General features: G+C 38.7%; 5 protein-coding genes across 8 annotated transcripts in view; 2 read left to right on the top strand and 3 right to left on the bottom strand.

Moving 5' to 3' along the window:
- Window positions 1-18,717: 18,717 nt before the first annotated feature.
- LOC129361440 (anosmin-1) lies at window positions 18,718-76,076 on the bottom strand. The gene is made up of 14 exons (XM_055032285.1): window positions 75,813-76,076; window positions 66,086-66,133; window positions 43,852-43,914; window positions 43,312-43,534; window positions 34,825-35,009; window positions 34,355-34,484; window positions 30,679-30,884; window positions 28,443-28,587; window positions 26,833-26,979; window positions 23,702-23,790; window positions 21,574-21,745; window positions 21,101-21,321; window positions 20,368-20,509; window positions 18,718-19,971 (listed from the first exon to the last, which is right to left on the bottom strand). The coding sequence occupies exons 1-14, from the start codon at window positions 75,993-75,995 to the stop codon at window positions 19,913-19,915; spliced, it is 2,013 nt and encodes a 670-aa protein (XP_054888260.1). The 5' UTR covers window positions 75,996-76,076; the 3' UTR covers window positions 18,718-19,912.
- Window positions 76,077-90,982: 14,906 nt separating this feature from the next.
- tbl1x (transducin beta like 1 X-linked) lies at window positions 90,983-115,893 on the top strand. The gene is made up of 15 exons (XM_055031370.1): window positions 90,983-91,198; window positions 107,180-107,285; window positions 107,717-107,862; window positions 108,322-108,541; window positions 110,301-110,433; window positions 110,588-110,729; window positions 110,821-110,884; window positions 110,997-111,094; window positions 111,412-111,472; window positions 112,152-112,273; window positions 112,346-112,420; window positions 112,505-112,632; window positions 112,830-112,995; window positions 113,080-113,181; window positions 113,960-115,893. The coding sequence occupies exons 2-15, from the start codon at window positions 107,228-107,230 to the stop codon at window positions 113,984-113,986; spliced, it is 1,542 nt and encodes a 513-aa protein (XP_054887345.1). The 5' UTR covers window positions 90,983-91,198; window positions 107,180-107,227; the 3' UTR covers window positions 113,987-115,893.
- Window positions 115,894-116,238: 345 nt separating this feature from the next.
- On the bottom strand, window positions 116,239-129,694 carry gpr143 (G protein-coupled receptor 143). Of its 4 annotated transcripts, none has more exons than XM_055031372.1 (11): window positions 129,608-129,694; window positions 128,569-128,653; window positions 125,645-125,906; window positions 122,253-122,362; window positions 121,071-121,165; window positions 120,601-120,693; window positions 119,173-119,282; window positions 118,959-119,067; window positions 118,239-118,356; window positions 117,891-118,146; window positions 116,239-116,836 (listed from the first exon to the last, which is right to left on the bottom strand). In XM_055031372.1, the coding sequence occupies exons 3-11, from the start codon at window positions 125,898-125,900 to the stop codon at window positions 116,739-116,741; spliced, it is 1,245 nt and encodes a 414-aa protein (XP_054887347.1). In that variant the 5' UTR covers window positions 125,901-125,906; window positions 128,569-128,653; window positions 129,608-129,694; the 3' UTR covers window positions 116,239-116,738. The 4 variants fall into 4 exon arrangements, with proteins under 4 accessions (XP_054887347.1, XP_054887348.1, XP_054887349.1 ...); XM_055031373.1 differs by lacking the exon at window positions 129,608-129,694 and adding an exon at window positions 128,741-128,823; XM_055031374.1 differs by lacking the exon at window positions 129,608-129,694 and having other exon boundaries at window positions 128,569-128,795.
- A 91-nt stretch (window positions 129,695-129,785) lies between these two features.
- Window positions 129,786-133,248, top strand: LOC129360888 (ankyrin repeat and SOCS box protein 9-like). Its single transcript, XM_055031375.1, has 7 exons — window positions 129,786-129,987; window positions 130,075-130,154; window positions 130,856-130,963; window positions 131,264-131,414; window positions 131,592-131,726; window positions 132,148-132,339; window positions 132,452-133,248. Exons 1-7 carry the CDS (start codon window positions 129,915-129,917, stop codon window positions 132,601-132,603), a joined length of 891 nt encoding a protein of 296 aa, XP_054887350.1. The 5' UTR covers window positions 129,786-129,914; the 3' UTR covers window positions 132,604-133,248.
- Window positions 133,249-135,548: 2,300 nt separating this feature from the next.
- Window positions 135,549-144,179, bottom strand: part of mospd2 (motile sperm domain containing 2) — a 19,425-nt gene continuing 10,794 nt past the window's right edge. The window contains exons 10-15 of the mRNA XM_055031369.1: window positions 143,924-144,039; window positions 138,851-138,944; window positions 138,660-138,756; window positions 137,992-138,112; window positions 137,464-137,566; window positions 135,549-136,669 (exon numbers count right to left, since the gene is read on the bottom strand). Coding sequence (XP_054887344.1) covers window positions 136,517-136,669; window positions 137,464-137,566; window positions 137,992-138,112; window positions 138,660-138,756; window positions 138,851-138,944; window positions 143,924-144,039 — 684 coding nt within the window. The 3' untranslated portion in view covers window positions 135,549-136,516. The remainder of the gene's footprint in view (window positions 136,670-137,463; window positions 137,567-137,991; window positions 138,113-138,659; window positions 138,757-138,850; window positions 138,945-143,923; window positions 144,040-144,179) is intronic.

Below are 144,179 nucleotides of genomic sequence, written 5' to 3' on the forward strand. Positions count from 1 at the left end.
CCTGGCCAAACGTTAGCTCCATCTTCACAAGCCTTATTGATACAAAGACAAACTGTGCATAATTGAATTACATTCGCTGACAGATATATGAGATGTTTATTTAACAGACTTCAATTTGACTCTCTGCTGTTTAGAACCAAGTTTTTTACCATTCTCTTGCTTTCCTACTTTTGTGCAAACAAACTCTCACATTCACTTAATTAAAACCTCCATCAAAAATGTGCTTGTGGAAAACTAAGGTGATATTCACAAAATACTTCTGCAGGCAAACCAACCCCATTTGTTGTCCCAGAGATGAGTCACTTTGGTCACCCTAAACCAAGATTGTGTTCGCAGGCTCAAAAGAAACACAGATTTTTCTTCCAAGAGCCTTTCAACTCTTGTTTCTGTGTTTTCTAAGGATGCCTCTGGAGTTTTACACAGCAGTAAGCTGACAATCAAACAAGACCTGGGGTCAAATGAGCAATTAAAATTGCTCATGGCAGCCAGAATTTTCACACCTGACAATGTGCAGGGATTTTTACAACGCTAATGAGGCATCCTTCGTACCCTGGTCAGGAGGTGTTTGCCTGGAACTGCTTTCATGGTTTATTGGCAGCTTTCACCACCTCTAATGGCTCACATCTTCAGGATGGTTGTTTTTAAGTCCAAGGATGAAGTCTGGAATTTTAACACTTTTTTTTTGTCAACTTCAATACCTCTGGAATGAAAAGACATCTGCTGATGATTCACTTGTGACTTGATGTACAATACTGCTGAATATTATTATTATTATTATTATTATTATTATTATTACTATTATTATTATTATTATTATTATTATTATTATTATTATTATTTTATTATTTTGTATTCACTTTCCTTTTGCATATTTTTTGATCTGCCGTAGTTAAAATGTGGTGATCAGTGTTTTTTAAAAATGTTCCTTGTAATAGGGATGTTATGATAGATTTGGCCAATGAGCCAGTACTTGACATTGGTTTCACAACAAAAAACAAGATGAGATTTTCACAGTTTTTTCATAAAAGTGAAAAATCCCCCTTTCCACAAATAAGAGTAAATATTTCGTAAATCACAAAATGTGTTAAAGATGATCTCAACAGGACTGAATGTTTTCTAGTCAAGATTGACCTAAAATATCGTTTTTTTTTTCTGTCTAAATTTGAGGTTTCTGATTGAGAGCAAAAGAATTGAAACTCACCTATTTTATGTTTCCATAAACAGCATCAATGTTTTACAGACCTTATAAACAACTATTGTTCAGTATCATCTGTTTATATTTGACCAGTTTAAGACTCTTTCACACATTTGAAAAAACAGAAAACTGCTAGCTGGCTATGGATTTCCCGGTTCTTTAAAATGTGTTTGCATCTTGCCAAGCATTTTAATTCAGCTTCAGTAGTATGAGCCAGGCACTCAATGTAAAACACTCTAAAAGTTATTGTAGCAGACAATTTATCCTCAATGTCAATTTTCACTCATCTGTCGTGGACGAAATGTATATCTGGAGACATGTTTTATTTTACTTTGAGGAACAAATTAAAACAACCAGGCACCTTCTGGATTACTGACAGGTTTCAAGGAGACATAGTCACCCTTTATGTTTATGATTGCTCAGGCACATCTTTCAGACTTTGTTATATATGTAGGAATATATCAAACTCCTGGGAAAGGATTGTGATATAGTTTCACAGCGTAATTGCTGGGAAATAACAAGATGTATATGGCCAGAACTTTGGGCTTTAATTCTGACAAAAAACCTCTCGTTTTCCACCGACTCAAAAGCGACCGAAATCATGACAATGCCAAAGTACCTTCACAATTTGTTCCATGTATACCTCTCCATTAAGTTTGTAGTTAATCTGTGTTGATTGGAAATTATAATTGGTGTAACACAATCACCATGTATGGTTTTATGGCTTTTAATTCCACAACTGTAGCCTTGTTTTCACACTCAGTCACTGACTGAGCAGGGCTTTAGTCAGCGCTGCTGGAGTGGAAAGACTTTGCACTTAATGTCTGCTGACGTTATATCCCTTCTTTAGACTACAGTGGAAAAGCTCATAAAAAGAAAAAAAAATAAACAAGAGTAAATGACGGCTGTAGAAAAAATGTCTTAGGTCATTTTTCTGCCAAATGCCCAAAAATGCTTCCACACGAACAATTTAAGTGTGAGGCTTCTTCAGCGCTAGCATGGCGAATAGGTGTTGTGTTAGCCATAACTCAACAAGCCAACAGAGTCAATAGTGACTATTGTACGCCATGAAACTTTCATTCTTTTTGTGTTATAAAGCGTACCAGTCATTTCACCCCTTCAACAATTTGTACTTCCGAAGTCCTAATTTTAAGTATTTTTATGCTATACAGTCATGATTCACTGTAGGGAACTATAATTATGTGACTTCAACAATATCCATCAGTGGTAATTGAGACTCTAGTTCATATTTTCCGAGAGTCAATTGGCAAAAGAGGGAAACAGAAAAGCAATTAATGGAAAAATATGGAATATATCCAGCCGCTTTGCCCAGCTCCTCTGGGGAATCCAAAGGCGTTCCCCGATCAGCAGAGAAACATTGGTCCTCCAGCAAACCCTGGGTCGTCCTCTGGTCTCCTCCCAGATGTAATGTGCAATATTTTAAACTAATGCACATTGTTTACGTGAGATTTTAAGCATTTCTCTTTTTCTTTTCTGAGAAATTCTGCAAAAATTGTTTTCTACATAAAGAGATAAACAGATCATGTGATAAAGTACATGCAATTAAAAACTATTTGATTACGTGTGTGTTTGAATTCCCAAAGGATTGAACTGGAGGCACCATAAAATGCTGATTCAGGATGAAACTGGTTAAACATAATTGACATTTCTCTTGTGCTTTATCTGTTGGGGAATTGTTTGGAGCCAGATACTAAATCATGCATATTGTTGCTTTCTTGCATCTGCTTTTGGAATATTTTTGGCACAAAACAAACAGAATCCATGGCAACATTTCATGGGGGACATGCATGCATCCTTGAAGTAACACTTGTGTGGCAAACAACATTTTGGCACGTTCCGTCTGTGCAGGAAAAAGAAACGTGAAACTCAGTAAGATACGATGTCAGGCCATTGGCAACTTTCATACATTGTTTATTACATATTTTGAGGCTTGTTGCAGCAGATCAAATCGTCTGAAGCAAAGTGCAGGAATGCAGACAGGGATGGTAGCTCTGAAGGCGTACTTACTGTAATGAGAAGCAGACAGGCGAAACTCTGAGGCACATTGTTGTGCGCAGGTTGGCTCTGGATTCCCGTCTCATCCCTGCAGGCTACAGACCCATGAATATTTAAATGGTAACGGGACTTCCTCTAAACATCAATCAAAAGGCCATTTATTCAATTACTGGCCTTTAGATCTGAGATGTTCAACCAACAGCAGCTTCTGATGAGATGGGGCTGCCCGTGGCACTGCCTGGGAAGAATATTCTAACCATGTGGACAGTCGGTCAATTAAATCCAGCTCCTCCATGGGCTGGCAAAGCTTCAAGAGAGGAAAGTCACTGGATATTTATCCGGTGATGTTACACTTGGATGAAACTTTAAGCTTATTGAAATGGGATCGGGATGCAGCAAAGTAATCTTACTAAAAAAATATTACCCCTCCCCTCTTGTGAAACAGTTGCACTCAGTGTGAAAATGTTTCTCGCAAAGGCTCATATTTAAAGCACTTTTCTCTTCCTCAAGCATTTTTGTCCATGATCAACTCCAGAGGGTGGCAAAATGCCCTTTTTATTTGAAAATTGCTTCGTACGAATTGGAGAGGTAGACTTTTGTTTGCATTGATTCTATTTTCTTTTTCGTGTTTTGAAAAAGAGAGAGAAATAAATGAGAAGAAAAAACAAGCGTGTGGGACACCTGTTCAAAGGAGTTCTGTCAGGATTCTGCCACAACAAGACAAATGACTCAGCCTGGCAGAGGATCAGTTGATTGAAGGCGTGTCATTTGTAGTCGTCCTGATGTCTGTGCCGGTGAGCAATTGCACAATATTCGTGCAATCTTCTTCTAACTGCAGCGAGGAGCGGTTGAGCTCGCAGAGCGGCTGCGCTTGACACAAATCTATCTCGTGTTAATAAGAGCCAGACGCATCAGCCAGAGTGCTATTGTTGGCAGACAGCATCGGCCTGCACATCACACGGAGAGGCCGAGGGACTGCCGGGGCGTTTGAAAGAACACAACGAATTGTTCCTCAATAAGAGCTGTTTGCTTTTGTATCATCTTAATTCATTTTCACTTCCTGCTCTTGGTTTGGTTATACTAATGGGGTTAATGAAGGATCAGAGGGTTGTGTCCTGCAGCGAATGTTGATTTAGTTATGCGAACATGAAAGCCTGTGAAAAGGGTTAAGCCAGGACAAATGGAACGGCCGAGCAGAGAAATATTGCATTAAATATAGTGTGCTGATTAAAGGAATAGCTGATGTTTTGGAAAGTATGTTCTTTTAGAGAGGAACCCACTGTAGACAAAACATCTGATATTATCAACACGTCTGCGCTGACTGATCATTGAGATTATGAACACAGACACAATTAGATAATGCCAATCAAAAGCAAACAGGTGCGATTTTAACATCCTATTTCAAAACTTTGATGATGCATGCTGCAGATGTTCTCCCAAGCTTCTCTAATGCTCCACTTGCAGAGTTATTATGTAAAGTCTGAGGTCTCATCAACTTTAATAAAGCTACATAAAGGCCTCACTGAGGCCTTCTTTTGCAGAAACGTAAAAAAATCTTTATAAAACATTAAATTGTGCTTTGTGTACATCTATGACATGAAAGGTTTGATGTGCGAAGATCTGTAAGTAAAGAATGAAGCCTCGGGAGTCATCTTGATTTGCTAATAAGTGAAATAAACAAAGTAGAAAGAAAATACAAGCTTTGGGACATTTATGAGGAGCAGCAGAGAGCCAAGCCTTAAGTGGGACAATCTGTTCAAAAGTCTGATGGCAAGATCGAGAAAAAATCAAGGGGCATTCACTGTTTTTTAAGATCTTGTGATAAACCTTAGGGTAAAGTGGCGATATTGGACTCAGGGGAAACTATGCAACCTTTATACAAAACAGCAACCACTGTGTGATGGAATGAGTCACAAAGCTGAAGCTTTACTGCAGAAGATCAATGGGAAGAGCATAAGCTAAATGAAAACAAACGAAAAGCTGAACAGAAAGTGGAATTTCCAGAAATGGGCTTTGAGTTAAGACCATCGATTCCTTAACATTTCTGATGTTTGGTGGGAATGTCTGTGCTCTTTGTCATTTTAACTGTTCTAGATTAATTGTTTTCCCAACCAGAGACTAAGACTTCAGGGGGGAAATGGCAGCTTGGTTTGTACGATTAAAACAGAGAGGTTCTCTCCTGAGATTACGTCCATGTTTGAGAATAACATGGATATGCAGGACAATGCAGGGAAGCCATGTGGATTACATGCACCAGTTCAAACAACAAGTAAATTATATCCTTTTCATTTTAAAAAAAAATCTTAAAGCACAAGATAAACCCAGGCATTGGCAAATATCCTGTTTGGAAAATGTAAAAATGTCAAGTAAAGGTGGAATATTTGCAAAGGATGCAAATGTTCAGATTAATATTTTCACTTACGTCATAACAGCCATAATTTAATTAATGTAGTTGTTAATAGAATTTTTCTTCACATTCAGGAATGTATTTTTTGCAACCAGGAGTTGATGTAGCATGATGACCTTTAATAAAATAATTACCACCGTTTTACTGTATCATGGTATCAACACTTAAAAGCAACATTTCCAGTTACAGTAATGACATCAGTAACGTTTATTGATGTTAATTATCAAACATATATTAATTTATTAGTTTTCAAGTGTTTATTGCCCACAGTGTTAGCGGGGTTTGGGGGCAATGCTGCTTTGGTCTGTGCTGCATAAAGCTGGGAGAAAGCTCTGGTCCTTGAAAGAACTCTGCACTGTAGGAGAGTGTGATGGAATTTTTTGTGCTTTTGGAACATTTTACAACCTTTACCGAGAACTGACCTGGAGGGAAAATGTGTTTGGTCAGACTGTTTGTAACATAGTTGGAGGGTACAACACATTGGACAGTTTCCATCATCTCTTCTTCATATGCTGGGAGTATAACAAAATCCCTTACTCAATCAGCTAAGAAATGTAGATAATTAAAGCCAAAGTGATGTATAACTCAAGTATCTCTGTTATTTAGAAATAGAGGTAAAGAGGGTTCGTGTCCAAGTCCTGTTCTTGGCCAGGCACCCAAATTTGTCAGAGTGATTCCTATCCTCATATCTTTGTAGATTAAACACAAAGCGACAGTGGTATTAATCTTCCTATCTGATTGTCAGCAAGAAAATGAACATAAAAGTGCTAACAAAAAAAAAACTGTCATAGCTAATGTTTTGTTTTTCCTTTGCACTTCTTTGTAACAGCTGTGCAAAACAAACATGGCTCACACGTTTCTTTTTTTTTTTAAGTGTTTCACCAATCTGAGTAGCAGACATTTTCTCATAAAGTTAATCATATAAAATCTATGCTCTGGTATTCAACTTGTGTGACATAACAGCTCCACAGCATGATCACGGAGTGTAAATGGTGTATTAAATTGTTTGACCAAAAAGGGAGAAAGATGAGTTCATTCCACATAAGATTAATTGATATCCAATGCAGATATCCTTTAAGAAGATGATGGTAAAACACTGTCAGAGCCCGAGGAATCTGCAACGCATTAAGAGCCTCGCTCAGAGGAGCGGATGAAAGGCGCTGCCCTCATATTAAAAGGAACTGCTGGGGAGGTGAAGGATTCTCCTCGAGAGAAATCAGAAACACTCTTTTTCCCACTGGCGCACTGACAGTAACTCACAAGGCTGTCAATCCATTTTAATCAAATTACCGTGAAGTTTCAAACGGTCTATTTTAAAGTCAGAATGACATAAGTCTGAGAGATTGCAAGGCTCACATGATGGGGGTCTGTTTTCAATCAGATCTGCACGATATTTCATTGTCTTTGGAGTTTTGCTTGAAAGGATTGCGAACATGCGGACGGACGGTGCCAGAAACGAAGTGAGTTCAGCGAGATCGTTGGCATGTTGTATAATGGAGCGGTGTGTGTGAGGGGAGATGAAAAGTAAACAGGGCACAAATCAGATGAAGCGGTAAATTTTTAAAATTTGAAAGGATCTTTAGTTCGCATGACTGTTGGAGGACCTTTCAGGACAAGAACTCAATGTTCATATGTCAACTGCGGGTCAGACATCAACGCTGTTTCCATGGTGTGTTTTCTTTTTTTGTTTGTTTGTTTCTTTTTTTCTCACAGGTTTTCAGGCAAAAAATAAAAATAAAAAAACATTTGCTTTTGTGACTCTAATGATAAGGCATAAAGCAATTAGAAACCACAAAGTGTGTTGCTTATTTTAGCATCAGATTTATTATAAGAAGGAGTTCCATTTTTTTTTTCACACTCAGGTTCCCAGTAAATAAAGCTCACTTTGAATTAAAGTCAGACCTTTCATTGGATGTCAAGCTTTAGGTTCAGAATTTGGAAAATCCGGAGACGAGAAGGAAGGATGGGTGGATTGATGGGTGGGTAGACGACAGAGTGCAGTGACGGCAATGAATATGGAACAAACAGGAAAGACGGGATCACAGTGTTGAAATGCGGGTATTTTAAGGGTGTTTGGATTGAATTGAAGATGGAAAGTAGTGAATGTCCCACAGTTCTGCCACATAAAAAATCTAAATTGTCCAGAAAAGCATCAGATAGATGATGATCTCTCACAACCATCCACCTGTCCCAAAGGTGGATGTAGTAACAACCACTTACCATCAAAGCGTGGAAAAAGGATGATTGTTCCTTGTTAAGCTGTGCTGTAAGAGCCTTTTTAACATGTATACCATATGTTTTTCTGCCTCTCGCGAGTGTCGTAAACATGTTACAGGCTTGCACGGGCACAGCGCAGCCTGTCTTGACACTGAATCACAGGATTCCCTCGACTCACCTAAATCTTTGCTCCACTCAACACCTCAACGCGAGCGGAAGTGTTTATGTTGCAAACAGGGTTGGAAAAGCGCCGCCGCAACGGTACGTTTAGACGAGGGATTTATGGTCAGGATGTCGCAGCTCTTCTTTGTTTTCCTAAGTCACTTGGTGCAGGTTTGGACACGGATCCTCCCAGAATCTCTGTTTCTTGCACATTTCAGTCTGGTAATTATTTAGTAAATTGGCCACTTCAAAAGGCTCCAGCTGTAGATTCATCATGTTGCTCTGTTCATTGTGTTCTTCCAAGAATGCTGAGCAACCAGAAAGCCAGCAATACCATCATAAATCCAAACAGTGGAAGTATTGAATGTTGTTCACACCGATCATGTTTAATTAATAAGACAGAGTTTGTAAAGGTCTCATAAGTTACATCTAACATCCTTGTGTGCATAGAATGATCCTTCCCATCTGTGCAGACTGACGTTTGAGGTCATTCATAAGACTGTTTATGTCTAGACATTTAGCAACCGAAATAGCATGGATTAAGGTCATTCAGACTTCACAATAAAATAATACTGCATGTTTATTGTTACTCTAGATTCATCCTCATTGCATTTTAAAGTGCTTTCAGCCGTCCCAAAAATGTGTCCTGAAAATATACTTAAATCCATAGTTTAAAAGGAAAGCATGTAGAAACATAAAAAAAATAAAATAAAATGAAATTTCAATAGTGAACATAGTTTAGCATTGTAAAAATATATTAAATATGCATGTTTCATGTATAAAATTAATAATTAGGAGGCAGAAAAAAATCTTAAGGTGTATCTTTTGGGTTTGTGATTGGGCCAGTTTTGTTTTCTTTAGCAACTTTCTTGACTTTTATCAGAATGTGGGCTTTTAGAAATATGCAGACGATGCCATAATTTTTGTATCGGCTAAATCATGGCTGATGGAAAACTCACCATTGGTGTAATTATTTATACCCCCCTAAATCAAATCTGCAAAGTTTTACGGCACATTAGAGAGTGACAGAGAATGCCGCAAGGCCATTCTAGTATTCGTTGAAATATTCCACATTGTATCAAGTCCCTGATCTGCCTGCTCACAACCTTATTGCCCTCAAAAGAATCCTTACAGTTTAAAATGTTCCGACTTTAGGTAGCTATATCAAACAAATTACTGGTTGCAGTTTCCTACAAAGGCAACTGCAGTTTCCTTTACAGACAGGCCTTTATGAAGGATCCAAGCAGAGACATTTTCTTGTAGGTAATAGAGTTTTAAAAAGAATGAAAAAAAAAGAATGACTAGGAGAAAGCAAAATAAAAAAAGAATGTAAGGAAAATATGACGATGGGTAATAATTGGATATTAAAACTGAATGTCAATCTTATAAACACAGATGATGCCAATAGCATGACCTTTTCAGACAAAAACATCTTTGATAAAGACATTTTCCAATGTATCCCACTGGTGTGTATTTTTGCAAAGCATAATTGGAAATACTCATTGTTATGTGCATTTTTTATGAAGCACTGTAGTAGTTAGAAATGGGAAAAAAAAACAGCTGTCTACTCCAAGGCATTGCATATTTCAGTGCACAGTGAACATATGTTTTTTGTTTTTTTATGTTTCCTCTTTTTTCACCGTTGCACATAAACTAAGAGCCAAACCTAAAAATTCATCACAACATTGCTGTTGCTACTGGCATAGAGACGCTCATAAATTAAGGCTAAAATTGCATCAGATAAGAAGTTTATATTACATTAATCACAACAAGCATTTCCACTAAGATATCTCAAGTAACATCTATTTAAATTGCTCACTGTAGATAAAATGCTAGATTTTGCCCAGGAAATTATACTTAAACTTTGAATCACAGCAGAAACAAAGCAGAGACATTTTCCAGATATAGATTTTCGAAACAGCACATTTTGTATGTTGTTATTGTCGCATAAATCTCTAAAATTGTTTACATATAGATAGTATGGTGCAATGAGTTTTTGTAATGTGTCTTGTGCAACATAACATTTTAACATCGGGGCAGAATGAAGATGACTTATATTTTAGTGCGCAATAATGACTTTGTGCATTTTGAAACTAATCTGATATTCGCAGCAGGAGTCATTCCCAGTGCATCTGTCAAAAGATGCAATGACCAGATCAGGAGCAAGAGCAGTTGACTTTCATCAGGCAGGTACTCGATTTGACATTATGTTTTCTTAATGAGAGCCAGCTGCCCGCAGCATCAATGTTCAGCTTCATACCAGCGTGAAAAAACATGAAAGTTCGAGCCCTAAATAAGTCCAGATTCACCATACAACACGGGCTGAACCAACATTCCCCTCAGTGTTACAATCAATGGTGCCTGTGATCATCGGGAGTGGAAATGAGCTCTTAGCCTTTGAGCACACACTCGCGCACGTGCACACGTATGCACATACAGGATGAAATTCTGCAGATTCATTATATAAACATTGCGGTTTTTGAGCCATGTGCTAGCTTTTCTTTTCTTTTTTTTCCCTAGAGCTACATTTCTACACAAAATGAAATAAGAATGTGTTTCTCCTGGTGTTAATTTACTTTGGGAGAAGCATTTGCCTTTGTGGCCACTGATTGCTGAAATAAGCTGTTCTTTTACAGCCTAATCAATTTCATGCTCCCTCCACAGCACATTTCTAATTTATGATTTATATGAGAGTTTGAAACAGTTCCCGGTGCTTTTATGCGGAGCGATAATAAACTTTGATGCCATCCTACCATGAAGCACACAAACGTTTATCATTTGAGGTATCAAGCATATTTGGATTCTCAAGAGGGCTTTTTTCCATGTAAAGTTAAAACACGGAAGACAGATGGTTGTTGTTTTTCAAAAGAGAGCTTTTATATCTCGACCAATCAAGAAGGAGACAGAGCATGGTGCTTTGATATGAAGAACCAGGTGTTTGTTTAATGGAAAATGCGTGGAAGCGAAGTCTATGGATTAGCAGTCTTTCAGAGATCTTTCCACTTCTTACTCTTTTCTGTCATTTAGTCATTTTAAGAGAAAGAAGAGGCGTTGAAGCATAAAATTACACCTGCCATAATATCCTCTTATTGAAATAAACACTTCAGGTTGCATATTATTTACACGTTATGGGAAAAGCAAAGACTCAGGGATGTGTCTGACAGTGTGTGACTGCATGGCTGCCTGAAGGAAACTCTGTTCCCCCCCATGATGATCCCTTTTTTCAACTGCCTCTGTGTGGATCCAGGCTGAACTCGACCCCCTGACCCCTTCCTTGTCCCCGTGCCCGGGTCTTGCACTCATGCTGCTGTCCATCCTCCTGGGTACAGCTGACCTGTGAACTCTGCCTTCCCTCTGAGAAACGGCTACCGACCCCTGGAACAAAGACTTCACAGGAAATAAAAGGAACACAAGACGGAAAGTTTCCCTTCGCTTCTGGTCGGGCCTGGGGGGTTGTTAGTGGAGTTCATTGTGAAAAGATGACAGCAGACTATGATGCCAATTTAAGTGTCAGTTGTTGCAGTTTGACTTCTTATCATGAAACATATAATTAAGAGTTAAGCTTTTCTTAGAGTGGCCAGGCCATGCTGAAAGGATTCTTGCACCAAACTTCCTTACCTCATTAATTAGGAGGAGGGTCACTCAGGTCAGTGTGTGTTTATTCCCAGGAAGGAGCATAAAGGGGATTAGCAGTAATCAGAGGGGATTAAAAACAGCTATTACCCAGATGGATGGTACATTCCTGCCTGATCTTTTCACTTTTGCTGAGAGGGATGTTTGGTTTAAAAAGAGGTGCAGAGATAAGGATTCCTCTGGCGACAGTTTCTTTGTAAACACAAACACGCTGGGTTTGTTCCCTGCCTCTGGTGCAGTCCGTACATTCATTTCTAAATCTAGAAGTGCCGTACAAAAGAGAATCTCGAGCCCCAAGGTGTCATAAATTGGTCAGGAGGAGTGGTGCCCGAGTGTAAAGATGACGGCGGATGTGTCGTGATGCAGGCAGAAGAATCTGGTGAGGAGGGATAGAAAGGGGCTGACTTTGAACTACTGGGAAAGGTGGATGAGCGGCACAGAAATCAGGTGTGATTAATAAGATGACTTCAAGTGAGGCGATAAAAGAACAAGATGGAAGACGAGTAATAAGCACATAAACGGACACAAACAACAAATATGAAGCTGATGACCTAAAGCGACGAATCAACACAATGTAGAACCTAAAGTAGTATTAAAATCAGAACAGAGTAAAGAACTGAGAAACTCAAAAAATGAAATATGCATTTTGGTTAGTCTTAACAAGGCTATTTTATCAGCATAAAGGTGGAATTTAAAGTTGTATAATGAAGGTTTTATTGTTGATATAAATTGGAAACTGAATTGATCTCAGAACACAACTCTGGGTAACACACAGTGACTTAATATTTTCTATGTTAATACACACATATACTAAACAGACTACGGTTTTCATGACGTTTCAGCCATTTCTATCCAAACCCAAATCAGCTGGTTTTCTAAAGCAGAAGTCAAATCATATAAACCAGGATGGCAACATCATTGTTGCAGGTTTTCACATGCTGTCTGGAAACTGAGGTTTTACAAAGTTAAGATTTTGTTTTCAAATCCAAACCGAAATAATAAATGGATTTCATCATATTGTTTTATTTGTTCCTGTGTTTTGTTTTGGTCCTACTGGGATTTTTATTTTGATATACTGATCTGATTTGTCAAATATTGCTTGGTTCTTCACTTTTTGTTTTTACATGTCTCTGTACAATAGTCAAATATATCTCCAGTAGAACAAAATTGCTACAGATTCTTAGTGGAGAGTTATTGGACGGAGCTCCATTTAATTGCACATCGGTGCTTCATAAACTGGGAGGTTTGTTTATTTGTAAAACAGTGTAGCTGCTCAGCACTAGTCACTGTGTACACCAACTCACAAAAATCACATTCCCTGTGGAGAGAAATGAACTTGCTTGCTACGATAAAAGGCAGAAAAAAAAACAAAAAAAAACAAGTGCATTATTTTTTTTTTGGGTTGTTTTTTGCATCTTTGGAGGCGACAGGAGTTTTATGGCGCCATCTTGGTAATGATGCTTGTTTTAATCACACTGCTGACACAGTCGTCGAGCTTTTACACTTTGTCGGCCTTTTAAAGAGCAGGAAAAGAATGCTGCGCTTGTCAACAGCATTGTAGCTCTTGTGCTTGTATAATGTGGGGTATGCATGTTCTTGGGTCTGTCTGCGTGCTCTGGTCTTTATTAGACTTCCACTGAACATCTCTGAGGACTGACACAGAGATCCTTTCATGTGTCCTCGGCCTGGTCCCGCACACCAGAGCCTAACCAAAAACATGCCACTGCCCGGGGCAAGGTCAGATTTCTCACCATACCACAGCATTAAAGCAGCGGTGCTCCTCCTAATAGAGGGGTGGTGGTGGGGGGAGACACTCTGGTTATTTTTCATCAATCTCGCAAACGATATATTTCATCTCATCATACTGAAGGAGCAGCACCGAAGGAGGCCATGTGGTAATGATTTTTGGAGAGAATGCCCTCTGCTGCTCAATGATCTCACTGACCTGCAGCGAGCACGAGGGCGAAATTTGGACTTTTCAAATCATCCAGGTTACGACTGGTGTCATGTCGAAAGAGGAGAGTAAAGCACATCTTTTTTTCTCGTTGTTTCAAATTCAGTTCATTATCAGAAACAGAATTCCAGCCATGTCTTTAGAAGTAAAGTTTCGGTCGCTGTGTTTGATATGAAGAACCAAGAAGTCTCGGTTAATAAATATTAAAGAAGAAATTCCTTCATTAAGTTTCGTTGGAAAATATTATGGTTTTATATATATATATATATATATATATATATTATATAATATATATATATATATATATATATATATATATATATATATATATATATATATATATAAATCTGACCTCATGAGCATGAGATTTAAACATATTTAAACATATATATATATGTCTTTGTTTTCTGTGAGTTTGCTGATGTTTCGGTTGTTGAGCTCTGATATGGCGATTCAAATTTTCTTTTGCACAGACTTATAGCAGATAAAGGACATGCTGCAGCTTCTATGACAGATGTAGATGTGCTGATGTACGATTAAAGGCCCCTTTATTTATCAAAGCTTTTATCAGACATTTTGTTATTTAACAGATAAAAGTGCATTATTAACACTGAGTGTTGATTGATGCATTTATGTGCTGCAAAGGCAGTCTTTTGTTTGAATGCATTGAATGAAAAGAAGTTAAAAAAGAATATTAAATTAAATCTTTGATTTCTTGCTGCAGAATATAATCCTCTATTGATGTTTTGTGGGTTCTACTTGGTGACTGGCTGGCTTTGTTTCAAAATGTGGCTCACTGAGTCACAAAGTAACTGGTTGGAGGTAGCCTGCAAAAACAACACTTGCTCTCTGCACTGCAGAGAAACTTTCCGTACAAATGACCTGCGATTTGTTAGTTTCGTTCTTGAAGGAACTTAAAGAGGGGTTCATTGTTTAAATCTCATGTTCTGCTATGCAGAGACTCTGTCTGCTCTGATGAAGACCCCACTTGCTGAATTGAGGAACTAAATACGAAGAACTAATAATTATTTGACTAAGTAGCAGTATTTGCAGGTTGATAACCTAGAAACCAGTTGAACGTAAAAGTGAAAGAACAAAATAATTTCAGATTGTGTCATCAAGGCAAAACCAACAGACAATGACACTAAACGTTATGCCGTCAATCCCAATGCACAGAGTAGGCAATAAAGGGGTGCATCAAAAACAGCAACGATACTTCAAAGATGTGACAGGTGTTGAGTTGACCCACGATGCTCCTTTAAAATAGTAAAATGTCAGTGAGAGATTGAATGTGACAGCAGCTTTAGCAGGTCAGAAATGTTGGAATGTTTGAATCTGCGCCTCTTCCTCATAGAATAATGTCTGTTTCCATTTTTGTTTCCATCCATTTTCATTTGTCTTGTTTTTCAAAAAAAAAAATCTTGATATGAGCTTTTATAGGTCAGAGGAAATGTTGAGCACTCAAATGATTTTCTGTGACAATTAACCAAACATAAAGTCGTGTAAATATATACTGACTCAGATAATACAAGTGGCTAAGTGGACAGTGTTTTCTGGAATATGTATTTGAATTTGAAAGCAATATCCCCTCTCTGACTTGGACAATAGGGATGTGATGTCATGCAAAACATATAAGCCCTAACAGGCCTTGTATCATCAGAGACAAAGCTTTTGTACTGACAACAGGCCCCATTATTTAGTTGTTGCATTTTCTTTGCCATTCTTTTATGCCCACTGGGACTTGGACGTCTTGCAACATGCCTCAAAAAGCTGGAGGTCCTCTTTGTTTTGAGGTTTTCACACTTGAGGGCCATGGTATTCTCTGTGTGTACAGAGAAAGAGACTGGGACAGGCTGCAAAAGGAAAAGGGCTGGGCTGGCTGACACAAATAGAAAGGAGTCTTTGCTAAACATTTGCCCGGCTTCATGAAAAGGGAGAGGGATTAGCGTGCACAGACCAGGCAACTAATCTCTTCCAACATAATGGGACTGTACACAAACAACATCCGTGAGAATTGAGCGACTGAAGCGCAGGCTGACTGAAGAGGCTGAATGTGTGAACATGAGGGCTCAGAGCAATTTGTCAGCATTGGTGAGATGGGAAAGCTGAACATCTGGGTGGTGTCATCCTTTTGAAACCATGCACCTAAAAAAGAAAGCACATGTCCACACGGTTTGCCAGCACCGCAGTCGATTTGTAAAGAGGCATGTGACGAGGAGCCGAGTGTTGACGTTCTTGGTGTTAATGTCCTTCGCACATGCAGATTTGTCGAGTTTAAGGAATATAGTTTCACTCTGTCCTGCAAGCAGTCGATTTTAGACTATTCTGTCTTGACCGAAAAATCTCACATTTTTATATAAATGGTTTTGATTCCTTTAAAGCACTTCAGGTGGTATGTTTAACAACTGAAGACAAATAAGCCGCTGTCATAAATAAGAGTGGAGAAACGTCAACAGTGGAGAACTCATTCTCCTCACTCTAGCTTCTGGAAGCAAAATTATTGTAATGAAGGCATCATTTACAGTAAAAATCAGAAATATTCATACCCACGCCCAAGCTTTGATTACAAGTGAATTGTCATGTGATTAATGTTTCCACTGAAATCATGTTTTTATTTGCAATCACAGCAATCAAGTGGTTCGTATAATTGCAAACAGTCATAACATGTATTAATAACTAATTATCTGTGAAGTAAGATTTGGCATCCTTACTGTTACTCTTATCTTGAGTTCTCTCCACAGGATTCAGGTCTGGACTCACTGTCTCCAAAATGTTGATATCACTCTCTATTAATCATTCTTTAGCTGCTTTGGCTGTATGTTTTAGATCATTGTCTTGTTTTTTTTCTGGAAACTGCCTGATGTGTTTCTCCAGAATCCAGGGCCCAGCTCCAGTTTCCCCCCTCGGCCCCTTGAATTGGCCCTTCTGCTTTGCATTGCGTTCTGCCAAGAAGGGTATGGTGCCTTTGTTGGGTATCAAGGACTAGTCATTGTTTATCTCTTCAGCTGTTTCTTAATCCCCAGAAGAACGCAGGATCACCACATTTTCTTTTTTGGATTAAAGCAGAAAGGCTTGACCTTTCAAAATGATGGTTTAAACTTTTTAATAACTGGAAATCTGACAGTGATCTAACAATGTCGACGGATTTTCTTGGGATTTGATGCAATAAGCCGACAAAAGCTTTCAGATAATTGTGAAGTGGAAGGAAAAATTTACTAAGATGTTACACGCAGTGCTTTAAGTGGGCTGCTAAGCACCAGACAATACACAGTACCAGCACTTTAAATTTTACTCGTAGACTTAACAAAACATTTTCAGGTGTTTAATTGAGACTCCCACTGATATATGTTCCTCTACATCTCTGCACCACCCAGGCAGCTAAAAATGCGTGAACTCACCCTGAAACTAACAAGAAATATATTCAACAGAAGGAAACTATGACAGTAGCAAGCGTATTGAAACTTGAAGTCTAAGTTTCATGTTTTGCTCATGTTTTTATTTCATTACCTTGCTTCATCACTAAGATGGTGTCTATGGAAGGTTGTTTCTGCCACTTTGTTAAAAAAAAAATCATCTCATTATAATGAGATGGAAACAGGCTTCCATTGGTGTATTCAGAATGATATGCAGGGTAAATCAAATTTGCTATTGCTGTCTTTCACCAATGACAACGTTAAGGGCCAGATTTGTTATTTTTCATGTGCACAATTAACACTTGTCCTCTCCACACATTCATCCACCTGAGCTGTGGATGTTGATAATGAGCCGGATTTAGAGACGCATGTCCTGGTGGTTTTACAGTTCATTTTCAGATGATGGATGAAAAAGCATAGCGATATTTTCTAAGCCTGAGAATTGGCTTTATAACCTAACTCGGGTTTAAACCTTTGAAGAGCTTTCTGCCTGACCTGTCTGCTGAGTTCCTTAGTCTTTGTGATGCTGTTTGTTCTTTGTTGAGTGCTTTCTAACTTCAGAGGCCTTCACAGTAAAGCTGGATTTACGAGACTGAGCTGCACACAACAAAACTCTGTTATTAACTTTGGAAGGTAATTGGGTAAACTTGGCTTTGTGTGAAAGTATCACAGTAAGGTAAAGGTCAGTAAAAATGCATGAAGCATTTTCTTTTTGTCCTCCTTTTTGGAATTATGCTCTACTATGTGTTACTCTATTAAATATTTCCAATAAAACACAAAGACTTTGAAGCTGTAATGTGAAAAAAAAAGGGGGAGGGGAGGTTCAGTGAGTGAAATATTTTTTGCTTGCTGTAATTTAGCCTAATTATCACCAATAGGTCTCAGCCAGCTGGTCTGTTGCAATGGTGGAAAAACAATAACAAAATGAGAAAAGCTGCAAGGAAAGTAGGGATCATATATGTACAACCCAAACGAGGTAGGACAATATCAAGAAAACAAAAACAGCATATACAAGTATGTTATAAATAAAATCTTCCACTCAAAGAATAGTTCTATCTGAAAGCATCAAGATTTTTTTTCCCCAAAGATCGCCAAAATAAATGTCTACACATTTAAAAAGTAAATTTTTACATAGGTTGAGTCAAAGACTCTATGTGTCTTTGACTCAATTACTGGGACACATATTTCCTCTCCTGCCAGAGAAATCCTTTTAACAAATCCTTGTCTCTACAGTAACATGCCAATACTGTCTTCAAAGTATTTGACATGGACTGCATTTAGATCCCAAATTGATACATCGTTACCACATTAAAACCTTTGCAGAAATTCACTTACACTTGGCCCTCACTCTCCTATTGACACTCCTGGATGTAGCATTGTGGGAGCATTTTCACATCTCATTTTATGATAGAGAAAAGCTTCAAAGTGGAGGCGGTATTTATCAGTTTTCAAACACACAGTTGCTCGTACAGGCTGAGCATTATGTTGACAAACGACTGGCCTCAGTGGCGGTAAATCCATGAGATGACCTGTTTATTTGGACGTGTAGAGCGTCTGTCTGTCTTGGGCTCCTGGACCGATCTGTGAATATGCTACAGAGCCTGAACACGATGGACGTCACAGCCAAAATAAGCAACTGCAGCTTCCAAACAGCCGAGGGTTTTAGCAAAAGTGAGAGTGCGCAACTCTTGAAACGGATCAAACAAGCAGTGGCTGGGAACAGGTTAGGAGTTATTTTATTTCTTAGCAGTTTGTACAGGTTCTAGCATGGAAAAATAACATGTAACATAAGACTGTATTTACAATTCCTTTTTTACAAAATGTCTTTACAAGATGTTTTTTTTTGGGGGGGGCGATGTTTTTTTTATTTTTTATCAATTTTAAAATCTGAGACTACAACACAAAATCCAAACACATTCACACATATCAAAAAAGCAAACATTGTAATACACACATAAATAAATATAAACATTCACTGACTGCTCCAAGACAAATATTTCTACAGCCAAGAACATGTACAATTCATCTCCACACGTTATAATTTCATTAATAAACGTGACATATTACTTCCAATATAATTATTTGTTAATCTGTTAATGAAATATTGCTAACATACTGAAAAGAGGTAACACAGAGACGTTATTTCATGCCAACAGGATGCTTACAGTTGTCATGCAAAAAAACATTACGAGCTTTCAATTTGAAGCAAGTAATTCATTTACAGCTCAAAAATCAAATGGATTACATGCAACATTCTACATGAAATATTCTGGGTTAGACAATAAGGACTTTAGTTACATTATCCATCAGTACAGACTGCATGTCTAAGCGCCTCTTTATTGGGTAAGCACAAAATAAATAGATTAAGTTCGACTTTTTTCTTTCTTCAAGAATAAGCAAATGCTCTGGCGTCGCCCTACCATCCAGTAGGTTGCTTTCAACCACATGTTTAACAAATCCAATCAAAAGTCTTTTTAGTTGTGCAGAACGACAGTGGGATCAAGAACTAATTTCTGAGTTATTGGATCTTTTTTGGCCAGAAATTTCATCACTTGCTTTTAAATCTGGGATGAGCTGGGATAGAGGGCTGGGGGAGGAGGACTGTGCTCTAAGCAGCACAGAATATGAAACCTTGAAGTTTAACTTTCACTGTACACACACAAACCCAGACGAGAGGTGACATCTAAGTGAAAAGAAAGAGATTGTGTCGGGGTAAAAAGGAGCTGCTGCATTGTGGAGTCTGAAGAAGATAGACCAATTTTTCATGAGCTGAGAGAGTGCGGAGGTGGGGCGGTCCACTTCATGGTCCGGCGAACTGAGTTTCTGTGAGGTTCCGCGCATTCCTTCCCTGGCTGACAGGAACAGAGTCACAGGCGATTCGCTCAGTTGGGTTGGGTTTGCCTTGGTGTGCAAACTCAGTGTTTCTCCAATGACGGCTTCTGGTGATGAGAATGGTGCTGCCGGAGTCTGGGTCCTTAGAAAGCACAAATATTCAGATATACATCAGCTATTATTTGAAAATGGGAATTATTTTTGGTATACGGTGTTAATACAATGGTGTTGCTATTAGGTGTAGATTAGAACCTGCTTTTTTTAACACTGCAAACATTAAATGTTTACATCCATTACACTATTAATTTAAAAAATGGTATAAAGCAATACAGTACGCAAATGTAAAGAGGAGTCTGTTTTTCTCTATAACTTTACTGCAAAGTAATCAAAAACAAAATAAACATATTATCAATTAACCATCAAAAGAAACTAAAAGTAAAAAACACAATGATAGACAGAAAGGTAGTGTCAAATTAAACAGGACATTAATTTTTTGAACTAATTTTTATATATGATATCGTGGCGAACAGTAACTTACGGTGTTGTGCCAGTGGTTGTATATTTGGCGTCTGGAAGGTCTTGACAGTGGCGGGTCCCTCGCCTCCAGTTGTTATGACCTGCACCTCCAGTCTGTAGTATGTAGACGGCCGCAAATTGGATACGACAAGCAGATTGTGATCCTACAAAGCCAAGGAGAGACTATCAGCTGAGATAAAACAACCATTCCCTATGAATTTGACAGTACTTTAAGTCAAGCTGTAAAACAGAGATTTATTAGTCGTCTTTGCAGAAGCCAGACACAAAAAACAAAGCCTTTGTTTTCATAAGGCTGCTGCCAGTGTGACAAAGTGTTTAGTAGGTGGTTTTATTTATAGCCATGCTCAGGAGGCAGAGTGCAGATAGGCAGAATGTGTTGTTGATGAAGTAGATTATGTCAAAGAGTGGTTGTTTAAGAACCCCACAGAGGATAAAAGAGGATGACTTGAAGGCAGATGAAGAGTTTTGAGAGGAAAACCAACAGCAATGCTACCTCTGATCTATGTGCCTCACTGCTCGGCGGCAACGCCTTATCACAGGATTCACTCAAAGACTCTGACAGATGCTCTAGACTAAAAATCAGAGGACAGGACGTCTTTTCTAAACAGAGCAAAATTTTTGGGACGTGTACGGCAATGCTAGTACACATTCTAGCGACATGTGAGAAGCAACAAAAATAAGCTGATGCTGTGAAGAGAAAACAGTCAGTCTGGTTCCACTGGGATTAAACATACTGGAGGCAGGATCTGGGACTGGGATATGATGCTGTTGGGCAGACTGTTTTGCCGGCTCTCGGTGTTGATCTCCGCCCAGGTGACCTGGAAGCCTGTGATCCGTTGGTGAGGAGCCACCCTGGACACGCGCCACAGGAAGCTGCCCGTTATGTTTCCGTCATTCATGGAGAAGGAGGCCGTCAGATTTTCTGGTTTAGCCAGAACCTTTGGAAGGACTGAAGCTGGGAAGAGAAAAGTGACAGCAATAAATGGAAATGTAAAAGCTTGCGTTTATTCCAGACTTTTTTTCCCCCCTTTAAATCCACATTTGCCAAGAAAATGCTTGACATGTTGACTTGTTCTTTCAACCCTGTATAGATTTTCTCCACTATCCTGCTGATACCACAAGACACAAAGGTATCTAATTTCTGTGTCTCTGCTAAAGCGGATTGATTTTAAAATGCCCTTCATGCGTCAGGCAGATGAATCCTCACCTCCCTCCCCCGGGCAGGGGATGTGTTTGTGGGTCTTGCTCCGGATGGTAGCACAGGATGGGGTGAAGAAGGTGGTGCTCTCGTCCTTGGAGCGTCTTTTGGACTTTAGCAAATGAACGGTGACTTTGTACTTGCAGGAGAACAGCAGACCTGGAAGGTTGATGTAGTTCTCCTGAGTAAAGAAGCAGATTTTTCAGCCCTGATGATTCCGACTTGTCATCTGGGTCAGTCCCTGTGTGGAGCTTCAGAGATGATTTAATACACAGCACTAGAGGAGATCAAGTTCCTGCTTAGGTCTCTGAAACGCATCCCAGATTCCGATCGTACCTCGAACTCATACATAGAAGAGGTTAAGCCTAACATTTCACAACGTAAAATGCAAAATCATAGCTTCTGCACCTGAAATGACTTCACTATCATCAAACATTCTATTTATTTACGTAATTACATACAAAAAGTGGAACTCAAATATCATGTATTATGCATTCAGTTACACACAAACAGATTTCAGATGTACTGTACAGCATTTGCAGTGATGAGTCAGATGATTTTCTAAGACTAGGAAGCCCAGAGTGCTTAAGGGGGACACTTTTTTTTTCCAAAACTTTATTTATGCTTTAACGTGAGGTACAATGTGAAGGCAGTACAATAGTTACACAGTTAACAATGTACCTTTAACCTACAAACCTAAGAGGGCTAGAACAAACCCAAACATACCCACATATATACAGACATGAAATACGCTTAAGGGGGACATATGATGCAAAATCCAAAACATATTTTTAGTGTCGAGGCGTGCCTTTTAAAAAAATATTTATTCCATCCTGATATCTTTAAATTATTTCTGGGTTATATTTTTCAGTCTGTTTATTTTTCTCTCTTCCCTATGATGTTTTCTTGTCTCTTACATCACTGGATTTGCAGTGGAACAGCTAAACAAGATCATGACTTTCAGCTAATCAGTTTTGTGAATACGGCATTTTTTTTCCCTTTCAGCAATTTTGTAATCAAGGTTCTTTCAGTTATGCCAAAGTTGCAAGAAATCAAGTCAAAATGTCCAGTTCTAGTGTATTAGTGTATAATATTCTTTACATTGACCCTCAACATCACAGCGTCTTCAAAGTGGCTGGTTAAATTTTATTTTTCTCGGGAACGCACCCACATCGGTGGGGAAAGTCCAGCGACGCAGTGTAACATTTCTGTATTGAAAATTCTATAATTTCATTCTGTTTTTGTGACATTCACATTTCCTGAGAAACTAATTTCTGCGTTATTAGCCATAAGCCATAATCAAAGTACCGATCAATGTATTGAGGTAAATAAGAACATGAGGACTAAAATAAGATGCAGAAACCAGAGTATGCTCACGGCCCATAAATGTGGGTTAATGAATTCAGAGCAACAACTTTTCACTGTAAACCTATTTCAAGATTTAATCATCTATTGATCTTGACAAAAAAAAGACAAGCTAACACTTTTTCAATTTCTCTAAGGGAACAAAGAAATCTTGCTGACTTGTGGATTCAGGCCTCGCAGTAATAAAGTCTGCCTACATTAATAGACGGTCCCTTAGGAGAGGGTGTATATTCTCTCTGATATGAAACAGCCTTGATTAAAAGTGAATGAGGCGCTGCGCTCACATAAAAGCCCAAGTCTGGACTCCTCCTCTGTGATATATGGAAAATACATATTCCCAAGCAACCAGAGCGCTGCTTCCCAAAGAATGTGTTGATTGAAAGGCTCTGACACCCTCGATTAGGTTGAGAGACACCCATTGCCGAGTTCCCACCTTTTCTCCGCGTACACAACTCAGACAGAGACCCATGCAGTAGCCCGGCCGAGGCCTTTGGAGGAGAATAACCCCATTATTCCTGGAAACAATGCTTAAGCTTAAGTGTTTTATTGGCTAACAAATCACATGCCTGACCGTAATTACTGACTCATAGGACTGAAAACAACAGGCAGTGCAAACCCAACATAACAGGTCTTGCGGTTCACTCGGTGGGTCTCTCTTGCCTGATGGAGCGGTCCTTTCTCAGCGTCGGACAAAATGTCAGGCACGTGCTCTGCATCGGCTTTAGCTGCTGTTCGGGTCACAGCTTTGTGAGGCGACTTCAGTGGGACTGACCTGTGTGACGGATTTCTCTGGGCCTCGGGTCTCATTGTGGCTGCAGTACTCAGGCATCCACTGGATGTGGTAGCGGCTCACCGTGGGGTCTGCAACAAATGAAGAATGAGGGGCGAAGAGTGGGATGTTAAAAACCACCTCAGTATGGAGAACGTTGAGCCTTCGTAATGAAACGGGGCTCCATCACCATGCTGGGTCTGGCATTTAACAAGCTGCAAAGCAATCACATGCTGCTATTAAACAAACAAAAACAAATACTTCAGAAGTAAACAATGATTACTGGTGTCAACCTAATAAGCCATAAAACTGAATAATGAATCAACTTTTTAACCACTGAAATGCTGTTAGCTTTTTTCTTTTGTGTCTCTTGACAATTAAAAGGTTTAAAGGACTCTTGTCAGGACTACACATCGAAATGAAAGAATGACAGTTTAACCAAAATACAAACTAAAATCTCAGTTTTAAATGAATAAAAAAATGTATGATCATTTTTGTCCTAGATCTATATAGCTTTTTTTAAATTGCACAGTATAACAATTTCATGACCTATAGTAAAATTAACCAGCTAACATAACTGTTTTTCTCATTTTGCTTTTTAACAAACATATCTGCAGTAATATCACTTTTTCCCCAGATAGTTGTGGATAGTTGTAATATCATTACAACTATTTTTTCTCTCCTTATTTTCCCTAACAAAACATGAACATGTTACACGAACATGTTAGTAAACATTAAAAACACCAAGTTTTGCACATACATATCAGATTTTAAAAGTTCATAGATTCCATACTTTAGTTACTTTCTCCAGGCAAACTGAAATGTAAGTTAATAATAGCATTAGTGTACATACCCAGGCCAGTTTAATATTGTCATGGACTGAGAGACATATAGTTTAGTTTTGGAAGACTGCTACATCCTGGAGAAATATTTTATGGTCAGATAAACCAAAAAAATGCGCTTCCCGGGTGAAGTGACCACCCACAAATATGACTCACGATTAGTTCTTTCAACCCTAAGGAAATGGTCTAAACTCTTGTTTATGCAGTGGCGTCAATCTGTGGACTGTTTCACTTGAGGTAAAACTAGTGCATTTCACAAAGTGAAGGGAATGATGAAGAAGGAGCTGTACTTCAACATTACTTCAAATCTCTAAAGTCAAATCATGTGCATGCATAAAAAAAAATACTCTGTGTAGAAAAGTAAATATGACAACAATGACTATCAATCAATTAAGGGAACTACAGAGAAAACAACAAACAGGTGTCCTTCTGTTGTGAAATAAATCTGGACATATTTACTAGTGCAGTTCCACAACAAAGCATCACTGTGATGCTACTCTGACATATCTAAATGATTCACAGATGGGTATCTTATAGGATATAATACACTTTATGGAAAAATCTTATATCTCCTGTTCTCATTTTTGGGTCCATACTAATAAATGGCTTTGGGGGGGAAAGCCCTCCTCAGTTCATATCTGTGTTATATCATCAAGATAAACTTCCTGCTTTGGTGAACCTTTTTCTCCCTGGCCAACAAAACTCAGACTGAACATTCTTGCATCTTCAGAGAATGAAGTCAAGTTGATCATGTTGACACTTTACATGAAAATACAAGAACCTCCACATAAACGTCGCAGCAGCGTTTATTTCACCATCAGCCTCATCTTGGTTTACACGGGTTATAATATCTTCAACTGTGCTGCTTGGGTTCTTCTTTCAATATACTTCCACGATTAATAATTGAGTTGTGCTTCGTTCACCCCTCAGCAGGGGCCTGGGTTGCAGTGGGGGAGATAAAAAGGGGTTCTTTGAAGGCTTAGACACGGGTCTGGCACTTGGGAGCCCCTGAGCTCTTTGGAAGCAGAAGAGAGGAATTACAACCAACCGGGCAAATTGGGGAAAAATAAACAAGATAGGCTTAGCCGGGGCAGACGGAGAGGGGACGAGCCATGTAAAACAAGAAATAGGACGTGGAAATCAGGTAGTGAACAGAAACTCAGCGGTGTTTGATAAATCACGACAAGGAGCGATCTTTAGAAGTACCGCTGTGCAGAACCGCTGTGTATTGTCTGCGCGCTGAGAAGACTGCAGATACTTTATCAAAGCTGGAGTACAATATCGTTCCCCTTAGTCCGCTGGAAACAATCCAGAGGCCAGGCTGCTTTGGATCACAAACACAATGAGTGAGAGTTTAATCATGGTTCAGTTAACCTGTCCCCTCTGTCCGTCACACAAACCAGATGTCCAGAGACTCTCCGGCTCTCTAGGCCATCTCTGTGTTTACATTAGCTGAGAGCAAGGCCATCCTTCAGACTGATGAGCGGCAGCGGCGGACACTCACCGCAATCCGGGACCACAATACAAGAAACAGGTCCTGGATTAACTCTGCTCTGCAACGCAATGATTCCCCAGCCACGCTTGATCCTTGTCAGCATCACTCAGCTCAGTGAGTCCAGGCCAACCTCGCTAACAGCTCTGCGCCAGCCCTGCTCCCCTGCTCTCCTCGCTCTGATTCAGCAGTTGGTGTCTCACCAGGCCTCTCCTACAGCCAGGGCTCGCATTCTTGACTCAAGGATGTGGAGTTTGGCCCGGGCGATGACATATATTTGCAATATGACATAGAGCAGTGAATGGGACTTGACAGGTTACCCTTAGACCATGGCTTTCAGGGTTTCCATACTTTCACTCCGGTATTAGCTGAAGACTTTTAAGAGAATGGATTCCCCTGGGAGAGGCATGCTTTAACCCCTCGTGGTGCTGGAACCCGCCATCGCGTCTACTCCCTATGACATCAGCTTTTTGTAAAATGAAACGAGTCTAATGTGAGAATCTATTGAACACAGCTGAGCTCGGGTTCTGTGTTTATTGTTCTTTGCTAAACGGTGGCTCCTTCCTAACTGTCCGTGTGAAGATTTGAACTATTCTACCGAGCACTCGAATTACAAAGGCCCCCACAAAGACACGTTGCTTTACTTACATCACTGACACCACATTTATAAGTGCAATCCGCCATTGTTTAAGCGAGGATCAGTCATAACATCTTAATGCGGTGCACATGAGTCATAGTGATTGATGGGCATGACGGGGTGCTAATTTTGTGGGAGTAAAGCTGAAAAACAGAGCGCTTACCTCCCCGTTTCTTCCAATAGACTCGGACCTGGAGCTGACCATCCTGGTAGAAGGGTGTGCCCACTTCCAGAGGCCCAGAGGGGCGTTTGGCCAACGTCGAACCCAGAGGGGATATTTCCTCCTTCTTGGACTTGTGGGTCGATTTTGCTGGGAACAGAAAAGAGAAGTGTTTGCTCTGGTAGCTAAGATACAACAGTGACTATGTCATGGCACTCTCTTCAGCATGGTAACAGACTTGATTATGACTTTGGATGATCACAGCAGTGAGCAATATAAGAAAAGAAAAACATCTCTTTATACATGGGCGCTCTGTAACTGCAGGGGTTGGAAGTTCACACATGCAAAAGAAGGAGCTTATTCTCACTTATGCTTGATGCCTGCATGTACACCAGCTACAGATGAATGTGAACTTGATGACGGTATACCTGTCTTATCTATGTTTGTTTGCCCTACTGGTAATTTTAGAAATATTCAATTCTAATCAGAAGTAAAACAAATCAAGACAGAAGCAAAAGGAGGATTTTGCCAGGTGTGTTTTAGCATATCTACTGCCACTATATCCAGGCTCAGTTTGTCGTCATTGTATGAAGCTAAAATTTACCTAGCATGCGATTTGTGTTCCACCAGCACATTTCAGTCAATGATCTAAAATAGGTTTCTCATCCCCAACCTGTACATAATCACAGAATTATAAATGATGTACCGAGAAAATAACTGGTTGGAAGTCAAACATCCGATACAAATCACTACAAAGTCGCATTGATAATTCGGCTGCACAACATCTGGAAAACATATAATGCATCATTACATCACTGCTCAAGATTTTTATGACAGTGTCGATTGATATTAACCCCCATATTTTGCTGTCTGTTGCAATAAGGATATTGCACTCAAAGATGTTGAGATTGCGATAGAAAATATTGTGCAGATCTAATTGACAACAACATTCTTAATTTTGGAAGCTGCTGGTGTATAACAAACTGTCAAAGACAACAATGTTTATTATCGGTGTGATATTTAAAGATGTCTGTGGAGGAAAAGCAGTGTTGAAGTTATGTAAAAGGGAACTATATTTTCTATGACATTTCAAGCATATCTGCACATGGTACAGGCTGCAAGCCTTTATTCAATCTAGGTCAGGACACTGCATTTCATGAATATGCAGAAGAAGACTTCTCTTTTTGTGATCCTAGCCACACCAGCAGATGACTAAAATGGGTATCAGTTTCTTTAAACATTACTCTAAAACTCTACCATAAATCTTTTACAGATACTTATTCCCAAATTTGCAACATCGTTACAAAACCAATCCACAGCACCGCTGCAATATCTTCTTGTTTGAACTGGACTTAGTTTGTACAGACTTCATTTAAATTCTATGTGTAACATGCTTAACACCTGCTGATATTCTGCACTGAAAGCTGAGTTTTTGCCGACATGCATAACAAAACAAGCACAGATAAAGATGTGGGGATTTGGTAACCTGTATTATGCGAGCCTCAGGCAGCACAAAATGCAAACCAAAAGGATTTGAAGAATAAGAAAGCTACATCTAAATTCCTTCATATAACTGTGCAAATGAAGAATAGTATAGCAGCTTGAGTGTTTACCTGATTCATTATTCTGAGAGGTGCTGAAGTGGAGTGAGACCTTGGAGCTCTTCAGGCGCACCTGTCCCCAGTATGTGACAGCCTGCAGCTCCACAGTGTAACTGCTGTTTTGTTGCAGTCCCTCCAGATCCACCCAGCTCTGAGCCTGCAACAAGGGAAAAAACAAACAAACAAACACTTTTAGATTTATTCATTGTTATTATGTGTCAGTTTGAGAGGCCTTTTCAAAGTCCTGTGACTGAATCAGCTCTGATTCAGCCTGGCCAGACCCAGTGTCTGCGTGTGGGAAAGTCCTGCGTATCATGAACACATCTGGAGCTGAGGAAGGTACCGTGACCAGGGAGATAGCCTCCAGGGGGCCGTGTGAGAGAGCAGTGTTATCAGAGCCTCCCAAGGCTTCTTCACTGTGCTGGACTTCTAGCATTCCACCGTCAGCGTGAACCTGATGGGTTCCTCTTATTGACTATGTGTGTTTTGACATTCTTCAAGCAGCAAGCTGCTTTCAAAGCCCCCGAGGTGCCAAAGTGGAAACCAGTAGTACATGTGTCAACAGTGTCTGGTGTCTCCCACCTCTATCTCCTCTGTGCCACATCTGCTATGTGTTTTAAAAACTAATTCAGGGAAGAAAAAAAAACTAAAGGTGTGTGTGTGTGTGTGGACTGTCTAGACAATCCATCTTCCTGCTTGGGTCTGTCATCAAATACTCTTCAGTGATAGTGAGACACGTGCCATTTGATTATGTGTTGCTGATTATGAGTTTCATGAAACTCATAATTTTAACACAATCGCTAAGAAAAAAAAACAGAATGTAGTTTTGCAAATGAATATATTTTTATTGCACAATACATTTTTTTTTTCTTTTTTGTACCAATTTTTTTCAAAAAATCATTACATTTTTGTGTGAACAGTTTACAAAAGTGCTCATATATGTATATATATATATATATATATATATATATATATATATATATATATATATATATATATATATATATATATATATATATATTTATATATATATATATATTTATATATATATATATATATATATATATATATATATATATATATATATATATATATATATATATATATTTATATAGATTTCTAGATATCTTTTGGAGTCTTTGTTTTTTTCACCCTGCACAGTAAAATGCACAGTGCTTGAAGACTGTTTTGGCTTCTACAGCTATAGCTTAATTGTGTGTGATGGGACACACAATCAAAGCAAAGTTCTAAGATTTTGAAGCAGTAGAAAAACCTTTTCTGAAAGTTTTGTCCAAATACACTTACCTGGCACAGCACTAACGAATTTAAGAGCTGAATTAGGAAACATGTTAGTTAACATTAGTACATAAGCAAACTGCTGCACATAAAAAAAGGAGCAAACGTAATAGTTTTTTCAACCCATGTAATTTTTCATGTGTGTTTAGTCTTCCTCAAACATACAAGAAAAAAAATATATAAATATATTTTTTTCTTTTCGTGCCAACTTTTTGATTGTAAAAAAAACTTGACCAGGCATGTCAAAGAAATAAAACAAGAATTTGTTCTTTCTGGGATAATAAAAAATAGTTGGTAGAATTCAAGCATGCAAAATAGAAAATAAAATTATTAGAAGTACAAGAGCATTAATGATAGAAATCATGAGACTCTGTTTTAAACACCATATTTATGCAACAATTACAGTTTGTTTCTGGAATGGTTTTTGGCTCTCAGCTTAAATACGCTGATTTCATCTATTAAATTATAATAAAGATTAGGAAGTGGGAGTACAGCTATGAAAGTGTAGCTGTTAAGCTGCTCAGATTTGTTAGTAGTACAGAAAGATTATCTAATAAATCACGTAAAATAAAGCACAGCACATTTTAGAAAAAGTGAATTACTCAATCAGTTTGACTAATGACTTCAGAATGCCAACATAACAAATCAGAATGAGATATTTAGGAAACCTAGACATGTTAATCATGATTTATCACTTTGAACAGGGCTATTCATCAAACTTAATGTGTTACAATTCACATTTTAACATCATTTAAGGGTTCTTTCATCAGAATAAGGAATTAAAACAACGTAACACATTGTTTCATTAAGTGTGACTGAAAAATACAAAGCTTATTCCCTGTTTGTCTTTTTGTTCCACTGCATGCCAGAATAGATGCTCAAAGAAGTGAAGACAGAGAGGGTAATGATACCAACTGTGACAACACTGAGAAACGAAGAGAGAGGGAATTACCCCATTTGTGGTCTTTCTCCTCTTCTTCTTGGATGGAACCATCGACTTTGAGGGCACAGTCCAGCTCCAGAACACTTTGTAGTGATGAATGGGAATATCAGGCTCCTCTGGCAAGCTCCAGTTGAGACGGACCATCACCGTGCCTTCATCGCCCACAGTCAGGTTGGTGACACGCAGATTGGTTGGGCTTGGAGGCGCCGAAGGGTCTACGGAACAAAGCAACAATAAAAAACAGCTTCTGTGTTATATATGAAAATGTATTTAGAGTGAAGTTTGACTTGTGAAGCACTCTAGCTTCTGTTTCAGTTGTAGTCTGACCCAGTCTTTTTGATTTTCACCATTCTTTTCTCTTCTTTCCACTTTAGCGAGCCAGCCGGGCTTTATGGTTCCACCAAAGAAATCATCTTTGTCAAAATTATGACAATAATGTTTCTCTGCCCTTCCATGTCATTATACCATATTGCTTACAAAAAATGACTGTTTTTCAGATGCCATAATGGCAAACTAAATTTTAAAATGCTTTATTTCATCTCTTGTCAACATGTTGCTGCAGTTACACCAAAATCTACTTCTGGCTGATCAACCCCAGAATCCCCAGAGAAAAGGTTGTTTTTCAACACAACACAGGAATCTGTGTTGTGTTGAAAGACAACACAGCTTGTCTTTGAATACAATATTGAATATTGTACATTCAATATTTAGGGGCAGCAGTTGTGTAGATATTTGTCTTCACTGTACACGATGATACTATGATCATTGTCTGATTTTGAGTGAGACTCTGACAAGAATCAGTGTGTAGCAATGTTTTTTTTAAGTCAGACCTTTGAAAGATTGTAAAGTTTTAAAATCTAATACTTCCAATATTTTCTAGTTTAAATGAAAATGCAAAGAGCTAAATAAGGTGGTAATAACTTGTAGTGAAGAAAATGGAATATATACAATGACCACTTTAAGATAAAGGTTTTTATTGCTTTTTTTTTTGCATAAGCTACACCATTAATTTGAGACGAGCATGAAAACTGCAAAATATGGGCAAGACAAATCCAGGATGAATAACTTCATGCCTATTTCTTAAGGACAGATTTTTAAAATCTCAAATATTTATAATAAAAAAATAAATGAATAGATAAATAAATAAATAAAAATCATGTTTTTTTTTTTTTTTCTCGTCACATTCAGAAAAGTCCACACACTTATGAAAAGGACATTTGTGACAAATTCTGTACCAGACCAGTGATCTTGACTTCAGGTAGGAATTACAACAGACCATGAAGAGCTTCACAACTAAATCCTGGACTGTGGCCGATAGAGGAGGGCAACAAGCTCCACCGACAATCTGCCCTGTGATGTTATGACAGGTGTCATGTCACGTTCAAGACAGCATTCAGCCCCACTGAGAGCACAGGTCGAGGGTTAACAAACACATGCTGCTCACTTTGGCTCCATGTCCAGCATTAATGTACTTCAGTGCATGAATGATGCCCGGAGTATGGCTGGCCCCAAACTGATCCATATGTGCGCCGGATGTTAGCTCGGCGAAGGAGCACCACCGGAGCCGCACGCCAGATGAGGGGAGCGATACTTTGAATGAGAAAATGATTCATGCCACAACCTACTTGGCTCCCATTGCCAGGGACCTCTCCCACCTGAAACACATTTAATCAGGTCCACCAACTGGACACATCGAGTGTTTAAAACTGTTTCATGTCAGCTTTGCAAGATAAATAAGCAGTCAGTTCTTACAAATTGCCCTAACAAAGCACGGTCGTGCAAAATTGCATTCAGATGATATGGTCATATTACACAAACAACGGTTGCATGACAGAATGCCCGGCACTTCATCAAATCCCTGACAAGTCTCATCAATCTATCAGCGTTCTGGCACTGATTGGCCTGATTGGAGATCGGTTTCCATCCCTGCAGCACAGTCCTGCCCCCACCTGGTGTCTGTCTCCCTGTCTGACAGCCATCCATAATGCTCAGAGGAGCAAAAGGATGATGAAGGACTTACAGCACAGGTCAACACACAGCCAAATATACTAATACTTTTTATATGTGGTATCTGATCTAGTATTTGGAAGAACATGGCAAGTCATAGCAATCCCATTTTGGTATGCATGTTATTGGTATGATATATATGAGTGACCTCATTGGTGCTACAGGCATTACTGTAGGCATATTGGTTTGCTTCTACATGGAAAATAAAACTATTAATCATATGAAATGGTATGTCCACAAAACTGGAATGTGATATCAAAATGGTCCAACAGTAACTTTAACGAATGCCATCTGCAAGGCTATTTATGAAGTTGAATAAAAATGTGTCAGACAGTGAAATGAGATGGAATCAGGATTTATTCAGTAAAGATTGCACCTACAACCACACTCTTTTGTGCTGAAGTTGTTACCAAGGGAGTAAAATCTAAAGCTGCATCTAAGTGTTTGCAATTAAATTAAGATGTGGGAAGAAAGATGTACTAAACTATATTAAAAGGAAACTATTTTCTACTGAGGCATATTGGGAGCTTATTCAGGCTGCTGTGACAGCTATAATACAGATCTTGTCATTCTGCTACTTCCCATTACTTCCTATAAATAAAAATGAACCATCAGTCTGAGGTTGTCAGCTGTTGTGCCTCAGACGAGTATCCATACCCCTATAACTTTTCAACTTGTTATAACCACCGATTGTTTTCTATTTTGAACATATTTTTAGCAAACATAAAAATATAGAAACAAATCTGAAAAGTTTGATGTGGATTTCTCTATAGTGTGATGGTACTTCTCAATAAAATTCAATGTAAACATTACTCTTTGAACCAGTTACTACAGAATGATAACTGGAGGAGCTACAGACATCCAAAGCTCATGTGTTGGAATGGTTGAATGACAATGAATTTGAAGTAGTGTGTGTAGCAACTTCTACACACGTTTCCAATGCTAAAACACAGTGGTGGTAGCATCATGTTGCAGGGATGATTTTCTCCAATACTGACAGGAAAGCTGGTCAGAGTTGATGCCGAGATAAAAGGAAGTAAATCGAGGGAAATTCATCCATAAAAGCGTATTAACAACTCTAAGCATTCACCAAGAGCTCAGATAGTAACTGATGGTCACAGATGTTTTTGTGCAGAGTCCAATTAAGTTTTAGCTATTTGTAAACAATGGGAAAACATTTAATTTACATTTTGTGTAAAGCTGTTAAAAACATTCCTCGACATGTAATGTGGTTCTGCAAAGTATTGCTTGCCACACTTTTCAGATTATTAGTAAAAATTTTGAATACCCTGAATCAATTTTCCTTCCACCTCATGACTATGTGAAAATTTGTGTTGATCCAATAAGATGCGCTTAAATCTGAAGCTGAGATGTGACAAAATGTGAAAGGTTTCAAGATTCGTAAGGCACTTTAAATGAGCTATTAGTCCAAATGGGCTTATAAAACCACACAACCTACTTTGTCATTTTAATCCCATGAAGACAGAATTTAAGCAGCCTTTTAGAAAGAAAAAGAAAAGTCATTTTCTTTAGGTTGGGTCAATGTTTGCCTCAGATTTTTTAAACTCCTTCCAAAAGCTTCCACCTGTTCCAAACTCCTAAACATAACAAACGAAGGCCAATCGGTGTCAAATGTAATTTGGCCTTCATGTAAATATGCATACATAGACAGACATACCTCTGGAAGATCGGAAGTGCTTGCTTGGTGCAGTGAAGCCACGGGTCCCATGGACATTGACTGCTGCAACTCTGAACTGGTACCATCTGCTGGCTCTGATGTCAGCCAGTTGGATGCGCTCCTCTGCGGTCTGAGGGACAGATGGGGGAGGAGAAGGGGGGGAGCAAACCACAGGGGTCAGGGTTTACCTAGGGTCACAGCCCCAATGTGAGCCTCCTGCCACATCAGTCATCTATGTGTTTCTCCCTGCCAAACTTTCAAAGACCCTGTGGCTGTGTGGAATGTGCATCAGTGTGCAACAGTCTGTTGGCACTCTGCAGCTTCACAGCTGTAGCATGACGCATGCAGGGATAAGGGAAGCTGTAACTTCAGTGTGAGGCATATCTGATTACAAGAATCAATGACCGAAGAGAGTCTACAGGATCCACTAACAGAGACCTTCCTGGTGTACTCCGTTTGTTGGTTCTTACCTGGGCCACTGTTTGCCATTCTGTGGCATCATCCTCACTGGGATGGATGCCGTAGTTCCAGCGGCGCTGAACCACGTAGAGGACCGGCTCAACTGAGATATTAAACTTGGACGACCAGCGGATCTCCAGCTGACCCGAAGGCTGCTCCAAGAACACCAGATCCTTCCTCGGTTTCAGAGGGACTCCTAAAAGTACAGAATGAGTTAAAATCCCCTCTGTGTGAAACACTATAGCTCAAATTCAACAAGATTTCTTTTTCTTCTCTTTTTCTCTCCTGGGTGAACAGAGGCTGGAAAAGAAAACAACAACATCTGAGCTGGGAAAGATACAGATCTGAAAATGAGACATGACCTCAGTGCAATAGATTTAATACATGCTGAGGGTTAACAGCATCATCTCTCTCTGTTGTGACAGGTTGTGATATTTCCTGGCCGGCGCTTTAATGTTTTAGTAGCTGCGCTTCTCAGTGATGATACACATAGTTTGCATTTAGGTATGCAAGATGGAGTGCAGAACACTTTTCTCTCTCTCTCTCTCTTACAGGTGCAACACACAGCAGTGCAAACAGGCGCACATGCACAGGATGTTAATTTGCATCTGTGAACTTCACTTTCAGCTTTTCAGACGAAGCTGACGTGGCCATGTGCAATAAATATAAAGATAAGAGATTTATAAAGCCCAGTGCTGAGGCAGACGCTCAGCCAAGTCCAGCAGAGGCTTTCTAGCTGATTTATTGCGGTGGAGATATAGTGAGTTGTTGACTGAGCGTTGGGCACAGTGATAATGAGATGGAGATTGGAAAAACAAGGCTGAAAGTACAGCAGAGGGCTGCACACACGACACTGTTCCTAATAAATCACCTGTTCTCCTCCGGCTGTTATGCTGGACCTCTGTCGCTGTTCATTGGCTCAATGCTGCTTCACATTTATGAACGGCGTCAATGCTTGCTCAAGGCCACCGTGCTGCGCGCCGGTAAACAACATTATCAAGGCTGTTTCCATCCACAGCGTTTGGTCTGCTAATATTGCTGTTGAGTCATTACACAGAGATTGGAAACGTGCCTCGCCAGAGAACAAAATATCTGAAGATAGTGTTTGCGTTTCAAACTGATATATCTGGTTCTTTAACATGGGAATCTGTGGAGTTGTACCAAGAGTCACTGTCCAACCTGAACGATCTCATTTTGGAGTTCAACTCTTACCGGGGAGATAAGCACAGGCTTGTAGAGAATTTCATTCTTGGTTTAGAGCCTGATATAAATTAGTTTCACCTGGTAAGTATTTAGAGCAAAAAGGGATGGGCTGTAAAAACAAAAAGTTTTATGATTGAGATTAACTATGGTTTACTAATCTTTCAAACAAATTCAGGAATGGGTGTGACCTACATTTTTTGCTTCAAAAAACAAAAAGAAAACAAGAAAAAAAACTTTTTTTCTGAAGCAGTGATTTTGCTTCAGAAGCTACAATACAGTTGACTTTCAAACGGAAAATTTGACGGAGATTAGGATGACCTTTGGTGATTTCTGGAAGAACACAAGATGATTTGCTATTGAGGAGAAGCTGCATAACAAGCGGCTGATGAGGCAAGCAGAACAGTATGGAGGAGACAAACAGCAGGGTGCTGTGTTTTTAATTTTGAATTGTTTCCTTAGCAAATATTCTGAGTACAACCGGATGTGCAGTTAAGCCCCAAATTATTCAGAACTCAGAGAAATTTTGATTTTAAATTATTTTTTGTTGAACCAAAACAAATGGTTTCTGTATAATGACTCAATGATAGGAAATGAGACTCTTAAAAATTTGCTCTCAACAACTACATGCATCTTTCTTATATATTTTTACCACTTTTGGTAGTTGTTAAAAAAATAGTAACCAAATTAAAATCAGTTCACTTGTACAACATCCCTTCAATTTTGATGTAAATAACCTTTTAATGCAAAAGTGATAAAGTGCCATTTCCATTGATCTCCAAGAAATGTTTTAACATGGCATGAATTCACTTTAGCTCAAGTTTGACAACCAGTTAGCTGGACTTTCCAATGAAAAAAAAAAATGGCCACAACATTTCCAAAGAGCCTCATGTCAAAAGACCTTAATTACCCCTTTGGGTTGTACGGTTTGAGAGTATGAACTTTGTTTTGTTCCACTGATAGCAAATCTCTGCAAACTAACAGCTGGGGGTCATTGAGCTGCGGTTTCACAGCTCTGCGGCGTTTTCTGAGTCTGCGTGTGTTTCTGTACGCGCGAACAAACGTGTCACATTTCCTGCACAATAACCAACACCGAGCTAACCACAGCATTCTTCTTCCCCTCCCACTGCCTTTGCTCATCCTCCCAACAAAGGCACACAAGCCTAAACACACGTGTGCAAAATGAAAAGTGAAAAATAAAAAAAATATGATACACACACACCAACGGACAAATGATACAATTTCGCTGAAGTTACTCTCTCCAAAAACTTTTGTCAAGTTTGTTCCAAACATCATGCAGTGTTCATCTGTCGGGGGCCACACGCGTACTTCAAACCATGATGTAACTTCTGCCGTTCATTTGCGTCCATGTCATGCCAAACATTACACTTCGGGAATATAATTCTCAATCCTCACGCACATACTGTCATGAGGACTGCTCTAATTATGGAAGTGCAGGACAATATTCCAAAGACTGCTCATTTCACAATGTTTCCTAATGAAGTCAGATATGGCTGGGACTGATTGATGGAGCTGTAGTGACAGTGTCAACGTGACTCCACAACAAACGCACTGGGTGTATTTGTTGTGGAGCTATTTTTGATCAGAAATCATCCGAAACAAGCTAGATTTCATCACAAGTAGTGCCACGTCTTCAAACGAGAGGAGAAAGTGCAAAACTATAGAGATTCTTAAGAAGTTCATAAAATTGCTCCTTTTATTCTTGAAAAGCATATTTTATCAAAGCCCTGTTTCCTCAAATAAAACTTTAAGTGGTGAAAGAAGATGATGCTTTATTACAGATCAAAAGCTCAGCGGGGGCCCAGTGTTTCTGGGAGCTTTGACGTTTTTCTGCCCAACGCCGTACACATGAGCTGAGAGGACCCTAACCTGAGCATCCACATCTGAGAGTGATCTCACAGTGGGGGAAACGCTCCATTTCTCCCCGCTACAGTTTGCTAATGGTTTCCAGCATCGGAGCTCATCACGGCGAAGACTACAAACACACGAAGAAACAATTACGCTCTTCAGAGCATGAGCAACTAATTAGACCTTTAACACCGACGACCGGGACAAGAATTCTTTCAGTGTAATTCAGTGTAAGTGTAGAGCTGATGGCGGTCTGTTGAGGGCTCTGCGGTGTTTGGGATCCATCAGACGCCGCTTGATGGATCTGAGTAGTTCTCATTGACTGGCCCGAGTGTTGATGCTGTCAGTGTTACAGTGTCTTGGAAAACACCACTCGTGTGTTTTCACATTTTGTTGCATTATACCCAAAAATTTCAATTCTTGTCCTTTGGATTTTATATGATATGTCTGATCTAAAATATTGCACTGTTGTTGTGGCTGAATGCTTGTTGGAAGATAAGCTTCTGTACCTGTCTATAAACATTTTGTAGCATCCAACAGGCTTTCTTCTAAGACTTGAATTTCTTTAACCTTCTCCACAATTTTATCCCTGACAGTGTTGCCAGGTAGGTGGATTTCAGTCCTTGGACTGGATAAATAGTTATGTGTGGGTTGTTGAAATGCAGGCTTCTTTTGCAACATTTGACGAGTTTTTAAGAAAGCGTTCAGATGAAATATCTTTCTAAGTGCAACAGAAAGTGCAAAAGATGTATATTTTAATAAAAAGTTACTGAAAATGGTCAGATCTGGCAACCCTGGTTCCTGAGCATCCTGCTGTGTTCCTTCGTCTTCATCATGCTAATTGGTCACCAATATTCAATAACAAATTCCAGAGGCCACTTCTGATTTATCATTTTTCTTTGTCCAAAAAGAAAATACAGTCACTTTATTATCATGCATTGCTTTTCATATATCAAAAAAACATAAAAGCCCAAAACAACATCATAAGATATGGGCCTTTTTTATAACTAAATACTAAAAAGTTCAAGATTTACAACTACTTGTCAAAGCAGTGAAGAGGAACCTCACTGCTATCCACCTTATAACGATTCACACTTTCAAGGCATGACATGTGCTTCCAAAACCCGGGAGATTTTTTCTAATCAAATACAAACCGAGAATGTTTCATCTTTGTATGTATCGGATCACATGTTCTTGCTGCACAGCGCTAAACAAGAAGCACAGCAAAACATGCTTAGTGTCATTGAAAGCATTCTCCTCTACAGTCTATAACTGTAGCTGTTCAAAGATAGATTTAAACTCATCTTCCACTGTTCCATCTCCTCAACTCTGTTATGGCCTTAGGCTGCCAGCAATATAAGCTGCTGACAGCGTGTATAATGTAGATCCCGCTACCAATCTCCAGGTTCAGGGGGCCTTTCGGTTTTCTCTCGCATAACGACTCAGCACCCTCAGAAAAACCCCAGTCGCCTTGAGCAGCACTATTAAAACTATTTTTACCGGAGCTAAGATTCCTGGGTACATCTGTGTCTGTAAAAACTCTTTTGAGCTTATACTACGATTTCAATACGAGGAGCTATATTCCAATTTGCAGCAGAAATGGTGTGACGGATGCGTGGGTGAACCGAAATGTAAAGAGATGAAATAAAAGATTTATGATTCTGAGCACGCAGTTGAAAAAAAAAAAAAAAAGATGTAAGATTATCTGCGTTTACATCACTGAGATTTCCCATTGATGTCTCGCAGAGAGGGATGCACACTGCAGCAATTAATCACATTAAAATCCTGACAGCCCATCATTACCTATGATATATAATTTAGTTAATAAAAAAGAAGAGGTGAGATGTTACTGTAATCTGCTACAGTATCAAGCAATAATTAAACGATGGGTGCATGGACTATTACGCATTAGAGGACACAGCCAAATTGTCTGACACTCTGCATCACAGTCTGCTCGCCTGGGAACCCTGTTCTTCTGATGAATAACTGAACTCTGATCTAATTCAATAAATTATCTGCAGCGGTTTCTATTTTTTCCACTTGTAATGTAATGCTAATATCTATCTGGCACTGTTGCTGCCATTTGCTGGTGACTCACTACAAAGTAAAGCCGATCACTCTGAATATCCTTGAATTAGTCTTCAAATAGAAAAAAAACTTCATTGTAGGGATAGAGAAACCATATTACTTATGTATGGTTTTACTCTAAAACCTTACATATACCTTTATTATAAAGGTGACGACTTCAATCTATGTCAAATTATATTCTGAGATTCTTCGTTCTATACAAAACGAGACAAACTGTGAATCTTTGTGATGACAAGTTCCTTTGTTTGAAATCTGTTAACATTTTCAGTAGGTTTATCCATTTTCAGATAAACATATCTGAAAATTTGTATGCCTGGCAGTCTAGACATACAAATGTCAAGTTGTACTGAGAAAACTGGTTATGAGCTGAGACAAACCACCTCAGCTTGACAGACGACTGGCGGGTTGGAAGTTCAAAAATCCAATTATTTTCCAATCTGTGAACGCACTGAATTAGTGAGTAAAAGAAACAAACTTTTCAAAATTATTAAGTATTATTTGTTTAAGACAAAGTCAAAGGGAGTACAGAGGTATCAAACTGTTTTTCAAGAAATAAAAACTAAAACAAAATACTTTTTTCTGTTATAATCTTATTTCTTTTTTTTATAATAACAATAAAATAATAGCTCTCACTGTGTGAGTGTTGCCCCTGATTTTGACCTTGCACTATGATATATAATTTAGTTAATAAAAAAAGAAGAGGGGGGGATACAGATAATTATTGATAAAGACATTACAAAGAAAAACCTGGCAGACTCTGGGTAGGAACTTGAAAATGATTCGTCGTCTTTAAACAGGACAATGATCTAAAACATATGGCCAGATCCACTCAGAAATGGTTCAGCAAACACAAAACCAACTTTCTTCCATGACAAACTCACCCCACAGAAAGCCTCAGAGAGAACCCAAGTCTCTGGCAGGTCCAAAGAGAATTGTGCAAACAAGATTTGTGAAACATTCATTAGTGTGTTTGCTCTAGCATTGTGAAGCATTAAAGTTAAATGTTTTCCTATTGGCAAAAAGGAGTCTAAGCAGGTTAGCAACACAAGTGCCAAAGATTGTGACATCTGGTTTTAAATAATTTGGAATCTATTTACCCCATAGAATAAATATATTCAACTTTAATGAATGTAATGTAAGTCTTTAGAAGTGGAGTGATGCAACTAAAAAAACATAAATAAAAAAATATTAAGGTTGTTGTTTTTTTCTACACTATTTGTCAGAGGTGCTGGAGAGCACTGAAAAATTTGCTCTCACTTTATGCAATGGCTGTTGACTCAAAATTTTAAACCCGATAGGCAATTTTTCAACATTCAAATATTGCTAATAAACCAATACTGCTATTATGCTTTCATAATTGCTATTTTAGCAACAGTTTAATGAAACATTTTACTCTTTCTTTGATTCTGTCTGATAATAAATGTGTTCACGTAAGAGAACAGAGGGTTTTTTTCATTCTGAAGTAGTCGCAAAGAACACAATTTGTCATTACTAACAAAATTGGCAGCAACTATTTTCCCAAAAGCAGCTGCAGAGTCACACACTGGCATGTTTTCTTTGTCAGTGGATCAGCCTTTAAACACTCCAATCATTGGATGAGAAGTGGAGTCCGCAGGCAGCATGTTGCAAACCTCCAGCTTCTCAGCAGGCTAACAGCCTTCTTAATATGCCCCTCTGTGGTTGGAAAACTACTCGTGCCATGTGAATGATGAAGTCAGTGCAAGTAAAATGACTTTGTGTGGTTGCACTGTAAACCAATACAACACTTGTTCCTTCTGTTGTGTTTGCAACAAAGCAGCTGCTCAGTGTTTGCCATCCAGTTCATCAAACCACCAGTAATAAGAGCGCAGCCAAAACAACCACCACTGAAATTCAACTTCTACAGAAGAGAAATATACATTGTGATTCATTTCTTTTTTTTCTTTTTTTCTGTTACCTTTGGAGAGACTCTTGGGCTCCTAAATGTAGCTTTTTTTACTTGTCCAGAAACGTTTTATAGGTAACCAATGACATTGTCTTGAGTTGGTTTTGGGTTTGTTTATTATTTCAGCATTCATTAGTTTGTATTCTTTGATCGGGTCAGCTGTGTGTGTATTTTTCTTTGCTTCAGTCTTTTCTTAGATGCTTTAGTTTCAGTATATCCCTTATGCCTACTTATTTATTAGTTAGATTCATTTTGGGAAGTTTGCATACGTCATTTTCTCTCTCTCTCTCTCCTGAGCTTGCCGTGTGCTCTCTCTCCCCTCACACCTGCAACCCATTTCTGATCAGCCATCTGTTCCTTGTTCAGTAATCAATCTCCCAAGTATATGTACACCTCATTCTCAGTCAACCATTACTGGTTCCTCCTGTTAAATCCAGTTTCTTCTCCGTTCACTCAGCTGGCTTCTTTGCTCTTCATTTCTGTGATAGTTTTTTTTTTTTTCTACTCTGGCTTCCTGCGTTCCCTATAATTCATCCATCCATCCATTCATTTTCTTACACCCTTAACCCTACTCGGGTCGGGAGGTACTGGAGCCTGTCTCCAGCTAATGTTCTGGGTGAGAGGCGGGGTACATCCTGGACAGGTCTCCCTGTGATTCCTTTTTTTAATTCAAATTTCAAAACTACTTGCCATCTCTGGCTCACTGCATTTGAGGCCTTCAGCATCACAATATCATAACAGACATGTTGTTTCATGGGGGTTTAAGCAGAGTATGACATATGGCCAGTTGTATGGAAAAAAAAAAACTAACAAACATAAGTAAGCTAAAGTTAAGTAAATACCCGAAAATAAACCGATGTAACACTTGTTCTTTCTGTTGTATTTGTACTTTAGGAAGCTGCAAATTGAACTGAATGCATTGACCCCCTGTATCAATGAGCACAGTTAAAACTGATTTCTTGTAGATTTCTAACTTGGATATTTATATTAGCAGAAAAATGTCACATCAGACCATTCAATACTTCTGTGAAGTCTGCTACCAACCTCCAGGTTCAGAGGCTCTTTTGGAATTTCGATCACATATTGTTGCTAAAGGAATTTCAAATTGCATTTGGTTTGTTTCCAATTGTCATTCAAGATGGATGCCCTCAAAGGAGTAATGTTATAATCCTAAAGTTTAAATTGTTGCTATGGTTTGCTAAATTTTACTGTTATGTTGAGACATTGTGATCTGCTGCCAGAAAATAGAAACCGCTGATACTTACAATTTATTCTCAATAATATTTTTTGAAAGCTGTTCAAAGACAGTGCTCCTGCTCTTGATAACACTCACATTTGCTTATTTTGCCCTTTGAGGATAATTACTGCCCTCACTTTCATTTATTGCGAGGCAAGTTCACCTATTTTTTCCTATTACCTTTGTAGAGATTCTTGGGCACTTGGCAGGTGTGACCACAGCCGTTGCTGCAACACCTTTTGACCGTGGAGCACTCTCCATCCTCCTCACAGCTCTCTACACAAGCTGCAGCAAAGCCGCTGGCCTTCTCTGGCGCGGGGCAGTCGCCTTGCTTCACCCCCTCGACGGACTTCAAGAACTCGCAGCTTGTAAGACACTCGTAGTGCTTCTTGGGAAAAAGGGGCTAAAGAGAGAGGAAAGAGGGGGAAGGAGAGGAAAAATATATGTCAGATTAGTTTTTAAATGGCTGGCTGCAAACAAGCAGCTCTTTGACTTAACAGTGACAGTCCTGTTTAGATTTCAGCTTGTGAGTCACTGAAACGGTGAGTATATTAAATGGCTCTGATTCAGTCTCTCAGGAGGGTGTCGTTACAGCGCAGAAAGAGTTACTTCACACCCCTTTCAGAATTTCCCTTCGGTGAAATGTTCCCACTGGGTCTCAGAAAGCTCAAGCCCTGGAATCCTGAGGTATAAGCTCAGCTATTCGTGGTAGTAACATACCTCACATAAATCTTGGCACTGGTTTTCCTTCAGGTCCCAAGATTCCTTGCAGGGCTCCAGACACTGGAAAAAGGAGAAGGGTGTAAGTTCTTCAAAAGACACAGCCACATCAAAGACCAGCTGCTGCGGAGCATGGACCAGCATCGAACTGACACCTCACTGAGGCGCTTCCTCTGCCACATTCACAACAACCAGTCACACCGCGTTCTGTTACAAATGCCAGGCATGCCTTCAAAGGACACTCACTGTCTACTACAAAAGTAAATGAGGGTCTGCAGACAGAATCAAGGCCACTGTGGAAATCTGCTCATGCTTGGCTTGGTATGGTGTCACCCTGACAGATCTTTCCTTTTCACCTTAAACAAGACCTAGCCAAAACACGCAGTGTCTTGCAAAAGCTTTCATACCCTTTAAACTTCGCACATTGTCACGCTGCAACCACAACCTCAGTGTGTTTTATTTGGATTTTACATGACAGTGCATAATTGTGAAACAGGAGGAAAAGGGTTTCACTTTTTTTTTTTTACAGATAGGTGCCTCCTCTCTACATTAAAACTACTAAGTAGAAAGTAGTACAATCAACAGCTTAAATATGCCAACTATTTGACAATGTGGATTTAATCTCAGTCCTAAGTAAAAACATTGACCAACATGTAAAGCAAAAAAAGTAGCCTGCACGTCACACTAAACATGGAACATGGTAGTGGGGGCATCATACTGTGAGGTGAGAATGAAGAAAAATACAGGGCAATCCTGCAAACAAATGGCTGCAGACTTGAGTTGGGGAGAAAGTTCACCTTACAGTAGTAGCAAAAATACTTTTAAGACCTTGTAAGAATCTAAATATATAATAAACTAAATATTACAAAAAAGATAGGTTCATAGTGCACAGCTGACATGGGAGGTATCATCTCAGATATCACGTTTTTTTCAGTGTTTATCAAGAGGTGTCAAGATAAAAAAATAAAAAATAAAAAAACGGCAAATGAGATTAATGGTTATAACATGAGAAATTACCCACAACTAGGTAGAACATCCGGTATGTAGGCTATTATAACACTTACTAACCCACTGAGCCTGAATTTACTTGCACACAACACATTTCAAGCTTTTATTTCCCCAACTTTGTATTTGTCTACCATCAGGGTTCCCAAAATCAGTAACAAAAAACAAACAGTTAGATGCACCCATTCTCCAACACACCCGAATCAAATTAATGTCTCGCTACCAGACTCCTGCAGAGCTGAATGACATTCCGATGAGCATTTTATGAGCGATTTCACCATTTTAATTCAGGTGTGCAGGGCAAAGCATGCATCCAAAAGGTGCCTGTAGCTCTGGAGAACTGAACCCGGACACCCAGTGCCTATCACGTAAAATCTTAAAAAAAAACGTTAATTGATGTTAGTGATTGTAATGTGAAAAAGTGTGAAGCATTTACAAGGGAAGGCTTTGTGGTGTATGATGCACTCTGGCACCAGGAATGAACTCCTCTTCAAGTTGCACTTCGTTTAGAGTTCATGGGATTCAGATTTTTTTTTTCTTCTTCTTTTAACACAAGGAACACATTTACCACGCATTCAACAGGCACGGGATTACAGAAAAACCTCATGATGAACGAAGCTCAAACTCGATTTACCAAGCATAATGAGATGACACAATTTTTTTTCTTTTTTTTTTAAAGAAGCTCTGCTGCAAAACCAGTCAACCATTTATGCTTTAGAAACGACAACAGACAGCAAATCGGATTCAATATACAGCCGCGGTATCTCCAGATTATTCTACAGACGGAGTTCAGATGCAGAGGAGCAAGGCTTTTTATGTTCTCCTGCAGCTGGTGTGAAAGAGAAGAGCAAGCTCAGGGAAACCACTGCCAGGCAGCATCTGCACAGCACTGGGAGCAGCCCAAACCGCACCACCCGACAACCTGCCAAAGTCCCTCATTCAACCCTACTTAATTTAGCCTCTTTCATCGGCTACAGCGCTAAAGGTAGATTGAATAATGGACTTTCAAGACATTCTCCTTTATTTCTCATCTAGTTCAACATGTGAAAAGGACTTGCAGAGTTATGTAAGGTACAGTACAGCAGCAGAGTGGCTCAATGAGGGCATTTATCGTACAGTGGGGACAGCATTAAACACTGTGGTTGATGTAAGAAATCTCACATCTCAGTCAGAAGGCCAGATTTGTATATATTGCTATTTAATTCGCTCATTAGGCAGCTCTGTCATTATTTTACCATCCCTGGTGTAAAGTTTATTTGATTTTTATGGAGTGTGGTGGACGGGTGCATTATGAAACATAAACCTTGCTTCTGAAGGACACGCTGCAATCAAGGGAAGACGCCCAAGAGCCTGCCAGCACTCCATTACACTCAATTTCTCGTTGCTTCGCCGGCATCGTTTCCGGCAGGAATAAGCTCGGGCGCGGACGAGGTGACGAGTTTCTTACTGCTGGCTCGAGACTGTGGGGAGGGAAGGTATTTTCCTAATGACTTCATAGCAATGCAGATATCACTCCTGTAATTTCAGGCGTACGAGTGTCAAGTGAAGAGATAATTGGTGGAAGATGAGAGCTTGAAAAGGAGCTAATGTGGTTTGAGACGGCGCCAGGCAGGTGAAAACTCTGCAGCAGCTCAGGGATTTGAGATGACATCTGAGCTCTACTGAGCTCTCCAATGTAGGCTTCAATCTATAAAGATAAAAATCATCTGCTATTAATAATATGTTAACTTTATATCATTATTCTGATCTCGACGAGGAGCGAGAAAGGCATCCCAAGCCTAAACAACAAGCAGTTGGACTGGTGACAAGGAGCTGTACCACAGCCTAAAGGACATTCCACCGATAGACGCACATGTAAAGCCTCCAAATCCCCTCTACAAATCACTAAACATACACACATAAGCTCAGGGATCAAGCACGTTCTGCTCACCGAGCAATCTTCAATCACAGACTGAACGTATTCCTCTGGCTTTTCTTAAGGTGCAACCCTCCTCTCCCAGCTACTCATGGGACATTACAGTCAGTGTCACCTCGAGATGGTCTAAGCTTCTGTGCCAAGCTGCATGAATTAGCACGGCACATTGCGTACCAGAGATATTGCAACACAGATCCGAATGCTGGCAGTGAGTTTAGTGTTTTCTCACCCACGTATAACAACTCTTGTTTTTTTTTTTTTTTTTTTTTTTGTTTTAGAAGTTCCCCTCTAAAAAAAAAATAAATGAACTGATTCCTACCAGGAACTTTTGCAGCTAGTGGCTTTTATCATAAATGACACTCTTAATAAAAAATAAGTGTCTTTGTTGAGGCAGATCGCTCCCTGCAGGTGTGATGGAAACTGCCAATCTGTCAGCGTTCCTCGCCAGCCACACCCACTAACCTGACATTTCAGGAGGGAAGAGGAAAACCGATGACAGATGTTTTGCCAAAGCAAATAGGACAGCTAGATATAATTACAAAGGTGCTATCATCAATCAAGTTCCTGATTCTTATTTACACAGTTTGGTTCTCAATCTAAACCATGTTACTGATGCTGCCACGGGAGGTAAAACAGCTTGAAACACAGCCAGAAACTTTACTTCTTCCTAGCCAGTTTTTTTTCTGCCAGGAATATCTAGTCTTCAAAAGAAGAAAAAGCTTTTGACTTTCAGTGTTTTGGTAAAGTAGTTACACCCTTTTTAAAAAATGTTGCCAGTGGTGCACTGTTTATACCACACATTACAAGTACAAATCTCAGAACTGAGAAGTGCATTTGTATTTAGCCCCCTGAGGCGAAACATTACAAGTCCGAAGTCTTCTGGGGTATGTCTGCACCCGGCTTACACATCTAAGAAATTTAAATTCAGCTCAACCCTTTTCACTCAGGGGGAGTCAGGTTAGATGGAAAGTGTCTGGACAGAAATTTTTAAGCCTCACCAGAGATGCTCTATCGGATTAAGGGCCAGGCTTTGACTGAGCCCTTCTCTTTATTTACACTAGAGATGGCCCACTTGAGTCCTCAAGAGCTGGTGTCCTGCTTGTTTTAACAATTGGGTGAATTATTAAACTTCAACCGAGTCCACACCTCCAAGTTGCAATCATTTCTCAATAGCTGAGGGTCTGGAACTTCTATGCTGTGCTCTCATATGAAGCAAAGTGTGGAACAACACTACAAGTTCTCTTGTCCCTGTAAGCCTTACATGATGCTACCATCTTCATGTTTCAATATTTCAATATCATTTTTGCAGCATGTATCATTCTGTGGATTTTATTTAGGGTTGTCAAACTAAAGCATGCTGTAAACACATCTAAATTTCACTTTCAGAGAAAAAGAAAAAAATAAAAATCACATATTTTTTTCCCACTTCAAAATGTTGCACATCTGGCATAAAATAGTTGTTAGTTTACAGAGAATAATTACTTTTGAAAAGTGCTTATGTTTGGGGTTTAATATGTGCAACATTGATTCTACTGCTAATATCTGCAAGATAAAACATACCAAAAAAAAAAAAAAAAAAAAATGGTTTCTTTCCTTCAAGGAACCCAACTAACATTTTGTAACATATTGTTATGCCAATAGCTTAGTAATTGACTTTTGGTAATTAAATTGGGAAAATATACAAAGTAACTCAAGCAGAGGACATAACTGATCTGGACGCAGTTATGTCGGCTCGGTAGGGGAGCCGACTTTGGGTTTCCCTCAAGCACATTTCTCCAACTGCCAATACAGCTACCATCTGTTTGAGTCACACGAGGAGCCCATGTAATTATGCTACGTGATGTTAACATATTTCTGGACTAATTTCACCCACAGCAGCATAAATGCCCTTCTCTAAAACAAATATGAGGCCAGCATGTTGCTTCCCCTTATAGGAGCTTTGAGCCTCGGCAAAAGCATTTGCTTGGGCTTCTGATTTCCTCTTTGTCCTCTTATCGTCTTGACAGTGACACATTCTGCATGGTTAAGTAGAAGCATCCATAGCAGTCTTTCACTCCCCATTTCACGCTGTAATAAAATGCAGCAGTTGTTACTCTAGGGGGGAAACCTGAAAGGCATTCTGTGGGGTCGCTGGGAGAGTGAGGCTGAATGGCAGCCAACGCCACAGCACATCTTCACTTTTTTTTCATGCTGGAGACGAGGTGGGGAGGCGAGGTAGTGGGAGTGCGATGGCGGGTGGTGTGTAGCACTGAGGCAGGGGGGCTTCTGGTTGCGGTGCCTGCCTTTCTCCATCACAGCATCTCCACCCATCATAAAAACACTGTGCGCCCCCAGTGAGTGACTGAAATAACAGAAAGCATGGAAAGAGTCCACATATAAAATGTCATGCAAGAGCTTTGGTTTAGTATATGAACCATGAACAGCTACCAGCTAAGGTTACCCCGAGGTGCAACAATACACAATGTTTGCATAACAATATACAGACTATAATTCATGCCAATACGAACGATTCTTTTCCATTTTTTTCATGAGAATGTTTACATACACATCTGTGCATGGTAAAGTTGTTCTCTAATATTTTAGGTTAAATTCAGCAAACAAAACCTGCTAAATCATAGATTCAGCTTCCTCAAAGCTTAGACTTGAAAATATTGATCCCAGCACTGATGGTCAGCGTCAGGGTACACTAGTACCAAAGATTATTTACAAGGTGTCTTTGCGGTCCCCTGTAGCTTCCTGCATCCTCCGAGAGCCTCAGATACGGGGGAATCGCCGTTGTTTATCACACATGCTGTAAATCTCACCTCCAGTCAAATAAAGTTATGGCTCTTATTTTGCTACCCTGGTGCTTTTCACACTTCTCAGCCGCCAGACTCAATTATTGCTGCAGCTCTCTGCTCATATCCATCGACCCAATGATGAGTAGATTCCTGCACTCTCGCTCTCCTCTGTTGAACAGACACCATCGCAACATCTTCACTTCTCACCCAATTTCCCTTTTACATCAGGGATTTGAGATGACAAATGTCTCCACGCTGTACCCAGTCTCTTACAATAATGTTGTTATTTTATGCACCTATTCAAGACACGTTAGAAGAGTTGGTGACATTACTTCACAAGAGAATCTGAGAAATGAAACCTTAATCAATACTTTCCTTTCACTTGGAACATAGCATACATTTGTTTGTTCATTTTGCTGTTAACAATTATTCCAGGCAATTCTAGTGATTTACACAGCTGCAGAAAATATTTATTAAGTGCTTTGTTATACCTCCTAATTCCATCACAGAGGAGGCAACATTGCCTGATTTAAAATTATGCTCAATCATGCCATAAAATGCATGTCCACAACTAAATCTGGACAAAAGTATATTGTATTATTTTTTTTTTTTTTTTATCAAAATCACTCTTCAAATAACTGGTTGGAGACCAGCAAGCAAATAAAAAGTTAAACAGTTTGATTCTTCTTACAATTGTTGTGTTGTGAGATTGTGAGATTTTCTGACAAGAGTTTGTCATGGATCTCATAGGGTTCTATGCTCTGTCTCATACTTTTAATTTTATACATGCTTCCATTTGGTAATATCATTACAGCAACAAATAATATGAGTATTAGTGTGTGCTGGGTTTGTGCATTCAAAGATTTCAAACTTTTTTTTTTCCTGAAGAAACTTGCAGATCCACATTTAGACATCTACTGAAATGTCTCTAGACAATTTTTTTTGTCTACGGCCCAGAAAGAAAGTTTAAAATTACTTTGTCTCACCTCTGCTGCAATACAGCAGAGGTGAGAATACAGCATAATACATATTATTCTAAAAGAGCATGTTGAGAGCAACATGCTCCTGTTGTGGCTCCTGAAGTTTGAAGTGGAGCCGGATACAGAACAATCTGTTGTCACAACATCCTGTGAACTGTTGATTATGTTTCCTAACTGTGCAATCTAATTTTATTTCTCTTCATACATGTTTATATTATTGCAACAATTAACTGCCTTCCTTTGCAGTCATTCAATGTCCTATCTTTCTGTGTTTGTGTCCCTTTCCTGTCCTCTCATCCCCCAGCCGGTCGAGGCAGATGGCCGCCTCTTCCTGAGGCTGGTCCTGCTCAGTGTCTCTTCCTGTTAAAAGCGACTTCTCATCTACAATGTCACCCATCGCCCAAGGGCACCATTAGGACAAAGTATTGCATCAAAAAAGAATCAATATTATCCATATGATCTTTCAGGAAGATTAAGTTTTTGCTTTAAATACTAACATAGTATCTAAATTGGATTGACATGTAAATAGACAATAAATTTAACTTCTTTTGGGGAAAAAAAAATAATGCTATTTGCATTAAGTTTGTTGATATTCCAGCATGTTCCCTTATTCTTACATCCTGTAATAACAAACTTAACCAAATAAAAATAAGTGTATTTTCCTGGATAACATTTTGAAGCACATCTGTAAGATTTGACTGCTTCTCTCTCCCTATATATAGGGAGAGAGAAGCAGTCCCTATATATAGCCTCATACTGGAATCCCCTTGCGAGCATGAAGACTGATTTTTATTTAGAATGAGGGAGCACAGCAGCACAGACTTCATTTGCACAGAATCAAGGAGGCTCTCAGGGTGAATAACGTTTACCAACTGGCCTGCTGCTACCCAGCTAACAGGCTTTATCATATTTAAAAATTAGGAAACCTTTTCCTGGTTTAATCAGTCAATTTGTATGGGAACTTAAACACACTGTCTCGGCAACGTATGTCAATGTTTTTTTTTTAGGAACAATGACATCTAAGATAGGAAAAATGACTTTAATAGAAGTACAGATTTTGAATTCGACATTAAATTAAGGTGACAGATGTTGACCTTTAATTGACAAATTGTTGCATCTCTAAATAGTCCAAACCAGCAAAACAAGAAATGCTTGCATGGATCCAACTATTTAAATATACAAATATAACTCCAGATATTCTGTCTTTGCATTATTTGGAAATTTCTCAATGCTTCCAGTCTTTAATACCATTGTAGGGCTGCACTCTGTTAGGAAAATTATAAATTGTGGCACTCTTGAAAATAGTTAAGATGTCTATTGCAAGTTACCCTCATTATACTTACTCTATGTCTTTCTTTTTAATCATGTCAATGTCTCAGCTCTTTATGATTTTCAGAATTTGTTTTACTATGATCTCTAGCATTTGTGTGGATAAGGGGGAGGAAAAGTGTATCCATCTGATGAAGACTTTGAATGCATGGCACCTCAAATTTTATCTAAACAGTCTTTCACAATTGCAATATCACACATACAGATACTGCAATGATGACTAAAACTCAATATGTTATACAATCATCTTATGGATCCATTAGATTGTGATCTAAGCAGTTTCTATAGTCTCTGTTTACCTCTGGTAGCCAAAAGAAGCTTATTGTTAATCAAGTAGAGAGAAAATCTTACTATCTGAGGTCTTACTATCACTTTCACAAATAAGTGAGCCCTCTGAGCATAAAATATAGCAACCCCTGTACATCCAGTTATAGCCATCTCAGGAGTGATTATGTAAAAAGTTCCCAGTAGTTACTGAAAGTAAATAAATATGAGAAACTTTAGCCCACTTGTTAACTACACCTTTGCGTCTCAGCATAGACAGAGTGCCAAGGGATATAAAGGTAGGGGAATATATATATATATATATATATATATATATATATATATATATATATATATATATATATATATATATATATATATATATATATATATATATATATGTATTATTACACCTTTGCAAGGGTTCAAAGTCTGTTTAGAGAGCCCAGAGCATGGCCCTCTTTTACCTGATCCATGCACACTGCAAATCAACTGAGTCCAGTAAGGCAATACAGATATTTCTAGTCACAAAAACTATATACTTATGTCATGGTGTGCAACCTCATTAATATCTCGTATAGCCTGACTAATTAAACAGCTCATATCAGACTCTTAAATTTGTTTCACTTGAAAGAAGGGAAATGAGATTTGATATTCTGCAGAACGTATATTACTTGAATACTAATACTAAATTTATTGGCTGCATAGTTGAAAGATATTTCAATATTTGTTTGTGTGAGTAGTTGCTGCCCTGTGTTTCTCTGTGTTGATAGACAGGGGATCTTTCCAGGGTGTACCTCACGTTTTGCCCAATGACTGCTATAAAAAGACAACAGCCCCAGCACAGCATGGCTGTATAATGGCAATTGCTAAAGACTGCTTGGATGGAATACTTGGTAGGAAACTATACTTAAGTGTCAGGTATTCAGGCTCAGAATATTTATTAGTAATAAACTCACCCAGCTGCTTGGACTCTAACTGCCCTTAATATCCCACAGATGATGCAAGTCTTTCATAGATGAGATGCCAACTCTCATACACAGCAATGGTTAGATTCTGTTGTTGTAAAAAACAAAGTGTCAAGAAAATGTGGGTTAATCATCACAGATATCATCACTGCAATTTCCAGGGACAAGCGCTCTAATATTTTACTGATGTTGTGAAGCCCTACTTTCTTCTTGGCGCTGATGCTACAGTCCCATCTTTTTTTCTCCAAATATCTGTGAACATACACAGATATTTGGACATGCATCCACCCTGTTTATACTTTGTCAAGGATACGCTTGTCGATCCAGTGATTGGTCCAATCTAGTAAATTTTTCAGACCTCATCATGTTTGCAAGGAAGATCTAATTTCAGTGCATCAGCCTCCCAATATATGCCAAAAAATGAAATAAGTCAACAAAGGCCAAATAAGGAACGTCACTCTCACAACTTCCAAGTTTCTCTGGTGCATCTGTCCAATGTTTTCTGCTCCCGAGTTCTCATTGAATATGAGTGTGAAGCATATTTTATCAAATTCTTGAGCCATGAGCAGATTGAGTACAAAATCATATGTTTGTGAATACTTTGATATGTCTCTGATGTGCAGTTAAATTCCAAGGAATTGCTAAATAGTAAGAAGATATTTTCTAGAGTCTAGACACTGTTTCTTTAACCTAAAGTGACCTGAGGGCATGTCAAGCCTGAGATATTCTGTGTTTAATTACTGCCCGATGGTAAATCAGTAAAGGAATATGCTGGGCAGACAGTGGGTTGGATCAGCTTGATCAAAAATATTAACAGCATGCACTCTTCAGATGTGAGTTTGTAATTCCACACTCGACGAGTTCAAAATGAATTTTTTCCATCAGCAGGAATGTGCTTGTCTAAATTCAAGATTTTATTTGGGAGTGGGGGAAGACATGAATGGAAATGTGATTTAATATGCGTTTCGAAGCTGGATCTCATCCAAAAATAAAGAAGCCAATTGAATATTAAATACTCTGCCAATCCTTAATATTCATAAAAGGTTTCTGTTCTGTTATTTCAAGGGAAAACATAAAATTGGTTCACTGTCATTCTGCGATTAGAAGGTGCAGATCGTTTTGCTCTAAACCCTTTTGTTTTGTAATCATTTTGAGAAAGGCTCACTGTTTACACTTACCATGGAGAAATGACTTTCTTATTTAGCTGGGCGGAAACTACACCCATAATTCATGCAAGTCGACATGGGTACAAGGAATAAGGCGGACAAACAAATTAACAGGAAACCAACAGGGGCAGGGAAGGATGTCGTGAGACAATACTGAAAAGTCAACAACAAAAGCATGTAGTGAACGTTAGCTTTCTGGTGGGCTCAGTTGATCCAAAGCTGCACACAAAACACACAAAACCTCCCCATCTCTACACAGTCATGGCAACTTAAAGGTACCCAGTAGCAGCTACATAGCTTTAAAGCTTAAGTGGAGTGATTGGATCAAATTCAGGAATGCTATACTTATCAGGCAAACTCGTGAATATTTCACAGAGGAGTTCATAATCATGGTTGATTTAATAACTGCAAGGTCCAGTTGCTGCAAAACAAACCAATGTCATCAACCATCCACCACCACGTTTGGAAGAAGCTGTTTGAGTTGATGAGCTGCATTTTGTTTTCTTCAAATTGTGTCCTAGTAACAAATCTGTACTTTGCTTGTGTCCATTCAAAGCATGTTCCTTCATATCTTGTGGTTCTTTCAAATGCATCTTTGCAAACTTGAGTTGTTCTGCCATCTTCTTTTAGGATGAGATAGGCAACACTTCCAAACAAGCCTATGTGCTCAACGCATTTCTAACACTACAGTCATGAACATTAATGTTACTGGATGGTCAGTTTGAGTTGAGCCTACTTGTTTTTTGCAATTTCTCTGGATAAGGCACATTCTGATTTTGGCACGTATTTTATGGACATCCCCTTGCGGAAATATGTAAGCGTTTTTCTTCTAGTTAATAATCTTTGTTACTGTTAAATGACTGACACGAAGCTGTTTGGACATAATATTAAAGCTCTTTTAAGATTGATTAACTAGAACAATTTCATCCCCAAAAGTCATTATAGACGCCTTTTCTCCTTAGCAATAGCAAATGTCCCTGCTTTACTAGATGAGGTCACATTTCCAGATGATCCGTTAATGAAGTTCTTTATTGAATCGCACCTTACTGAAACTATCCTTCTTATATTGAGTCGTAGCAGCAAGCGTGAAACTGCTTGTGTATTTTTGAACACTGAATGAAGTAAAACCCAATAAAGATTTTGTTTATGTCCAGATATGTAAAATCCTACAATTAAAAGGGAGTGCGTCTCATTTTTATTATGACTGTATGTGGATTTACTTTCATTGTTTTCAGTTTCACATGCCTGTTATTTAAAAAAAACAGCTAAATACACTAATTTCTCCTTTTATAATGATACTGAATTTAAAGATTCAGCCCTATTTTTTTTCCCTCTTTGCAGAATCAGCCGAAGAGGCCGAAAGAAAACCAGCAGGTGGTATCGCTGACATTCTTTGAGCATCAATTTAATTATTAATTTAAATGCAGTTGAGGGTACAGACAACAAAGAGCTGAAAAGGAATCGCTTGGCAGAAAGTGAGAAGACAGAGAGGAGGAGCAGGAGGGGCAGTGCATGAATTATACATTCACCCCACAATCAGAGGTGCTTGCCTTATTTATGAGTAAAAAAAGGCCCACACAGCTTAGCCAGAATTGTGCTTAGTCTTCTACAAAACGCAATAGCGATTCATTTAATTCTTAATGACTAAAGCTTCCCAAACACACAGCAAAGCGGCTCACTTTACTTACAGGTCCTCTGGTATCTCGTCTTACGTTCTGCGGTGACAAGGAGTCAAAATTACAGTGGCTGTAACTAGAACCTCAGTTATCACCTACTTCTCAGCTCAGTTTACATTTCATCACAATTAGACTCAACAGGACGTATCCATCACATGGGGTCAGATCGGTGATAAGGAGGCCAGCAGACCTTTGCTGTGACGTGGCATGGGAAAACCAAACCCTCTCTACAGCTGTGAAAAACGGCAACAAGACTAGCCGTACTTGTTCCCCAACTATCATACAGTACCGACCAGGCATGTGCTCGTTGATGGTATGTTGCCAAAATCCCGAGGTCAGAAGTGGAACCTCTGACAACAGCATTGAGGAGCTCACTCTTTCACTACAACACTGGTGACCCCTTAAATCTTTTTAATGAGAGACTGGGGATCGATTGAAGTTTGACTGAGAAAGGCGGTACTGGCTCTACCCCTCCTGCTATTGGGCAATGCCAGTCAAACAGCACAAAGGTGGTATTAAACCGCTTTCAAGTTTGGTTTAGTACCACCACTCAGAGTGTGGTGGTACATAGTGTGGTGTACATATACAGAAAAAGAGCCTTTTACTGCGTCCTGAAACACACGATATCACACTCATTCACCCACGTATTTGTTGCTATTGCCTCTGACACAGTAAGAGGCAATAAGAACCTCTTACTCTTGGTGTGTGTCTCTTATTGGACACACACCGATAAGAGTGTGTGTCTCTTAGTAGTGGGTGTACCACACACCATTAAGTTGTACAGAAAATGTGAATGTACATTTCCTGTACATTTACAGGAAATGTAAATGTGTACAGTAAGGACACATTTAACTGTTTGCTTAAATAGATCAGTTTGTTTCCTTGGATAGTTGTTTTGGCATTACAAAAACCCATCAAAACTTTCAATCACTTTTAATGAAAGACCATTAAACAACAAAAAAAGAGGATCATTTCTTATATATTTATAATTTCAGGATATATTTGTTTATGAAAAATTGTAAATCCTCACTGACTGTTCAACCTGAGCAACACATTATATTTGTCTCAGTCTCCACAGTTTTTTTGTTCCCGCTGCATTCAACTCATATAAGTCGTATAAGCAGCAATAAGTCAGATAACTCGGTGATGAAAATGAAACAAACCAAATGAAGGTGTAAAATTTACCTTGTTCAAGCAAAGTAAAACTCCAGGATGTCTTCGTGAGAAAGCACCATAAAAAACGCACATCTCTGTTTTAAAATTAAATTGAAAAGCAATAGCATTGTTGTTTTTGTTGTGAAGAAAAACTATTCAATAGTAAGTTCTCAGGCACATCTAAAAGTATTCTTATTATAAAAAGTAGCTCACTTGTTTATTATGACTATTGAATGCAGTCCAGTACATGGATATGAAGATAAACTTAACATGTTTTATTAAAATTACATGTTAACTTTAGTGTATTGATGTTCTACAAATTGCAAGAAAGTTTTGTATAGTCATGTATATAAAGGTATATCTGGTGTTTGAACTATTAAAATAAGTAGTTATACATTTATGAATTTCAGGTATGTCCAGGCATTTAGGGTCTCTGTAGCTACAACTAGCAAAGTTTTACAAGTAGAATTCAAATTGAGTAATTTTGTAAAGTATTCTTGTTTTCAACATCACAGTTATATGGTCCTATTCCATGTGCTTAATACAGATTAATGCTATGACACCACAGCTGAAGAAATTACATCCTTGACACTGTGTTTTGAATTCAAAACTGCTGATAAGGTTATTTACATCAACAACAACAATTTAATAATTTCCACACAAAGGAGTGGAAAACACAGTCTGTCAAGCTGGCGTAAGTCTCTGGTCATCACAAAGACGATAAACAAGATAAATGTTTGTCCTTGCGGTGACCATTCAAGCTGTCTAAATCCGCCTCCCTCTTAACTCAAATCAAACGAGACCAGACTTTGAGATTCTGTCCCAAAGTAGGCCAACAACACGAAGAAAGCCGCCCTAATCCCATGCTCCGTAAAACTCCAACACAATTTCCTCTAATTTGCTTTTTTCCAAAGTTTCAAAAACACTAATCCTGCTTGCCACTCTCCAGCTTCAAATTTGGTTTCTGACTGTGAGCCGTGTTACTTCGAGATTGAGGAATGTTGTGCAAGCTTCAAAACAGGAACATAATACAGTCTGTACTCCTTAAGAAGTGAATAGATTCTTTTTTTTTATTTGTGTTTCTAAGTGCAGAACAAAAAGGGCAAACCTGAGCATGTTGAGCAGGGAAACTTTTCCGTTTGCTTAGCTGGAAGAAGCAAACAGAAGCTCTGACACAAAAAATGCAGATTTCTTTATTCCTCATACGTGTTCAGTCAAGAAAGTCGAAAATCAGTCTGCTCAAGCAATCATCCCCAAGGTGAAGGTTAAGGAAGTTGTTGATCAGTCAGTCTTTGGCATAAATTCTTGCTTCCCATCGTCCTGAAACTGTCACGCACAATCGCTGTGATTTATCAGTGGGATGCAGCGGCTTTGAGCGGAGCTGGAACGGTGATAAGCCCCCACCCCAATTTTCCAAGTACATCAGCTATAAGATTCTTACATCCTAATCTTCCTTTCGCCAATGTGACTCTTGGCAGCAAATATTAATGGCTACAAACAAAGTTGCCACGTTGTTTGTTTTTATTTGCTTTATCACCTCTCAAGTACGTGAGGTCATGAAAAACAAGGAACCAAACTCAATGTGACATGCATTTCAGCCAATACGTCGACAGATTGAGAGTAAACACTTGGACGACAGCAGATTGTGTCGGTATGACTGGTCATTATTCCCAAAAGAGGATTTTGCAGCAGCTTTGATTGCATTAATCCTTCAAGAAAATGAAATCCCGTCTGACAGGGAGAACATGGAAAATCAGGCTATCTGTGAAAGTTGGATTAACTCGAAAAAATAAATGACCGTTATTTCAAAACCATACATGCTCCTCCAGATAAGAAAAAGGCACAGAAGTGGAGAGCGGATTTATGTCTGTGTATGTTATGTTTCATTTGAGATTTCACCAAAGAAGGAGTTTCAGCTGCAGTTCTACAAGCCTATTTGCTTTAAATGTGGAGAGTCACAAGTGCGATGATATGTTAAAGTTGTTGTCTTTTTCTTTTGTTGTGGCACACTGAAGGAATCCTTACCTTTTCTCCTTGATTATAAGAAGCAAATATTTGGCAAGACTAATTGTGGAGGAAAATTCTGTTCTGATTAAAGTTTGAAACATTTAATGATGTATTTTTTCTATAATTTTTCTTATTTTGTCGTGTCTTAAAATCTGGATACTGCCCAGTGCCTACTTTGCTTCAGTCCTCTCCTGTGGCCACGTCTTTGGTATTTTTTTTCTGCTGAGGGGGGTTTTCGTTCCCTGCTGCCACCCACCATGTGAATAATGAGCTGCGCAGATAGCAGCCAATGAAGCGACCCCCCCGTTAGCCAATGAAACTTAACAACCATGTCCAGATCAGGCCTTTCCTGCTGGGACTGACCAGCCTTGCTTCACACTCCTCTGCCACCCACCCACACACACACACCACACTCTCTCTGACACCCTGCCTCCGACTAGATAGAGGGAAAAAAAACAAGTGGAGTGGGTTCAGAGAAACTACAGAGTGGCCTCTTTGTGCGATCACCAACTGAAAGTCAAATAATACACAAAAAAATGGCTAGAACCGTTTTTACACATACATGCACACGCGGGCAAGGCGATCCAGCCGCAGCCGACATGACAGATTGATTTTCAAGCCGAGCTTGCTCCGAGGCGTTGGTGCTAGTAATGTGACTTACACAGTGAGTTGCTATGAATGTCTGGCTTCAACATGACCAAAAGGTTGCTTTGAAGTCCATCCAAGCACCTAACAATCCTAGTCATGCCCCTGCTGTAAAACTACCAACCGCCGCCCACTTCATCACATCTTTTCAGCACACCTCAAAATAAACTTTCAAATCCTGAGGGTCAGAAATGAACACAAAGGAGTTTCAGTGACTCACTGCACAACCTGCAAGGGAAAGTGTTTGCTTTTCCTAAACTCACAAATAAGCCTCAGAAGACCCTGAAAAACCAAACAAAAGAGGAGAAAGTTGATCATTTTATTTCGGCGTGAGAAAATGTGGGGGGCTGGTAGAGGAAGGGGTTTTGGTGGGGGGAGTTTGACAGTGGGCTTTGAAAGACACTTTTGAATGTGACATAGTAGCATTCCAATTATTGTTATTCAGAAACACCTCTCCAAAGCCTCCGAGATGTGAAAACGAAGGGCACATGTAATCAAAAGAGTAAACACTTGTTATTCTTGTGATGGAATCTGCAGCTTAGGGTTCAACGGTTTGGAAAAAACGCTTAAAGAAGAGACATCTAGAAAGAATGTCTCATTTGCCATCAAACTGGGATTCGGACAATGAGTTGGAAAATACTTTCAACAGAAATTCAGGAAATGGGGCAGATATAAATTAACATAAACTAAAAACTAGTTTTATTTGTATTTTTTATAATATTTAATTTCATTTGAGATTTTATAACATTTTCATGGTATTCACTGCAAGTAAAGTACAACTCCCCCCTTAGACACTCTCACTGATGGGCACTTCCCTCTTGGCCATCTTCCATCTACACAATGTCTTTTCCACAGATCCTTTTCTGAGAGGCATTTGAGAACTGAAGCATACCACATTGTTGCACACCAGCGTTTTACTGCCTTAAGTAAGTCGTAGCATTTGATGTGGAGACTGGATTATAGCCTGGTGCAAAGCAAACCATTAAAATTATTAGTTGCACTTTGTTTTAATGGTGCAGTTTAGCATATTTCAGAGTTTTTATTTGGATGGAATGATTGCACATTTTCCAAATTCAATGATTATTGTCCAATTTTCTTTCATATGAGACAGTCAATTTCTGTCTGATTTTTCAACCTAGAATGAAACAGGACAACAAGACCAACATAGATCAATATTTGAGCTGGATTGTGTAAAACTAACCAACATTGATATTTTTGAAAGCGAGGACTTGAGTCTGCATGGAAGCCTATGACCTACATACAAAAACTTTTACAATGGATGCAGATGTAATTCAAATGTATACTAACCAATAGCCAATATCATACACTCTCAAAGTAAGTGCCAGTATTTCCTACAGCTTAGTGCTTTACTAGGTAACTTTTAAAAAAATTTGTTTTTACACTGTCATTATGTCCTGACTCAATTCAGCAATCTTGAGCTTGAACTGTGTGGAAGAAGGTGTGAGCAGTACATACACAAGCTTGATTGACAGTGCTAAAACATTCCTCCTGGCTCTAATTAGTTCTTTTTGACCAAGCTGTGCTTTTCTGCAGATGACAATAGAACCACAGGGAGAAAGGACAGGAGCTTCATTTTTTCACACATTTTCTGTCTCGTTTTATAATCTCAGGACATAGTGACATAGTGACAGTTTTAACAAATAGGTTAAAGATATATAAATAAGTTTGTAAAACGTTACGTACTGACCTTGTAATTGAGGTCCTTCTCAAAGAATGTCTACTTTAAATGAACTAGAAAAGGGCTCAAAAATCCAGTCGGAATTTCAACAAGGTGAGGGAATATTAAAATAAATTTTAGCAGGGATGTATGTTTAGATAAATGCATAATCCTGGGACTGTGTGAATGATGGATAAACCACAATAAATTACAACTTTTCCAACATCTGTTTAAAAAACAATTGAAACCATGTGCTCTAATATATTTCCCCTGTGAAACACAAAACACTATGCTTAATCAAAAGCTCAGAATTAATATATCTGTGACCACAGTGAGTGTTTGTAAACCTCTCACTGAAACAAAATGCTCTGAAAGTAGAAAGCTTCTTGGTTGTAGGTGCGTGCAGGAGATCAATTTATGTAATCTTTGCCCCAGCAGGAAAACAGAACATGGGGAATTTTAGAACTTTTAAGAAGTTCATCCAAACTTCTTAAGTTTTGAGCTTAGTCAGTGGGTCGAATTAATGATAATAGCTCATGAAAATGCCTGCTGTGTGCTTTTTTGCCCGCTTCCTGCTGAATGCAGCTTGTCTGCAGGTCCGCTGGTAGGGCATGGTAATGACTCCTCAAATGCCACCTCATTCTGTTTCAGAGAGAAGGGTAAGCAGGTTAATTATAATGACAATGGGGAAGCCTGAAAGCGAGAGCCAACTCCAGACGCTGCATAGGAGATGGCCAAAATGACTCTCATCACAAATGGAAACGGAGGTTTTGATTTTCTAAAATGCAGATAAGATGTAGAGGGTCACAACATCTTTGTTTTGCCACTCTGTCGCGTTTTCTCTCAGGGCTTTTTAAATCCCAGAGTGGACAAAACTTCTGCCCTCACATGTTTCTCTGTTTAACTGTGAGCTGTTCATGAAGTCAAGGGGCTAATCAACAGCACAAGACCTATTCACAGGGGGTACCACTGTAGTACAGCATGGGTCCATTTGGTAGAACTGTTACAATGACTTTGTTTTTGACATACTACACACAAGCCTTGCAAGTGTGCACTCTAGTCTTTGGAGCTGAAGTGTGGTTGATGTTTGCTTCCCAAACATTGGCTTCTTTCTCCAAATTAAACTTAAGCACCGTGTCCTGGCCCATGTCCCAAATAACTGAACCAAAACGTTGGATGTGATTAAACTAATTTAATCTGGAGAGCCCTCCAACTGGACTGGCAGTGCAGCACAGCGGAGCAGAGTGTCGCAGCTGTAGAGCGGCAGCACAGGCATGTCATTATTTTAGGGGCTCACATCAAAATCCAGCCTGATGTATTTAGAGCTTAGACGTGGGATGAAGAAGTGCTAACTAGCACTCTTGTTACAACCGGGAGGATTTTAGACATTTGCAGAGTTTCGGTAATATTAGCTGATTGATTATAAAAACAGTGTGCTGTTCTTAGACTTGAAGCCAGGAAATGACTTTCTTAAAACATAACACTGTGGAATGGCTTGAGGGATGACTAGGAGCTGATGTTGGCAATCAAAGTGGACAGGAGGGAGACTGCCTGTCACAGAAGTTTCAAAATATGATAAATTAGACCTTTTTTGCATTGCCAACAGTCAGAAAATCTTTACTTTCACATTTCCCTTGAAAATCTTACAGTACAGCATTTCAGTGATATATACCTCTTCCAAAGTATTACATGTACTTTGTGAAAATACCTTCTGCTGGACTTACAGCCTCTAGTCAACTAGAGAATGTGTCTTTTTACAGCTAGAGACCATAATCTTTGCTTATCCTTCTTTATGAAGAAGAATAATAAGTAAAAACTCAAACTGGATGGAGAGCACCTATGAACACCAGCTTTCAAGTTTTGCCACAAATTCTTAATTTAATGTATGGTTAGATCCTTTTCAAACCTCTGCAACCTCAGAGGTTTACCTCTGAGGTTGCACTTTTACCTATATACAATTGTGCATATAACTGTTGAAACAAGAATGGTTTTAGATTTTTCTTTGCTCCTCCTGTATAGCAGGCACCACTTGTCCTGAAGGCAGATTGTAGCAAATTGCGATGTGCTGAAATGGTCGAAACTAAAGGACACGCCCCTAGAAACAGTGCACAACTTTCCCAAGGCGTCATGTGTGAGAACAGAGATGGAGAACATAAACCAGATCAAACCCAGCTACAAACTCCTCCGCAACTTTAGCCCGAACGTTTCTGGTGTTATCATCACTTGATCTTGATGATGCTGTTTGTTCAGTAATATTAACTCAGAAACCTCTTAGGCATTTGCAGAATAGCTGTCATGACACAGAAACCAAATTACACACAAGCAATTATGTGCTCATATGTTGACTTCTTAAGGCAATGGATTGCACAGTTTTTTATTTAAGGCTACTGGATAAAAGAGGGCTGAATTTGCAAGGTATTTTTTTGCTTGACATTTGAAAACCATTTCTAACTGTGTTAGTCAGTCACATAGAAGTTAAAGCAAATACACTATAATAGTTCCAGGCTCGAAGCACTATAACCCAACTTTAAACATTATGGGGATGCGAGAAGAAATGTATAAGAAGAAACGTGGTAATGCACAATAGCTCTGCTGTATCCGAGCCAGATTCAAACCGTGTAGGAACCATTTGAAATTCAAAAAAGGGAATCTACAAATTGAGCACAGAGGGTGAATTTAGCAAGGCAGTTGATATCGGACACTGATTGTGATTAATATTAGCAGCACACATGAAGGAATGTTAGGCAACCATGTAAAACTGCAGCCACTCTGTATTTTTCAACATCTATCCAATTAATAACAATCAGTTTGCACTAATTCTCAGTGTGCATTCCTCAATAACTTATGTCTGCGGACGGAGGAGTTGATGGACACACTAAGGGCCCACATGCGATTTGTCACAACCGTTACAAAAACATTTGTCCTTATAGGTTAGTTTGATACATTTAAGAGGCGATGAGTGCAGAAACAGATACATTGCCTTGCAAACAAATTCATATCCTTGAAACTTTCTCTCGTTTTTGGCTTGTTGCAATTGAAGGCATTACTGTATTTTACCGGGTTTTTAATCTGACCAACACAAAGTTGTGCATAACTATAAAGTAGAAGGAAAATTAATGTTTTTGTTTTTTTTAATACAAATAACAACTGAAAAGTGTGGCAAGAGTTTGCATTCACCCTTCATTACTCTGAAATTCCTTAAAAACCACGAGATTAGCACATGAGATAATAGTGTTGTTATGAGATCTCACTGTAAGAAGAAGGGGCATTTCAGTTTAAAATCTTGTTGTAGGCCTATGTATGTCCAAGACTCTTAGGTTAAGTAAGGAAGGAAGATTTTCTTTTTTTTTTTTTGACTAATATAGACAAAGTCTTTGGAGTAGAGGACAACTTTCATCACTTAGCCAGGTTTCACCACCACTTTTAGATAATTTGTCTGGTTGAGCTTAAGGTTACTGTGTAAAGAAAAATGGTAATAAAGTAACAGAAAATCCAAACTACTCACATTATTGCAGCTAGACAACCATGAGCTCCTAATGACGCTAAACCTGATGTCGGGAGTATCAGCATTAGATTAAACGACTACTTCACAGGTTTTTCATTCGAAAATAATAACATTTGATCCTTTGTAGCTCAAAATCCACAACAATTTCAGGTCACATTGAACTACATAAGTCCTCTCAAGAAAACACAAAAGAAAGAATTTTTATACTTTCCTGGCCGTCAATAGATAATATCCAATCTGACTGAGATTGTTCTGTTTTGCAAAGGTCAGAAAATCAGTTCTTTGATGCAGAAATTTGATTGAAATGTGCCCTAAAATATTTGTAGCTATAAATGGATAAACATCTTGGGATGAGTGGGCCAGATACACCTGCAAGCCACACACTTTATGAAAAAGAAATTGTAGGCCATGTATAGCTTTTTGTTGAGGTCAGAATTATTCAGTACTATCTATCCATTTGTCTGTCATACAAAACCTTATAAAACTCAGTTGTAAGATGGCAAAATGTTAAATATTTACAGGGCATAGACACCTAAACAGCCCAGATGCCATATTACAGAAGCAAGTTCTTATTTTCCAGCTAGATAGAGGAGATGAAGGCGTCTTTAAAGCTATAGAGAACCTTGCTGAGATGACTACATGGATCAACTCTGCTGGTGCATCCATCCTTGCTCCCAGCCTGCGGTTTTCACAGCGCATTTCCGAGGGCCTTGTCATCAGCTCTGGGAGAGTCTGATGGAGGATGTCAGCACCATCTATTCAGAAGAGCCGTCAACGCCAGCTTTGTATCAACCATCTTTCAAACGGGGCACAAAACACAAACAAGCCCTACGGGACACATGCCATAACAATTTATCAGCCTAAAACTCCAAATAACAACAACAAGCGATCACACCTTGCTTTTGTCCTTTTTCATTCTCCTCAGAATCCTTTTTCGTTGTATTCCAATTAGGAGCAAATAGGCAACATCAAAATCCAAAGCAATTTCATTAAATTCTCTTCTTTTCTCACCATAGTCTATATCAACAGTTCATGTTTGCCGCGGAGGCATGAAAAGACTGGTCCTGTTGCAACTCGTACGCTTTAAGGCATATTATTCCCTGATAATGAGCCATGTACGTGGCATGCATCTCATTCATGACAGAAATGAAACCACATTACCTTGGAGCACTGCTTGTGATTCTGGCACCACACCAAAGAGCCATTATTCTGCAAAGGAGAAGGGAAAACATCGTTATTCATCAGGAGATACTGTTGAAAATACATTTGCAACAATCAATCCATCAAAATGCACATACGTAACTCTGACCCTCTTCTCTCCTGTCACGATACACATCCACACACTGCCTAGCCTGAAGCGCAGCCCTCTTGGTGATTGATTAATGTGTAAGTCTGAGTCAGACCATCTCTAAAGAAGAGAAGTGAGCTGCAGCACACCTCTGGTCAGTTTCAGGAGAGCCCAGTGACCTCTGCTTGTGTGAGGATTTTGTTTTATCCCTCAACACGTTTTCCTGTGTGTTGAGGGCAAAGCTGATGTATGCAGCCGTGGTAGACTGCAGACGTTCTAACTGCTGTGATAGCACAATTATCCCCCCCAACAAACCAAACATTTAGTCCACATAGTTAGCTATGTCTGTTCCTAAATCTCATGTGTAGAAAGATGTAAGATTATCAAGTGAAACACCAGAAGAGGTAAAATTGCCTGTCCAAGAGGTAATTTCCTATAGTCGTTATGGTTGAGAGCGTTGTTATTCTTTGTCAAACAAGTTAGTGAATGGCCTGTTAATCCAATAGGTGTGTACTGGTTATTGTGCCCTAACCCTACTCAATTCAAGAACATACATGTGCTCATTTGGTACCGACCGTGCATTAATTCAAACCACCCCGGGAGGATAATTCATAATTAATAAGTCATGTTCTATGTCTCCTACATACACTATGAAAGGAAATGTGGCTTCAAGACTTCAATAAATTGTATCTACAAGTTTGGAGATTGCTCTAAGTTACTATTATAGTTTGCTCCAGGGTCCAAATCTGTCATGACCCTGAACATGAGCAGGTTATGAACAATTAATAGCCGTGAACATCACTCGTTTATAATCAAGCACACCGTTTCAAAAGAAAATGTATACATCGCCTTTAAGTTCGGTCTTTAACTTACATATCACTTGCTTTCACTTCTGATTAAATGAAAGATTGTGAATGAGATCTGAGCACAAGTCCAATTCAGGTCAGAAAGTATTTGCTTTTACATTTGACTCTGGTCTATGTCTGAAACTTGAGTCTGATGTACGTTGATATGTTTTCTGCTCCAAATACATTCTGCCCTAATTCCAAAATAATCATTTTTGTAAAGTTTCAATCACAAACTAATTTTAAAATCAACCGTCAATCAAGTATAACTTATACCCAATTAATGTTTTGGAATTGATGTTGATGTTTTATTGAATATTATTGAATTAAAATAGTCTAGTTTTCAACATATTTTCAAGGCTAAAAAAGATAAAGATGAATCCACATTAAATATCTCTTTGCTTAGTGACAAGTGTCAGCAACCACTATATAAAGGACATTTAGGATTAGGCTAAAACACCAAAAAAAAGAAGTAAAAACTACGTATTTCATATATTACTGGAACATATGATCCACCCATTACAATTATAATGCTGTTTATTGCCTTTCTGCTCCCCATTTTAATACCTCTGAATGAATGATGAATGATCAAGTGATTCCTAACAGAAAGTTCGGAGTTCCCATAGAAAGGTTTTTCTAGTCAATGACCTGGAACTGGGTCTGGGATCTGGATGTTCCCTGTCCTCCCCATAAAATGAAACTGTGAAAAGACATTCAAACTTCAGGGATCCGCAAGCAAAGAGTCTGTTTAGGTTCAATGTCAAGTTCAAAGCCTTTTCTTACAATGTAATCCAGAAGAAATTTCCCATGAGATCCTGGCAGAGAAGTTATCATTACAGGGGTTTAATTTGACATCCAGTGCCAGTAACTGTTGTGCTTTTAAAGTCAAGGATAGCGGTCAAATGGCTTCAAAGGAATCCCTGATTGGACGGTCATGTCTATAGAGAATCTCCCTCGCAAAAGGCAGCAGATAAGGATGAAAAATCTTAAAAGTCTGAGCACTAATGAGACTTGGGATAGTTGTTTTTGTTACCAAACTGAGCTGAAATAAGAGCTCGTTTGGCTGAAGGGTTTGCTGTGCATCCATTAGTTTTCAGTCCTTTTGGGTGACAGAGAACACCTGTACTCTGTTAGATTAAATAATTATTTATTACTCATCCACACATCATTTTGTTCAGCATCACAAGAGTTAAGTCAAGGTGAAGTTCACAGTGAAATATGTTTATTAACATTTTTAATGATGAGTCTCAGGAAGCCAAACTCCACTGGTGACAAAATATAAATAAGCGATACATCCGGATAATTTATACAGATTGTCACAACTGCAGACCACATCCTAAATCATCTGTCCTGTTTCTGATGCCTCTCTTTGCCCATCCATCAGTGAAGACAGGGCCAGATCCACAAAGGAGCTAATTTTGCTGTGTGACAGCATGCCTGTTACAGAGAGCCTCAGCAGGATGTTGCCCCAGCTGTCCAGACCTGACCCCACCATTTCAGGGACCAACGAGGGAATAATTATAGGTCAGGACTTCATCCCTCTGACTCACCACGACATTCCCCCACTCTCCGAACATTATGCAGAGCTGAGGACTGTCAAGGACTTCAGCGAGCGAATTCGTTCCAGATATTCTGCAGTGTGACTCGAAGGGACGAGGTTGGGTGGGAGTCTAAGAACGTGTAAAGGTGAACTTAGCTGTATTGGTGACAGTAGAATGACATGAGGAGTACGTAAAGAGGACATTTATTAGAGATTCATTATGGGTGTTGTCAGCAGACGAGTCGGAGCAGGTGGCCAGAGGCATGTTGCATTGTCTAGAATACAGAGAGAGCTGAGAGGACAAAACTCCTTTTATCTTTCAGGATATCAGTACTCCTTTGGAAAATGTAAATCTTCTTTTCTTCTGGGATTTTCACTCGGATTAAATGCATCCCTTTCTTGCATTTAGTCTTGCTTATATATCATGTCACGCCTTTTAAATTGTGGAAAGCACCTCCTGGGTCTATAAGACCTTGTTGAGTTCTGGCCAAGTTTGAGGAGTCATGACTTCAAAGGCAAACCAATGTGTCTTTTAAAAGCCAACAGGTCCTTTGATACCTTAAGCTCCATTATAATCTACTAGAACAAAAATAAAAGGCCAAACACTAAGAAATTTACAACCACAAACAATAAATGTATAAATAAACATATGAATAAACTGGTGGTTAGCTGTCAGTGAAGTATATTTGTAGTTACTGTAATTTATGTTGGTAGATTACAATTTAAGCGTGAGAAACAAGTGGAGTACACTCTGTATTAGTCACTTTTTCACAAGGCAACACAGAGACACTGGACAAACAATGCCCCCAACACGCTCACTCCAAAGGGCAACGAAGAGAGATCAATTGGCTTAACTTACATGTTTCTGGACTGTGTGATGAAGCTTGCGTACCGGAAAAGACCTTGCTCTTGAATAGCGATAACATGCAAACCACATGCAAAAAAAATCCCCGGCCGGAATTGCTACCTGTGGACTTTAGCTCTGCTTCCTTGTAGCCTGCAAGGTTTTTCTTGATTTAAGTATACTTGTTTGCCAAATAAATCAAATGAGAGGTAAAAAGCTATTTGAAAGGAAACATTTTCTAAGACAGATGTGTAGTTAAGTTAACCAGAGAGAGAGAGCAAGAAAAGAGCAAGAACGTGAAGATAACAGGAAGACTGAACCAAGTACAGCAAAGTTATTTGTTTCATTCTTGGATTTGAAAACAGTGACGGCTGATTTAAAAAAAAAACTCAAAGCTATCAGGTAGAAATCTATATTTTAGTTTAAAATATAAACTCTTAAATCATTTTTAATCTGTTCAACACCCTATGATACCTCTGCTCCTAATATAAATAAATAACTACTTAGAAAGGGTCAAAGCAATATTTGTAATACTGTTCTTATATATTGTTATATAATAGTGCATAAAAAGAAATCCAAATTGCTCAAAATCTCTACTGGGGGATAAAAATTTACAAAAACTAGGCATCCAAAATGACTGGAATAAAGCTCACAAAACATTGTGAAATACCAGGCCTAAATTACCCATCCATACCTGGTAGAGTCACAACATTAACATCACTATCACAAGGTGGCAGTAATGTACCAAATTGTTTGCCAACGAATGTGTTTCTCGGTAATTACGGCAACAGGTAAGCTCCATCTTTACTGCAGGCTTCCTACTCCTTCATGCTGATTCAGGAGGAAGACAAAGGAGATGATGTGCTTAGATTCAACCTCTTTTAGAAAATGGTTTTGCAGCAAGGACTGTGATAAACAAACTATTCTGATCATACATACAACTAACAGCTTTTAAACATAAAATCTTACGTAACAGTGGCCCTCATTAAGATGAGCGTAACAAATTAAGGCTCATTTTAATGATGAACACATAATAAAAAAAACAAATATTTATTGTACTGTTTCAATCTATAAAAAGCATAAAGTAAATGTAAAAGATGGGGTCGGTCCTTCCTCTGATTTTTCTGTTGATGTTAATCATTTCCTGGGGCAGGACCTCCTGAAAGTGAGTTAAAGTGAGCTCAATGTTAACATAAAAAGGTGCTTCAGAGATCTCCAACAACTGGTGTAAAGTTTGTCTCCACGTTGGAATGAGGGCAATTTGTCAGCTGAGGTAGGTCGGGCTTGTAGCAGCGCTGAGATTTACAGACAGGACCGTCATGCTCCTGGAGCACACACACAGAGAGAGGTTAAGCCAAGTTACATAGACCTCTATTCATCTGCTGTCTTCACTAATGAAAAACTCCACACATGAGAGGAGCGCAGGGCTGTGGTTTGATCTCAATCGTATCAAAAGCTGAAAACAACAGGACATGGAAAAACTGCTTTCCAGCTGCACTTTTTGTGCTTTTTCTCTTCACAAAACACAAATCCGTCAAGCAAGATGCTTAGATTTTTACAATATTGGAAATGAATGAGTAAATTTAAAATGTGTGAGATTTTTATTGCTTTAAATGTAATAACAAGAGCTCATGGACACACCTTGTTTTTGGCTTCACACGTCCCCACATAAATAATCCACTACAAGGCCGATGCTTTCAGAATACATTATTGCGTGGGATTCCCAGCTCGCTCTTAATATTTAAAAGTGTCCGAGAGCTAATATTTATGGTTGGGTGTTCCCCGGCTCTGTCTATTGTACTGGGGGTGACAAGTTCCCCAAAAGTGGAGTAAAATGTCAATAAATCTGTGTTTGGAAATGCTATTACATCAATAAATCTCTTATTGCTATAAATCTGACAAGCAATAGACTACCCATGAGTTTCCCAACTCTGCAGCTTCATGCTTGTTTCCATTTCGCACTAATTCAGATATGTGGCAATTAAAACAAAGTTTCTCATTTTTATCCCAAATAAGACGTGTGGCTGCTCACAACATCTGTAACAACATCTAAATTCTCCAGTCTTCACAGAATGATTGAATTAAAGCTGATATATATAAAAAAGCAGAATCCAGCTGCTGAATGTGTTAAAAGGAGCAAATTATCTTTTGTTCCAAGACCAAAACTAGTAGCAGCTCAGATAGATTACTAGATGCTGAGCAGAGACAGTAAAATATCAGGAAACACGGGAAACGGAGTTCTGTTTTGACATACAACCGAGACGTTTCATTTCCATTAGAATGGAACGCATTGTGTGTCTTGGTTTGCTCGGTGAGTATTAAATGAACCCCCCGAAGGATGTCTGAGTTGAATTAGGAGGTCTGTCGTCTCAATCACCCGAGTGGAGCTCCGAGCTGCCTGCTGGGCCCGTCACTGTAATAAGACCTGAGAGGAAGCAGATCCACCTGTAGGTGCGTGCTGACTGAGCGTTGCTGCTACAGACAGGACTAAAGTCTGTGCTTAGCCAAGAGATGCACCAGCAAATTGGCTGTAGATTGGGAACAGTCAGTTGTCCATTGTTCTACTCACTGTTTGCCTCAGCAAATAGTATTTAATTTAATTGTCTTTTTTAGGGATGCTGCAATTTATCAATGCCTATTTTCTTAATTTTGGGAGATCCGTGATTGGTCGATATGGGCATGCAACGCCGATTTTATGTCCTGATCTTATGTACTTCAAGAAAGGTCTAAATTTCAATTACTATCCTCTTCTTCTCTCCTGTGAGAAAGGTTTGACTGGTAAACCTGCCCACCAGGTCCATGTCTGCACATTTGCTGTTAACAATAGTCACCGCACTATTATCAATTCAGCTACTTTCTTGTTGTATTCAGCAATATTTCAGACAAAAAAATTTATATCGGCCAAAATGTGAATTGGTGGGTCAGGCTTTTTAAAGATCAGAAAACTGTAAATGTTTCACCCGTAGCTTTTCTCTTTCGGTTTGAATAATAATAATAATAAAAAAAAAATTTAAGAAAAGTGCCACAGATATATCCATTGATGCTTAAAAGGTTCATTATTATGCAAAATTCACTTTTTGCATATTTATGTACTTTTATTTGGATATCTACAGCTAATAGAAACAGTCCAAGAGCAATAAAAACTGCCCAGATACTTTTTGGGAATAAGTAAATATTCAGCTGGTGTCTGCAAAACAACATGTTTCAAAAACCTCTAAATTGTTGGTTCACAATTTTGTTACTTAGCAACCCCAAGCACAGCCCCTCACCTGGAAACCCAAGTGTATCTCCACTCCACTTCACAACACTATACTATGTTTTTTTTCCTGCTGCCTTTGCCCCTGCATAACAGCTGTTGGAAAAGGAAAATGTTTTGTTATGAGAGCACGTGTGCATGCATTTTCTCCAAGTACCGTACCAGAAAAGACAGCTGCATGGCTTCATTTTGTTTTTGCTTGTGATGTTGCCAAAGGAAGTTGTAGTTTGCAAAAATCAAGTTTAGGAAGGGGTCTTTTGAAATCTGCTAACATTTCACGGCGCAATTTGCCAAAATACTTCGACTGAAAGAAGGTTCTGTCCCTAATGTTCATCACAAATCTCCAGATGACGGCTATGGCTTGTGTGTTTTGTATTGTTGTTTGGCATGAACATGATTTGTCATTTAGCACAGAGTGTCAGAAAGAGCAGAAGCTTCTTACAGACAGAGGCTCAGTTTCAAGCAGTGAAATGATGAAGTCAATGTTTGACATATACAGTAGTTTTATAACAACTGAAGGTAACATAGTGACTTGATTGAGCTATAAATGACACTGTGTGTCTGGAAAATATATATTACTGGCCGTTTCAAATGTTTTCTTCTGTAGTTTCTTCTATCCACCAATCAGATATACACTGTGGTTTCAGCATATATATATATATATATATATATATATATATATATATATATATATATATATATATATATATATATATATATATATATATATTTGTTGTCTTTTAAGTGTCCTTTAAGGTTATTTGATTTTCAAAAACTTGTTGATTAGTTTGTAGACTGGAAATAGAGTTCTAAGTTTCGATGCATCCTATTAAGAAAATCTGTTTATCAGGGTTTCACCTGAAGATTATCGACATGCATTTATTGGTTTGGCTTTATGACTGATCTTTTGGCACATCTATTTCATGTGATATAGTTCTACCAGATAGAAATTAATACGGTTAAATTCAGAATCTGATAGACAGACCTCAATGAAAGCAGAAAATTGGTCAAAGCTAGGAGAAGCCTAATTGGTGCATCTCTAACATCGCCAGATTGCTTATTTAGCAGGAAGGTGACCTCAGCAAGCAGCATCAGTAAAGCAGTGTGTCTCCTACAGAAGCTGTTCAGTTGTGGTGCTGGCATTTACTGGCAGAGCCAGGGGGTAGAGGGCAGGAAAGAGGGTGGCCATATGTTTTCACAGCTGACCAGACCCCCCATTCTGACATGAAAGGACTAGTGAGACCACAGTGTAAGATACAATACTCACAGATATGCCTGTTCTTGCTTAAACTGCTTTACTTATCACTAAACAGCCTTTCTTTTACACAAATGACTCCCTTTTATTTCCCCCCCTTACTGAGGACCGCCTCAGACTCTCAGACTCTGCACTCAATTATGTTGACTATTAGCTGTTCATTAGAGGTGAGGCTCCAACAGTTATTTGACTTCTTAGCTGATGACTAATTTAATTCCCTGACTATGCAACCTTGGGCTGCATTACTCTCCTGGAATCTGGTCAAAACTAATCCCTGCTACCGCTCGCCAAGTTGCACTTTTACAAAGCCTTGTTTTAGGTCTATTTCTGCTGAATGCCTCTTCACTTCTATTTCTATCATAACACATTGTGGAATACAGCTAAGTCACATCTAATCTTTTCATAAATAATGCTATGACTAACCACGGTAAGGAGGTGTCTGGTAGGTATGATACCAGTGTAACAAGATTTTAAAAAGTTGTCGTTTCAAAACCATGAAAAATGGCCATCATATTGTTCCCACAAGTCCTTACAATAATATGTCAGAGGAAGTGACCTGAGTTTCTGCCCCTCCCTAACTTGTTGCTCCACACCAATAATCAGCTGGCTGAATGCCGGTGCCAGTCTTTTCTCCCTTCTTTACTAATAAGACAAATCTGGCTGTCAGGAAATATTTCCAGTCGTAAAAAACAAAAATAGTCGTTATTTGGAAACTAAAGGAGCACCAGCCATCACTCTTGTTGAGGTAACACTTTTTCTGAGGCAAATTATAAGATGCATGTGTGTTGAGCAACTTTTAAGGTAGTCTGACAAATTATTCAGCTGACATCACCTGGGGCCATTTGTGTTACTTTACTTTACATTAAAAGAACAAAATTCAATAAGTAAATGGTACAGACGACATTATTACAAAACCAATACATGACAAAGAAAGAAAGAAAGAAAGAAAGAAAGAAAGAAAGAAAGAAAGAAAGAAAGAAAGAAAGAAAGAAAGAAAGAAAGAAAGAAAGAAAGAAAGAAAGAAAGAGTCTATCAGACTGATGAGTGCATTTCAATCTAACTGCAGATTAATCCATCTCCAGCATGTTTCCAAACAATTAGGGATTCATTAATCCACCTTGAGAAAAAGACAAGCCTTGAAAATCCTAATGGGGTGACAGTAAAGGCAGCCAGACACCAAACAGATAAATGGAGAAAGAGGAGCAAAAAAAAAGAAAGAAAAGGTGGGGGGGGGGGATCAGTGTCCAGCTCTTTTCTCTAGGGGTCCTGGGAGAGAACAGTGCATTCAGCGAAGGGTGAAAAACAACTTCTGACACCACATACCAAAATCAACCAAAACACACAGCTAATTTCAATTGGATCCAAGCCAGGTCTGCATCACAGCACAGTGTAAAACTGTGGTAGCCACTAAGCAAAGTGGCTACCACAATTGTGATCAAAAGAGATGACCTCTCATTTTCCAGTAATTAGCGAGTAATGAATGGAAACTGATGCACTTGGAGCTATTATTCATCTCCAAGTCTCGAAAACACGGCGATGTGTTAATTAGGCTTGTAAAGCGCCCTGATTCTAACAGACAACAGTTATCCATCTCTCTGCAGGCTGGTGGCAATAACTTTGCAAGCAACTCGATGACACTTCTTCTTTTTTTTCCCACCCCCCATTAATTTAAGACTAATTTGCCTGATCAACAATAAATAGAGCACAATTAGTCTCCTCCAGTTTTCCCCTCAACAGAGCTCAGGAGAGAACAGGTTTAATTCATCATGAGAGCCATCGACTCCTACCAACACCGGGCAGCCTGGGGCTTTATCCGGGTCTGATCTTGCTGCTTTGCAGCGACCACCCCGCTCGTCGTACCTGTGAGTGCTTGAAGAACGCGGAGATGCGAGTGATGTGCAGGCTGAGGCACCTCGAGGCGCATCTCGCTCGGTAAACGCTGGCGGTGAAGAAGGTGTCGTCCTGCTTCCTCGCAGAGACGCTCGTCAGGGCCGTAATCCACAAACACAGGGTCACACATGCGCTCGGGCTCCCGGTAAACATCGCTGCTGCTGCTGCTGCTGCTGCTGCTGCCTGGTGGTGGTGTCTTTTTTAATCCCTCCACGAGCTCAGACTACACTGCCGCGCGAGCTCCGCCGGAGAAACTAAAGAAACTTCCAATTATACGCCGGGGAGGAGCCACGGGGCTCCTGTGCATCGCGATTGGATGATCCCAAGGTGAGTGACGTGCGTTGAGGAGCGATGAAGCAGGTAAAGATCGCTCCACAAGAGTTCACGGTTGGAAAAGGGAGGGATAAAGCGGGTCTCTCCATATCTACTCCACTTGAATAAACTTTTATGATCACCGTATGTTTTTTTTTTTCTTTTCCCTCTCAAGCACAGTGAAGCATGATTTACCCTCACAGAGTGATTTTTAGGTACACCTGTCCGATAACAAGTCAAGTCACATAGTAATCCAGCCAATCACATCGCAGCAAGTTGAAGCATTTTTGGCAACAAGACCATCAACATCAAAATAAGAAAGGGACTTTAATGTTGTTGTTGTTGGAGCAGTTGGACAATGAAATACTTGAGCTGGTTTCAGGTTCAACGTTAATAATATGTCCAGAACAGCATGAAAACATGGATCGATCCCTTTTAACTTAGTAGCAGTGGTAGACTACTTTGTATCCCCTTCTGTCACAATCACAGTTGCAGCACACAGCAGAAATATCAAACAGCAACAGACAACATAAATAAACATTCTTCCTGTCCACACTACAATATTGCCCGTTGGGTTTGTTGATGCTAGCTGTACAAATTGGCCCTGTTTTATGGAGAGAATAAAAGGACAGACAGAAAAATGTCTTGATATAATAAGTTTCTCTCCCCGCCCCCCCCCCCCCCCCCCCCCCCCTCGTTTTTTTTTTTTTTTTTTTTTTTTTTTTTTGGCTGGCTACGTCCATCTCTTTATGATCACAGCTAATGTATTTTTCGTGGCTACTTCCAGCAGGATAATGCACCGTGTCAAAGCTCTTGATGGTGAGTTTGCCATACTTCTCTACCTGTCACTAGATTTTAGTCCACATTTGGTATGTGATGAACTGGGAGATTCACAACATGGTTCTGGAGCATCTTTGTGGGGCTGTCAAGTCAATTCAGACTAAAGTCACTTAAGAATGTTTCAGACACTTTGTTGAATCCAAGGCGCAAAGAAAAACATTTCAGATGGCGAAAGGGAGTTTAATTGTACTGTGTGAATATGAATCCATTATGTTGGATTTTCACAATTTATCCAAAACTAAACAAATATTTTTGATTGAAAGAAGTTTTTTTCAGTTACATTGTGGAGCGTTGTGACACTATGTGCATAATGTTTAGCCAAACCTGAATATTTAACAACATAAAAGAGAGCACAGTTATTTGGCAATTATTTCTGAGTAATTACAATAAAATTATATGCTAGAAGCACAACTTTCCAATCACTACAGATTGGTTAAATCAACAATAAAAAACAAACATCTCAAAGTGAAATATTCATGAGATTTCAAAATTACAATTAGTTATCTATATAACCATCATTGATATCGTCTGTCAGCCTAGTCATCAAATTATATTGATTTTCTATTTCTTGTGAGTCTCCCATTTCAGAAGTAATTGCTTTCTGGAGACTGGCATTCAATTTGGAAGTTATTTCCAAGCCCATCTTCAACCCTGTAAGGTCATACTGGTTCATTTTTGGCAATACCAAAATGAACCAGGTAACCAGGTGTCCATAAAACAGGGCCAGACACCTGGTTACCAGGTAACCAGCTGCGAAATATTAACAATTCCTGATGCTTTAAGAACATTTAGATTTGTTAAATCAAGCCCAAATTAAGCCTTAATATTTTGTCACAACACACACACACAAAAAGTAAAATCAAATACATTTATTCTTTTTTACATTTAAACAAAATAGCAACTTCTGTGCTAGTTATTTAGCTTCACCCCTGGTCTCTACAGGAGAAAGACAGAAGTGATTGAGATCAAAAATTTTCAAAATGCTATGTAAAAATAAAAATAAAAATAAATAGCCGACAATAACAAAAGAAACGCAGTCAAAATTTTAGATTTATTTGGCTAAAGTCAACATTTTTAAAAATATTTTGTCTGCATTCTTTTTATGTTACCCGAAAATCTAACACTAAATACTCTAACGCCATACATGAAAGAGACACCTGTCTTTTCTAACATTCATGTACGAGTCAGTTGGTAATGTAAACCGTGGCAGGTCTTCTGCATCAAACCCACATATTTAGCCTTGGAGACGCTTGCCAACATCCCAGGGAAGCCCCCTTCCCCAGTAGCTTGGAAAAACAATTCTACATGGAAAACCATTAAAAACCATCTTGAGTAAATTCCTCAAGATGGACTCCCAACTTCTGGCATCATTTCCTTGCCTAAGGTATGGAGAAAATATGACATGGAAAAGCTCGAAATTCTCTCTGTTTACGGGAGTTGAGAAGCGGGTGTTTAATTAGAAAGTTTCCTCGAGGGTTTACGAGACACCCCCACTTTTGTCAGCTCCTGGAGTATTTTCCTCAACCCCATTACAGCAGCAGCAGCAGCAGCAACAGCAGCAAGTAATGTAGTTTTATAGGTGTTGCTCTTAAACTGTATGCAGAGAGGGAGGGAACACTGACTCGCACACCATCATTAGATCTGGCTTGAGTCTTGGTCTTGCCTTGGGCTGCTTGTGTATTGAACTTAATGGTTTGACCCATGTCTCTCTGCTGAAACGGGAAATATGGCTTTATTAACACATCCTAAACTGTTTCTAGCAACGACTATGTTATCTGGGAACGTTCCTGAAGACTCCCAATCCGACACACAAAGATGAGTGCCATTGGAAAGCAAAAAGGAGAACTGGATTGTTCTGCTTGTTGAAAAAATATCACCTGACGGCTCTGTAATGATAAGAATGATGGGCTCTAATTTCCCTGGTGGTCTCAGACATACAATGGAACTTTTGGGTGAGATATCCCTTGCTTCTCTTAAAATATTTAAACACGGATGTCTGTGTACCTTAAAAAACTGTGTAATGGCTTAATTTGTTGCCTTATTACAGCCATGTGTGGTGGTGGTGGTGGTGGTGGGGTTTTATGGTGTGCAGTGAAGGAAATACACTGTCTGTGTGCGGTCCTGATGTCTCCTACACGTACGTCTCTGACGCCATGTTTTCATTGACTGGGAAAGGCCTCCCTCCTGATGCTGAACTCAGGGTGTAAAGAGACAAACCAAAGAGAGTTCATTCAAGATTTCTACAAACTGTTTTTACTTCTATTAATTAACCTAAGATATTATTCCTAAACATAATATTTACATCATTTTGCAAAAGGTATTCTTGAGGGCTGAGGGTTATAAACTTAATAACTTTATTATGTTTAGCTACCTTACAACCACAAACTTCAGTGCTTGTGGAAAGACACATATAACCGTTAAAAATGTATTAATTAGATCTAAGATATGGATGTGTCCACCTTCCCTTTAACGATGACCCATGCAGGGGGCAGCTTCTCTGCCCCTGCTAAAGAAAAGCATTTCACAGCTAGATGCAGCCACAACAATGTTTCACAGTCCTATCTTTTTAAGGTGCAACATCAGTTTTAAAGACAAACATTCAGTTTTGGTTTCGTCTGACTTGAGCACTTTGTTTCAGATGTCAGCTATGTCTCATATCGATTGTTGCAAACTGCAAATGGGACTCATTTTTGTTTTCTTTCAATAATGGCTTTTTTCTTGCTGTTCTCCCATATTGCTGCCACTAACTATGGATAGTGTGTTTTTCATCCCACAGGCATTAGTCTTTCTCTCCGAGATAAAGTCAGTGAAAGAGCTACGGTTGCCATTATTACAGGGAGCACTCCTGGACCAGAGCTCGCTCGTTCTTTGAGTGGCCACTCTGTGTTCTTAAACTTCCAGTCAGTCACAGCAGATGCCCACTCATGCAGAGCCAGGTTCGTCCCGCTGTGAGGAAATTTTTCTTTCCACTGTTTCTTTATTCATGCACAGTATAAGTCACAGTTAATGACTCAAAATAAACTGTCCACTGTCACTCTATGCTTGCTCTTGAGGAGGGACTGCGGCAAAGTCAGTAACTCGACACTGGATTGTTGTTTTTTTCAGATGAAAAACCCTTTTCCTAACCAATTAGCATGACAAACTGAACTTCAGTGCTTTACACAGAGTTATAAGTGTGGTCAAATTTGAATGTTTGTCACATAATTTCAATGTATATATATATGGCAGGATTTAATTGGTTACATTGGATCTGCCTTAAGATGGCATTTCTTCTTAATTAGCGCTTTGTAAGTAAACTGAATTGAAATGAACAGAATTATTTCCATTGTGTTGTTTGTTCACTAATTCTAAAAACATCTGAGGCCTTCACAGAACAGTCGAATTTATACTGAAGCTGAAGTTAAATTACACAGTCGCGGATACTAAATATACATCTCACTATAAAAGAGCTGGTGCAGTTATTTATCTACTATATATATGTGTATTTTGATGGTATGTGGTTGTACCATGTAAGGTTAAAGGGATCTAAATGCTTTTACAAGGCACTGTACTTGAATTTCTTCTTTTGAGATGCATAAAATCTACTGTTTAAACTAACATTTCTGTAATGCACCATTACATTCTCATCTTTAACCAATTATTTTAATGAAGAGCCATCTTTCTGTTCTTTCCTTTAAGCTCAGTCTGTCCTTTCTCCTACAATAACATCAACATTATCAGAGGTGCGGAGCCAGTCGATATCCTGAGGCTCAGAACTAGAAAACAGGCCTTGACTGAATATTTTTGGTTCACATCCAATCCAATTACCTCACAATGCAATTCATCTGTTTTCTGCTAAGCTGTTAGTTCAGAAACACGCTGGGCAACAAAGAGACCTCGCTGCTCCCACTTCAGATATAACTCAGACAGATGACTGGATGTGCTAGTGTGGCGGCCGACTGGGTTCTCTCCCAGAACTGGGGGAGCTTTTTGACACATGATCTCACGAAAGCATTTCAAAAGATAACACGCTGGTATCAGATTTCAACCCGCACAGCCCTGACAAAGAGGATGCAAGACGATCAAACACTCATGCATCTTTGATGCTTAAAGGTGCGGGTGGACTCCCACTTTGATGAGGGGGGCCGCGAGGATCAAATCAGACCACCGGCTTTTGCTGGAAGCGCTGGAAAAAAAAACAAAGAAAAATAAGAGATTAGTTTAGATTAAGATGACATTTGAAGATAAAGCCAAAGTGTTGTGACGCTATAGATGTTAGCATACCCTCACACCATACTGGTTTGCATGTTCAGCCTGAATTTTACTATAAATCCTTTTGCTGTCATCTTGAGGCACTTTTTAGATGTTTCAATTCCAACTTTAAAGGGAACATGAGACAAAATAGGAAAAAGCTATTTTTCTATTTAACTCTGTGAGACGAACAGAAAAAACCTCCAGTTTCTTCAGAGCCAATGAAGAAAATGTTATGATTTCTACACTGAAATCATAACATTTTGCTCTGTGTATATTGACCATTATGGAAAATTAAATATTGGAAAAATCTGACATCATTGCAACAGAAGTTATCAAACGTACAATACAATGCGAAGAGACAACAAACACCAACAAAAAACTGCAGTGCAGCAGCAGCTTTAGTACTTTTCAGTGTATCATAGGGCTCAATGCTGATAGTTTTCAGTTCACTTGAGCTTTTCCACATTTTCGTCACATTACAACCAAAAGTTTTTTACAAATTCATTGCGATTTTATGCAACAGGTCAAAAGAAATTATTACTTAGTCTAGAAGTGGACAATAAATGAAAGACAATGTAAATGTTTGCAGAAAATATTCAGTCCCTGAATAATGTGTCATAGAGAAGTTGCATAATTACTAAACAGAGATGTGTGTAGTTTAATTCCAGTATAAATCCAGTGATTTGTGAAGTCCTCTAAGATTTGTTGGAAAACTTTAGAGAACAAACCAGCAGCATCATGAAGACCAGCAGAAAGGTGAAGGCAGGGTGGAGTTTTGAAACAATATCCTGGATCACTCTCCAGTAAATTATCTGAAAATAAAGTACAGCACAGAACTACCAATACAGGCAGTTAATAGGTCATGTCAGGCAAGGGGAGCAATAATCAGAAAAGCTGCAAAGAGACATACGGTGAGTCTGGAAAAGCTGCATAAATCCACAGTTCAGGTGAGAGAATCTGTTGGCATGACAACTCTTAGTCACTCACTCCACAAACCTGGCCTTTATGAATAGGGGCCAGGAGAGAGTTATTTTTTCTTTAGAAAGTACAAATTGCAGCCAAGTAAGTCACACAGCAAACACACGTCACAAAGGAGTCTGATCAGAAAAGACAAAATGTATCTGTTTGTTTATCTACTTGCTTTTGAAGGCTGGCCCAGCACAACACTTCATGTCTTTAGTGAAAGATGGTAGGAGCAGCATCATGGTGTGGGAGTGCTTTCTTTAAAAAGGTATAGGGACGCTGCTCATGTTGATGTTAACACAGATTGGACTATAAATCCTGGAAGAAAGTATGGAGCAGAGCTTAACCTTTAAAACAGGACAATGTCCCTACGCATACAGCCACAGATAAAATTCATTTATATTGTATAAGTTTAAGATTATACAATGGCTTCATCAAAGTACAGTCCAACTGAGAATCTATGGAGGGAATAGGTTATCACTGAAGGGATAATGTGGCACAGTTGTAGCTATTTTGCAAACAAAGAATTGACAAAAATGACAGCCTGTATGTGCAAACCTGACAGACACATCCGCTGAAATCCTCTCAGCTCTCATTGCAGTGAAGGTTGATTCTATTATGTGTTGATCCTAAATTCAAACACACAAAACACTTTTCACATTCTTATTTGCAACAAATTCTGAAAATGATTAATCAGTTTCCCTCTGCTGTACAAATATGCAACACTTTGTGGCAGTACCATCACATAACATCACAGCAAGATACACTTGAACTAGGAGCTGTGACACAGGAAACGGCAAAAGTCTTAAACCGTGTGAATACTTTTGGAAGCCAATGTAAGCAAGTTCTTTGGGACATACTTTCAGTACAACTAAGTAGAATTTATTTTGTTCACTAACCCTTAACATTTAATGCCAGGACATTGTATTCCAAACAGGACATATCCTGTCACTTTTATTTCATTATATCTTGATAGACGTTTGTGTCATGGATGTATCATACAGACAGCACTGGGTTCAGATTGGTTAAACCATCTGACATAAGTGGAATCTGGATGAAAAACTGCATGCATTGTTTCTCAGAACTGCATACAATTGTTCAGTAGTCTGAACTGATTTTCTTTCAGGTGAAGCAATATAATTTATAAGGTGGAAAACTTCTCTCTCCAACGACTTCTTACCTCAGTCAACCTTTTGTTTATTCAATGATGAGCTCAAAAAGATTTCTTCCGACTTTCTTCTCACCGTGAAAATAGTAGTGTTGTACGTGAGAAAATCTAAGTGCAAGATTGCATCCGACATTTTCCATTTTTTCTCACCACATTCAAAAACAATGCAGCTTTGAGCAAAGAAAGAGGGTGGATGCTAAAGAGACACACTGTTATTGCACATAAAAACCACCCACTCAAAGCTAAAGAAACTGAAGGTTGACTGGCTGCTGATTCTCCCTCTGGGTGAGGGTGGGGTTGGTAGGATTGCTGACGACAAATGAGCTTCTATGCATGATAGTCAGTGTGAAAACTGACAAGAAAAGAAGAGAGGAAGGAAGACAGAGAGCCCTGAAGCTGGGGTGATATTTAAAAGGTTTCTGGCATATTGTTCCACTACTTTACCACTAGATGGCAATGTGGCCACAGAGAAGTTTCAGGTGCAGACAGTGTCTCCTCGTCTCTCTCTCTCTCTTTCTCTCTCTCTCTCTCTTTTTTTCTCTCTCTCTCTCTCTCTCTCTCTCTCTCTCTCTCTCTTTCTCTCTCATAATATTTTCCAGGAGATGATCCAGACTTAATATCCAGCTATGGGGAATTTATCAGGGCAGATTTTCTTTTCTTTTCTTGACTGAGGCAAACAGACTTCAGACATAACACATTTTCGAAATCTCTCTTACACTTACTTTGTCAAATGCTTTCACGCAAATGCATGCACACTCTTAATAGAGCTTATGGAGGGATTTATCAAAGTTTAACAACCTAATTTGGAAGGGAAATAATAACTGATGGTGGTGCTCTCTGAGCTCATTTTAATTTCCTTATCGTCTCTCGAGGTGACCAACATCTCCATATGAATGACTTTTATCAGGAAGAGTGATAACTGCTTCCTTTGTTTTTATAACAATGCCGTCACTCTCAGACAGCATGTAAATCTTTCTGCTTCTCATTCAGATCGTATCCCAAGGGTTGAAGACACCAAAAGACAGTGGCCATATTTGCCCATAACCCCTCACAACTGTGAGCCAGGAAGGTAGTAATTCAGTGTGACAAGTTGCAAGGTTGTGAAGAGCCTTCCTACTGAATTCGTCATTATAGGGCCGATGAAAAACCATTTGAATTCTATCCGTTCGCAAGTATTTTCTGTTACTTCTTCAGAGTCTTACATGTGCCTGCTGGCTGCTATGCCAATGAATGCTGCCCTTGTCTAGTCAGTCAGTTTAGTTCAGGGGTGTCCACAGTATGACCCCAGGACCATTTGTAGTCTCCGGACTGACTTTGGGCGATTCAATAATGTCATAAATTTGTAAATTTGTATCACTCTTGTGATTATTGTGCTATTTTAAGCCAAAATGTAATGTATTCATGTTACAACTTCAGTATATTCAATGGTATTTTCTAGAAAAATCGCAAATTTGGGTGTCACTTAAAATGGCAGGAAAGTGATACTTAGTATATTTTTTATATTTTTTTTACATTACTGTGTTTCATTTATTGAAATACTTATTAGTCAGTCTACATTAGTCAGTTTGTTAACCCACACACTGCCATTACTGCTTTGTTTATAACTATAGTTGAGCTGCTTTTATTGACCTGTTCACCTTGAATTGTTTTTAAATTGGTCGGCAAATAAACTATGACCTGTTTCGACCGGAAGAATGTGATGTGCATTCCAAACATGGCACTAATATGTGTATATATGGCCTAAAAGAATTATTAAATAATTATACCAGCAAAAACTCTACAGTCTTTTTGTGTTTTTTAGATGCCACTAAGGCTTTTGATCGTGTAAATCATAGAATTTTTTTTTTTTTAATTGTGCCAAAGATGTCTGATATATTGGTATACCAATCAATCTATGAAGGTCAAATGGGACAACTGTATATCTGCATCCTTTCGTGTAAGCAATGGAGTCAGACAAGGTAGTATTTTATCACCTATGTTATTTAATTTTTGGTGATACCATTATTAATCATTTAATGTATGCTGATGACATAGTGATTTTCAGTCCAAGTTCAGCTGGTCTTCAGAAGTTGCTTAATGTCTTTTCAGCATATGATGAAGTACATGATGTTAAGCACATCATCTTGATCTGTCGCACTAACGAGGACAAATATAGCAAATTTTCTAATTTCAAGCTGTCTGGGACTCTATTGAATGTCTCTAATGAAGTAAAATATTTTGGTCATGTGTTGACAGACACTTTGTCTGATGATGCGGACATTTACCGACAGGTTCAAATGTTATATGCTCAGGCAAATATCCTTGTCCGAAAGTTTGGCTACTGTACTGATGAATTGAAACAGCATTTGTTCTGATCATATTGTACATCACTGTATACAGCACATTTATGGTGCAATTTTAAAAAAGCCAGTCACCTTCACTGAAGGTGACTTTTAATGATGCTTTAAGACTTTTGTTAAATAAGCCAAGATGGACCAGTGCTAGTGAACTGTTTGTATCTGCTTGCGTCAGCACTTTGATGGCTGTTTTAAGGAAGCTTATGTATAAATTTATTTGTCGTGTAAAAGAGTCTAATAATAGAATTATTCTATTGTTGACGAATGTTAAATATAGTGTCATAAAATACTCATCTATACTTTGGAGACATTGGTATGATTGCCTCCTGACGGGTTAGTTGCCATTTTTTTAACGCACTCTTTTTATTCTTTTATCGTTTTTGTTTTCTTTTTTATGTATATTTGGATTTTGAGTCTGTGTAATAAAATCTATCTATCTATCTATCTATCTATCTATCTATCTATCTATCTATCTATCTATCTATCTATCTATCTATCTATCTATCTATCTATCTATCTATCTATCTATCTATCTATCTATCTATCTATCTATCTTTTAACCCCTATTCTCTGAAACCTCCTAACAAAATCTTGTGAAAAGAAGTTGTGTTAGAAGTTGACTGGTTATAGCACTCAGAGCTGGTATTTTTTGAGTTCACCATTGCAGACAGTACCTAGCCAAGGATAGCATCCAAAATGGCTGCTGCACATATAAAATGTAGAAAATTAGGCTGATTGTATCTTTTCATCAGGACTTCTGATGGTTAGTATCGCTTTAAAGGAGCAGCACTCATTGGTGCTTTAAGATATAGGCCTGAACATGTTTCTTTTATGTTTTATGAAAGGAAATAGAAATGAAAGTTCTGCTGTTTTCTGATTAGAAGGCTCTGAACATGACATGAAGTCTTTCTCACTTCGGAGACAAAATGAACTCAGCATTAGTTGACAGCAGATTCCACCTACACTTAAATTGTCTCAAAGAGGTCTCTGAAAAACACAAGTGAACAAAGAAGTGACATTTATTTACCCAAATGACTTTGATGCCATAAATAAATGCCATAAATTTACTGTTTATTTGTAATCTCCCGTTACAAATAAACAGACTGGCAAATACAGTCCATCTCTGTGTAATTTAATTTCAATATTTCCTGCAAATTCTTTGTAATGGAACAATAGTGGACAAAATAAAGACCAAGAAACACAGCAAACAGGTCAGAGACAAAGTTGTAGAAAGGCTTAGCACAAGGTTATGTTAAACAACAATAACAACAACCCAAGCTTTGGACATCTCACAGTACTGAAGTAATGAATCATATATTCTACAAACAAATGGATGGCACACTTTAAAAATTTTCATTTGATTAAAGTTTTGATTTTCCTTCTGCTTCTACTTTTTCATTTTTCAATCAAATCTCAACAAAATACTGTCATGCTTATAAATTTCATATGAAAATGTTCACAAAGCACTAATTTTGCCAAGTGCATGCAGTGATATATTCCTCATCCAAAGACAAAAAAACTAAAAAAAAATAACCGTTAACAATAAAGACAAAAAATATTGCTACACTATTGGTATTGTGCTATGTTTACTACCTCATACACAGTTTGGTTCACTTCCACCATATCGAAAGGAAGATTTTGGACCAAAGTAAGATTGGCCTCCATCTTAAAAGTCTAGATTTAGATGTCACTGTAAGAAAGGATTGTAAAGTGATTCTGTCTGCTATTATGCAGGAGGGGGTCAGGGGGCAGGAATGGCAAGTCTTATGGCTGCTCAGGTCACCAACCCTTGACCTTTGTCCCCAACCTTTCAATCTCTGACATCTGTCCTGCTTTCCCGCCTTCCCTGCCCCTCCTTGTTTCGTAACAGGAATTCAGAAGTGTCAAAGGGTAGAAATGTGGTTTCCTGATGCACCGCAGATATTTCACAAAGATCAAACACTGTTGTTTAACTGATGGCCGCTCAGTGTGATAAATACACCATGTACATATACATCATGCATTATGAGAGATCAAGGCATTCGCAGCTGAAAATAGACCTCTTTCTTTGTGTAGTCTGCTTTGTCTGAAAAATAGATCTTTAGGCTATGACATAACAGTGCGCCACAGAGAGCCTTCTGCTTTTCTAGCTGCTGTAGATGGCTGCAGAGGGTGAAGGGAGGGAGATAGTGGGGGAGGTGTTACATAGTGTACTCACACGCACAAAAGGCTTACTTATTTTCATCTGATGCCACAAGCTTTATTTACACACACATAATCTCACTGAAGCTTCTTCTTCTTCTTCCTCTGGTCCCTCAGACTGCTGGTTTACAGCAAAAAAAAAAAAAAAAAGGAAAATCTAACACCAGACACTCCACTGTATATTCCCCTGCTGCAGAGTGATCTATCCCCTGTGGTAAATGACACAACAAGAGGCGTGTGACTGCCAGCGTCCCTCCCCCACCTCGACATATCACCAATGCTTCTCAGTGCTGTCTAGAAAGGCCATGTGACCCTCATCAGCTTCCCCAGTTGGGGGAGGGGAGGCAGACTGAACCTGTTCTTTGTTAGGGAGGTCAGTCCCGGCTGTGTGGCAGGAAGCTACTCTACCACACTACATGTAATAGAAGGACAAGGAGACAAGAATGTTTGGGCTTAAATATAATTCTAATATGTTGGGATTGTTGATAGAATCAGACAGCGGAACGCTAAGTGCGCTTGCAGATGTGGTTCCAGTTGCACCAGACAATGAGCTCAGATGTTTTTCAGTAAAATGTGACAAGACTGGTATGCAGGGTTGATATGAGGCTAAAGTGAAAGTGAGAACTTTGCAAAGTCCCAGAGAAAGGTTGCTTTCTATAAAAAATAAAAATGAAAATTGGTCAAATGAAAAAGAAAAACTGCCCCAAGTGGAAAAATCCCCTGATCTTACTGAGGCGTGACGGCAACTTGAAGTAGCAGGAACAGGTAGTAGCTCCAAACAGATTGTGGTAGACTGAAGAATTGTGAATCCAAGACAGAGGAGATGATTGCACACTTCCCATCTTATACTTCAGGGAATCCATCTGACAGGAAACACTGGCTAACTGACATGTAGATGTCACACTCTGTATGTTTGTTTTCATTGTTTCTCCTGCAACTGTCTTGGGAGAAAATTATCAATATAAAATATTTGCAAATATTGAGCACAGAGGAATCATTTAGAGATATGACGATGTTCTATATGCAATGTTTTTTTTTAAGAGAATATCCAGTAGTGCATTTTTACTTACCTACTTTTGCTCAGATGTATAATAAGCTGACAAACTATATCTAATATCAGTTTTGTTTTGCTGTTCTTAGATCAAGTTCAAGCAAGCATAATACATTTCATCCCGTTGCTTGAGAACACCAAGTAAAGCTTCAGCTGAAATCTAGAAAGTCAAGAATCACACATTTTTGAGGGAATAAAAACACTAAAACTGACAGACAATTTTACTATATGTCAGAAGTAAATCCACCGATTCATGAAGAATAGGATGTAAATCAAAAAACTGAAAGCACAAGGTTCAGGCACAACCAAGATTTTGAAGTCATTAAAATGATTTTGTTTATTTAGTAAATATAAAAATGTTAAGTGTAATGCAATTATTTATTTTTCAAAGATAAAAAAAATTGCTTGGACATCGATATGTGAAAAACTCATAACAAAGAACTGAATATGGAATGTGGTTTCCTCATATTTTTATGACTACAATGGCTAAAATCCAAATTTAATGCTGTTTACTATAAACTATAAATGATTTTGTGTCGTGCATACCTATGCCACTGCAACAGTAGCGTGGACACAATACTTAGTAACAAATATTCAATTAACAATATTTATTCATTCTTATGTTACATTATGCAAATGCTCTGTCTGTGATCATGAGAATTTACTTATCTACAGATGCTGGATGTTTGAATCCTGATGTAAAACTGATGACATTTGCTACTGTCTGATTATTTTTGTTAATGATTATTTGATCACTTTAAAACATCCAGAGAGCATTGGAATGTATTTCCTTTCTGGCCAGTTCCACAAAGACGGAAGGAAATGGTCAGAGCAAAAGTAATTGCTCTCCAGACACACTGACCACTTTGAGTTCCACACCCTCGATTCACGCTAGATATATGAGAATGTGGGTTACAGTGCCCTACCCAGACAAGTTTATAGAATGAATAAAAACAATTGATAGTGGTGGATATATCATATGTTTAGCCTTTTCCACATAAAAGCAGAATTATTTTTTGGAGACCAATGTATTTGACTTGTATAGGCCTGTATTTTGATGGTGGAAGAGACACTGAACTATATCATGAGTTTAAAGTTTGCATTCGATACACTTGACGTAGCAATTATTAAAACCTCTAACAGTGACATGAGCTTGAACTGCTCTCGCTCTGACCAATGTGCTCACAATACGCTTACAGCATTTAAACATAGAGTACATAAAAGGGGAAGCTATTTCATTTTATTTATCTAGAACATTTTATTTTAGAGCGTTGTCCCCAGTTAGTCCATTCATCAATTTGCTTACACGCGCTTGGTTTGGCTTAGGCTACTTGAAACAAGCACAGTATTGGTGGCAGTGGCACAAAAATGTGCGCTGCGCCGCTGCGGCGGTTTTTACGGTAACCGAAGGAATGTGTCACACTGATGTCAACTTGTTATTTACTTTCCAAATCTGAATGACTGAGCAAGGCGAAAGGAGAATTAATCAACCGCTGGTTGACCAGGCAAGCGAAAAATAGCCGAGGAGTGGGGGAGGGGAGCTCGCTGAAAGCGGGCCCAGATAGGCAACATGCAGAACTGTGTTCTGCCTAAACTGAAATAGCTAATAACGATAAGCTGAAGAAATATTTTCGATCAAAACACTTAATTATATTCCAAACAAACGTCTTGACAGCTCAAACGTAATCTGTGTTCACATGACAATTTTAAATGCTGTATGGTGAGGTGAGACTTTAAACTGTTTTTTTTTTTTTTTTTTTTTTTTTTTTTTTTTACTTGAGGCATGTCAACAGAGGTGAATTGATTTTAGACGCTTAAAGGTGTTTTGAGTATTCAGGTTTAAGGTCAGGCAGCCCTCCTCCTCCCTCCCCCCCCCTCCGCGGTGTCTACGTCTCTCCTGCCTCGCTGCTCGCTGTCTCTGCGCTCCTGTTTCTCAGTGAACGGTGAAACTCCAGCGGAGCAGCCAGCCTGCAGCCACAGCCGCACTGAAACTCGGGCTTGTTCCAACTTTTTTTTTTTCTTTTTTTTTTTTTTTTTGTATCGTCAGACGAAAAAAAAAAAAAAAAAAAAAAAAAAAGAAGCTTCCCGGCTTCGCTCCCCCTGCCGAACCGGGCCGACTGCGACTGACTCTTCGGGGCGCTGAAATTATGAGGGCAGGGGAAATGGGAGGAAAGTGTTCGCTGGCGCACTGAAGTTGTTTGGAGGTTCTCCTTGTGGAAGAGGAAGAGAGAGGCGGCGGCGGAACACCACGAGTTCACTCTCACAGTTGAAGGTGGGTAAGAGGCTCAGGATGCGCTGACTGCTCGGCTCTTTCTGTCTGGCTTTTTTGCAAAGACTCTTAAAAATAGATTACAGGGCGTTCGAGCAGGAGCTCGCCGGTGTGTTTCTTAGCTTTTTTAGTCAACCCCAGTCACTCCACACGTGTGTTGTGAAATCCCCGTTTAAGTCCTTTAATTACTAATGCGTGTCCAAAACAAGCTACATTAAAAAAAAAAAAAAATGTTTTCATTCTCCACCTTGTCTTGCTTTATTTACAGTAAGTTTTTATGGGTTAAAGTTTGTTTCATAATTTGTGACTAAATAACTATGCCCGCCTTAAAAGCCCTCCCCCATTTGAATATACACTGTATTGTTTTATTGAAGATTATATATCAGTAGTTCTAATATCATATTGGCATCCAGAGTTATGAAGCGCATGTGTGGGGGAGGGGAAGACTTTCAACTAGAAGAGGCTGCCACCAGTTTCAAAGGACAGTTTGTGTTATTGTATAACTACAGTCTAAAGCTTAGGCTGCCAACCTACTGAAGTGTGATTGACAGGTCTGAATTATATACCCTGGTTACCATAATTCTTGAGAGATGGACAGAAAGCTAACAAAGTACACCATTAACATGTCTGACCTGGCATTAGACTGTAAAAAATGTTAATTAAGACATTATAACACCCTATGTTTGATTGCTTCAAGTCAGTGACCCAAATTTCAAATGCCAAACTAATTTTATATACAGTAACTGCTGTTACTTTGTCAAGTATGGCCCTGGCTGTTTGTTGTCATGTGAAAGTGATCAGAGATTTTATGAACGGTGTGAGGTGCATAGTAGTGCCACATCTCCCCTCCCCCACATGTTGCTATGCACTGCCGCTTAGCTGGCTTAATCCTCTGTAGATCACCGTCGCAAATTCACCTCAAATGCTCCCAATCTTGATGGAACCAGTGTAGTTCCATGTGTGACGGTAATGCTGGCTGATGCATATTCCACACGTTCCAAAGATCACACTATAACCACTTTGAAAATATTTGTTGTCAACAGAGACGATCATGGGTTGGAAGTGAAATGAGTGCCACCCGTCACAGGAATCACTTTAATTCTAAAGGTGTTGTGAGCTTTACAAAGCATGCTTGTAAAGCTCAAGCCTGCAGACTTTGCTACCAGAGCTGATAGCCTGAATAATAAACCCGCTTACATCAGCTTTTTAGACGTGCGTTGCTCTAGTCCATACAGAGCAGAGCGCGAATAGATATAATATTTTGTGACATAGGCATATAAAAACTTCTGCTGAATTTAGCAAGTGTTTAGTGCGGTTTGGCTTGTGCCTATGTATCAAGGTTAAAATTTTACCATGCTTTATGTAATAATTGTATAGTCAGTACTTGTTTTATATGTCTTTGTCTGAGTTCAGTTAAGTTTTCTTAACAAAAGGTCTTGAGAATTTTACTTGCGGCATTTGATTAGAATTCCTTTATTGGGAGGACACGGGTTGGAATAAGTGTTCTTTTATAATAAGTGTTCTTTTCTCCCTCTAATTCCCTTTTTATGGCTGTTGATTGTCACAGTATAAGGACTCACATTGTCTCTAATTTATATGACAAACATTCAGCCATGGATAGTTCTAGAGGGAATTTTGCCACTTAACATGAGAATCCCCAATTTAATGAATTCCACCTTCAGTCTGGGTAATAACATTGCCAGTAGCATGTTTTTCTCTATTTATCATGTTTGAAGTGTTATTGATGCACCAGACACAAGGCTGACAATTAACACTTAAAGAAGCTGCATGCTTCACCACTTTGCTGTTTAGCAGATGTGAGTGAAGGTTTTACACTTCTTTAAGAAAATAAGGTTTATTTTAGATATTGCTTGTTATAATGTACAAATTCACTATGTTGTAAACAATATTTTTGTATTTCTGTTATTTTTTTTGTCACCATAATTTCTCGTAACATTAAATACAAGAAAAATTAACTGTTCAGCAATGGTAACCAATTAAATTGTATGCTGAATGAAAATGACAACTTAAACTGCTAAATTGGGCGCATTCAAGAGATTACATGTAGATCTGGTCCTGTTTAAACTTGACTTCTGGTGATGTGAACAGAGATCTCACTTATCCCCCATCTTCTTTTATTTTATAGTGAACTTGATTAGAGTGAAATGCCTTATGTAGTTATAATGTGTGACAACTACTTTCTTAAATTGAAATTTGGGAATACCAAAAACAATAGCGTAGTGTACACCCACATTAACGTCAGCTTTTTCATACTTATTGCTTAATTGTATACAATGCCTGCTTCAATGGAAGCAGATGAAATTTGTGGTTGAGATGACTGAGATGTCTGTCTAGGTGTCAAGTTTCAGTTGCTGCTAGACGGAGTGGGAGATGATGAATGCTTTTGCTACTCCTGAGTCATTTGACCCAGGTGTTATATCGATAGTACCTTCATGCGTTAAAGTCAAATGGCCTTTAATAGTTCTGCAAGTAGGCCTTTAATCGAGTGTCAAAGAAGCTGTAGTAAGCGAGGTATTGCAGATACTTTAAAACTATCTTCCGGTTTATTATTTAAGTCGCCAGTCTTCTTCTGATCGTCTTGTTCAATGACAGTCACGCCATAAGGACACTGTCTTTGATTTGAGTGAAATACAGAACCAAAAACCTACTTTGCCTTGTCCTTCTTGTCGTGCCTTAAATCTATTTTTGAAGAGCAAGATTCAAATCTGTTCAGTGTGAGGCAACAGAGCTGAGCCTCTGGGGTGGGTTGAGTTTAAAGCAGAAAGGCATCCTCTGCTAAAAAGTAGGGCAAGGAAGTCCCCGAGAAGAGCTTTGTCAGTCTTGTGGTGCAACACTTCTCTGTTTCGAGCTATCCAAATATTTCTGTAGCAGTATTTATTTATGATAGGCTGTGGGGGAAGGTAAGCCATTTTCTACCCCTAGAGAGACATGCAATGTTCACGGGCTACCAGCCAACTGGTTCACCACTCTGAGATTATACCCAAAGCCGTATTGGCTTATTAACGGCTGTATTTATGCATTTGGTTAGAGTTTTGATTTCTTTTGGCAGTTTATTAGTGTGTTAAGTTTTGTGTGCTTCTTTGTAGGTATTTGATTTGAAATGGGTCCACATGTATGCCCTTAAAACATATCAACAGTCAGCTGTTTAAATGCTGAGCATGTCTGGCACATTTGTGCCTTGCAATTTTTCCCCATATGTTTTATGTATTTAACATCGATCAAGACTGCAGGCATCTAAGCTGATGTGCCAAGTGTTTAAAAATAGATTTTCAGAAACGAAAAGGAGTGGACTGCAACTGATAACGCTCGTGGTAACTGTTCAGGAAATTGTGAAAGAACATGCATGCCAGATTGAGAAACCTGTTTAGTTATTGTTTATGCCGGGCTTTTTACATAAACAATAACTGATTTTTGAGTTATGAAAATTACTCGACTGGTCATCATTATACACACCAGTATAGATTCTGCCATTTTGGTTCACCTTGTATTGCTCTTAAGACAAATAAAACCTATACAGCTACAAACTTTACTGGCAATGAGCTGGTATGAAATTCTCACTGTAGGATATCCTTAAGTTAGAAATACCTCAGTGTTGTGAGGTTTACCTAAAAATATCACAAGATGATAAAATCCTTTTCATCTTGATAAGAAAACCAAACATTTCTATACTACAGCTAAAGGTTGTAAAAATAAAACAATTATGATAAAGCTATGTGTAACATTTTACCTTAGCTTTAACCTAAGTGGGATTAGTGGTCCTACTTTACTTTATGAAGTTATTTTCCATCTTAATTATATTTATTTTTAAACAATAAAGTAGTGCAGGAGCTTTCTTTCCATCAACTGACTGCCAGTGGTGTAATTGGTGAAATATTTCAAAAGGGAAAGTAGAGTCATAAGTGGACATTACTGTCCTTCATATCTTTAGAAAAACACATAATGGATTTATTTATTTTTTTTAATTTTTTTGGCAGTTTAGAAAAAAACTCCAATAACTTTCTTCTAATTATTTTCAAACCTCCAGATACCATCAGAGTTTAAACTTCTTTGAATAAATTTCTGTTGCACCAACATTGACTTTGCCTTACAAGATTATAAAATCCAGGTTTTCTTTACAAAACTTATAAAGTGAGTTATTTCTAGATCTAGTAGGCCTTTGGAAGCAATGAAGTGGTTTTGAATTGAATTAAATGGAGAGGACACAAGTGGATTTATACTTATAGTCCAATGAAGAATGTAGAGATGCAGGATCTGAGATGTTTGGACTGAGCAGACTGATGTTAATGGAACAAAATATGTGTTGAAACTCGTTCTTATCTTGCTGAGCACTGTGAGAGTACCATCAGATGAACAAGCCTGTCCTGTCAATTTCAGCGAGAAATTGACAGGACTTTCTTAATGGCAACATTTCAAAGCAATGTGGCTAAAAGTGAATGCTTTGCTATCGGTAGGGACATGTTTCTGATGGCACAAACAAGACTGAAATAAATCTGAGAGAAAATGATAGGGTAATTTTTCTTTTTCTTTTAATTTTGTTTCAATAACTACCTTAAACAACCATTTGGAGGTGTTTTGACTTAGGTTGTTATCATCATTTTAAAGAGGAGAAGCATTTAAATGACAGTCCAATAAAACATCAGTGCAGTATATTTTTGCTTGAAGGTGGTTTGTTAGCAAAGAACGACCCAGTTTTTCTTATGAGTTGTTAAACTAAACAAGGTTGCTGTAACCTTATAGACTCCAGAGCTTTGCTTGAGTACATGTCACTTGTGGCATCTGCTCAAGCATTGATACTTCCAGCATTTGAAAATTTTTGCATGTAGTCTGAGAGCAGAACTTTCTGAGAATGAGTTTTATTTCAGGGTTTCCATTTTACAACTGTTCTTGAAAGACGCACAAGGCTGTTAACACCTAAATTGTTATCTGGTCTCACTTCATATTGCAGTCTGTTCTCAGCACCCGTAAGAGTGCCTATTTGAAACAAATATAAACATGTTTCGCAGGGTGTGGTTGGCTCTGAGGTCATCAGGTAACATTGGTAGAAATTAGTCACTGGCAGTGTTGCAACTGGATTCCATTCTTTATTTTCTGTGCCAAGACAAATTATTTTAAAGGTGCATGCAATTATTTAGTTAGAAACTTGCCAATACTGATGTGCTTTTCATCAAATAGAATATTTATTCTTGCCTTTTTGCCATGAGAAGTCATTAATTATTTGTTTTGGAAGTAGAGGCAATGTCACAACATTGCTACAGAGCAGTGACTGTAAAACAGTTTTATTAATATTTTAAAACAAAGTGATGATGGAGACATTTTTAATGGTCTTTAGCATCTCCAAGGGATTAACGTGTTCTGCAAATGCTGTTCTTCAACAGTATGTTTATTTTTACTTAGATTTTTAACCCTGTACTCAGAAATTTCCAAAAGGCTGACATTTCCTCATCCAGTTAGTCAAAGTTTATTAGAGCTACATAGTGAAACAATTGTTTTTTGTTTTATTTTTTGAACTTCATTCAACCTCCAGATATCTATCTGCAGAAGTCTTGCTCTCTCTCACCGTTTTGCAACTTCTGTAATTTGGTGTTGCAAAATTCTGGAAAATACAGTTTTTCTTAGGTATGTTTTACATCTCCGTGCTTCCTCTGACTTAATCTTATGTCTCACTGATTGTGAAAGTAACTATTTAGAGTTTTCTTTAAGAGTGTCTAAAGTTGTTAGCAGGAGCTAGTAACTCTTTGCAAATTAACGTAAAAAGACTGGACTTTAAAGTTTGTTGTCCGTCTCAGATACTAATTTGGGGAACTTTCTGGACTGCGAATTTAATTATGTTAACCCTTTTATTATTTTATCGTTTACATATAATTATTGACATTAACAGTAAAATCTGATACAGGTTCATTGATTAATAATGTTACATTTTAAAGATTACAAATTTTTCCCAACTCATGCATATGTCCCTAACATCCAAAGAACTGCTGTTTTAAGTATTAATGCATTTAATACACCTGAAGATAAATATAACTTTTCAGTATTGTAGTGATTGACCATATGGTTAGTAGAACACCAATTATTTCAGGGATATGTTTGAATCCATCTCGTTTTCTTTGTGATGAAATTTTACAATCTACCACAGGTCAACATGGTGCCGTCAATAATAAAATGCTCAGATGGTTCAGTTTTTTATTATGAAATAATGCACACTACTGCATGCTTTTTTTATTCTATTCTTATTTGATATGGACTAGGAAAACGTGAAACTGTGCCATGTGCAAAAATATTTATAAGCGATGTGATGAGCTGTTGGTTTGAAACATGGCTGAAATACGAACCCAGAGTAAGTTTTTCTTCATACTCTATTTAGTTGATGTGTAAACGAGAAGCTTGTGGCTATGCCTTAATTGTCTCATTCCCACACATTAATAAACTATGGCCAGACTATTAGCTGTATGTCACATCCATAATATATCTTAGTCCCATTCACACTGCGCAGATTATTAGCTCATTGATCCGTTAATATCTGAAATAACTCATTCACTTTGTTATCATCAAGCATGACTGTAGCAACTTTGTGTAATTTTACCCTTTGCAGCAAGAAGTAAGACGTCAAACCTTCAACAGAGGTTAAATGTATTTTTTAGTGTTAATCTGCTTATTTGTTATCTGGATTGTGTCTTTTATTTCACTTACAGATTGCTGCTCTGAACACTTTGCGCTCGAAAAAAAAAAAAAACGTTGATCCTGGAAGTGGAAGTGAAAGTTTTATGGTTACAGCTGCACCATTTTTCTGTTTTCCTGCGTTTTTAGGTGTAGAAACCGATCCAACAACACACTTGCCCTAACTGTGCTAAATTGGAGTGCAAAGCATGAATGTGATCCAGGTGTTTTAATGATGAGCTTTGAAAGAGATCACCAAGGCAACTGTATCTTTTGTTGATAATGACGACATGGCCTGTATTGGCCCAAAGTGGACTTCAAAATACAGTAGTTGTTACATAGTATGAACCTGGATACGCTCCTTTTAAGTGTAAAACAATCAAACAAACAACAAATAAATACATTTGTCTGATTATAGCACATATGTCCACTGCGTATATTATTTGTGGTATTTGTGCCACTCTGTGTGAATGCTGGCTGGAGACACGGCTATAGTGACTCAGAAAAAAGGATCGGTGGTTCGTCGCACTTGCCTGCCTTGTTTGTTTGACCCTGATGTCAGATGGAGGGAAAGCGCCAGGAGATGAGTGCGGGGTATTTAAGATGGCATGAGCAGCTGTTGATGGAAAAGCAAGATTTTCCGCTCACCATAGCAACCGTTGTATTGCCCACACTGGTCTGACTGTGTGTACAGCTTATTTGTGCAATTCTCATCTCATTATGAAAGGACAAAAGAGGGCCTTGCTGAAAAACACTAGATTTTTTTTTCAATTCTTGCTGAATAAATGTAGAAATATACTTTTGATTCTCCAAAAAATAAACATTTGGTCTTTCAGTATTCCACCTCCTTCCTAAAGTTTCCATTATTAATTAATAGTTGCTAATATTTTAGCTTATTATGAGAGCAAGCACAAGGTTTTAGATTAAATGTCACATCTGTGTAATAGTTCAAGCTAAGCCTGAAGTGATGAATGACACACAGAGCGGCTTGACAGTGTTTTCTCTTTACTAGAACATCAAGAAGATATTTGTGCCGCCCTTGACCTAAAAACCAGCCGAGTCATTTGGAGAAACCAGATAGATGCACAATGCCTGACAAATTGTTGCCCCACAATAACATGCTTGATCATTAAGCTTCTAAATTTAGCTTTTTCGTCAGTCAGATTGATTCCCCTTGCCTGCAGTAGCTTTAATCTTATGCTTGTATCCTATTATTTAAGGAGGTGTAATAAATATTTCAGAAAGACAAAATGGTTCAATGCTTTGCACCCTCTCTGCTGTCTCATGCTGTAAATTTGGTGGTGTGGGTGTTTATTTTAAGGTCATTTGATGTTGAGACCTGAAACACAAGGTTTTTCACTTTGATATAGGCAAGTTGCTTTACACACAGATAAAAAGAGACCTCCAGGAACGGCAATTTAAATAATACATGAAACCTGAGCCTCCTAGAGTTAATGAATTTGTAGTGAGTTAGATGGATTGATTATCCCCGTGTCTGCGGCTCATCTTTGGCAGTGACTTTCTTTATGAAAGAAAATGATGTGTAATCTAATAGAAAATGTTGCATTATTTTACATTGCAGAGTTTCTGTGAACGTTAGTTTGAGTCGATCTATCACATAAAAGGCCAATTTGTATTTGTGATGTGATAAAATAATAGAGTTAAGAGGGAAAATATGTGTGTATTATCTGGAGCCAGATTCATATAAACGATGGATTGTCATATTTATTTTGATAACGACGCTTAGATGAGAGATTTGTAATGTTTGCGCAGTATGATGTACTTCAGTTTCTACGTTGGCAACAATACCCTGGAGGGAGTTGGTACTTTCATTTCAGGTCAGTGGGTTCAGCATGAGAACATGAGATGCTTGACGTTTGAAACATGTCATCATCCCCTCTCAGATAAATATGCACTTTCTGGCATCTACTTTGATTGTACAGACTTACTAAATTGACATAAAACTGCAAGGATAGTTGTAAGTTAACTTAAAAAAACACCATCTGGACTATGAGTCTCTTATATCTCTTCTCATCCTGGGATTATTGTGATGAATTTATTTTATATTAAAGGTGCATTTAGGGTTGCTGTGCAGGAAGTCAGAAAACGGAAGCAGCTTTCTTGTGTAAAGAGTATTTCTGGCAAGGCAGAAATATCAGAGGTGTGACGTCTCAGTGTCATGTTTGCACACGACCTATCAAGTGGCTGTTTCTCTGAAGACACAGTTTGCAGCTAACTAGCAGGAACCTGAGAAACGTCTGTGAGGAAATGTCTGCTCTCTATATTTGTATGCCTGTCTGGAAAAGCAGGGAATTTGGTTTTATTCTTTTCCAGAACTGGATAAGTATGGAAAATGTTGTTATTGTCTTGACCTTTCACTGTCTGATTAGGTGTTTAAGACTATGACGTGAGCCCACAGAAAAATGAATACTAAAATCCAAAAATCCCAGCAGTTTGATTTGTTTTGCACGGCCTTGTTCTGGTACAAAATGGTGCCACCTACCATGGGACGTTTTGAAATAACCATGCACCAATTTGAACTTGCCAGTCAGGGGTTGAGTGTCTGCTTTCACAACCAAAAATTGTCATAATCGCATATAATATCTTATTTTCCATAGGCTCAAACGGCAGATGGAATCAAAACAGATTAAATAGATTAATAAAAAGATTTTTAGATATCAATATATTAGGGAATTAGCCACACATGACATGTTTGACTTTTAATAAAAATGTATCTAAAAAAATGACAGAATTCAAATGTTTAAATACTAAACAAAATCAACATTATCAGGGATAATCTTTTAAGGTCAAGTATTCTGAAGGATTATTAGCCAAATTCTTCATATTGGATTGGTATTTGCTTTATGTGACGTGCTACGCTGCGTCACAGAGGTCGACCCCATTGACCTGGAGCTCTTTGTACCACAGCGCCAAATCATAAAACTTGATCTTTGTGTTGTTTCATTGTTTCAAGAGCATAAAAATGAAATACCCCCCACTGCATTTTTGGTTACGTACTAATTGTTAGGAAATGGGAAAGGAATTTGTGTGCAAAATGTATGAGAAAATAGAGAATAGTGAGGGACTGAGCTTTGTTTGACTGAATGCAGGGCAGCTCCTCAAACCACAATACGTCTCCACATGCATAGCTTTTCCTTAGCTGTTGATAGAGCCAACAGATCAGGCCTGCAAGGTCCAGTTTTATGCCATTCACTCGCCAGGTTTTCATTTCAGCGGATTAACTGAACGGGTAATTTTACGTGTGAGTTATTGTACTCTGAAAGGATATTGGTCTGTGGGTGGAGCTTTAGGTTGAAGTGGAAACCCGCATACTATTGTATCTGTGGGGCACAGCTTGCCTCTGCTGGTAAACACTAAGTGTTGCCACCCAAAGGAGCCGTGGGAGAAGTGTTTCCCCTCGCAACTGAAAAGGCTTCCCATCCCCCACCGCTCGCTGACCTACATTGACTGTCACTTACCGCCTCACAGAAGACAATACACAAATAGTTGTTGTGATTACCTGTGTGGAAATTATTATTTATCACCCAGGCCCCCAAGCCTACCTCCCGCCCCCCGAACCCCACGCGCACACACACACACACACACACACACACACACACACACACACACACACACACACACACACACACACACACACACTACCTCCCACCACTTATTCCCCTCCCCCACACTCACTCACTCTTTCTGTCTCTTACACACACTTCCCTCCCTCCCCCTCAAGACTGCAGCCCAACCAGAGGCTTCAAAGGCGGGTTTTACTCAGCAGAGCAGTTCAAGAGAAAATGGCTGCTGTTTCCAGGTCTTGTTTGCACATCTGTCAGGAGGTGACCGTTCAGGAGAAAATGGGGTCTGTGGTATGCAGTTTTTTTTTTTTTTTTTAACATCATTGTACTCAAAACTGCATGCGTAGGAGACGACGGTTTGGTTGGTTCTCCTTGCTTGTGTGATTTCTGCAGCCAAGTGTATGCAGAAGAAATTTTATTTGGATTCTTGTAAAGTATAAATGCTTTCCATGATAAGCCTGCTTGTCGGCTGTGGCAAGGGCTTTTCAGTCATGTTTCCAGAATGTCAGGCTTATGGATTTGAGTTCTGCATCTAAAATTATCTTCAATGTATTAAATATGATTAGAAAAGCTGATGCTGTTCTCCTTTGTTTTGTTTTTGTTCCATTCTCTGAAATTACTAAACTCAAATACATGTTTAGACGAGTTCATGCCGGGATCATCTCAGCACGTGTTTTTTTTTTTTAACACATTTTGATTTCTTTAGTCTGCTCAATGTTGTAGTTTTCATGTACAGTTTTACAAGTTTTCCTCTAAATGTCACACACAAGTACTTAATCTTAATTTACATGGTTTTTGTTATCCTCAGCCATCCCCTCTTGAGAATAGTTAATGATAAATTACAGAATTAATTGCTCATAAAACAAAATGTTCTTAAGAGTACAATGACTAGATGTTAGAAACTTAATTCATTTTATCAGCGCTGGAATGAAATGTCCCCTTGGTAAGTACTAATCCACACCAGGTTGGCAAAAATTCACCTAAGACATTCTATTCTTTTTTGGAAAAGACCAATATGAAAAAAACAAAATGATAAATGGCAAAGAGGTGGAATGACCTGCCCCTGTTGCAGTACCCCTACACCTAACCTGCAAATGTAGTTTGGAGCGCGTCTGTCCAGTTTTACCCAAGTCATGCTGTGACCTTTCCTCTTAAACTCCCTTCAGTTTGCAGGTTTAGTCTGTACTGCTGCCAAGATTGCCTTGAAAATGCTTCTTTCTCTATTAAATACTGAATCTTCTTAAATGGCGAGAATAAAAGCCTTCCTCAGGCGCAATTGTGATTTAATCCCAAATAATATTATTCAAACTATTTAGCTATTGTCGAGTTTATTTGTAAAAAGAAAGCTGAAGAAATGTATTTTCTTTATAGCACAGTCACAGCCCAGATTAGTTGCAGTCTGAATGTCTTTCTTATTTTGGCCACAAATGGACTATGCTCTGATAAGATAACTGTTGCATGATTTTAACAATTGTTTTTCCTTTCCATTATACCAAATATTTCCTTCCTTTTTTGTGTGATTTAAGACATATAGTTAGAGCCAAAGGCAACTAAAACCTCCCAGAAGATGAAACCTAAGGATTCTCCAAGGTATTGACATTAGTCTGGATTACAGACGATGTGTTGAAATCTTTTCTCGTAAGAATTGCTGAATCCAATTATTTGGCGATTTTAATATTATTGACTGGACAACATCCCACAACTGCTTTGTGACTACCTCTCTTGATTGTTCAGACATGTAACAAAGGTGGGTTAACTTTGACCTCCCCCCAGTCAGTATCGGTCATTGCATAACATGCACAGATGTGTGGAGAACACGTATAATCCCTGCCTTGAAAATGTTCTCCTGAAGTGGCTTTGGGTCTGAAAGCTGTTAGGCCTGGGTCATAGTTATTTATAATTCCCATTTATATGTTTCGAGCATTTGGCCAGTAAAGATGTGTATATAATACTGCTGAAAACCTAATGCAATAAGCTTTAAGAAAACACACTAAGCATGACTAAAGGTAATTTGTTGAAAGTTAAATTGGGCTGTGAGATGCAAAAAGAGCTTTGAATTACAATAGAAAAAAATAGAAATATCATTTTTGTCCCACAAAAATTGCAATTGCAGTGCTAGTTGTGTTAACTTCTAATGTAAGATACTAAAGACATATTAAAAACATCTGCCATATTAACACATGGTTTTGATGTTGCCTGTGTTCCTGAAATAGATCACAGCAGGAATGTTTTATTGGTGCTGCTCTTTTATTACACTCATTGAACAAGAGTTTGAATCATCTAATGTCAGAATTAGATGACAAAACTCCATAGGAAAAAAATCAAACAGCTGGCAAAATTCTGACAGATGCATTTTTCTTCAGTTTTAGTTTTTCCTCCACAAAAAAAAAAAAAAAATTAAGCATGAAAAATGTAAACCTGAAAAAACATAGTTCTCAAACACATTATATGGTTGCAGTGACCTTAAAAGAGATCGTTGTTCGCTTTAAGTTCAATCTTTTTCGCATCGGAGCAAATCTACCCGTTATCAGCATCCCCAAACAAAGCAAGAACTGCCCATATCCTACATTGCTCCTCACATTTTAGACTGCCCCCAATTGGTTGTAACATGGGATTGCATTTTGTTTGCAGCTGTGACCATTGAGCACACACACAGATATTTCGCGGGGCTGTTCGTTTTGTCCAGTGTTCCTGCAGAGAAGGGGTGGCCAATGTAAAGTCATTGTCACAAAAGTGCAGTAAACCTCCCAATGAGCCCTATATTCCCAGCAGGCATTCTCATCATTGACCCATTAGGTGTTTTGTCAGTTCTGGCTATTGTCTTTCCTTTCTGAGGGATCTTTCCTGTTAAGCAATATTAATAATATTATAAATATAGGGGTTTTCTTCAGTCTTGTGAAATCTTGTGACTTTATATGTCCTTGCATAGAAGAAATTATCATTACTGACTAAAAACAGGAGTCAATTTATTATTTTGTTCTAGATTCTAATCGATCGGTGCTTAAAAATTGTTATTTGAAATTTATTTAAGGTCCACAATACATAGTTTGGTTACTCTGTAAATTAAGCCGGTTCTGTGCCTGACTTAGTTGACTGCATGCGGTGAAGCCGCATGATATTTCGAAAATTGTACAGCTTTGGATTTCTTTACCTGCTGTGTCTCACACAATTCATATTGCTATAGCAACCCAAGCTTATGAGGATTATGTCTAATTCAGGCCATTCAGATTGTCTGCAATATGCCCAATGCTCTTGATATTTAGTCCCGCTGAAATGTTAATCCTTATATACTTTATAACTACACCTCTTATCAGTGACAACTTTGTGGATGTAATTCTTAATTCTTTCTCATCCTTTGTTGTCATAACAAGATTCACTGCCATTAAAATAGCAAATGTGGTGATTTTAAGATGACTTGAAGAAACAAACATTGATAGGGATATAATCTTGCCTCAAATATATCTTAAAAGGGGTAACAACAGTTTTGTGAGTCTTAAACTATTGAGAGGATCTTTACTCATTGTAGCATTAACATGCGCCAGTACGAGTTTTTATTGACATGATAACCTTCAATAAAAATATTATAGTACCATAGTATTGGCATAGAACATTAAAAAAGTCAATGTAAGGTAATAATGTGAAAAGCTTACTTTTATCAAACCTGTTAAGATGATGTCATACATTATTACAGTTATAGTAATGTAGTTTATAGCAAGGCTGCGACTGGCTGCTTAACAGACCGGATGTTTTAAAATAATGTTAACTTCATTTCAGTAATGGGTTCCACCACCAACTCGAGGTTGGATGAGGGTAGAACCAGATGGAAACACCGAGTTACTCTGCTGAAAACAGCAAGAGGATTTTGAGTCACTTCTTCACTTCTCTGTCATCTGCTTACAAGTTCTTACAGCTATAAGATGGAACATTTTTTTGTGGTTTTCGTAACTTTTTAAAACGTTGGTATTTTTTGATATTGGTAACTTAAATGCCCAATGTGTTGTGCAACATCAACTGATTCAGGTTTGATTATGAAAGTATGCTAGATTTAGAACTATAAAAGATCACGAGCAGTCCAGAGTTATTTAATAATAATGAAATAATCTTTAGAGTCGGTACTGGTAGGGTGCTATCAAGCAAACTACTGTTTATAAATTTGTTTGTGCCGTTAACCGGTGATGTTAGTCTAATTGTGATGTTACCACAAAACATTTGTCTTGCCTCCCTCTCACTCTTTTCTGTATTGCATCCCCAAATTTCTTGCTGAAAAACAATTAAAACTTGGTACAAACTTTTAAAATGCTTCTGCATTCACATCGCAAAAGACTGTTTCAAACTCAAGTGTCATGATGTTGCATTATTTTCTGCTGATGTAATATTTAGCCATATCAAGTCATGTTGTTATGACTTGTTATGACTCTAGCTGGTGGGACTGCCCAACCAGCTAAAGTCGAGCAGTCTAACTGCAGCCGATGCTCACGCCAGACACAAATAACACTGCCAAAAATACTGAAAGTCAGAGTGATGGCAGCATTGATGAGAACAAGGGGATAGTAGACATATGTTGCACCTGATATTGTCATAGCAGTGGTTGTGCAATGGGTGGTGTCATCATGCATTCATCTGATAGAGCGATTATTGCTGCTGTCCCACACTGATGGGACCTGAGCCCCTTCAGGCTGCGTGTTAATTACATTTCCAGCTGTATGTTATGTAGCAGCCGCCGCTTTAGCTTTGATATGCCCAGCCTTTCCCATTCCCCTGTGTGAGCTAACTAACTAAAGAAGCTGGCAAGCAACACTCACTGTAGTTAGAACAATAACTGATGCCTTTTTTTTTTCATTTCAAGTACGATAGACGTTTCAGTTTTTATGCTGTCGTTTGTAAGCTTTTATCTACCACTGTCATCCTTCACATGGTTTTCATAGCGCAGTCAAGGTTAACTCCATTTGAAAGAACAGACCAAGGTGAAAGAGTGAATAATTCATTATGTGCAACATGTTCAGCCCCTCTGGCTAAATGCCCATTGGTAATTGGGACAACACCGTTCCACGTCTATTTAGCTCGATCTCTCCTGTTGCTACGCTACCAGAGGAAATCTCGAGTGGGCCTGTGTAGTGCTTGGAATGACAGCCATGTGGTTTTCATACCTGACACAACCCCTTTGTATCTCCACGCTTTTTCTCTGCATAATAGTGTTGCCATTTGTTCCTAATGCGAGAGACAGAGAAACAGTTTTACACCTGCATGTCTCAACTCATTCTCCTGTCTCAGTTTTGGCTTTGTTCTTGGTGAGCTGTTCCCAGCTGGATATACATTTGGGTGTTTTTTTTGTTGTTTTTTTTTTTTTTCTTTTTGTAATTTTTAGTGTTTGCAGCAGCTCTCTATCTTATGGAAAAAAAAAGATTTGCCCTTATTATCCTGCTTGTGTTATGAGAGCTTTTTTTCCCCCTGCTGTATTTAACTAGGTCAATTAGAAGCAACTCTGAATTTCCATAGATTGTTAAATTAAAGCAGAAAATCTGCTCCAAGACAAGAACTGAAGCGAACATGTTGCATCACTGAGCACAAGTCAGGACAAGCTGCCCTCTGCAAAATGTGATTATGTTTTATTTCATTTTGATAGAGATTAGTTGTTTAATGCCATATAAGATGATACCTAAACACTTCTGTAACCACCAACTGCCCATTCACATGTTGAACTGTGTGATTTCTTTCGTTATTGTAGGAGTGAGCTCAGCCTTCCAACAAACCTCCCCCCTCTCGCTGGGCTAAGATGAGTATTACCAGTGACGAAGTGAATTTCTTGGTCTACAGATACCTCCAAGAGTCAGGTTTGTCTCACAAAAGTCTTGATTATACAGTGAGCAATTTATGCTGAAAACCTATTCATATATAGAATATTTCCATAGCAATAACCTGGAAGGTGTATATTCAGTAAAAAATGTGCAGTTAAGACAAAACACACAATCTGTTTATTGATATCTGTTTACTGAGCGTACTCTTTACGTTATATTTAATAAATGATTGAAATCCTTGCTGATGTTTAGTGTTTACAGTGACTGAGACCAAGCAGTTGTGTGCAAATATGTTCACATACTTTCAGTGAAAAAGAAATGTATGAATTCAACACAGGCCTTTCATGCCTCTTTACTTTCCTAAATTACATAACATGTAAGTTCACATTTCTGTTCAGTTAAAGTGTTTGTCCTTGAGTCTTTGTGCTGTGTTTATCTAGTGGTTTTTTTTATATTTTTATTTTTAGGTTTTACCCATTCAGCATTCACCTTTGGCATTGAGAGCCACATCAGTCAGTCGAACATCAATGGAACACTAGTGCCCCCTGCAGCCCTCATCTCCATCCTGCAGAAAGGGCTTCAGTACGTTGAGGCAGAAATTAGCATTAATGAGGTAAGTGCAGGGACCTGGAATGTAACAGGATGAAAATGTTTTTTTTATTTATTTTTATGGTTATTGGAATTCAATAAAGGTCAATATTATTATGGTTTTGTGAATATTTATTGAAAATTGCGTGCTAGCAGATGCTGCTATGTTAGAAGCAATAGTGAAAAACTTGTAGTAGTATTTCTTCCATAACTTAAGCCCCTCTTATTCTCTATCAGTTATATTTCAGGTATATTACATACCTGTGTCATTGTAAATGTATCTATGTGAGGTAACCTTTAAGACTTTCAGTGAAAAAGAAAGTGTGTTTCAAAATTTGTACTTGCATCAAATAAACAGATTTGCATACAAAGTGTGAGGAATATCACATTGTCCATCAACTACTGTATATTATATGGGCAAATATCTTAACTTCTGCCTGCAGAGCATTAAATATTGTATTGAATGTCCTTTTCTTCCTGACAGGATGGTACTGTCTTCGATGGTCGGCCGATCGAGTCCCTGTCGCTTATCGATGCAGTGATGCCCGACGTGGTGCAGACGCGGCAGCAGGCCTTCCGTGACAAGCTCGCCCAGCAACACGCCACCTGCGCTGTCTCTGCTTCAACCTCAGGAAACCAGTCTAATGCACCAAAGAACGGAGAAGCCACTGTTAATGGAGAGGAGAACGGCACTCACAACATGAGTAAGTCGAATCAAAGCATTAGGTGATTGGGTGGTTCTGAATGTACGCCAATAAAGAGGCTTTCTGAAAGCCCATAAAAGACGCAGAGCTACTAATAAAGATTAAAAATTGCATCCGCATGTTATTTAGTCATACGTTGTGTGAGGGACATTTCCCAAAAATATCCTACCTGAACTATTTAAGGGTTGCAAAATTATAATAGTGACTAATTAATGTCCTGATCAGGTGTAGTATATGACAAAAATTAATAGCTTAGCTTGTCAAAGATCACCTTAATAATAAATAGTTTCTGTTTAGTTCTTTTGTGAGGGAAACCAGATAGTTGGAGATCAGGTGGAAAAGTAGAGTAAGAAGATAATGTTTGGAAAATAATTTGCAGGTGTTGATAAGAACACAACTGTGTTGTGACTAATGTTACACTTGTGGCCACAAGAGGCTCCAGTGTCATTCATGGCTTTTAATTAGTTGTGTGAAGGATGGGATCATTTTACAACACGCAGCTTAAGAAGTTTTATTGCGGATTTTTTAAAATTTTATTCACTCAGGTCCAAAATTATACACACAAGCTCAAATACATGCATACATCACATACTTAACATTTCTTTGAAAATTCACTGTGAAACCACATGGTTCTTTTCAGCCATAAATAAACTTATAGCTTAATTTTAAAATGATATTTTATCACTGTTCTTATCAGAATTAGTCATTTAAAAGTTTCAGTTTGTCATCATCCTCTTGCGTTTAAAGCATTATCTACATTTTGTCAACGGACCTCAGGTTGGAACTGTGAGGAATCTGTTTCAGAACCCTAATTCTGGGCAATTGTGTCCAACTTTCAACCATCTAACCCAAACTGTCACAGTCACACGTTTGATATTCCAGAAAGCTTACCATAAACTTGAAGAAGTTGGAACAACTATGTCTCCTTCCATAATGAAGCCAGTTGTACCATGAATAAACGTGCGTATCAGAAGCCTGAGATTTCTGTTTTAATATCGCTCTTTATTGATCTTAATATTGGAATTTTACAAGATGCTGAAATTTGAGTTTTCAAGAACTTTGAGCCATGATTAAAATGACAACAAATAAAGGCTTGGAATAGATCACGCTGTTTTATTTATATCATGTTTTTTCAAAAATAGATTAACTTTTACTCAATGTTCTTAATTTTTTGAGATGCACCTTTTTATCTAGTGAAACTTCAAAATCTCATTGATGGCTGCATAAAGCATGTAGAAAAATGGATTCAAGTAAAGCACTAAAAGTATGTGAACTAATAATCCTGCTAGCAATGGGTGTATGTAAACTTCTGACTTAATCCTAGATGTTTGCGCTAGAGTTTTATTGAGTGTATTAGTATATAATATTCTGATTAAGGCTCCAACAGTTTATGCTGAAAAAGTCCTCATCATAAACTGTTTATTTGCTTTGTTTCTGTCAGTGTGTATGCTAAGGAAGCCATTGAGTTTAGGACATAATTATATAATCTATATTGATGAGATAATAAATGTTTGAAGTCCCTTGCTTTATATATTCTTATAACTTTAGTGATAGGACTTATAGAAATAAGTATTTTAACTCAAACTGTCCCTTTCTTGGTGCTACCTCTCTTTTTTTCAAACAAATTTAGCACAATTGAGACTTTTTCACATTGTGATGGGTCTCTTTGGAGTTTTTATGCAAATAGAGTTCTGTAGTAATAGCTATTATAGTATGTGTGTGTACCTGATAGCAATTTCTGCTCGCCTGGTATTGCCAGATAACCACAGTGAGCCCATGGAGGTGGACGGGGACGTTGAGATACCAGCCAGTAAGTCCACAGTTCTCCGAGGCCATGAGTCCGAAGTGTTCATCTGTGCCTGGAACCCTGTCAGTGACCTGCTGGCTTCAGGGTAAGCATATTTCTCCTGACATGTAACGGAGCTGGGATAGATGAGTCCACAGTGTGCATACACTGACGTGTGTTTATAAAATGCACATCTTACCATTGAATTGTCTGTGGTGTGTGTGTGTGTGGTTGTGTGTGTGTGTGTGTGTCCTGTTCAGCTCCGGCGACTCCACGGCTCGGATCTGGAACCTGAACGAGAACAACAGCTCCAGCTCCACCCAGTTGGTTCTCCGCCACTGCATCCGAGAAGGTGGCCAGGATGTCCCCAGCAACAAAGACGTCACTTCACTGGACTGGAATGTAGGTTTCAGATCAGTTATCCTTATCGTCTCTCGCTTCCCTGCCATATGCTACACAGACGAGTAACAGTTGTTTTCTGTCTGTCCAACAGAGCGAGGGGACTCTCCTGGCGACTGGCTCGTATGATGGATTTGCCAGGATATGGACGAAGGACGGTGCGTCCTCCATCACTGTCACACATTGTGTTTCTCTGGATTTTAAGTTTATTGAATCATTTTTGTGAACAATCCAGTTTCAGAAATTTTAAAGGTACCTTTTATCCTGCAGGAAATCTGGCCAGCACCTTGGGGCAACACAAAGGGCCCATATTTGCACTCAAATGGAACAAGAAGGGGAACTGTATTCTCAGTGCTGGCGTAGATAAGGTACTTTTAAAAATCCCACAGCAGTGGTTTGAGCATTTAGTAACAAGAGCCTTCCAAAATTTGTGGTTCACTTCTGTTTTATATATAATCTACTTTACAAATACTTACACAAAGTTGAGTTTAGATAATAAAACTTGATGCATTTTACGACTACGCACATTTCTAAGTTTATAAACGGACATGGTTAGTCACTCAGGTCTGAGATTCAACAATAAATCTGTGTCGAGTTGGACAATAAGCCTATTTTCTAATTCTAAAGAATTTGTTGCTGTAGATTTTTCCCCCCTAACTTTTAAATTTGATCTTTATTTTTCCAGACGACAATCATTTGGGATGCAAATACAGGAGAAGCCAAGCAGCAGTTTCCTTTTCACTCAGGTCAGTGTGCTCTCTGTGAATTCAAAACATTAAAATCTTTCCAACATAAATAATTCAAGTCCATCTGAATACAAGAGTAGATGCAAGTAACTTAACTTAAAAAAAAAAAAAGCAAAACTGAGGGGTTAGCTTCAGCATACTCAAATTAACATATTTAAAGCATTTATTTCTCTTAATTTAGAAAATTTTCTTTACAGAAATGCTATTTTATGTCAGCATAATATTTCAAGTCAATAGTCTGACTTGTCCAGCAGACAGGTTTTGACACCCTTTATTAAAAGGTTGCAGCTTAAGTAGCTTGCAGTTATCTAAGCACATCACTGGAAAGCTAAGTGGAAGGACAAAGTGAGGCTAATGAAAGAGGACACAAGCAACAAGAATAACCACAGGCTTGGGGGAGAGTGTGTAGTAAACTACCGAAATGGTTGGGAGAGATTCACAAGGTGCGGTCTGTCTTTGGAGTCAGTCCTTTAAGAATGAACCGAATCCAACTCTTAAATATATCAGTCTGAGTGTCGTGTACCTGAGTTTAATTACTGAAATAAACTAACTTTTCACCGATTTCACTCAGTTTTATAGAGATGTGCCTGTGGGCAAGATGCAAACTGTTTCATTCTGCCATAGTGTGAGATCACCAACATGCCACGCTCTAACGATTATGCTCACAATTGCTTCACAGCCCCAGCGCTGGATGTTGACTGGCAGAACAACACCACGTTTGCCTCCTGCAGCACAGACATGTGCATCCACGTGTGTCGCCTCGGCAGCGACCGGCCTCTCAAGACCTTCCAGGGTCACTCGGTGAGCAGCGTTCCCCGTGTTACTTTTCTGATCTTCTCTCCGCCTTTTCCTAATGAGCGTTGTGTTTACCAGAATGAGGTCAACGCCATTAAGTGGGATCCATCAGGTATGCTGCTTGCCTCCTGCTCAGATGACATGACCTTAAAGGTGAATCCAGTTTTCCAACTTCGCAGATGCAGGCAACAGACGTGAGAGATAATTGTATTCATATGTTGTTGCCATCACACGCAGATCTGGAGTATGAAGCAGGAGTCCTGCGTCCACGACCTCCAAGCTCACAGTAAAGAAATCTACACAATCAAGTGGAGCCCCACCGGGCCGGGCACAAATAACCCCAACTCCAACATCATGCTTGCCAGGTAACCTCAAACAACATACATACATATATTTTTTTTATTTTGTCGAAGATCAACATATTAACACAATCTACAGCTTCTGCATTGGCTTTATTAAATTGTAAGGAAAAATAAATGTCAAAAGCCAAAAATCAAGGTGTTGTCACAAGAAAAATGAAGAAACGTTTATGTTTCATTCTTTCATTCTTTCCCCCACACAGTGCGTCTTTTGACTCAACAGTGCGACTCTGGGACGTCGAGCGAGGGGCTTGCATACACACCCTGACCAAGCACCAGGAGCCTGTCTACAGCGTGGCCTTCAGCCCTGATGGAAAACACCTTGCCAGCGGCTCCTTCGATAAGTGCGTCCACATTTGGAACACCACGGTAAGTCAGATTGTGGTGAGATGGCAGCTGAAACGAGTTTTACATCAGGCTGGTTTGTTCTTATTCATGATGCTTCTGTTTCAGACTGGAGCCCTGGTCCACAGCTACAGGGGAACTGGTGGTATTTTTGAGGTGTGCTGGAACAGCACCGGAGATAAAGTTGGAGCCAGCGCATCAGACGGCTCGGTGAGCTTTGGTTTTATTTAAGGGGGCGTGTCAATACATTTCAGTGTCACTGAAGCCTTAATTTGTCAGTAATTCAATTCAAAAGTGAAACTGATACAACAATCATTACACACCAAATTTTGCATCACAAAGTTCATTTGTTAGTGCCAAAAATGAACACATTGCCTGAGTGTAATAAGGATCTTTTAAAAGATAAATGATCTGTTTCTGCCTTTTTATGATCTACACACTTCTTTGTTGAGGGGTTTGAACTGACAACTGCCTAACACACATTCACTAACACCCTCCACAAGAAGGTTAGAATCTAAAACGTAATTGCAAAAGTGGATTGCTTTATCTAAGCACAATTAATAGAAAAATAATTGAAAGAAAAGAAGTGCAAAAGAAGGTACAAAAATGTGATCAGTCATTGCTAACGCTGGAAACTTTACATTTTCTCTACCAAGCTTGTTTTCTTGCACTCGATTTCCCATGAATATACTTGGAATGTGCGGCCTCTCTGCTGGGCAGCTGACAACACTATATATAGACTACAGCATGAACCTAATAGATTTAGAGTAGTCTACTTTTCTAGAACAAAAAGTAATACTTGGGTTTTTGTTAACTGCATCTCATAATCCTGAAAACTAATTAAAAAAAACACAAATAAAACAAGATTTTCATCACTGTGTATAACAAAATATCCTTTTAGACACCCATCCAGGCTTTGGTTTGGTCTTTGCAAATAAAATATTTCTTCAACACCGCTTTCATTGTACCCCTTACTTCCCCTTTTCAGGTTTGTGTTCTCGATCTCCGAAAATAGCCCTCCTACTAGGACGACGAATCCTGGAAACTGCTGAGATTTGCCTTCTTCGGACATCAGCAAACGCACTCTCCTCGCTCAAGAAGGGCTGTACAGGTGGACTGAAAAGAACCCCTCACCGGACCTTAACCAGATGACAGCAGCAGCTCAAACACCAACTAAATTTGTTGCACCTTAATGTTTGTTGATGCGTGTTTTTTCCGATGAGCCTGAGAGAGGATGGAAACTGGCTTAGGAAGCCCTCGAAGTGGATCTGACTCCCTCCTGGGCGAATCCATTTATTAAAAGGTTTCTAATGAGGACGTGCTGGGGTCCCTGCAGGCTGGGTGGAAACACAAAGATGAGTCAAGTTTTCTACAGAAAGAAGGGAAAATGAGAGACAGGTGTTTTGGCTGGGAGAAGCAACAAAATGCGAAGGGAAGGCGTTGGGCTGATAATTCCTTTTAGGAAATATAACTATGTCCAGATAATCAAGCAGGCAAGGAAGGATGAAAGTTAACGATTATCGTCACTGCAACGCTGCCACTGTCAGGTGACGGGCTGCTTAACTTCTCTCGGAGGAGGAAGTTTCCACAAATACCTGTTGCTTGTTTGACATTATCCGCAGATGGACGTTTGAGAGTCAGATTGAATGTGCCGTTACGAGGTAGATCCTAGTTCGTTTTAACAGCAGGTCAACACGAGGAAAACTTGCCAAGTAATCATCCTGACGCCCTAAAACGGCCTGTTCTCTCGAAATGGATAATTTCATTTTGTTAAAAGAAAAAAAAAAAAGATGTGAAAATTTTGGTTTACAAAGAGAATCTTTCTCCCTTTTTGGATGTAAATTTCAAGAATGTAAAAATGTGTAAATCAGATGAAAACACAGACTTATATACTGTGTATATATGTTTATATACAGTACACTTTATCGTTCTCTACAGGGGCTCTTTATTGGCGAGAGCCGTTGCATCTTCGCTCTCAGTTTGTGACAACAAAGTGCATGTCAGCCTCTTTTACTGCAGTCTTTCTCAACACGGTCAGCTATATACAACGACTTTCCTTTTTTAATGAGGTGAAAAATGATATGGTGAGATATATTAATTATCCTAATCTGTCTTCTGCTGTTTGCTGGTTGCCTTCAGAGGGTTAACTTGTCCAAAATAAGGGAGGGAACAGTCATCCGTCTCCTTGGTTTGCTGATTCAGCTTATTTGACACCTTATTGCCAATAAATCCAACTAGCTAGAGAATCGACCTGACCTAAATGAGTTATGACGGCTTGATCAGCATCATCACAGATCCTCAGTGGCACTTTAAAGCGAATTTGGCAAAGTACTATTTGGACATTTCCATCAGTGTGTAGAGTTCATGGCGGGGGAGAAAAAGTCCTGCTGGAAACAAAAGAGCCTTTTTGTTGTTGTTATTTTAGTTTGGTCTTTTGAAATTCCTGTGACGTGGATGGCGACTCAATACCGCAGAATATTCCTCTTCTTTTTGCCTTCTTGTTATTGATCTTTCACATGGTTAGCATTTTCTGCTACATCAACATGAAGTGCACTTTTTGTGATGGTGGATTCAGCAACTGTTTGGCTTTGGTTGAAAGTGCTCCAATGTTTATTTTTTTTTCTTTCTTTCTTTTTAATGTCTTCATTGACTGGATTGTACAAGGTGTTGCAAAGCTTTCTTTGTTTCTTTTTTTTAATTATTTTCTGAGAGCCATTATTGTCTGTGTCAGACTGAGAATGGGGCTGTGTGTGTGGGGGGGGGAGTGACTATTATTGGCATGCCAAGAAGCCCAAAAAAATGGGGTGACAGCTATTTTCTCTCTCTTGTACCTTGATCAAGGGTGCTGTCACCTGTTTCCAAGACAAAACTTTGAAGTCATTCATTGTTTCAAATAAATTACTATATTTTGATATTTGACAATGTGCCTCTGTCTTTTCTGTCTTCTAACTCATGAACATTTGCAGTGCCCACAAACACAAGAACTACTTTTTTTCCCCCCTCAAATTTCTTCAAATTGTTTCTGTCAGGCCACTTGCGTAGTTTGTCCCCAGTCTGAAAATATGTATAGTATTTATACATATATTTCTTTTATTTTCATACTTTGTAGTTGGTTCTAAATAAACTTTGACCTTGGGAAATGTGTGGAAACTCAATGGAAAGGTCGAGAAGCCATCCTTCGGGTTGGTTTGGATTTGTTAAAGTAATATAATTAAATGTTCAGCTCTTCTGCAATGCAGTCTTTCACAACCACTCATAGCAAACAACAAATCTATAAGGTATTTAATAACGACATAAGATAGATTTGTGCGAAAATACATAGACTGATAGCGTAAAATACAATAGCCTTTATAAAAAACACACTGATAAGCTTAAAGAATTTGTAGTGTCTTCTTAGCTTATTGATGGGATCCATTTCACAAGATCAGTGCACCAAGCTGAAAGAATTTTCTCGTTGGAAAACAAAACAAATCTCTTCCAGCACTAAAGGTCAATCTGTAACTAGATAACAAAACAAATGTCAGTTTGTTTTGCAAGAAAAATAAAAATTGCTGGGGCTGATCAGCAAAAGAAACTATAAATACTGCTGAACGGTTAACATGTTTAGAGGTAAAAAAAAAAAAAAGGTCTTAAAAACAGAAAATGGAATCTACTGTGTCAGAGCAGCTTTCTCAAAAGAAGTTGCCATCGTAACACTTGACTAAAACTAACTTCTAAAAACTAATACGATGTAAAAGGGGAGGGAGTTGGAGTGTGGAGGAGGCCAGCTAGTGTCTCACAGAGTTCTCCAAGGACTCTCCGTCAGCGTCTACGTCCCCTTGTAGCTCGCTGGAAATGTGGATTTCAACTGTACTAGACTCTGAACCTAGCAAGACAAAATAGGGGCAGATTACTCGTTGCTGCACACACTTAAAACCTATTACACAATATAAAGTGTAGTTACAATTCAAGTATTGTTTTTTTTTTTAGTTTGTTGCCACATTGCATGTTCAGAATAAAAACCATAAGTCCTTCAGAATAATAACTTTATTTTTAAAAAGATGTCAGAGGTGCTAGTGACAAGACAAGGCGCACACACAGAACTGTAGTGTTGGAATGAAAACATCAATCTGTTCAGCAGATTCACACTTGCATACACTACACTGGAAGGTCACAAGGCACGCCTATAGCTAAAACTGATGCAGTCCAATACAACAAACTTGCCTGAATGTGGTAACTAAAGTCTCTCAACTAACAGTTTATACCACTTAAACTGTCGGATTTTACATTGTGTTCTCCACCAGAGGATTTCTTTTTTCTTTTTTAAACCGATCAAAAAGTTAACAATATAAGCTTGACAAATATTTATCACAGGATTGTTGCACTCGACCGCATTAGTTGCAGATATGGGAATTATTTCTCCTGCTTATGTGCATATTTACCATTCCCTCTGCCTCCATTTCTCTCTGCTAATCATCTGATTACCTCTAAATAATGATGCTTAACAACCCTGAATGGAAAGTCACAAAGTCACTGATTAAATTACACAATAGACAAACACGTCTCTCAGCTGTGTATCCACATACCAAATAGACCGTTAATGTTTCATCCACTTCAGATCATTATTTACAGACAATCCATAAAATCCCAGAGGAGTGTAGTTTCATGCTACAGCTGCACTATGTGGAGGTCAAAAATAGACGTTGCATAACAGAGGTCACCAACAACACTGATGTAAAAATAAAATAAATGAATTACTGCTTTTTTGTTCTGGTAAGGATCGCTAAAGTCTAACCGTTTATGTTGGCTAAGCTATGTTTGTGGTAAAAATGCATGTTGGAAAGGTGCAATGCACATGATGCTCATGTGTCATTCTGTTCATGCGCATCACCAGCCCTGATATACTGGCGAGCTGCTTGCACCACTGGCAAGCCAATTACCTTCAGAGAGGACACTGATGGCATCAGAGTGCTGCTGTCCATTTCCTATCGTGTTCTTCTGCACTTCCTGAACGTGACTCTGGTACAGCAGAGTCGTTCCCACCACCGGGTTTTGTCCGCCTGTGTTAGGCGCCGAGGTAGAGCCCGAGTCCCAGGCCAGCTCCCTGCTCCTCTGCGGGTTGAGGTCCACGTCCCAGCCAGTCCAGCCGTGGAAGGCCAGGGTGTTGAGGAAAGCCTGCATTGGGTTCAGAATGCCCTGAAACATGAAAGATGCAAGATAAATAAAAGTAATTAAATAGTCATAGGAAAGTATGAGCTATCTGCGTCTGGTATTGTTGTTCAACCAACCATGATGAACCATGTGGTGAGAGCTGCGTTCCTGATGTCTCTCAGACTGTTGTCAGTGATATCTGGTTGCATCTCCAGGTAGAAGAGGAGGCTCTCATTGATGATGTTTGGAGCCCAGCTAAAATAAAAAATAAAATAAAAAAAATTACCAACGTGAACGAAGATCCAATCTTACAAAGAGCAATAAAGCAAAAAAACAACAAAGATTACAGAACATGTTCAAATCAGCTTAACAATTTTGCATCATTTAACTCAAAATACATCAATAGGATTTTTTTTTTTTTTTTACAGCAAAAGGTATTTGTAAAAATGTGTAGTTTTGGACCGTCATTAAAGCAGGACAAAGTCCTGAAGCACAGCAAAAAACACTAAAGGCACATGATTACAAAGCAAGACTGTATCTTTGAGTCAATATAATGGTAACCGCTGAGAGAAAAACAAACTATTCATTCCAATTGGAAGAGTTGAATCTGGATGCAACTGCATAACCGGATTGGATTGAAATGAAATGAGCCGATGTCCGTTAATTCTGTACTGCTGCTGTTTTCTATTTAACCGAATTGAAGCGTCTTCAAAAGATATTTGTTGTTATTTGGTGTTATTTACATAAACTGGGCTAAGCTGGGCGGGGGTGGGGAATATCTGAAGACAATTGTACAATGTCCATTTAAAAACACAAAGGTGAAAATCTGAGTGGAGCCGCAACGGTTGGCAACTTACCAAACAAAGAACACGAGCATTATTTTAAAGAATCGGATTTTAATCTCGTTAGCCAGCCGTCTCTCATTTTCTGTATAGATTCCTTGTCGTCCTTTTAATAAAGATGTCACTGTGGAGAGATCAGAAAGTCACCTTTATTGTGTTTTCTCCTTGCAAATGCGTGTTGTGATGCACTGCCACTTGTGGGAGAGTGAATTGGTAGAGGTGAACCGACCTGCAGAGACGGTCCGGCTAAAGAACACGGGGTTAGCTATGAGGACGAGCAGCATGGGGGCATACGTGGTGATGTAGTGGGGAACAGCGTGCTGGAGGCCTTGTTCACAGCTGCACCAGGAGAGGGAACACGGTTTATTCAGCAGTGGAATAAATAATCTGCTTTGACATGTTGCATTTAATCTGACGAGCTGCTTCCAGAATACTAAAATGTTCACAGAAACACAAATTGAAGACAAAAATAGCGATTAAAAAAAAAATCTGTATGAGAAGTAAGAGGAAGTGGACAAAAACCACACATCAAATGAAATAGAAATGCAATGTGCTGTAGAAACATATATGACTCAAGGCTACACAGTCTAGTCAGTCTACATTTGATTTGTTATAAGAGGTAAAAACCATAATATTAATCCAATAAAATAATTTAATGCTTATTTCTAGTAATCCACTAACTTGTCCCCAGAAATATTACCTAAATGATGAGAGTGATTCCAAATCGGCTATTGGAAATGAAGTGATGACGAGTGGTCAAAAATATTACCCAGTTTCAAAAGAGCTGCTTAAAAAACTGAGATGTTCTTTATTTACAAGAATCTTGTTATTAGGGAAAAAATTGAATCTGAAGAGGTATGTAAGCCTAATTTCATTGAGATTCTGTCGGATTTAGATTTAAAATTATCTTATTTCATCGGGCATCTCTCAAAGATAATAAAATAAAGACAAAATATCTTTCGAAAAAATCCTGAGTTTATCCCTCAGGCAACTAAACATTTTTCAAAAAGGCTCCTTCAGAAATCCTGCATGAACGAAATTCTACACCAGTTATATTTTGGGAAGAAAAAAAAAACATTTCTGGTTTTATTTACATTTTATTGGAAAATTGCATGCCAAAATGTTTGTTTGTTTGTTTGTTTTTATGTTCCTCAATAATCAGTGGAAAAATATTTACTGACATTTCAGGAATTCACCTTTTCTGTCATTACTGAGCAGAATTGTTCATTCTTCCACTGATGATTTATCTTTTGTGATGAACATCAAAGCTTTTGACGTTGGAAGGACTTCTCGCCATCACCCTAAACTTTAGCTTCATTTTTAGATCCTATGATGTTAGCCACGAAAATCTGTTAGTTGGGATCCTCTGACCAACTGATCTGAAAGCGGAGAGGAGAAATCCAACAAAACCAGAGCCGTGAGATCTTTCCCTTCTGCTGCAGTCAAAATGTCACCGGAGTCATTTTATGCAAAGCAGTTCGGCTTGTGTGGAAAAAAAAAAAAAGATTAGAAAAAAAATCCTGGATCACTCAATCAATAACTTTATTGTTCTCCGGGATGGAAATATCATTTGATAAACGATTCTCATGGCTTTCAGCTGCAACACTGGAAGGGGATTTTGATTTATTTTGGGGGGGGAAACAGAAAAGTATCTTACTCAGAGATGGATGGGTAGTAGAGCATGGCCACTCCTTCAACACACAGCAGCACAGCCAGACCCCACGTGATCATGTGGTAGAGGACAATGGTGCTGAGGGGGAAAAGAGAGAGAAAGTCATGAGACTTGGACTCTCAGCACAAGTTGCAGATCTGTTTCTTGTGGATGGTATTTTTTTTCTCTCTCTCTCTTCTCATAGAAAAAAGAAACAAACACGCTGCTTTGACAAGAGAGAAGAGCAACATGAACGGCTATCACTGTGTCATCAAACAGCAATTCACTCAGAGGCAGGAGTGAAAGAAAGTGGACAGAAAAGCATCTTACATATAGAGCTGAAACTAAATGGGTGCTTCTCAGTTTTGGATAAATTTTTTTATTATTATTTTTTATTCTTGTTTCGTCCTGTCTTCTACGGGAGGAAGGTTTGCGGTAACAATGAACCGTGAAGGAGAAGTGAAGCTCAAAAGAACCTGATCCCAGCAGAGGTTTTCACCACCAGGAAGACGTCCACGGCGTAGCAGAAAGTCCACCAAAACGAAGCGCTGAAAAACAGCTGGATCCACATCTGTAACACATCGAAATGGATGATAATTGGCAAAATTCATGGTTCATAAAGCACAAAATCTGTTGTATTTGGTGGCAACTAGCCATGAACCAATTAGGCCTGAGCATGCCAAATGTTTCAAAATGGTGCTGATGAAGCTGCCCCTCCTGAAGGTTATGAGGTTTAGTCTGCTTGAAAAATAGTTTTCTTTAGAAACATAACACTGCCCCACCCCCACTTGTTGCTTACAGATTTTTTTTCCCTTGCGTTAATAGTCCCTCGACTGATTAACCAGTCCTGGTCCTCATATCCCTTTCTGTCCAAGCTGAGATTAAAGTGGATATTAGGAGTCAAAATTGGGTTCACAACCCTTTCCTTTAGGCATTCAAGAGAAGCCCATAAGATCCTGATAATTCTTAGATTAATCATTATAATTAATACTTTTAATCCCAAGTTGAAATTTACCCTTTTAATTAGTGTGTAAAGCCGTGTTGGTGTGGTATCTTTGTTTTTTTAAAGATTGTATTTATTCATCAGATAGTTTTTTTGGGGTACATTTATCCTGAATATAAAGACAATATTTTTATGCCATTGATTACTAGTTGTTGTTGTTTTTTTCTCAATCTGATGCGCTCTTGTTTTTAAATAAATTATAACACTGACAAAAATACAGAAATCCCATTATTTCTTTAAATATGCAACAGAGAATGCTCATCAGAACGCCAAGAATTCATCCTGCTGATTGATTTTGATAGATTATACTGTTCTGTATATTTCAGTTTTAACTCTTTGTGTAAACACTTCAAAACAATAATATGTTCACCCGAGATAATCATACCATAAGTCTCATGGTAGCTGGAAACTGTTCAAAATTACAATCTGAGACACAATTTACTCCCATCTACTTACTGAGCTCCCATTCGAGCAAATGACCTCCCATGACATCTACATTTTCCAGAATCATGCGTGATTATAAAAAAAAAAAAAAAAAAAAAACAGCCTTCCTTATAATCTTTCAAGCATAAACCAAAGACATGATGTGTGGCCGTAGTTTAACTGAGCTGCTTGACCACATGAAGATGTTCAAAGGAGCATCTTGTACGCTTACTGCGCTGCCAACGCAGAAGGCCTCTGGCAACACGTCCGTGTTGTTGGTCACTGAGATGCCTTCGACGATGCTCGGCAGACCCAGCCACACAGAGGACCTGACAATGATCCCTGAAACAGAGAGAGAGTCACATTGAGTCTTAAACTGGAGGAGAAGCGGAGTAAACACAAAGGGGCCATGTGAAATTTACCTGGCTTTAATTAGTGTCTCAACACGTGTTTGCTTTTCTTGCTGTTTTGGTTTACTGCTTGAATTAATTACTGTCAGTCGGGGAGTCCTTTTAATAGTGGCTTAACATCATGGAAATGTGAGCCTCGAGCGGATGCATTTTATTGGGGTGTTTCCATTTCCTTAGCGAAACTGGGAAAAAAAAATAAATAAGGAGGTCTCCTGGAACTTTCACGCAACGCAGAGGGCATGCCGCTCCATGTTTCGTCTGTGTGCTGCTCTAATTCCACAGCGGTGACTGGATCTCACCGGACGTGGAAACACATGACTTCACCTGCTCGTCTTCTTGCCAGGAAAAGTGATGAATGAACAGTTCAGGTGTCAGTGCTGTGCTTCCTCTGCATGCTGAGCAACAGCTTGGACCGAATGCATGAGGGTCGGAGTCTCCTAATATGATAAGCTTTAGTAAATACTCAAGCCATTAGCACTAATATGTGAAATCCTAAATGATTGCAGAATAAGGCTGTATTTAAAAAAAAAAAAGAGAAAATATAATTAATCATTTTATTGCTCACGTGAGAGAATGATGACTATTGCATGAAAGCATTGGATTGAGACCTATTTTTTTCCTAAAGAATTGATTGTAATATACATTTTTGTGTGGAAAAGAAATCTAAAATAACATGGATGCTTAGACTGGAATTGGGCTTAATTTGGTTCATAAGAATTAAAATTTCCCGGATCTCTAAATACAGTTAACTAGCCAAAACCACATGAGGGATTTGATCTCAAGATCCAGCATGACTGACTACTTATGTATGTCTCTAACTTTCTGATGCACGCTCACAGTTTGGAGTCCAGAAGAGGCCTCATTGCGCTTGTTTCGGATCAGTCCTGGCCACAAAATCAAGGACAGGCATGGGAGGAAAATGAAAGCGAGTGCCACTCATCACTTTTATAAAAGAAAAGCTACGAGCTGCTTGTCTGTTAAGCAGCAAGACGAGCAGATGATCCAGCTTATTAACCCGCTGATGTCAACTGGCTTTACTTTTGTTACAGCATAAAGAAAATAGACAAACTTTTTTCATATTTGAGAAAATGCACTTAAAAATATTTTGCTTAAGTCTTTGTTAAAAAGCAATACATAAAATTTGTAATGAAACTGCAGCAAAAAAAAACAAAAACATATATTTTCAACTGAACATTATTTACTATTTAGAAGTCGGTTACTTGTGTCTTTGTAAAGCGAAAGGAAAATTTGATTAGGAAAGAAAATATTTCAAAATAAATAAAGGAATTGGTCAAAATTTGCCAGTCTTCACTGTCCGTTTTTCATTCGCAAGTTAAATGGAATTGACTCTTCATTTTGTCAACATTTCCAAAGGGATTTTGGTGAAGCACCATATTACATTTATTTATTTTTTTGTCTGTTTCTGCTGGGTTTTGCAATCTGCAGCTCCTCAGCCACTCTGCAGGGACTCGCTGTAAATCTGACCTCATGGAAATCTAATAACGTTTATATCTGTGACGGCAATAGGAAAGCCAGGTTTTACAGCTTCATCCGATATGTGAACGGAGTTTCCAAAACAGGTACTCATAATACAGGGGGAGCAGCAGGTGGGTTTAGCTGCCTGTAAAAGAAATGATTAACAGACGTATATAAACTACTACAAAAATACAAAGTTCACAGCCTCTAAATGAGAGGATATTTCATTTTTATAACTGGTGATCAGAGACATGGGTTGAGGATCAGATTATTTATTCCTGAAGGAAGTAACTTTGTTACACTCGCTCAGTTTTAAATGCACATTGGAAACACAATTTACGTCCTCCTGGCATGCGCCGTACTCTAAGTGTGAAATCCAGCAGAAATCTAAACATTTTGAATGTATTAGTGGCAAATCCCCATTGTAAAAAAAAAAGTACTAAAATAAAAGCTGTGACTCACTCAAAGAGTATTTACAGCAATAAACTCTGGTATATTATGTTATACCAGATCAGTTTGCTATGTACCGTACATGGCCTGTGGCAAGTGGAATGTTATTATATCCAGTATTAATTTTCAGCAACTGTTGCCAAATTGTCTCCAGAGGAAAGAATAGTCTTTACTGATCTAACTCATTGAAATAGTGTGGCAATGCAGTTACGTTGCGGCTTTTGTGATTTTCACAAGCATGGCAAGAAGATTGTTTAATTATTATTATCTCATAAGGTGTTCATCTTACACTGTTTTAGTTGATTGTTGGGATTACAAGCAGACCAGATTTCTTCCGAATTCATAAATGAAGAACAACAAACAAATACAAATCATTTTATTTGTTCATTGTTTCAGACTACAAAATTTAAACATAAGCTGCTTTACTGTTTTGTCATCAAAAAGGATGATGAGGGAATCCTCTTAATATCTAAACAAAATGTTTTTAAACGAAACTGACCTCTAATTGCTTCATTTTGTGAAATCCTGCTCACCTTAATTTGTGCATCTGGTGAGGGGGATTTTCAAAATCAAAGTCTTAAAACCTGCTATATGCATTTTAATTGTTTTTTACTTAACAAGTGTGCTCTTAAGAAAATGTATTGGAAACTTAAACATGTAAATAGTTCAGCGCTTTTGAAGTGCTTGGACGAAACAGCGCCTCCTACCGGCATATATGACGGTTGACAAATATGGGACCAATTTTGGAATAAATGGATTTTTTTGTACATAAAAAAACATACTTTGCTACAAACAAATACTTTCTACATATTTGTTTTAAAATAATAAAAAGCGGCAAAAAAATGTAACTTCCTAAAAATATATAATTTACTTATTTATTATTATTATTATTATTTTTACCAAAAACAAACAAACAAACAAACAAAAACAAAAGCAGCGGATTTAATTACAATTTTTCTTCTGTTTTTGTTTGTTTGTTTGCTTGCTTGTTTGTTTTGTGTTGTCTTTTTGCTGAACAATCCCCCATAGTTTGTCCATTTTTTTCCATAAAAGTTTTCAAACGCTCTTTTTTTCTCTCTTTTTTGTTGTTGTCGTGCAACAAAGGGGTTAAAAGAAACTATTCATGCGCGTAATCAAACCCAGAACCACGCCGAGAAAAAGCAGCACTTTCACCACCACCACCCTCCCCCCTGAGGCTGAAAAAGAAAAGAAAAGAGAAAGAAAAGAAAAAAAAACATATAAAAAGAAATAAACTGAATCGGTCGCTTTTGATGATTGGTTTGTTTACCTGCGCATCCCAGTATGTCGCATATACTGATGATGAACAATATCCTGGAGGAGGAGGCGGGCCTCGGCAGAGGGTACTGTCCCAGTCTCCTGTATCCTCTGCGCTTCGGCAGAACCTGCAGGACAGCGAAGGCGAGGCTCAGAGCGGCGCTGCCCAGACTCAGAGCCCCGAACAGGACGGGCTGGAAGGAGACCGCGAACTCCGTGGCAGCGTCCCGGTTCGGGCAGCAGAACGTCTCCAGCCGCGGGGAGGCCATCACGGACTGCGGGGCGACGCGGAGGAGCAGGAAGAGGAGGGAGAGGGGAAGACGGCGCTCGCAGGAGGAAGAAGAAGAAGAGGAGGAAGAAGGAGAAGGAGAGGAAGAAGGGGAAAGGAAAAGAAAAAGGAAATGACTGAGTCCATGAGGCAGCTCTCCTCGACAAATCACGGGGTTGAATCATCATGTGCTTCTGTTTAATCCCTGAAGTTGTAGCTTAAGTCTGCCGCACAATGCAAGGCACCGACAAAAGCCTGTTGTATGAAAGAGACTGATTATGTCAGCCGGCAGAAGCAGACTTAAAGTTTCCTTTTTAATTCTTCGTCTAGCAAATGTAAAGGTCAAAGCAATAACATCAACTTCAAATGGAGTAAAACAGTCACAAAAAATGAAACCCAACTTTATGAGTGCACGCATTAAAAACATGAATAAGTCACAATAATCTGCAATGTTCACCGTGTCCTTCAAATTCTGAATTGTCTCCAGGCGGCCCTTACTTTGACTGGGTCACCGCACTTAATCTTAACAGTTTGGTTGTATCCATGGCTGAATGTCTAACGCCAACCTACTGACCAAATCTCAAGCCTTTGGTTCCTCCCCTCTCTTTTAAAGAAAGGCATGTGCCCAGCATGATACTGCCACCACCATGTATTATGTGCAAGGGCAAGACCACATATTGCATCATTCCAGATCAGTTCGCTGTGTACCCTAAATGGCTTGTGGCATGTGTTTATTTGTTCTCCATGCTAAGGTTGTCACTTTAAGTAGGAGACATGCAGTTGTGTTAAACACTCTTTCTATCGTCAGACGATGACTTGAACATCGCTATTGAAAATATCCTTGTTTATATTTTGTAATTTTTACATTCAATTACACACAAATGTACTGTCTAGCTATTAAGTGAGTTCTGATTTAAGTGCAAATAAGAGTTCAGATTTTAAGATGAAAACCATGTATTGATTAGTGGATATAAATACTTTTGTGGAAGACATACATTTTAACTTAATGCCTTCCTCACCTATGCTTCATATTCTGAGTCGTCTTGTATAGTGTTTGGCTAAATAAAAGCATGCCTGGTATCTGTCAACTGTACATTTCAAGCCCAGACACGCTGCATCCCTGTTAGGAACTGAATGCTTTTTATGTTAATGCTTTCTAAAAACTGCTGGGTTAAAAATGATTACGGTTCCGGATCTAAGCGGATTTAAAACAAAAAAGTTTGGTTTATGGGTTTGACGCAGCATACTCATTGGGTTCCTAACCCAAAGAGTCATATCAGGGGTAGAAGTAACAATTTCATATTTCTGACCCAATATTTGCTTCAAGGAAAGAATTTTTTTTCCTGAAGACCCTCAGGAGGTATAGTCTCTGTTCTTTCTTTTTCTGCAGCTGCTTGGTATCCCCCGCCCAGAGCCGATCATCCTCCAGTTCCAGAAGACCAAAGACTGAGAGAGTCACTCCACACAGGCCCTGTTGATCTCAACCGGATGAATGTCCACTTTTCTCCACTTGAAGTAAATAACCAGCTCCTTTGTTTCGAAGCAGAGCGCTTCCTCTGCAGCACTCAGAAAGCCGTTTGGTAGTTTTTTTAGTTTTGTCCCCGCAGCATAAACCCAGCATTCGGGTCAAAGAAATAACCCAGAAGTTTTTAGAGTGAGGCGGATAATTAATCTGCCGCTCCTGTTGGCTTCTGTGTCTACATGCCTAAGCATGGGCTCATATTTATTTATTTTTTCTGCTTATGTGGTTTCCTTTTTTTTTTTTTAAAGAAACAAAACTTGTAAAATGAAAATATTACAAAAGATTTAGGGTGACAGACACACTGTAAATGTAGAACATGTTGTTCTGCCGTCTTAAACTTATTGTCTTATTTTCTCCACATACAGAAAGCCAGTTTGTTTTGAAACATTAATATTTGTGATGTAAAAGGTTATAAATAAGATGGAACTCCCTTCACCACAGCAATTAAAATAAGGGACACTTATGTTTTGTAGATTTATGCTTAAAATTGGATAAGAACTGGGCCAACACATGATCACTTTAGATGGGGATTTGTGGTCATGTGCATGTGTCATATGTGCAGCAAAATCATGTGCACATGCGAGTCGATAGCCTATACATAAATACAGCCAAAACTGTTCATGAGTTTTGTCTTCCTCCAGTCACTCAAGATTAATAGCTCTATAGATTTTCTTTTTACTGTGTTTAAAAGAAACTTTTTTAAGTTCTACATAAAAATGCATCTATAACAGGGAAAAAAAGTAAATAAACCCAAAATGAACTCTAACATGGCCTGAGATATGCGTCGTTCCTCAAAGAAAAATGTCCGAAATCCTTACGAACTACAGGCTTAAATCATTTGAAAATATTGCAAGGTTTTAATTCATCAACATGAGCACATAAGAAAAGTAAGAATAAATCCAGACTTTTGCATTGTGCTGCATATAGCTTATTTTGGGGAATAGCAACTTAACTTGACGGGAAGTTGAAAGTAAACTGCAAAAAAAAAAAAAAAAAGAAAACAGTAGTTCCTTTATCATGTGATACTCTGATAATGAAAAAAAAACCACACATAGTGTTGACCAGAATAAAAAAAGACAAGCTAAATTAGGTTCTTCTGTTGTAAGGGTGAACATCGGCTGCACTCTGCCTGCTAAGGTCGTCTTACCTCTGCATGTGTGCATCAGGCAACCCCACACCCTGTCCTGATCCTGCAGAAGTCAGCTGCTGGATGTGCTCACTAGGCTGGAGATCTGAAACAAAGCATCAAGGACCTTCAAAGAATCAGTCAAACAGAGAGGGCATTCATACGGTTGGTACGATTGCATTCTAATCCATACCTTCCGTGACACGCCACAGAGTTAATTGTGTGTCTGGTTTGCAGCCTGCTGCCAGGGATTAACTAAACCCAGGAACAATGCAGTTAGACTTTTGACTTAATCTGAACATTTGCTCTCTGTGGCTGCCCTCTGCTGGCCTTCCTGCACTGTAACAGGACAGTAGCACTAAAGAACTCTTAGGTGGCGAACACGTGCATTAATGGTGAGAATATTTTACACACAGTGAAAACAAATGAAACAGAGTCTGCAGGCTGCCGTGTGTCCAACTGGAGGAACTCTGGCAGTTTTTTTTTTGTGTCACATTTAATTAATATCAAGATTGGTGTTTGTTAGACTGCTAACACATATAAAAGAAATATGGTTATTACAGAATAATTATAAATGTTGTATGTTTGTTACTAAAATGTTGTAGCTATTTAACAAATTGGATTTTACACCTAGCAACCAAAACAATCACCTGACCAGACATGCCTCCTTTTTGAAAATGATATGATGACATCACAAACTCAAATAATTTAGTTATGACTGCATTGATGGTTGAATAGATGTTCAATAGGGTGATAAATTGTTAAAATATTCCCCACCATTAAAGGTTGATGTTGAACTGGTGCCACTGTGGGTCCTAACCAGTAAACACAGAGCACTAACCTAGTCATCACTGCTAAGTCAGTCAAAACAATGTTAATACAAAACTGGAGAGTCACTGGTTACTGCTGATCATTAAATAAACTATGCTTTGACTTGAAGTGTCAGGACGCTAAATCAAGTTACTCACAGTAAAAACAGACAGGGAACTGAAATTTCTGTACAGGAAATGACTGAAATCAGAAAACAAAAACACATATATAGTTCAATATATTTACTTACCCAATCTGATCCAGTTGACCTAAATTTAAAATCTGAAGTCAGACACAACAGAGGAAAATAGTCACGTCACTTGCTAGAGATAATGGGTGTGCATGTGCCGTGTCGAATTTCAACAACAAAAAAAATACCAACAGGCTTAACTTGCTTCTCCTTTTCCATCTGCACTCCCATTGGCCAGAGCTGAGTCATTACAGTTCTTCCTGCAGGAAGGAAATAGCATGAAAACATCAAGAACTGCTCTCACAATAGGACAAAAATATATTCCAGCCTGACAGAAGGGAAACTAGGACCTTAAACCAGGTGAAGTATGTCTATTGGAAACAAAGACACAGCATGTCCAGAGGCAGCAGCTGTTTATTTCTCCAACTCTTTGATGAGTGGTGAGTTTAACACTTTTAATAGGTTATTACAGTAGACGTGTATATATCACTTCAAGGTCTCAGCAACTTTTTGCTTTTCACATGGAGATGTGGAAGCCGACTGGTCTCCGATTCACGATGCAGCCTTCAATGGAAACGTTCTCCGTCTGCAAAGACTCATTGATCAGGTAAAGTTTAACTTCTGGAGTTAAAATGTTAAAATTCTTGTGTGTGTCAACTGGCCGCACATTCCTATTTCAAATGCTAGTTTGTGATAGTGCTGCAAAGCTTTGATGTTTTTCACTACCTTTGATCTTTTGCATACTTTCGTGTATGGATCATTCATTTCCAAGTCTTGCCTCAGATTGGATTCCCAGTATCTGACATGTTTACTTCTGCATCTGCAGACCTGCAGATGCATTTCTTTACAATAGCACTGACCAAATTCACTGATGGAAAATGTCCACATAATATGATCCAGCAACCAGAACATTTCTCTGTGAGGATTGTTGATCAGGCTGATGTGACCTGTGTTTTTTTTTATGCTTGCCTGAGTGATCACAGGCCTCTTTTCCTACCAAGACATGGTGGACAAAAAAGTGTTTGTGTATTTACAGTTGGCCTTAACCAGCTGTATAAATACAAAGAAGAAATTACAAATTTTAACTCTTTTTACTAATTAAGTGGTTTCTCAATGCAGTTGATTGTACTGACTTTCAATGTATGAAAGTATAGAGGATAAATACAAGTTTATATTGATTTGTCTCATTCTTCTTTCCACTGTTATGCACAACTTTGTGTTAGTCTATGACAAAACGTTCCAATAAGACAAATTGACTTTTGTTGCGCTAATGTGTCAAAAGTGGTATGGATACTGGTGCGTTCACAGGGAACGTGTGTAAATCTAAACACTCTGGACCAAGTCTCTCCCCTTCATGGAGCATGCCTGCAGGGCCACGCAAACTGTGCCAAGCTTCTGGTGGAAAACGGAGCAAATGTAAGTGATTTACAAATGTAAGTGATTTACAGCCCACAGAAATGAGAAAGAACTAAATATGAAGTCAAATTAAAACTTCATGACTTTTTTTTAAGATTTTCTTCAATAAAGCCTGTCATTCTTGCATGTTAACAGCAACATTTAATTATTGCTAGGCTTAACCAGAAGGCAACTGAAATGAGTGAGAAATTAACCAAATGCACATAGCAGCACACAGGCAAATGTAGCTACCAGCAAGCAAAATGCGCTATGCAAAGCAGAGGCCAGACATTGCTGTCTTTTTTTTTTTTCCAACTTCAGGTTAATAACACAACTGTAGATGGACGCACTGCATTAACAGAAGCTTGTGCCAGGGGCCACGTGACCTGCGTCTCTCTGCTTCTCCAGCATGGAGCGACCCCCCGGGGCATCAGCCCGACCAGTTCGCCAATCCACTCGGCTGCAGCTAAGGGTTAGAGGTCACATTCCAAAGCATGTGCTTGCATAATCTCTGCTGAGCTTAGTCAGTGCTAGCATGAATAGCTAGAAAGAGAGAGAGACGTATGAACACAGAAGCGTCAAACATATTTGAAGCGGATGATCTCAGCTGTGTCAATTCTCAGTTTAGTGGTTCTGCTTCTCTCCCCAGGTCACCCTGAGTGCATTGAAGCGCTTGTTGAGTACAGAGCAGACGTGGATCAGGATATCGATTCATTAGGGTCTCCTCTCCATGTTGCGTGCTCCAATCAGCAACTGAGTTCAGTGAAGAAACTCCTTCAGCTCGGTGAGGAGGCGTCGAGTTTCAACTTTGATCCTCACAAACATTCATTACGGGTTTAGACTGATGATGGACTGAAATAACCAAATTCAAACTTGGAATGAGGCAGAAAGCGTTTTTCATTTTCCTTTTTTTTTTTTGCATTTGAATTAGAAGGTTTCGAAATGACTGATAATGAAAGTTATCAAGTAACTTTCATTTAGTTTTCATCAGACATGTCACCATCAATGAACAATTACTCTCCCTGAACAGAACAAAATGTTGAAATGAAACAGATAGTATCAAAAGTGTGGGGTGCATGTACGTCCAGTCCCACAAGATAAGAGAAATCGCAACGTATAAAATTGCAAAAAAAAACAACAAAACATCAAAATGCTTCAATGTAGTTCAGCAAATTATTTTAAACTCCTTCCCTCTCCCGCTACAGGTGCCGATGCTAACAAGGGCGCTTCTGGTGACTCTCCCCTGCATATCGCTGCACGTCTGTCCAGCCCTGGGTTGGTTTCTGCCCTCCTCGACCACGGAGCGGACCGGCTCCTGGTGAACTCAGAGGGCAAGCGGCCTCTGGACCTGGTTCCTCCTGACAGCCCAGTGGGGCGACTGCTAAGAGACCCAGGAGGTATTCAGTTCACAGTTACAGAGTGAAATAACAGAGATGGGTGGGCGTCCAACGCCCTTTGTACTGCTGGGACTGTAAGCACATAATCAAATCCTCTCTCTGATGACCCCAGCAGTGTCTCCTTTAAAGCAGCTGTGCCGGCTGTGCGTCAGGAAAACTGCGGGGAAGCACAGGCTGGGTGGGATTCCTGACCTTCACCTCCCCACTCAGCTGATACAGTATCTGCTCTACCAATCAGAGCAGAGGGATGCTCACAAACACTGAAATCACTTCCATCTTTCAACCCCAAACTCTGAGCCTTTTCACATTCAGGCCAGCAGGGGGAGAACTTGCACAACCTGGCAGGATAATTCCACTAGGAGAGCCTCAGGATGAGTGTGAACTGATTCATTATGTAAATAAAGAAACTTCTTGTTGGAAGATGCTTTTATAAAATATTCATTAGCAATAACACATATCAAATGAAAATAAAATCAAAGCACACAAACCTCTGAAAGACTAGCTTTAACACAACATATAAATCCTCATTAATGTTGCATTTCTTTCCATGTTGTAAATAAAAGCTGGATTAAAATACACGAGATGAATGTTCCTCGTAATTTAAAAGAAAAAAAAATCTAACAATTAAACCAGAATACAATAAATAAGAGTTCCCATGTCTCAGGTGATTTCCTCTGAGTTGGATAAACATGTACAGTATTTAAAATCTTTAATGTTTCATCTACAAGCATTGCTGCTTGGCTTGAACTACTTGAAAGCAATGTTTCCAATTCTGCTCTCTTTTAATGTGTAGTGCTTGTTGTCTTTTCATTTTCAACCGTTACTAAGATGCATCTTGTTTTGCAAAGTGTCTCAAGATGACATTTGTTGTGAATTGGAATTATGCAAATAAACACAATTGAAATTTCATCTACTGCTGATAAAAAATAATGCCTTTGACACACAAAATGCACCTTTGGCACAGTGCTGCAAGGGTGGACGCACTGACATTCATTTGATTGGCTGAAATGTGAAATAAGTTTCACAACATTTTATTAATTTTCCTTTTTTTAAATCTGGAGAAGTTGTGTAAACAACAACTTTTAACATTTACAAAATATTCCCAATGGGATTTAGAAGCAGAATTTTATTGGGCCATTCATATTTGTTTGATCTCAACCATTTCATTACATCTCTGGCTATATTTTAAGTGTTGAACCTTCTCTCAAATCTCAGCTCTTATAAGTCGTCTTAGTAGATTTCCTCCAGCACTTCTCTCTATTTGGCTCCATTTCCAACCAGTGGTATTGCTAAAGAGAAGCATCCCCACAGGATGATGCTGTCACTACTTGTTACGGTCAGAATGGTGGAATCAGGGTTTTGTTTTTGCCTGAACTCACTGCAGCACTTTCTTCTGCCACTGAATGACTTCTGGCAAACTGAAAATGTGACTTCCTCTCATACGTCCTCTCGTAAATTCATCCCCTCACAATTTGAGCGGATGAATTAGGTTGTGTATTGTAAGCGTTGATCTCTAACCAGTTCATTCACAGCGATGTGTATGGAGCTAGTTCCCCCATGGAGATTAACATCGTCTACATGGCGACCAAAGCGAAAGTCACTCAGCTCGCCCACATCCGCCGAGTTAAATGCAGCTCTCATTAGGTTTGTATCGATCCCTTTGTTCCAATTTGCCATCCAAACTAAATCACCGCCTGCTTTCCAAATGCGGCACAAGTGCCCAGGAGTCAGAAACACACTGTGGCATGTTTTGATTTTACCGGTTGTTTAATGTAAAAATCAATTTCCGTGGAGAAGCCTCTGACTCCTGCAGCTGCAGGGAAACACGTATTGTAAACACTGCTCAGTAGTTAGTTGGATTGTGACAAATTGGTGCGAGGACTCTGTCAGGGAATGGCAGTCACGTGTCCATTTGAAGAACGATCCACTTCAGTCGTGGATGCATTTCCGATGGAGGGTGCTGCTGGCCCTCGCAGTGCAGCCTGATGTTTTCCAACATTTAGCCAGGTACGCCGCAGCACTCAGCTGCACTTAAAATCAGCCTATGTATGTGTGATACCAAAGCTTTTACTAGTATTCTCCAGAGGAACACACTCCATTAACCTCCCATCCTTTTCCTTCCTTCCTGTTTCTCTATATACAGTGGCACTTTCTACCCCCCAAAAAAATTTCCAAATGGCGATTTTCGCGAGGAGTCGAGGAGAAACTTGCACACGAAAGAGCAAGGTAGCATCGAGTGAAGGCGTGCTTATAATACATTCATCTTTCTTTGACAAACTGCAGGAGAACAACAACATGAAGTTAAGGAGGTCGCTTGCATACACAGAAACAATGGTGCTTGCAGAAGCATTCACATCCCATCAAATATTTTGTATTTTTGTATTGCTTTTGTATTTCTTTATACATAGAAACTGGATATTTTGTACTTCTTTGCAAAATATCCTAACCACAGTCAGATTATATGGAGAGCATCAATTTCAGCATAAATGTTTAATTGCTGCCATTGATTCTCAATAGTATTTTGACCTGGACTTGGCGCGGGGAATTGTTCAAATCACACTTTCATCTAAATCTTGGCTATGGGCTTCTGGTGGTTGTGCTGCTGAAAAGTGAGCTTGTGAATCAGTCTTAGAACCTGCTTCCACAATCCCTGTTAAACACATTCTGATATCATGATGATGCCTCCACCATGTTTCACAGAGGGGATAATCAGGATGGAGTGCAGTGTGAGTTTTCCTCTACACACAGAGTGTCCCTTATGTTTGCAGTTTTCCATAAATGGCTTATAGAAAACTTCAAATTCAAGTTGCCGTGACTTTCATTCAACCAGGGCTGTGCTCTCATCCCTTTCCAAATTTTAATTAAAGTTTGGATCTTTACAGCTCCGATGGAGTTACCACTGGTCTCTTGCCTGCTTTGCAAAAATTCTGCCCTCTTGCTCTTGATCAAGCCAATTTAGGGAGGGGAGCAACAGGGGCTAAATATAACTGCACACCACACTTTTCAGATTTTTATCACTGAAAAAGTTGAAAACCAAGCTGCATTTCTTCCCACTTTGCAGTCACACAACAACTTCCAAGTTCTTCATTTACATAAAACTCTAACGAATAAATTGATGTTTGTGGCTGTAAAAGGGTCTGAATACTTTTTCAATGTGCTGTAGCTGAAGCCTTCGAGAGTCAAACATTCAGTGGTGTCCAACGAAAAAATGAAATGGGATTTTTTAATAATCAAAGCAGGATTAGCCTTCTTGTGTTACACAAATCACTCCAACTGGCAACCACCCACCGCAAAACAAACGGCGGTTGTTGATTTCAGTCATCTCTCGGGTGTGCAAACATCTAATAACGAGCTCACTCCTCACACCCCGGCTCGCGTCCTGATTGCTCCGAGCTGGATCTTGTTACTGATATCAGCGCTTCCCACTAAGATACAAGTGGGTTGTGCCTCGTCCTTGTGCTCTGCCAGTAATTGCTTTGGTATTTTTAGTTGAGTTTAGTGTTGGGGTAATTAAAATAAAATGAGGTGGTGGAGACACAGTTCTCTCATGGGCTCCTGGGTCTGAGCGTGGAGAAGTTTAGTAAGGTCATTCGCTGCGATGTTTTCAATTACAAAGCTCCGTTTTAATGGGAGCTTATTAAAGAGAAGGAATAATTTTGCATAACTGGACAACTTTAGTGGCTGAAACAGCTAGAGCTGAAGAATAAGGCGGGTGTTTAAATGCCGTCTTTAGATTCATAACAAAGACTTGGCCAAAAAAAACCTGAACAGTAAAGGTTGAATAAAAAGGATTTATTTTATAATATGTTGGTTTAAATAATTTTTTGTAGATTGACAAATAATTAAAAAAATGCTCTACATAAACCTTAATATGACTAATTTTTCCAACAAAATCTAATAAATGTTATTAACTTAAATTATGTTTTCACAATCAGCCACAATAGAACCTATCAATCCGTTACATTAACCTAGTAGGCAGCAGAACAATCTCTTCGCTCAACATGGACCGACATGTCTCGATGGTCAGCTCTGCTACTCTTCAGGGCGGTCAGCCAGTGGGACTTGGCCGGGTGGAGCAGAGGACCAGCGTCCCATCAAGTGGTCAACTGTAGCCCGGCTGGAGCCGCCAGCGCCTCCTGGAGGGCTGACAGACGCAGGTGGAGGGGCCGGCGGCAGGTCAGCTCGGTCGCTGAGCCGTACCCAGCAGGTAGAGACACAGCAGGTTCAGCGCTAGCAGGACCAGCACCAGCCCAGTGAGAACCTTCTGCACCCACAGACATGAGTTCATTTTCAGCTCCAGTCGAGAGTTGCACGCCATCACTCGCATAAGCTGGTAAAATAAAAAAAATAAAAAATAAAAAACTGCTGGATTTAGGGTGGGACTGCATATCACAAATTTACCAGGAAAAAATATTGCTTGCATATGAGTCGTAATGCATTTGTGCTTTGCATGCAGGTGGTGTTTGTTTGAGGAAGCAGAGGAAATTAAAGTGTTCTGCTGAAGTCATAAAGAGCCTGTGCTGCCATGCAACCAAGAGGTTTTGCTGCCACCATATCAGCTGAGCCATGTCTGTTCTTTCAGGCAGGAAATGCGCCGATAACAAGAAGTCTACAGCAAAGTTTCATTTTAATACAACTGAGCTAATGCTGAATTCAGAAAATTTGGCAGCATTTTTAAAAGACTAGAGTTATGGTTAAGGTAAAAATCTATATTATGTTGTGAATTAACTCTTATATTAACGGTGATGCTAAAGTCTGTGTCAAATGTCTATGCGATAGTAACCAGAATTTTTCTTTTCCCCTTAATTTAAATAATTGACTGCTTGTGTCAGGAAAGGCTAGAAAAATAAACATTCTAAATGATTATGATAAAATAGGCTGCAGGCATTTCGTTTGATCAAATTTGACTTACTTCTGGGATGAAACAAGCAGCAGCCTGACGTCATGTAAGGTTGGACTGTACTTAGCATTAATAACTTTGAGCCTTATTTAAATGAGCTGGAGCCTAAGTCTGTATGTGTCCTTGGTAAACTGCAACAGAAATGGCACCTATGCCTTTAGCCTAGCGATGCATGCGTAATGGCAAAGTGGAGACATTTTGAAAATCCTGGCATCAGAACTCACCGCTGTGCTTAACTCCTGCTGCCCGTTGGTCGATGTCTCTCCCAGGCTGTCCCTGTGAGGGACGCCTGATGACTTAACGCTGTCCAGTACATGACAACGCAATCTGCAAGAAGGTCAGAGTCCAATGAGCGAAACCAGCTCCACTTGATCAAAAAGGTACTTAGAGATTGACATGAAAACATGTAAAATGTTAGATACAAGTTCCTCTCAAGGATTTTAAGAGGTAAGAAATAAGAGCAGTAAGTAGCAATTTGGATTCAAATTAACTCTCATATATAGACTTAGTATTATTCATTCCTACTGAATTAGTCAATGCTGACAATGCAAATACAGCTTAGTAAATTAGAAAATTAAGAAGAAGTTGATTTATTATAGGAATTCACAATGGACAAGGTCTTACTGCTCATTTATGGATGAACGGAAAGCATACAAATATTAACCTTTTCAATTTTCATGTTGATTTTTTTTTTGTTCTTGACGCAAACTTGTAATAATGTACGGGAGCAATAAAAGGAAACCGATACACACCGGTGCTCCATGATCTTGTTTTTCTGTACTTCTTTCCAGAACTGAGTGAGTTCCTGTGATCCAGCGTTTTCCATTTCTGCAGCCATGATCAAAAATCTGTCTTGTGGAGAGGCCTGGGAACCTGCACAAAACCCATCAATAAAACCATTTAAGTAAATGTTACGGTTATGGTTGATTTCATGAAAAGTGGTGGAAGTGGGTCTGAAAGCTCATAATTTTGGCTGGTTATATAACTTTTAATAAAGCAAAAAGTCAATGAATTGTTCTGTGATATTAAATGTGAGAATTACCTGGAAAGTAATATAAATCAGTGGCAATAAAACTGACTTTAATTACTGTTTGAAAAGCTTTTGTAAGGGGAAAAAAAACCTCAAGATGACAGCATAAAAACCAAGGTAACAGCCAGGTTTGCTGATTCTCCTCAGATATGCTCAGCACATCAAACCTCAAACTGACGTGTCGGTGTTTGAAGGCTGCACTCTGGTTCAACTCTCTGTCAGCTACCTGACTGTTTTGTTTTGGGAAGAGGGCGATTCTTTTATCTCACCTGAAATATGCATGTCGGGCAAAGAAAAAGTGACTACCTGCACTTTGGGAAGGTAACGCAGTGCAGCGTTTTGATTATTCTAGAGCTCAGCGGATAGCGTGCAGAGCATTGAGTGCTGTACCTCCATGCAAGGACACCACTATGTCCACCGAGGCTCCCGGTTCACAGCTGCTGCTGCTGGGCTTCACTCGGTACTTCTCGGGTGCCGTGGTACGAACCTGCGCATGCAGAGGCACGGGGCTCGTTAATTAGATTAAACGTTTTTGTTCATTACCCAACGCGACAATTTGACTCCCTCATAAGTCAAATTACCTTAAAAGCCACCTGATTTTTGGTGACGTTGCTCAGAATAATAAGGCATTTCTTCTCGTTCTCACCGGAACCAAAGCTGAGCTCCTCAGAAGGACTGAAGCAGAAAAGAGATGGGGTTTTGTTACAGCAACTACAGCAAACAAAAAACAAAAAAAAAAAAAAAAAAACACCTTTTAAAACCAAAGGCTCATATCTCAGGAAATGTGGCAAAATAAAAAAAAAAAAAAAAAAAAAAGCATCGGTTTTCATTTGTTACTCCACACGCTTTGTTATTAAATCTTACTACATTCTGTTCGGGTGCATTTCTCATTCCCTGGCGTCTGTGAGGTCTAATTATCTGTGGATATGAAGCTTTTCCTGCTAACCACCATGCCTTCCCTAAGGGACAGTTTCTGTGGAAATGTGCTATAAAGAATGAAAATGAAATTTCTGTGTTTATATATTGGATACAAACTATATTTTGCCTCACTGTGAAGGAAGGAAAAATAAATGGATCCTGACTATTGATGTGTTATTCAGTATTCATGAAATAAAGATGTGAAGAAAAAACATTCCTAAACTCAGGTGAATGACAATGGTATTTATAGCACCCTCCATACTTATTGGCCCTATGGCTGAAGTGTTCAAAAAGCCGAACAGTGAATTTATGTTTTATTAGAGCAATCTAATTCGGCATTGTAAAAATCTCACCCTTTGCTAATTGGAGCAAAGACCTCCAAAGACCATTATACCAAAAAGAAAAACTTGAGCACGACCCATTTATTATACTTGGCCAAATAAAGCAAGTGATTTGTTTAAAAATGGTTTATATTCTTTTCTTGTTAAAGAAAAACACTGAAGCAAAACAGAAAATACTTAAACATTGAAAGACATAATGTGTCTTTCAACATATTCATCTTTCCTTGCCAGAAACAAACTCAGTGGTGAACTAGCTTTTTCACTGCAGAATTTTTCCACCACTCAAATTGCAATATTGAATTTTAAAGTGTACTGCAGTGACAAAAAAAAAACTCACCTTAAAGCTGTGAGGTGAAAAATGATAATTCAAATAGACTGCTGGGTTTAAGCCCATGAGCTTTCTCTGGTGCTGCACTTATGTTATTGGTTGTTGAGCTGTTGTCCAGTTAAAATTAACAGGAAAAAATAAATTGTATGTTGATTTTTAAAAAGTCTACCAACCCAATTAAGCTATACATTAAAATAAATTGCATAGTTGATGCAACATAAAAAAACAAAAAACAAAAAAACAACACAAAATTAAATGTTCCCATTTTAATTGATGTATTTGTCCCAAAGGAGAGTTGATTAACAGATGGATATATTTTGGAGCAGAAAATCTAAATTTGGTACGAGATCAACTGCCAACAGAATAGAGCAAGAAATTTTATGGCCAAGAGGAGAAAAAAAAAAAAAAAAAAAAAAAAAACTGTCTTATAATTTAGGCATGACCTTCTTTTTGCTTTTCTTGTGATGAGGAGCAACTAATTTGTCCTCCAATCAAGTTTACAACAGTCCAATTTGCAGGGCATGTGATTAGACTGACTTGGCTTCAGTGCACTGTGAACACTGGGAGCCTAAGCTTTGCAAACAAGAAAACCAGTATAGATTTTAATGTTTTATTTAAATGTAGCCTAGTTATGCTCCATGGCCTAAAACTGCCAAGAATAAAGCCTTATTTTCTCTTCTTAATGGCATTGTGCATTCTTTTCTCCCTTCAAACAGCTGTAGAAACAGGCTCAGAGCGAGCCTAGGAACCTCAGGCAAACACAAGATCAAAGACCACTACTCTCTTCTGAAGCCCCCAGCCTTGAATTAAAAGCCAACAGAGCTCCGAAGTATAACTGCATTTAAGGCTCGGTTTAATCGGTTTATCTCTATAATTCACAGCTCAGAGCAGTCAGAAATCCTCACTTCAAAGCTGCCACACAGTGGAAACAGAACTCGGCACACATTATTCTTGAAAATGAAGTCATATAGTGCGAGGTAAAAAAAAAAAAAAAAAAAAAGAAGTTGTAGCACTTGAACAAACTGATTTGAATGCCAATGAACATTGGATTCAGGAACTGATTGAAACAAAAGAAGTGCTGCAAAAATATTCAAATTCCTATGAAAACGTTCTTTTTTTATGTCTTTGCAATATTACATGTTGGTGCAACACAAGTTGCCCATAGTTGTGAAATGGTAGAGTGCTTTTATTTAAAATATGTTTATATGAAAACAAAAAAGACATTAAAGTTTGTGGTTGTACAGTGAAAAATGTTTCAAAAGGTCAAAGAGTAAGCCTACTTCTGCGAGGCTTTTTATGAAGGACTATGAAAAGAGGATCCTGGCGCCCCTGTTGAGTGGTAATTAATTGCTTGCCAGTGTTTCTCAGTAGAATGGGTTTCAGTGTTTGATTTACAACACCAACTCATTTTTAATCAATGAAAGATCGACTGGAAACATCCTGGATTCCTGCTCACGTCTCACAAGATCAATCAGGGCAAAAAGGCAGAAAAACATCAATAATGACCTGAAGCGTCAAGTCGGTGTGTGAAAAACTAAACTTTTTGCCACCAAAAGAAGAAAAAAAAAAACAAAAAGAAAGTAAAAAGTGTAAATATTTTTTTCGTGCAGTGATTCAAATTACAGCTTTTTTACTCCATCTACACATTCTGTAAGGCACCAGTCTATCCATTTTATAATAAAAATTTCCTTCAGATAGTTTTAGAATGATGACATTTGGCTACTGGGAATTTCTTCTTCATATGTTGTGAGCAAAGAACAAAAAGCATAAACTGCTAAAATAATTAGCACCAGGGTAAAGAATAAAACAATCATATGGTAACTAAGACGGCCACCTTGGCTTCAGGTCTTACAAATGAGTTTTAAATCCAGCATAGCAGCACATTACAACACAACCTGGTTACAGCTGGAGATAAGATCCAGATAGGTGCTATCATGCCTAACCGTTAGTGCTGTTAGGTAAAAGCAAACTCATATGTTCTGCCCTATTTGTGCTGCAATGAAGCTGCAAAGAGAAATTCTGCAGGGGCCAGAACAAACACACAGAAATAGGTTAAAACTCACAAAGGGATTGTGCAGTAATTGTGCGCTCGGCATGTATTGTTTCAGCTTTAGATTTAGCATCGCAGCCCGTTTGTTCAGAAAAAATTTCAGAAGATGACTACAACACGGTCAGATTGGATAAATTGATATGCCCCAGTCTTATTTTTAAAATGTGGACAGAGTTCAATCATACTTTCAGCAGACTCACACAGTTAAAATCAACACCGTCAAAGCTATGAAGAACTGTGGACGTTTTTTTTTTTTCCTTTTACAAACAAGGCACTTCTCCTTTTGTTCTTTTTCACTCTCCAGTTCTTTCATACCTCCTGCTATTGTTATATCAATCAACAATGAGCACAGTCATTTTCATGTACGACCTTCATTTGGATAGAAACGGCGGAAAAGTTCTGTGACTGTTTTGATATTGTCACGCTCAAACGCAGATGAGAAAATGGTCTTTGTGAGACTTCCTGCTTTTGTAGGTGTGATGAAAACAGTTTGATGTTTCGATAGTTATCGGACAGAGTCACGGGTAAAACTGGCCTTGCCGCAAATATAAATGGAACGGCTTTTCTATTTCATTTACATGTACAGCGGATATGAAAAGCGTAACCAGGACTGTTGAAAGGTCAGATCTTAGGGACTCGAAGGACAAGGACACCAGAATAAGTTATTTCAAAGCTGCTTTGTCTTTAATATAAAATTTATCTGGTAAATATTGATACTGAAAAAATCTAACAAATCTATCAGGAAGGAACAAATAAGTGTAGTAACTGGTTGCAAAAGTGTTCACATTCTTTACTAATACTTAAATTAACTATTCATTCAGTTGCTGCAATCAGAATATTTTAAATCCCCTGTATAGAAATATGGATTAATATGCTGGATTGACCTGCTGGAAAGCTAGCAGCTTTCCAGCATATTTTTATTCCCACATGGGTCCATAGCATGATGATTCAGAGAGACAGACAGCTATGCTCTCTGATCCATCAGTTTCTTGTCAGTCTGCATGACTTCACACTTACTCCTAAAGGACTGTTTGTTAAAAGGAAGGGCAAAGACGGAAAGGACACAAGCTAAAAAAGGAAAAAGAAGAAAACCCTGGTTTTTCTTAGGTAAAGATCAGATACACTAATCTAGTAAGCATCCAAGACACACTTTAGTAGTTGATAAAAATTACAATAGACTAACATTAAACCAATAAATATTCACCCAGAAGTATGTTTAGTGTATCTTTAAAGATCCAAACTTAAAAGTAAAACAAAGAGACAAAGAAAAGCTGCAGCTTGTCCCAGGTGTTCTGGGTTTTTATCCATTTAAAATATTTATAAACATCTACCACCATTGATAACTGATCTTTGAGGGAGGTTTGACTGACAGACTGGCCCATCAGCAGGATCAGGTCATGTCTGCATGTTTGCAGCTAGCAATAGTCACCCCACTGTTCCCAGCTTGGTGACATTCTTGCTCTCGATAGCAACATTTCAAACAACAACAAAAAATCAGTATTGTCCAAAATTGGAATCGGAAGGTCAGGCTTTTTAAAGATCGGCGATCAGCCAGAAAACTGCAATTGGTGCACCCCTAGTGATTAGATATGATTATATCCGGTGGTCATAAAGAAAAGATTATATCCAATCGATGTACAGTTAAGATATTGAAAAGAGGTAGTTCTGGTTCTAGAGGCCTTACAAAAATATTCACACCACTGGATCCACGTTTTTTTTTATGCTACAACCACAAACTCAAGTGTATTTTATATATCCTCCCAACTCCTAAAGAATAACCCTGTATTTAGTTGAACTCATCTCCCAATCAACTCTGACCAGTCCTCATATCCTCCTGAGGAAAAGCCATGATGCTGCCTCCATCATGTTTCAGGAGGACATGTTCAAGTTGATGTGCTCTCTTAGTTTCCCATGCCATTTATCCTATGGGAGACTAATAAACGATTTTAATAAACGATTTTGTAAATAATATACACAGACGTCACAAAAGAAAGTGAGAACATAATGTGGGGCCTACCTAACATCTAGCAGAAGACCTTTGAAGGTGGTGAGTGGCTTCCTGACTCCTTTCACTCTCACGTTTGTGTCTTTGTCACCATCCTCTGACCTTAAGCTTTCTTCTAGAAAATTCACCTGCAATGGAAAATAATTAGAAATCAGAAAACGCACAAAATAAATAGAATGCAAATATAGAAAGCTAGCCGAGCACCCTGTCTTAAATGAAACGTTTGGCCTTTGGCCTCCAAGTAGATCGCTATGAGTTAGTACAAGAA

This window comes from Poeciliopsis prolifica, unplaced genomic scaffold (assembly GCF_027474105.1).
Source record: "Poeciliopsis prolifica strain line A6 unplaced genomic scaffold, Auburn_PproV2 SCAFFOLD007, whole genome shotgun sequence".
Taxonomy (NCBI): Eukaryota; Metazoa; Chordata; class Actinopteri; order Cyprinodontiformes; family Poeciliidae; genus Poeciliopsis; species Poeciliopsis prolifica.

Coding starts and splice junctions, on each gene's coding strand:
- LOC129361440 (XM_055032285.1), bottom strand. CDS start 75,995: ATGTTTACCGGGAGCCCGAGCGCATGTGTGACCCTGTGTTTGTGGATT. Junction 26,980..28,442: donor CTCTCAGAATAATGAATCAG/GTAAACACTCAA, acceptor TTCTGTTCCCAG/CAAAATCGACCCACAAGTCC. Junction 21,746..23,701: donor CAGAGAAATCCGTCACACAG/GTCAGTCCCACT, acceptor TTCTTTACTCAG/GAGAACTACATCAACCTTCC.
- tbl1x (XM_055031370.1), top strand. CDS start 107,228: ATGAGTATTACCAGTGACGAAGTGAATTTCTTGGTCTACAGATACCTC. Junction 111,473..112,151: donor GCAGTTTCCTTTTCACTCAG/GTCAGTGTGCTC, acceptor ATTGCTTCACAG/CCCCAGCGCTGGATGTTGAC. Junction 112,421..112,504: donor CAGATGACATGACCTTAAAG/GTGAATCCAGTT, acceptor CATCACACGCAG/ATCTGGAGTATGAAGCAGGA.
- gpr143 (XM_055031372.1), bottom strand. CDS start 125,900: ATGGCCTCCCCGCGGCTGGAGACGTTCTGCTGCCCGAACCGGGACGCT. Junction 121,166..122,252: donor CCTTCTGCGTTGGCAGCGCA/GTAAGCGTACAA, acceptor GATGTGTTACAG/ATGTGGATCCAGCTGTTTTT. Junction 118,357..118,958: donor ATGCTCGTGTTCTTTGTTTG/GTAAGTTGCCAA, acceptor TTTTTATTTTAG/CTGGGCTCCAAACATCATCA.
- LOC129360888 (XM_055031375.1), top strand. CDS start 129,915: ATGTCTATTGGAAACAAAGACACAGCATGTCCAGAGGCAGCAGCTGTT. Junction 130,964..131,263: donor TGGTGGAAAACGGAGCAAAT/GTAAGTGATTTA, acceptor TTCCAACTTCAG/GTTAATAACACAACTGTAGA. Junction 131,727..132,147: donor GAAGAAACTCCTTCAGCTCG/GTGAGGAGGCGT, acceptor CTCCCGCTACAG/GTGCCGATGCTAACAAGGGC.